Source organism: Gymnoscopelus microlampas (assembly GCF_963454915.1).
Source record: "Gymnoscopelus microlampas genome assembly, chromosome: 6".
Taxonomy (NCBI): Eukaryota; Metazoa; Chordata; class Actinopteri; order Myctophiformes; family Myctophidae; genus Gymnoscopelus; species Gymnoscopelus microlampas.
In genome coordinates this window covers 52,567,532-52,677,141 of record NC_139943.1, presented here as the reverse complement: position 1 = coordinate 52,677,141, position 109,610 = coordinate 52,567,532, and the positions used below count along the sequence as shown (strand labels likewise).

Sequence of the window (109,610 nt, the reverse complement as noted above, 5' to 3'; positions counted from 1 at the left end):
AGCCCTGGTTCCACCCTTTGGATAGTGTTACATGGGAAAATGCACCTGGCATTGAAATATACAACAAACAACAAACGAATCCCTGAAGGGGAGCTTCTTCTCAGGGCGTGTTCCAGGACATCAGATAAGGATGGCCATTACAGAGAATGGACTGTCCTGTGTCCAATGCTGAGTCACTCCTTTTCACTGTACACAGTCAAATCTGGAGGAGCATTCATTTATTCAACTCTAAAGTCAAAATGTACCTACAGGTCCATTTTTACACTCTTAAAACCAGGGTCACTCAGGGGTCTATACTTGGTTGGTCCCCTCCTTTTTTCCATCTAAACCAAATGTATTGAGTTCTAGTGCATTTGAGAGAGAGAAAGAGATAGAGATAGCGATAGAGATAGAGATAGATTTTCTGATAGATAGACATTCTGCAAAAATAGCAGATCCAAGCTCACAACGCGTTTGAGCTTGTGGATTGGCTATTTTCGCCAAAGAGATTTGGTGTGTAGAGGGGGGGGAAGAAAAGGGGGCCAAAGATAGACCCCTGCCCTGGGGTACCCCGGTTAACGAAGTATATAGGGTTTTTAAGTTGCCCCCCTCACAAAATAACTGCAAAAACATTAGATTTCTAGCCTTTACTTGTCTTTATATGTCTTGATGAATTGAACACACAGGACCACACAGGAAACAAGCCCTTAGGGCTTTTTGTGTTATACTTTTAGCATCATTGTATAATCGTACCACTGTACTATTTGCAAACTGTTAATAAAGTATTCAATCAATCAATCAATCAATACTACACATTTTACACAGTAGGCTACACTGTTACGATCCATCTCTCTCAACAAAGACTAAATGTCACAATGTTATGTTTGACAGAGGATAATCCTGATGTGTTTTCTGACCATTTGTAGCTACAGTATGTGACACAATTTGATGGTTGATACTGCATGCTTAATACGGAACCCCCCATACAGGGATTAAGGTAACGAGGTCACACCACAAATTACAGGCAGGGGTTTAATTTAACACCACCCCCTGAAACCCTAGATTCTCTCTCTCTCTCTCTCTCTCTCTCTCTCTCTCTCTCTCTCTCTCTCTCTCTCTCTCTCTCTCTCTCTCTCTCTCTCTCTCTCTCTCTCTCTCTCTCTCTCTCTCTCTCTCTCTCTCTCTCTCTCTCTCTCTCTCTCTCTCTCTCTCTCTCTCTCTCTCTCTCTCTCTCTCTCTCTCTCTCTCTCTCTCTCTACCCTTTTGCATTTTTAGTGATTAACACCAGAGGGGGTTGAAACACCAACCCCAGCCATCGACATCAGAAGTGTCAATAATAACACACAGAGCACACTGCCTGCCATAGGGAAGCATATAGGATCAATGGATGACTTGTTAGTATGAATCACAATAATGTCATAGCAACAGAGAGTGTAGAGTATAGTAGGCCAATTGATCCCAAACTGGGGGTCGGAACCAAGGGGCCAGGTTCTGAGTTGTAAATTGAGTCTATATAGGAAGTGACAGTTCATATCAATGGCCTGTAGTTTCGCTGTTCCACCCCTGCTGGTGTCAGAAAGAATTACTCTCCATTCAAACGGATGGGGTTTTTGCAGAACTTTACATTTGATTTTATTGCCTTAATAAACATTGTCATAAATATTCCAGTCACTAGTTTAAAGTCTTCTTTCAATCACCATGATATGCGTTTTGGTAAATTTTGGTCCCATTTATTTTAAAATTGATGATAAAGTAGGGTATGCTGTAGGAGGGGCGTGGCTACCTTGTGATGATTTGATTGACACGCTACACAACCAATAGCATTAATTCCCCACCCCCGCTCTGGTCCCAACCAATAGCATTCAGTTCTGTGTTCTAATATAGAGAGATGGCAGATTTGAAAGTGCTGAAAAATAGGCTTCATTAACGGTCTGTAGAGTCTATGGGCGTAACCTTGTCCATCCTTTTTACTGTCTATGGTCGGAACCCCCAGGCGCCAAGTAATCTCCGCTCAAGCCCCCAGAACCCAGTGGTTGCATTGAAGCGCATTGGACATGCTGGCCATTCATAGGTACTGCAGCTTAAAACGGCTGGGGCCACTGTACTGTACATGAACGAGCGAAAACGGTTTCGACCAATGGGGTCGACTCACAAGCTTGCGCACAAGCTTGCGCACGGGGCTGCGCAGACGCTAAACGTGTCACAGAAGCCCCAAATAGGCCTCGTCCATCACATTTTCCAACCCGGAAGAAAGGGTGATTTCGGCCCCTGCACTGAGTGAGCAACTCAATGCAAGTGGATGGGAGGGGATTTCCGGTGCCCTCTCTATTATTTTTAACTCTATATGTCTCTGCTGGATTTGAAGCCCACTTCCTGATTCTCTTAAAGGACGACTTCACCACTTTTCAACATATCTTCATATAATAGGTCCTCACTAATGCTCATGATAAAATGATACAATTTTTTTCTAATCAGTCTGTGTCTCAGAGGAGGGCTGTAGACAGTTCAGAAACCCGTCTACCAGTGACATCATCAATGGGGAATCCATGCTAATAGAAACCGCAGGCTTTGTATTCCTGGAAAGTTGCAATGCAATAATAGAGCCCATTGTTCTCGCCTTAATAAAAATCTGAATAAAAAAATTGTTATATTTTTGGGGAAAAAAATCCTGTCTAACGATGATGTCACTGGTAGACGGGTTTCTGGACTGTCCACAGCCCTCCTATGAGACACAGACCAAGTAGAAAAAAATGGTATCATTTTATCATGAGCATTAGTGAGGACCTATTATATGAAGATATGTTGAAAAGTGGTGAAGTCGTCCTTTAAGGCATGCAGTTCCTATTATTGGCCCAGCAGGCTGCAGAACAAGGTTTTGGCCGGACTTTACACTTGATTTCATCGCCTCAGTAAACATTTTCATTTATGTTTTCAATCGCTAGTTTAAAGTCTTTTTTAAATCATCATGATATGCGTTTAGTAAATTATGGTCCTATTGATTAAAACCTGAATGATAAAGTAGGGTATGTTTCTAGGGCTTCTGTAGGTTCTACCGAGTGAAGACCCGCCCTCGCTGCGGTTGCAGCCAATAGCAGTCGTTTCAGGTTTCCTTTCGGGACCGGAAGTTCACTGCACACTCACAACGCCTGTGGCTATTCTCACAATATTTATCTGTGGAACCGAGTCAAACTAAATGTAATGCCTACAATTCCAAGTGCTTCAGGGTGGGGGGTCCCCAGTTTAAATATGAATATTTCGGGGGGTCGCAGCCTGAAAACCCCTTGTAGTAGGCTACTGTTGCACGCTCAGACTTACACTTTGTCATGATTACATATGTTATATCTAGGGTGCTATAGACAAATCCACAGAGCCGCTGCCTGTGGCTGCGGTGTCGCGTGCGGAGCGGCACCCGCTTGACACCGCAGTTATGACTGCCGTTCTGTGGATTCGTCTATATATCTATCTAGCCTCGATCTCCAGGCTTTTATTTTCCTTCGCGTTTTGCTCAAAAATAGAGAGCCAGGATCAAGCTGTTCACATTCCTGGCATATATGAAGTGGGAGTCAACCTTTCATTTCCCCAACCAACCAGAGTGCAGTGCATGGGCGTCGCTCCAAATGTTGTGACGTCAGGGCTCTCAATGCTGCACATTGGGGGAGGAGGAGGGGCGCGGGGGCGGAGTGGGGACGGGCGCACCGATCGGTGAACCAATGGGGTCCCACGGATGTTTTCTCCGGAGATTTTGAATCCGCCCCTCTAGACCAGATATCAGACGCGCTAGGGAAGGCTAATATCTATCCATCCATCCATCCATCCATCCATCCATCCATGTAAATGATTCAGCCTACAGTAGTCCAACTGTATGCAGTATGTTAAAAATAACATATAATTGACAAAGATTTGAGGCAACATGGTTCTATACTAGCCTGCCTTCGCCGAAAATAGCCGATCTGAGATTTTCCACAGAATGTTTGGCAAATAGATATCGAAATCTATCACAGAAATTCACAATCAACTAGATTCACGTCTATCTGCTTCTATAACTTCCACGCCAGACAGTGTAATTTGCCAGTGTAGTGATTCAACTGATTGGAAAATCAGGCTCTGCTGATCTTCCCTGATGGGAACCAAAGGTGTGTGAGGTGCTATCATGGCAGCGTGTGTGTGTGTGTGTGTGTGTGTGTGTGTGTGTGTGTGTGTGTGTGTGTGTGTGTGTGTGTGTGTGTGTGTGTGTGTGTGTGTGTGTGTGTGTGTGTGTCTACTTTTCCTTGCAGCTCAGGTTCAAGACCTGAGTGGAAAGCACTGTGGTTAAAAGCTTTCTGCATACCACACCAGAACAGAACAACATGCTCCTTCACACACTCCACTGGAGGACTTAATCAAAAGGGCTTCCAATTGGCATAAGGTGCGTGTGTCTGTGTGTGTCACACACACACACACACACACACACACACACACACACACACACACACACACACACACACACACACACACACACACACACAGTATTCTTCAAACTAAGTGGTCTCTCAACTAATTCTTGTCAGCATCGTTCTCAAATAGGCTCTTTTTGGGCGAGAAGAGGCCCAATATGCAATGCATTAGTTTATACCTCTCTCTCTCTCTCTCTCTCTCACTCACTCACTCACACACACACAGGCGCACGTGCGCGCACAAACATGCATGCATGCACGCACACACAATGAAAAGGCAGACTTTCCACTTTGAGATGGACAGGGTCAAGCCACAGATCAGCTTAATAAAGAGCAGGAATGTGTCGAGGTACTTCAAGTGAGTTGGCATTCAAGTTCACTCAAACTATGGCATGACACACACACACACACACACACACACACACACACACACACACACACACACACACACACACACACACACACACACACACACACACACACACACACACACACACACACACACACACACACACACACACACACACACACACACACACACACACACCACTTCTCATTTGGGCTGCCTCTTACACTGCTAATGAGCTTCATTCGGCCATTCATGTACTCCTGGTTGTATTTGAAACATATGTGGCTTCGTATTGCTACTCATTGCAGCCCTTATACAGTACGTACGTACATCAACAAAGGTAAAGAGAAACATATCGTTCATTAGGTTTGTATAAAAGTTGTTGAGTACAAGACTGTTGTTCTGTAAAGGAGAACGGAACTGGTTTTCTTGAATGAAATCTCCCACATTCAAAACCTAATGCAATATAAGCATCTCTTTTTCACCTTTTAGATGGCTGTTAGTTGGACTTCAAGTTGTGTCAAGTTGTTGATTACAGCTTCACAGCATTTAAGTGTGATCCTGCGCCAGTAATAATACTATTTATTTTATTCTAGTTCATATTTCATCATAATTCGTTAAAGCCATTGTCCAATCTGTATGTTAATATAATATAACTTATATAATTGGGGTGGTTGTATTTTGTCTCCCTGCTCTTCTATTGAGACATTTAGATTGTGTCAAAGGTCATGTCTCACCTAGACATGGTCAAGATTCAATTTATCCCCGGAGCACGCAGGCTCTATTAGCTCAATGGTAAAGAATTCAGCACTTGCGCAGGAAACCGGGCTCAAATCCGGGGTAGAAGAGGAAAGTTAAATAGTGCAGCATTAACTCCGGGTAATTAGATCCATCTTCCACAAGCTATAGAAGCTCATATACTGTAAAACATTTATTTGTGGCATATCATATGTTGCCGTACTATCCACAGTTTAGTCACCTGAAAGAAACGATAACCCAAAGTAACACTTGACATTTTAACAAGATAGATCCCAGTAAACTTCTTCCTTTTAATAGAGATTTGCAGCTAAAACACGGAAGATCACAAAGGTATGTTAACTGAACCTAATACTGCTCCACTGTTCTGACCATGAAATGGTTTGTTTCAGCAGTGTTGTGTTCACCGTAGGCATTTCAACATCTCAAACTCATTAGACAATATTGATTGTTGCTATTTTTTTGGTTTGTGGCACAGAAGTCTATTTTATTGGGTGTCCAGGACATGTTCCAGCAGTTGGCAAATACTCTATAAAAACGATTTTTTTTTCTTTCCCCGCCCCACACAGCAGCCTTTTTTTGTTTTTCATACAAGTGGAGTGACTGCCGTGGGACGTTCAGCATGGATGAGACTTTGGCCTTAGTTGTCTACCTGGCAAAACAATCACTTCAAAAACAGAAAAGCAAGCAACTCTCAGAGGTTTGGATAGCAGCCATCGTCGAATCGATTTTGTTTGGAAGTGAAGAGGTCACCTCTTGTTGCCAGAAAGTCACATCCAACGTTAGCTTGTTGAACATAGAAAGCTATACAATACTCTACTTTTGTGAGTAAGTAAAACTCGCTAACCCATTCAATCCGGGAACGCATAGGCTACTATGTCGTTTTAGATTATTTTATACTTTGGCTATTCAAAAATAGCAGATCTACAAGCTCATAGCACGGCACCGAGTGCCGCACTATGAGCTTGTAGATCTGCTATTTATGAAAAATCATGAACATTTGTGATAATCTTTGAATATGTAGTTTTTTCAAAGCGAACATTTGTCAAATATTTTGTTCCAGGGACCCCCCAGAAGCAAAGATCTGAGCTACAAATGTTTGCTTTAAAAAAATATATATTCAAAGATTTTGCACAAATTTTCACGAGTTTTCCCCAAAAAATGCTGATCTATAAGCTCATAGCGCGGCACAAGTGCCGCGATATGAGCTTGTAGATCTACTATTTTTTTGAATAGCCCAAACAAAATCCTAGAGTGATTCCCGGATTGAATGGGCTAAAACAGACGGGATCATTCAATCGCAACAAATGTGGATGTTGGCTTTCTGGAAAACCTTCACATCGGGACTATAAAAGGAGATGTTTGCTCGCTACTTAGAGCACAACAGAGCCACCTGACAGTGGCTGCCAGTGGGCAGAAATGTACCCTGTGCCTCCACACTGATTACACAGTGTTTCAGAAAAGGCCTCATGGCTTTTATGCGTCCTGTCTTCCAAACGGAGAGAGAGCGAGCGAGCGAGAGAGAGAGAGAGAGGGAGAAACCGGGCAAGTCCCGAAAGAAAGAGTGCAGCAGCTCCGAGCTGTAAGTGAGAGTTTCCTAGCAACACACCAGTGAGATGAAACCAAACTCAACCTAACCCTCTCAGAGTTTTTGCTGAACTGTTGGATTGGTAAGTGTCTCAAAAGAGCGGTTTCACAGAGGGATGCTGCGATTGTTCTTATTATTTATTCTAGGAGCTATTTCATTTCTTGTTCCTAGTAATGCTTGGACTGTTTCATAAGGTTGGTATATCAGGGGTACTGTGAGGTACTTTTACTTTACTTGAGTATTTTCCAATTGTCTATACTTTTACTTCTACTCCACTACACCTCAGAGGCAAATATTGAGCTTTGAATTATTTGAAAACTTTAGTTACTAGTTACTTTGCAGGTAGAAATTATTACGATATAAAACCTACATTAAACACTATTTTATACCTAGGCTATTTGAAAATAGCCGATCTACAAGCTCACAATGTGTCGCATCGCGACGCGTTGTGAGCTTGTATATCTGCTATTTTCAAACATTTTAGTACTTTTACTTTTGGTACTTTAAGTATATTTTGATACCAATACATTTGTACTTTTACTCAAGTCAATTTAGAATTCCGGACTTTTACTTGTAACAGAGTACTTCTACATTGCAGTATTGATACTTTTACTTAAGTAAAACATGTGAGTACTTTTTCCACCACTGCTGTTAGTTTTAATTACCTCCCTACAGTATGTCAGAAATTCTCACACACTCTTTTTTTCTCTTTCTTCTACTGTAATCTCTCTCACCCCGAGACCTGTTGAATGTTTAAGAGGCATTTCACAAACTCTCCTATTCCTGCAACCCGAAGACCCCAGAGCAGCAAGACAAAAGCATGAATGCATAATTAATATAGCGAAGCCGCATTTTTAATTGTTGTTGAGTTCTTCAAAGTTTGCCCCACCGGCCATTGTCTCACAGTATATAGAGCCGGCTGCTTCCGATGGCATTGCTTCATTCAGAGCTTTTTTTAGGCCCGGAGCAGAAGAACCGACACAGACAACAGCTCCAAGCTCCCCTCTTTTCTCAGGGTGTCTGCCTTCACAATGGACTTCCTTAGCCCTCGCACAAAGGAGGCCTGGGCGCATAAAAAAAACGGGGCAAATTCAATGGCATTCCATCCCACAATGCACTCCTACAATAATGTGCTTTTTTTTCCTCCTCGCTTTCACTCTCCTCTCTAGAGCTTTCACTCATAATGTCGCGACGATGATTTGGAAAGAGAGGAAGATAAGTTCATACTAACACACTGAAGAAGAATGTGAAATTGTGACAAATGTGTTGAACATGTCCTTCATTTCATGTTTTGTCACTGTCATGTCCACAAAGTAAGATTTCAGATGGTGAAATTAGTTGTGACTGAAATGATAATGAGGTGATAAATCATCAACCCATGCTAAACACCCACCCCCCCGACAAACACACATGCGCGCACGCACACACACACACACAACCCCCCCCCCCCATACACAACCATCCTGCACCCCCACCCCCAAAACCCACAAGAACCTCTCTGAGTTGGATGCGGGAGACATTAGCTCCCTTATGTATCACCATCCTGTGTCTGGGGATGATGGTGGTGGGGTGGGGTAGTGGGGCAGTGGGGTGCAGCACCATTGTCGCCCTCACACAACGGGCCCCATTGGCGAGCCGGCGGCTTACCACCCCTAAGGCTGCTAGGGCCACAATGGACCCGGGGGATGCTGGAGGAGACAGACAGAGTAAGGAGAGTTTGGAGCTCTATATACGTCACACACACCCATCAGGGCCTTAATCCTCTTGCCCCGTACATCTGCGCGGGGCGGGTTTGCACTACGGCGAATCAAAAGGCAGACCCCCGCCCACCCCCCCACCCCTTCCACCCCAGTTCTTTTTTTTTCTTTATTCTTTCACAGTTATTCTGTAGTGGAGAGAAAGGGACAGGGTTTTGTTGAATTCAAGGCTATAGTGTCACACAGACATGAGACCTTAAGGCAGCCAGTCGTCAAATGGAAGCCCCTCTCTCTTTCTCCTCTCTCTCTTTCAGAAAGGCTCACTTTGCTCATGTTGTTTTGAAAGTGGACTTTTATTTGAGGCTCGCTTTTGCTGGCCGCTTTTGCTTTTTTTTGTCAGGCACGTGAAAAGACTTGAGACGAGACATGAAGGCTGGCTCTTCACTCTCGGGCACAAATTGACTTTGAAAAGCCAGAAGGGAGTGTTGTTAGCTAGAATGTTGTTGGTGTGTTTCAAATGAAAATGACAGCTTATCGTATAAGCCAATTTTTGCAGGATAAACGTATTACGTATAAGTGCTTTTCTACAATATTACTTAAAAGGATAAATCAAAAGCACACATCTGAACGAGAAACAATCCATTTAAATTCGAAAGCAGAATGCAATGTCTCTCTAAAAGCGTGCAACACCTCAAATGTAAATCTCGTAGATGTAGCTCAGTTCAGTCGTAACAAATCAGAGAGAACTCAGGCGAAAGGCCTACTAGACCATTGGTTCTAAAAGTGGGGTCCGGGGATCCCCAGGGGTCCTTGGGGGGGTTCCAGGGGTCCCCATCAAAATGTGTTAATATAGCATCACAATAATTTTAACCACTTTAACCTTTTATACTTTGGCTATTCAAAAATAGCAGATCTACAAGCTCATAGCGCGGCACCGAGTGTCATGCTATGAGCTTGTAGAGATTGAAAGCGAACATTTGTAACTCAAAACTTTGCTTCTGGGGGTCCCTGGAACAAAACATTCTAAAATGGGGGACCGTGACCAAATACATATCATGCTGGGGATCCTTGACATGAAAAAGAGTGAGAACCACTGATACAGACATTCCCTGAATTTTGCAATTGACAGCCAGGTCACAATGTATGTCCATCGACAGCCATGTGGTCTGATGTCCACATGTCCACACTGAACATTAATGAAACATTAATGAACACACACAGAAGTGTGTGTTCAGAAGACATTCTTCCCGTAATGAATGTAACCTATTAACCACGTATACGCCTATATACACTTTGTCGTACGACACACAGTGAAAATAGCTGATCTACAAGCTCACAATGCCGCACCATGACACGTTGTGAGCTTGTATCAGTTATTTGCAGTATTTTTATTTTTGAAACATTTCACCTATAAGCTATACGTGTACTCAGACAAGCAGGCCTATGAACGATCAGGCCATGGAAAAAACTAATTGGAAACATGATTTTTTCCTCTGATGTACCCATATACACCATTGTCACACGCACGCACGCACGCACACACACACACACACACACACACACACACACACACACACACACACACACACACACACACACACACACACACACACACACACACACACACACACACACACACACACACACACACACACACACACACACACACACACACACACACACACACACACACACGCACACTCGCACACAGACACATTGAACCTTGAAAACGACATTGACACCCAAAACAGGTAGGCCTACACCAGGTTGAAAGAGGTTAAAGGAGGTGGAAAAAGTACTCATATGTTTTACTTAAGTAAAAGTATCAATATTGCAATGTAGAAATACTTTGTCTGGTATTCAACATGTACATGAGTAAAAGTACAAAAGTATTGGCATCAAAATGTACTACCAAAAGTAGAAAGTAGAATGTCCCATTTCACAAGTTTTCAAATGTATAAAAATCTTTTGAAAATAGCAGATCTACAAGCTCACGACGCGTCACAACAGCTATTTTCAGATGGACGATGAGTAAATGTACTTTCCACCACTGGTTAAAGGGAATCAAGTTCACTTACTTTAGTCTGCCAGCGTCTTGCCATGCTTGGCACAGGTATAGCCTTCTGCTTGGCGGGTCAGTTCAGTTGTCCTCTGTCATTGTATTACACCTGGATCTCCTTCAAGAGTTTACCCCAACGCTATAGCGGCTAATTAAAACAAACACACACAAAATAGCGGTAGCTGATGAATGATTATCAATAATTCATTGCTTTTTTGGAAACAAACGTTAAATAATGCATTACTTTTGGCAAAGCAAAGAGGAAAGTTAATGGAGAAGAACTTGGCATGTTTATGTTTACTGTCAGTCTCAATGTACTGTGACCTACATTTATAGCTGGTGGAACTAAAGGGCACTCTTATGATGAAGCTTTATTGACAAAAAAGAAGAATCCATTAACACAGGGGTCTTCAACGTTTTCAGGCCAAGGACCCCCTAGCTGAGAGAGCGATGAAGCAGGGACCCCCTCTATACTGTATAACATTGTGTTTCAGATTAAACTTTTTTTGTTTACTTGGTCTGCTCTTTTTTCCCTCTACCTCTATACCTCTTTGCCAAAAATAGCAGATCTACAAGCTCAGCTTGTAGATCGGCTATTTTTGGCTAAAGTTCTCCTCAGAAAAGGGATGTTAGGGTTTATGTGGTTAAGGTAAAAAAATGTAATCATATCACACAAAGATTTGGCGGACCCCCTGTAGTAACTCTGAGGACCCCCTAGGGGTCCCGGACACCCTGTTGAAGACCCCTGCATTAACACACCCTGGTAGGCTACCACAGTGGTTCTCAACCTGTGGGTCGGGACCATTTTGGGGGGGGGGGGGGTGACAGTGAAGTGACTTTTAAGACCTTTTTAATATCTCCAAAAAAGAAAGAAAGAAAGGAAAAAAGACCATTACTGCATCAAAAGTAACCAACAAACTATACTATAAAAACTGGTCAAACATTGGCCAAATTGTTAAATAATATAAGAAAGATATATATAAGAAAAGAAAATTGTGAAAATAGCAGATCTACAAGCTCACAACGCCTTGCGTTGCGAGGCGTTGTGAGCTTGTAGATCTGCTATTTTCACAATGTTTATCTGTGGAACCGAGTCAAACAAAATGTAATGTCTCAACTGCAACAATTCCAAGTGCTTGTCAGGGTGGGGGGTCCCCACTCCCCAGTTCAAATATGATTATTTTAGGGGGTCCCCAGTTCAAATATGATTATCTTGGGGGTCCCCAGTTCAAATATGATTATTTTAGGGGGTCCCCAGTTCAAATATGATTATCTTGGGGGGTCCCCAGTTCAAATATGATTATTTTGGGGGGTCGCAGCCAGACAAGGTTCAGAACCACTGACTTAGGCAAAGCAAAGCAAAGCAAAGTTTGTTGTTTACCCAGGGTGTCGGACTAAGTACGAAACTTGTTTCCAGCCGGACCCTGCATGGAAGCCTTGCTCAAGGGCTATTCAGCGGTGATTCATGATCGATGTGATGAATTGGGGAATCGAACTAGGGACCTTCCGGTATCAAGGCCGCCCCTCTAACCACTAGGCCACCGCTGCCACAACTTACTCTTGTGTTCAACATATGTGTTGTTGCTTATGCTTACAAGTGAAATGCTTGTCCCTTTTATTAGTTTTAGGTTATATCATGCAAACATGATAATATACATATTATTAGCGTGAGTTTAGCTTGTCACTCATTGTGGTTAAACTCAGGAACATGTCAACCTTGACATAAGAGCTCATCTTCAAACATTACTGCCATACAGCACCCTCTTGTGGTTTGTATAAAGAACTACAACCAGAGGCCATTTGAGGTCACATTTCTAAACCTCCATGGGAGGTAAACAGCTGCTGTTTGATGATGGAATGCAGTCAAGTCACTGAAGAAGTGCATGAATAGTGTGTATGAATGGATACAAGAAGAGTGGGCACTAAGGAAGAGTGGGAACCTCGATGTGAAATTGGCTATTTGGTCGAAAATGGTCTTAAAGGAATAGTTCACCCAAAAAAAATATTTTTTTTCTATCGATTAGTCACCCCATGGAGACTTGAATTCATGGATATTTTTTTGTTTTTGTCGCATTCCTAAGCCAATAATTTGTTGACCAGCGGACCGGTAGGCAACGGTTCCGGTAGGAAGGTGTCTTCTACCGGAACCGCTGCCGGTCATCAAATTATTGGCTTAGGAATGCGACAAAAACAAAAAAATATCCATGAATTCAAGTCTCCATGGGGTGACTAATCCATACAAAAAAGTCATTTTGGGGGTGAACTGTCCCTTTAAGTAATGTAAAGTTAGTGGTGTAAAGTAACTAAGTAGGTTTACTGAAGTACGGTACTTTTTGTACAATTTCATGGTATTTTTGTTTTACAGGGGTTTTTCCAATTTTCAGTAGTTTTACTTCTACTCCACTACATCTCAGAGGCAAATATTGTACTTTTACTCCACTACAATGATTTGAAAACTTTAGTTAGGCCTAGTTAGGCTACTTATTTGGACTATTATTACAAAACATACATTAACCACTTCAGCCCTATATACATTTCGCCCATTTGAACATGGCAGATCTACAAGCTCACAATGCGTCGTGATGCGACACATTATGAGCTTGTAGATCTGCTATTCCCAAAAGATTTTTATACATTTGAAAACTTGTGAAATGGGACATTCTGCATAATGAGTACTTTCTACTTTTGGTACTTTAAGTACTTTGATACCAATACCTTTGTACTTTTACTCAAGTCAATTTCCAGACTTTTACTTATTAAGTTAGTATTTCTACATTGATAGTATTGATACTTTTACTTAAGTAAGACATGTGAGTACTTTTTCCACCACTGTGTAAAGTATACATGATTAGAACATGAACATTTGACATTTAAAGGAGTAGTTTACCCAAAGAAATGACTTATTTTCTATCAATTACACACCCCATGAAGTCTTGCATTCATGGAGATGTTTTTGTGTTTGTCGCATTCCTGAGCCAATAATTTGATGACCGGCTCAGGCGTGAATCTCCATGAATTCAAGGCTTCATGGGGTGTGATAGAAAATAAGTACTTTGGGTGAAATACTCCTTTAAGGCCTACTATTTCTAAATACACAATTGCTACAAATAGCTACAACCTGACCTGTTTATCCAGTCATTTTGTACATAAACAAAAAGTTGAAGGGTCAATTTAGGTCAGATAATGATGTACCGTGCATGTTCAAATCATGTATACTAAGAATATAACTCTTCCTGTATCTGTATGTAATGTGTGTGTGTGTGTGTGTGTGTGTGTGTGTGTGTGTGTGTGTGTGTGTGTGTGTGTGTGTGTATATATATATATATATATATATATATATATATAGTGGCGATCCGCCAAAATAACAGTTTATACATATATACCCCTTTATATATATATGTATATATATATATATGTATATGTATATATATATATATGTATATATATATATATATATATATATATATATATATATATATATATATATATATATATATTAATGCATTAAATATTTGTTATACAATGAATGTATAACTTTGTGCTGGACACATACACTGAGTCACTGACCTATGGTGAACTGGATAAGTAGCTTGTAGATCTGCCATATCAGGCGCGCGACACCGTCGTACACGTGCGTCTATATGTCATTCAGCAGGCGTTACATCATGGTAGGCGTCATGAAGAAGGAAAGGACACATACGTCAAGTCCTAATCTGAGCCAGCCTGACAATTTGATAAACAAGCGACAAGCGTATTAATTCCTTTTCAGGAATATAAAAGAAGCCATTTTCTGATGTATTGTTTTATAGATGTGTGTACAACACTACAGTATATTGAGGTATCTGAAGAACACAGAGTACTGGAACTTTCTCGCCTAGCAAAACAATCAAATCCAATCAAAAATCAAATAAAAAGTCTGCTCAATTTGTGGCATTGATGCACAGAAATGGAGCAACTCAATCTAGTGTGCTGTACCTATTTGGTTAACTTTGCTAAACCTCATGACAGTTAGCTTCGGGTGATACTGCTGTCTGCTGTAGATGCTCCTCCACAGACAGGAGATTTCTTTTTGGGGAGGGGGGGGGGCAAAGCACCCTCACACAACCCGCACACCAATACATAACATTGCTTTGTAAACACTGACAATTAACATTATACATTTTCACTGGAAAGGGTTTACAACAAAGCTTACAGTGTTTGTTGTTAACTGTTCCACAGAGGTAACAGACTCTGCTGCAATAAACGCTCGTCCCAAAACACAGTCGCCCCGGGGCAGATCCAGCGGTATTCACCTGGTAATCCTAAACGTAACCTCAGTAAATTATGCCTAAATATTCCTAAACGTAACCTCAGTAAAATTATACCTAAACGTAACCTTATTCCTAAACTTAACCTCAGTAAAACTATGCCTAACCTAACCCTAAACGTATTTCTAACCTTATCCTAAGCAAATACAAGAATACAAGAATGGGGGTGAGCGTGTTTTGCGGTGAGTCTTCCGCTTATCCACCTGGGTACGTCAAACTTCCGGCTCCGGTCGGGCCCAGAAGAACGTGACGTATCCGTCCTCTCCTTTCATTTCCCTCTATACTCCGTGGTCTCCTCCACAGTGCACACGCGCAGTGCTCAGAGTCCTTGGTTGATCCGCCTGTGACTGTAGGTTATCATTAACACCAGTGACACTGTACTGTCTGTCACACAACACCATGCAGAGCTGGAACCAGTTGTACCGCACCCTGGCCAAGGTAAGAACATATTAAACGTTATTATGATGTTGTCTGGAACATTATAACTCACTAACTCACTCTTATCTGGGGTTCCTTTTACTACAGTCCGGGGCCTTGCTAGCTAGCTAGCCGCTAAGCTATGCTAACGTTAGCACACAGTGAACCATGTCCATTAAAAAAAAAACTCGGATATTCTGTATAATTCGCCGTTAAACATCTGTTTAAAATGGCTCCAGATGTTGGCCTCTCTCTAAACGTTCGTCCCCAGTCTGTTGATGTAAGTGTCCTCTGTTGTAAATAGGTTGTTATTAAGTTACCATGATGTCAAGTTGTTACGTATGGGTTCGTTCGTTATGTCAGACTGTGCTGCTGTCATTCCTCCAGTGTCAGTCAATTAACGTCAGCCTCCACTTAATTGATCTACAGCAATCAGTCATTATCAACCCTTTTTTAAGTTTGGTACGAGCTTTTATATCTGGGACCCAGTCTGCACTAAAATCCTCAGTGTTATGGGTCCATTTGGAGACCGTGGTCCATTTTGGTACCTAACTGTATCATAAATCAGCTGGGGACCCCTGGAACTCCCCCCTCAAAGACCCCTGGGGGTCCCTGGACTCCACATTAAGAACCACTGATCTACTTATGGTCTATTATTGATGATAGTTGCTTCTTTGCTTACCTGCCTCCATCTTGGTACTTGCCTCCAACTGACAATGACACAGAGATGGCACAGTGGTGGCTACTCTAACTAACACACTATGCTGTTGCTGTCACAAGCAATAGAAGGTTTATGGGTTTTAACCCGAGGGCCTTTCTGTGTGGATTGGAGTTTTCTTGTTCCCACAGTTTCCGCCCCAGTCTAAAAGACATGCATTATGGACATACCACCAGTCCACTAAACCATTCTAAAAGAGTAAGATGTGCATGAGAGACAATGCAGTGGGTAGAGTGGGTCTGTTAATCAGAAGGTCGGACTCGTCAGACTCAGTTTGCCTCCGATCCGGCCAGTATATACATGTCTGTCGAAGTGTCCCTGAAGTGTCCCGGAGCAAGACACTAAACCCTAACTAGGGTCACCAGCTCAGTGGCCTTGTGGTTTAGAGTGTCCACCCTGAGACTGGGAGGTCGGGGGTTCGATTCCCCCTGGCCGGGTCATACCAAAGACTATAAAAATGGTACCCAATGCCTCCCTGCTTGGCACTCGGCATCAAGTCCCTGCGACATACTAGCGTCATGTGCTGCTATATACTTGTACATCAAGTCGCCTCGCGCTATACAGAAACAGGAAAAACAGAATACATTAATACATTATATAGCCCATAGGGCTCCTGCCCTACGGGCATGGCTTGATTGGCTTCCCCCTTGAGCTCTCATCATGACCATCTGAGCAGCCATCAGCTGTTAGCATGAAGCTGAAACTGAATGTATTAATACATTTTATACCACTAACTACTAGTCTAAGACATGCATTAAGTGACATGCTAGTCCTTAATGGTAACCAGTCTGATAAACACATGCATTAGGGACGTTCCTGTCTACTAGCCAATGCACTTGACCATGGATCTCTGGCTGTTTGATTGATTGAACACTTTGTTTGAGGTACAGTTATACAATAATGCTAAAAGGATAACACAATAACGCTGGTGTACTTTAACAAGTGACTATGGTACTTCGGTTAAACATGCATGCTTTTATGTTGTTACTATTAATAATATATGTTAATATTCACATTTGATTTCTTACCTGCCCTTTTCTCTCTCAACCAAATTTTCAGCAGGGTCACCATCTCCCACGCAAACTCCAGGGCGTTTCGGTCGTGGCTGTCAGAACATATGCTGACAAAGCAGCACGTAAGACGCCATTTATTATCAGCCCTATGACCATTGCTTACTTTGCAATCCAAATTGATTAATCACAAAAAAGCCAAAGGCTTGTTTTCATTGTGGTCCATGTAAACATTCATCAACATCTATACAGGCAAAAATAAAACATATTAATGGTAGAAGGTTCAGTGAATTTATGTTGATAATTTTAAAAAAGGAGATGGGGGGAACGGCAGGGATAATAAACGCGGAGTGGAGAATGCCACTCGCAAACAAACATTGGTAGACAAATAAACTACATCATTTATGTTTTGGTTATTTATTATAACATTACACACATACTTGAGACCGATTCTGTCGCTCAATGAGATTCACACTCCTCCCCAAACCTATGGGGAATTATAGTATATACACATCAGAGAAATGTTTGTTAGATTTGCCAAAAAAGCCGGCGTGTTTTAAAACAAGCGCAAAAAAACACAACCCCCAACTAGTAATCTTTTTCCCTCAACTCTGGAAAGCCAAAAGTCGTGGTAAATAGTAAACCCAGTAAACCCAGTGCATGCTGACAATGGATATCCTGCACTAGTGATCTGAAAGACAGGAGAAACAAAGATACACAGGCATGTAGGCACAACAATAGAATACACGTACAGCAGGCTGACAGACATGCAGGACATACACATGACAAAATGCAGAGCAACCAAGCGGACTACTGTACATGAGGTCTGCCAACTCTGCTTGAATCAGTCATAGGACAGTAGGTACGCAAGCAAAGCCTGTTCTTTGCATTGTATATTTAAATTAGCAGTGATTGATTAGTCAGAGAAGGAGAATGGAGACAACAGGTCTAGAATAACAAACGGAAGAAAATGCAAAAATATTAAGCATTGAGTCTTACTTGGAGCATTTAGGATTTGAGTAATAGTTCATTCGTACTCACTCAACTGATTGGCAATAATCTATTCCTCAACGTTGTGCTTAAACAAAGTTATGTTTTCTAGTGCTTATGTGTAATGGAATAGCATTCAAAACGTGTGCTGCTTTCACTGAGAATGCAGACTAGCTAAAAGAGCTTGTCCTACTGTATAGGAAAGACACTTCACCTCTCAAGACAGATCTGCTATTTTTTTGTATTTTGTTTGACAATAATTGCTACGTAATCCTACACATGCTGGCAGTTTAAAGATATGCTTCAGAAGCCACATCATGTTTCCTGATTCAGTCCCAACTAGATTATAGCAGCATTGATGTGCTCAAGCTTCACTGCAACTGACAGTTATGTTATTGATCATATCATCATTAATATCTTTATGGGAGACGCCACACACTTATTACCTTATTGGTAGATTGATGTTGCTGTTTCTGATGACCAGCACCTCCAACAATATGCTCTATTGATAATATCATTATCCACATGCTGATATCAATAACATATGGTTGCTGTCAGGCAGAAATCTCTTATCTCCATATTCTAACGTTTGAGCTTGTCGATCTGCTACTTTTGCTGTTTTTGAATTTGAATCCTGAAAAGTAACAGTTTTAGTCATACTGTATGAGGTTTCCACCCGACAGAGACGATAGTGTTCTAGTGAAGCATGTGCATGTTCTATGAGAGAGTGCTTTGGTCTCTCTCCTATGACACTGTTTTAACCTTTTTGTCGTCTGTGTGTGTGTGTGTGTGTGTGTGTATTCTCCATAGTTGATGCTGATGTCACAGTGGTGGGTTCTGGTCCAGGAGGATATGTAGCTGCCATCAAGGCTGCCCAGCTCGGCTTTAAGGTAAAGCAACACAACATCTATTTAGTTACTTAGTAGGAGTAATGTACAAAACATGACCTTTCTGATATCAAGATGGTGTATATATATATTGTTTAATCAGTGTACAAGAGTACCCTTAGAGGTAAGAGACCCACAACTGTAGGTGCCATCAGGAGACACATTCTAAAATAGTAGATGAATAATTATTAATTTTGTGTGGTGTTTTTTTTTTTTACGGCGTGGCTCCTAGGAGCTGAACCGTCTAGACATGATGTCATTATGATGATGACATGGGTTAAAGTTCTCAGTCACCACGACTGATTTCAGTCATTTGGATTCCATAGAAGGCATCAGCATGTCTTCTATGGAAGCATGTTGTGCAGCGAAAACAGCCGATCTACAGGCTCATAGACCATATTCACACGGCGGCCATGTTTCTATTAAGTCAATGAAGTGCACTTTCAATGTTAAATTCCAAAATGGCCGCCGTGTGAATATGGTCTATGTTGCGCAGCAAAGCATGTTTCGCAGCGAAAATAGCCGATCTACATCTACAAGCTTTTAGATTGGCTATTTTCAGTTATTATTTTAAATAAAGAAAAACATCACATGGATGCAACTGGGACGTATCATCAGTGTTGTAGCCTGGGGTCGACGGGTGTTTCGGGTCTCGCAACATACACCCTCACCCAGGTGACTCAGCCAGGGTTGATCAAGCCCCCGACTTACATCCCAGTAGCTACCCACGGTCAGTCCTCTGAGGGAAAGACAGGGCCACTCAGTCCGCTTCTCTGGAACTACTCTGCCGGCACCGGGGGAGAGGAGAGGCTCTGGCACGTGGAGATTAGAGCTTACATACAACTACATACATACTACATTACATACTACATACAACCCTAATGGTCTCGAATATTTCATAAAAACAAAGGTTAAAGCATCAATCTGTGATTTCTTCACCTGGTGGGCAGTGTGTAGAACAGCAGGAACAATATTACTAAAATATCGTAATTGTACATATGTTGTTAATTGTTCAGGAAACGGCGCTTGTGTTGGGGGGGCTCCTATCATACTGCTTGACAAATCACACATCAGGACTACTTTGCCATACAAAATGTTTCAGTCGTGAGATTTTATTTTGCTTTAATCCATCAACCTCCCATCATTTGTTAGTGCAGCAGGCCCAGAAAGAGGTGCTTTTAGGATTATCTATATTCCTAATGCGGTTGTTTTTTCTTCTTCCTGTAGGTAGTCTGTGTTGAGAAGAATGCAACTCTGGGTGGAACCTGCTTGAATGTGGGCTGCATTCCTTCAAAGGTAACTCATTTATTTAGCAAATTCAAAAGGAGCATAAATAATCTATTTAAAACATCTTGACAGTGGATATCATAAATGCACAGTGAAATCCTATGTGGTAATTAAACAATTATTTGTTAATGACTACATTATTAATGTATTCATTAACAAATAATTGTGCTCCGATATCAAGTATTTGTTTCTTATTGAACTTCAAGAGGAAATAAAGCCGAAAGCAAATACTTACAAATAACCCTACTGCTATGTGTTCAGCATAACCAATATGCATGTTTTGGGGTTTCCATTCTGTTTTTTAGTTAGTTAGGTTTTCAAGGTTCCAGCAAAGGAATCATTGTCTTATTTGTCCCGTTTTGATTCCATAGGCCCTCCTGAACAACTCGTACTTTTACCACCTGGCACATGGCAAGGACTTTGAATCCAGAGGCATTGAAAGTAAGAGTTTAACATGATTAGACTGTTGCAGAGTATGTTAAATAACTACTTAAGCCCTGTTTTAGGGCTTAAGTAGTCTTTAGTTGTATGGTGGTGTTGCACAGTGAAAATAGCCGATCTGCACAACGCGTCATGATGCGTTGTGAGCTGTAGATTGGCTATTTTTGCTTACAACGTTGAATATGTTGTTGCTTGTAAGAAAATGGTGAAATATGTTTGTAGGCTACTTTTTATTAAGTTGTGTTTATTTTATTTCCGTGCCTCAGTCTCGGGCATCACGTTGAACCTGGAGAAGATGATGGCACAGAAGAGTGGTGCAGTCAAAGCTCTGACAGGAGGCATAGCACATCTATTCAAACAGAACAAGGTGACACTGCTTTTTCACATAAGAAAAGATAAAACAGCATGTAGAACAGCAGGAACAATATTACTAAAGCATCATACATTTTACATATTTTGTTAATTGTTTAGGAAACGATTCCTTTCACACTGTTTAATCCAGTGTTGATTTCATCGACTGAAACTGTGACGAAAAATGTCGACTACCTTTTTTCACTGACAAAAACAAAATAAAAACAAAATAAAGATTAACTATGATGACTAAAACTAAGACTAAACATATTGACAATTTCGTCAACAAATAAAAACTAGACTGTAATGTTAGTGAGGGACAAGTGGAGAAGAGATCCAGTAGAACTAAAAGACAAGTCATTTTAAGCTTGGTTGTGCTCGGGTGTTGCGCTCTGAAAATAGCAAATCTACAAGCTCACAACACGTCGCGCTGCGACGTGTTGTGAGCTTGCAGATCTGCTATTTTCAGCATGCAACCAAGTGTAAATTACGACGCCATCAAGGCCGGTCAAAATATATTTTAGTCGACTAAATCAATTGTAGATTTAGTCGATTATAATCTTATGATATTTAGTCAACTAAAGCTAGATCAAAATGTGCTGTCAAAATCAACATTAATCACACATTAGGACTTGGTCATGCAAACATTTTCAGTCGTGAGATTTCATTTTGCTTTCACCCATGCTGATGCCAGTGGTTATATATTTATTTCTACCCGGTTCCATTCAGGTCACCCACGTGAACGGGTTCGGGCGGGTGACGGGCAAGAACCAGGTGACGGCCGTAGGGGCCGACGGCAGCGAGCAGGTCATCAACACCAAGAACATCCTCATCGCCACCGGCTCTGAGGTCACGCCCTTCCCTGGGATAGAGGTTCGCTTCAGTTTGATCGTTTCCATGAGTAGCCAGACAACTATTGCACAATCTCATGAATGCTATATAGATTCTGGAACTACACCTCCCAGAAGCTGTCATCTGTTCGTCATTTCCGTTTGCAGAAATATATTTTCAAATATCTTCTGATGAAAGCGGAAAGCTATATATACTCCGATTATTTTAATCTATATCAGGAATTCTGCGCGACTGTAAAGACGAAACGGAAGTGGGAAGGAGGCGTCGCAGCCGCTTTATCGGCGGATCGTTTTCAGAGCTTCAGTTGCTCCAAGCTGTATGACAGAAGCATTTCAAAATTGTGGGAGGCGACAGTCTGGCTCGCGAGACTAAGACTTTACTTATACAAGCTGTAAACAGGCTATGCCATGTCCATGCCTTGTCGTCTCCAGATCGACGAGGAGAACGTGGTGTCCTCGACAGGAGCTCTGTCTCTGAAGAAGGTTCCAGAACATCTCATCGTCATCGGAGCTGGAGTCATCGGGGTGGAGCTGGTCAGTGTTGTGTTGATCTTATGTTGTACACGTATGATGTGTGGTATGAGTCTTCCTTTCACCCAAATGTATGTGCTTTAATTGGAACGATCATGGTCCCAATACTTGTTGAGACGCTGTAAATTAATTTGTTGCATGTGTTCATGTATTGTATTGAACTTAAATCTTTTTCTGTACCCAATTGTTTCAAAGAACCTCTTCACAATACATAATACAGTATGTTGAATATCAATTATACGGTGGCCTATTTATGTTATCCTAAACCTGTAGGGCTTAGAGGAAAAAACAGCAGTAGCCTTACAGCCCTACATTAACACATTGTGTGCCAGAGGTTTATTAAAATAGGGTACGTTCAGTGCTTGCATATCTTCCATCCACTTACGTTGATATGTTTCGTGCTGTAGAAGCCCCGACGCGGAAGTGCATGTAAACAAAGCGTGCGTGCGAGACGGCGGAGGGTCCTGACTAACGCCTTGAACAATAATATTTCTAACGCGATCCTCCATTGCAGAGTGGTCGCCGATCGAAAACGGCTCGCTTCCACCACGTTAAAAAGAAATGGAGATATTAAGCTTTTAGTCAAGGAGTTAACATTGGAGCGGCCGAGCGGAGGCATTTTTGACATGGATCCACATCTGGCCTCTCCTTCTCAGAGACTCCTTGGATGATCCCAAAGTTTCGTTAGAGCGCCCCACGTATAAAAAAAAAATGGTCCGAAAACGGTCCGGACCGTTTATGGCACTCAATGTGTTAATGGCAAGATATATATATTTTTTATTTCATTCTTTTGATTTGACCGTATTTATATCAATCAAATATTCCCTCCCTTCCTGCAGGGGTCAGTGTGGCAGCGTCTGGGCTCCAAAGTGACGGCCGTGGAGTTCCTGGGCCACGTTGGCGGCATGGGCATCGACATGGAGATCTCCAAGAACTTCCAGCGCATCCTCCAGAAGCAGGGCATGAAGTTCAAGCTCGGCACAAAGGTCATGGGAGCCACCAAGAGGCCCGATGGCATGATCGATGTGGCGTGAGTACATATATGTGTGTGTTTGCGTGTGTGCGTGCACGCCTGAGACTATATTCTCTTAAAGAATTTGTTCAGGATTTTAGAACAAAAATCTTCGTGTTTACCTTTCAGCGTTGAGGCCGCCAAAGGCGGGAAGAACGAGACGCTGACGTGCGACGTGCTGCTGGTGTGCATCGGCAGACGACCTTTCACCGGCAACCTGGGTCTGGAAACTGTGGGCCTAGAGCTGGACAACAGAGGACGCATCCCAGTCAACAGCCGCTTCCAGACCAAAGTACCCAGGTAGGCAAATGACACATTTCACCTACAGTATAATGACATACCCAAAATAGTGATGACAGGTTAAAGCAGATATACTTTACTTTACAAGTTGGTTATCATATCAACCTGTTTTTTTCTTGGCTTGTCATTGGGTAATCTCTCAAGAAGAGATTCTGCTCTGCGTTTGAATCTGTCGGTTGCCGTGTTGACAACCCGTGCGCATTCGTTACATGTGGGCGTGCTATCAGATCAGGAAGCAGGCCGCGCTTTACTCAAATCAAATGTAGTGGGCGGGATTTACGTGTGTGCCGTTCCTTCCCCACTAGAAACAAACCGAAACTCATTTAACAATAGCGTCCTCGAAGCCGACAAGACCACGGAAAGTTAGTAACATTTTAAATTGCTCTTTCATCATAGAAAACAAGTGGGCTTATAACCAAAAACGATCCATGTTCTTTGGGAGAATTGGTGTTAGTGTTCCGTGGAGAAATATTGTTAGTGGGAATGAAAACATAGTCGCACCACCGGAAGTGAAAGGCTGAAGGCAGACCAAAAACCCCGGTTTCCTTGCGCACGGGTGCTTCGTTGAGCTCCTCCCAGAGTCAAGTGAATAAGTAAAAAAACAGCAGAGGGTGCTGTTTTTCCTTTTCATTTGGCGATGGGTTCCCAGATTGGTCATTGGGTGACCCGTTGTGTTTTCTCCCATCTCTTTCAGTATTTATGCCATCGGTGACGTGGTGGCCGGACCCATGCTGGCACACAAGGCTGAGGACGAGGGCATCATCTGTGTGGAGGGCATGGCCGGCGGCGCCGTGCACATAGATTATAACTGTGTACCATCCGTCATCTACACACATCCTGAGTGTGCCTGGGTGGGCAAGACCGAAGAACAGCTTAAAGAGGAGGTGTGTGACTGTGTGTGTATACGTAGATATCACTACATTGAAACAACTTTACAGAGTCAGAATCAGTTTTATTGTTACTTCCCATAATACACACTAGGCATACAACGGAGCAAAATACTGTTCTCCGCAACTCGTGGTGCTTGTCATATTTAAAAACAACAGATTCATTAAAAAAGAGGCAAAGCCATTAAAAACATTACACTAACAAGTAGAGAGAGAGCAGACAACTTTGGTTAAAAAGAAGTGCTGATGCATTCAAAGTGCAATATAGATACAGTACTATTTCATTTCAAGATGTTGGTTTGGGGGCAGTATATGGCGAGCGTTCAGGGTTCTGATGGTCTGGGGGAAGAAACTGTTGGACAGCCTGTTGTGATGAGGATTCATAAAAGTCATTCCAAGCAATGGGCACTAGATGGCGATAATTCCACACATTTTGAGAGACTTGTTTGTTACTTACATGATTTTCAGTCTATACTACCTGTCTGTCTAATCCTAGTAGTGCTGAAAATGAGTATAAAATAAAGTGGTTAACCCTCTCCTCCAATTCCATTTTGCCTTTGCAGTAGTGTAAATATCAACCAAATTAGTTTGCCGAAATAGAAACTCAAAAATATATTTTAAGATATTTTGTAAACGTTTTAGTGAACGGAAATGACAAACAGAAAACAGCTTCCTGTCACAACATTTGCGAGGCAGAGTTGGGAACATCTCATCACAGTAAGAATGTACAGTCGGGACACTAGTGTATTTTTTCTTCTGCTCACCAGGGTGTCCCATACAAGGTGGGGAAGTTCCCCTTCGCTGCCAACAGCCGAGCAAAGACGAATAATGATACAGACGGCCTGGTGAAGATTCTCAGTCACAAGGAGACAGACAGGATGCTGGGATCACACATCCTCGGATCTGTAAGACATTTTTCATAGTTTTTTGTGAGACAAATGATTCACCATCTTATCTTACTCAACCAAATGTATTTTCATTTATTTTGCCCAGCAACCACTTGCATAATCTTTCTGCTGATACGGAATCATGATGCTTTTTATATTTGCCAATTTGAGGGAATCTTTTCCAATGATAGCCAAAAGTACTATTTTAATAGTCATACAGTACCTTCAGCATTTAACTGGTTGCTGATATTAATTCTCTTGTATTTCTGTTCCTCATTCTGAGAAGAATTTTGAAAGACATTAAGAATACGTAGTTGTAATGGATTGTATGTCTGTGTGTTTGTATCCAGGGAGCTGGGGAGATGATCAACGAGGCAGCACTAGCCATGGAATATGGAGCTTCCTGCGAGGATGTGGCCAGAGTGTGCCACGCTCATCCAGTGAGTTACACACATGTACACCCAGTAGCAAATATGATATTGACTTTGTACTATAGCATTCATCTTTGCTAAAAAGCTTACCGAGCTAACCTCTGATGTTAGCTTCTCTAACACTCCTTACGTGCAAGTGGCTAAAACCCCTCAACACCTTGGATGAAGTGCTGTGGTTTAGCAAAGAGCTAACGATCATGCTTTCCTTGTGTGCTGGCTTACTTACAGTGCAGCTAGAATTTCAAATAGATTCATTGCTCCATGTTTGTGCAACCTCCAGTTGCGTGACAGAGGGTAACAGCCCTGGAACAGAAGCACAGAGTGATAGTAGTGAACAATATTATAGCAGAATAGAGGTGAAATGTTGCGCAACACAGTGACAAAAGCGATTGCTCATTTGGCATTGAGTCATGAGCGTGGCTGCCAGAGTGCTGTTACCTTGTATATTAACTACATTGAAACACAAGTTCTTTGTGTTTAGAATGTCCCTAAAAGTAACGTTTTTGGACATACAAGGATTCTACCCTTCGGTGACTGTAGTGTCAAAAGAGAAATACTTTTAGGCACTACTGGTTGCCGACAGCTAGGGATGTTTCGACGTGTGCTCAAAAGACTGAAATCCAAACCGTCCATAAAGTTCATAAATAAACGCTTTATTCTCTGTACCTTGGTCGTCACTCCAGCATACAAATAATAAATGCAGTTAAACTTAAACACACGGTGGCTAAACCAACAGCCCAACAACTGTTTGCCTCCCATCAGCAACACCTGCCCTTGATTACAGACGGGGTTAAATAACTTGGCAACTTTGGCCTTGACCGCGCCCTGCGGTGACGTCATCATATAGAAACATTGCTCAAATGGCGCTTACAGTGACGAAATGCATGCAAGAACTGATACTCATCCCCTTTAAATGCACACCATGAAATGATAACCTGACCTCCTTTTCTTTCTCCTCCCTCGTTCCTCCTCTCCCCAGACGGTGTCTGAGGCCTTCAGAGAAGCCAACCTGGCTGCCTCCTTCGGCAAGGCCATCAACTTCTAAAGCACCGGCCCCCACACTGCTGCTCATCTGTGTACATACCAATTCTGTCCACGACCTGAAAAACTGTCTGTCCGCACATTCTAGGGGGTCATAAAAGCTGCAGTACATTTATCTATTATAACCCCTTTGGGCTTTGACTGTATACATTCGACAGAAAGCTGTAACATATTTAGTATGTTATTTAAATGTTCTAAATAAAAGTTAAGGGATTTGGATGGCGATAAACTGACTGGATATCAGTCTTTTTGTTTTATTCACTGGGTAGAGAGAGACGTACAGGCGTAAATCATGTCAGTTGAATCATTTCGGTAACACTTTACACTGTCTTAATTCCAGCATCCAAATAAGTCATGCTGTTTTAAGCACTGAATGATGGAATTCCCCCGAATAATACAAATGCAATTTTGTACATAAATCTCTGCTAAAGCATTGTAAAAAAAATGTATCTAGCTCTTAATTGTTGGTGCTTTCAAGAAGCACCAGCAAGGTTTTGCTGTGCACTTTCAACTACTTGTGTTAATAATAAACAGATCGGAGGGGGGAACGGGAATGAAGCCACTTTAAAGTGTTGCCCAGCTTTTCGGTCGGGGCTCAACAGGTTTGCTTCGCACAAATATATAATACTTGTTTTATTTAAAAGACCCCTGGAAAAAATAATACATGGTCAAACAGAGAATGCCTTTGATCATCGCTTAATCTTATGCTGCTGTATAGTAGAGCATACTGAAGGGATTTCTTTTTTTTTTTTACAGTATAAATGGTATGTTAATCAGGTGGCTTGTATGACTTGCTATTTGCTACACTGTACATTTCAGTTCCCACACGTCCTTCTCCTGTGAGATGTATACATCCTTCCTTCGCCTAGCACTTCAATAAATGCCGTAACCATTCAAAAGGGAGAACTGTGTGTAATTTGAAGATGTTTAGCTGAATGTCTACCGTGACCTGTGTGGTCATTCCATAAGTAATGAGAATTATAGCCAAGCATATCTATTGGTATCACATCACACTCGAAGTAGGCAGGCTTAGCCTTGTCAAAAGAATAAAACTAAAGGAAAAACAATGCATCTTCGTCTGACTCGAGAGATTAATTGCTCTGTTGACTCAAGGTTGACTATTGCTTCAAAATATATTCCTGTTACTGGAGATCTGTAGGCTTGCTGCATAAAAAGCTGGTGTTTTTTGAGTAAGTTGTTATAAAGTCCCATTTTTACTTTTATCACATAGTACCTTAAAACTGTCAAATGACACATTTCCTGTTAAAAAATACATCATTCCTGTGACTCCACCTCAACAGCTTGGAGTATGTAAACAAACGTGCAGTCTGACATTTAAATATGTCATTGTGTGTATAGAAGGTGTGGTTCGAGGTGCTTTCGTCGTTCCTATGTTCAGTTACTAAGTTCTACAGTATCTCCTACTGATAGTATTGTTACAAATGGCACAGTTGCTTCACGTCATTATTCATCATGGATTGAACCAGCAGCCAAACGAGCAAATGGAGTAATAGTGAAGTTATTACTAGAAAGCCTTCTGGACAGAAATCAGCTGTTACTATCATAGGTAATACTCTCTTTCATACTTTTTTTAATGGGCTCGAATGCTTGATACTTTTCAAGCATGAAAGTTTAATGTTATGTAGCTGCAAACAAACAATATCATTCAATAATCAGTCATCAAAACAGTTTTTGGCTGTTATACTGTAACTCAAAGCTTACTGCCATTATTACTTTATGATTGATGAATCAAATTATTACGTTTGTTATTATTACACTATTATATTCAACATCAAATGTCTTTCAATGTTTTGCAGCAACCAAATATAGTCATAAGAATAGAGAAGGCAACAAAGGAGAAAAAGGTGCATTCTCAAAAAAAAAGAGGAAAAAAGTCAGAATATCAGTCTCGTGAGGTTAAGAGCAGTGGTGGAAAAAGTACTCACAAGTAAAAATGCAGAAATCTAAATTTACTTGAGTAAAAGTATAACAGTATTGGCATCAAAATATACTTAAAGTACCTAAAGTAAAAGTAGTCATTATGCAGAATGTCACGTTACTCAAGTTTTGTATGAAAATATTTTGAAAATAGCAGATCTACAAGCTCACAACACGTCGCATAACTTGTGGATCTGCTATTTTCAAATAGCCAAAGTTTAAATAGGGCTGAAGTGGTTAATGGTATGTTTTGTAATAATACAAATCTACAAAATGAGTAACTAAAGTTTTCAAATAATTGTAGTGGAGCAAAAGTGTCTCTGAGGTGTAGTGGAGTAGAAGGAAAAGTATCAAATATTGCAAATACTCCAATAAAGTAAAAAAAAAAACTCAAAATTGTACTCAAGTACAGTACTTGAGTACACATACTTAGTTACTGTACTCAGTAAGAGACATCACATAACAGAAATATAATAGTAGGCCTACTGTCTCGTGCAATTCAATGAAAGATTAATATACACAATTCTTGTTGATCATTCTGTGCTGATTGCCATGAAAATAGTCAATACAATGGGTGGAGATTCCAGTACAGTTTCCTCTCACTGATTAAACACTTGCAGAACTGAACTTGGTGAGGGCCGGTCCAGGGAAGTGACTGACTTCCTTCACTTCCAGTGTAACTCCTCTTTCCCAAACTGTAGCTATGAATTCATGTTTAAACATTCCTCCGATGAGACTCCTTAGGACACTGGAAATACAGTTCTGAGATGCCTTTGTTTCTGTAAAGGCCTTCAACAGTGAGTTAAAAGAAAAACCTTTTGTTTTTGTTGCGTTAGTTACATTCATATTTTACTCATATAGGTCCACTGCTGGTGGATTTGTCAAAGGGACAAGGGTTCATGGTTATTGTTAGGTTTAGGATTCAGGATAGCAATAGGCATATGTGTTTGCCTGTAGCCTAGTAGTGCAATTAGCATATCCAATAATAGGCTACTGGAATGTCTTAGTCATGCCGTTTTAAATGTTTGCTTTTCTATTGTTGTACTATATATTGGAGGGAGATTTATAGACCTACACCCCAGGAGGATATCTTAACAATTCACAACAAGAATGTTATTTGGCCAAAAAGATCTGTTTGAAATACAGTAGCATCAAAGTGAAACGTTATCTATAGCCCATGACCTACACTCCCTGTTTTAATGGACTACTGGTATGTGAGGCTGTCAGCACACCCTCCTTCAGCTGTTTAACAATGGTGGTGGCCTAACAGCGGTAGTCATTCATGTAAAATAAGGGCTTTCCTTGACACTGGTGGACAGAGAGTAACTCCACTCAGTTCTTAGTTCTTGTTGGATTCTGTATGTGCACAGAGGTCTTCAACAGGGGGTCCGGGACCCCTACGGCGGTCCTCAGAGCCAAATCTTTGATTATCTTTTTACATGAACCCCTTGAACCCTATAGCATCCATATTCTGAGGGGAACATTAGCCGAAAATAGCAGATCGCAGCGAGGCGCTGTGAGCTTGTAGATCAGCTATTTTCGGCAATGAGGTTTGGTGTAGAGGGAAAAAAGAGCAGACTAAGTACTATTGTGAAAGGTCAAGTTACAAAGTGTTGACGGTTTAAGTGGTTAAATGTCTGAACACACATTAACATGAATCAAACATACACTGATGACAGTGCAAACAAGTCTATGAAGCTGTCTTTGAAAAAGTTTAATCTGCAACACAATTTTATACAATAAGTGGCGTGGGGGTCCCTGCTTCATCTCTCTCAGCTAAGGGGTCCGTGGCCTGAAAATGTTGAAGACCCCTGCTCTATGACATTTGCATTTCAACTAAACACCTCTACAACTTACTAACCGACTTCAACCTATCATTTTACACATTGGTCTTCGATGTGTTGATGACAACACTTATTTTTAAGTAATGTGTTGCCATCACCACTAGAGGCCAGAGTAATACAACAGATACGTTTAGAGACGGTGACTAAAGAAGGAACTCCCTCTTTCTTTGGTGTTTTGCCCAGGTGGGTGTGCTCATGCCTCAACCCTGACCTTAAACCTCACAAGCACTATGCCTAAACCTAACAGATCTGTGGGTCATATGGCTGGGCGATATGGACAAAATCAAATATCACAATATCAATATGGTGATATTGTAATATTGAATTGTGATGATAAAATCACCAGATCTACAAGCTCACATCACATTGCAATATGACATGTTGTGAGCTTGTAGGCCAGCAGTGTTTTGTTATGTTGGCTCAAGTGATTAAAACCAGAAAAAGACAACATTTATGCCATATCATGATATCAAAAACCCCAGACGATATCTAGTCTCATATCACAATATTGGTATAACTCATTGGATATATATATATTGATATTATATAATATCAATATAATATATTTCCCAGTATTGTCTCAAATAGCTTTTTTCCTCGCTCTTCTCTCTCGTTTCCAGAGCTCATCCATAACGTCCCATTCACCATGACTAAGCCTACTACCATACCATCTAATTCCTCCACCCACCCCCACACTAGCACTAACCACACTACCTCTGGCCCTGTGAACCCTGCCTCTGCAGCCTTCTGGAACAATCTTCTGGACAAGATCCCCTGTAAGTGAGATCCTCTCTCTCAAACTCTGATCCCTCCCCTCTCCTCTGGCTGTCTCCCCTACACTCTGAGTCTGTACTGCAAGGGACAGGGTTGCCAAACCTTTCAGGCTGTGACCCCCCAAAAGAATCATATTTTAGTTGAGGACCTCCCCACCCTGACTCTTGGAATTATAGGGATTATATTTAGTTTGACGTGGTTCCACAGATAAATATTGTGAAATGCAAGGCTATTTTCACAATGTTCCTTACGTCATATTTGACCAAAATTCTAAGAAGTCATCATTAAATTGACTTTAGAAATGTGCAGATACCCTGTATACACTTGTTGGTTTGTTTACTGTTGAGTGAGAAAACAATGTTACACATTAAGCTAATCATCTAAGGACCCCCCCCCCCCAAATAATTTGGGGACCCCCCTGAGCCCCAGTTTGGGAACCCTTGCTGTACTGTACCCCCGTTTCCTTCTGGCCCGTCCCTCTATCTCTGGCTGTGTTCCTTCTCCACTCTGAGAAGATGCTGGATCTCTGCCTGGGCACCTGTTCCATCTGCTGTATCTGATTCCACAGCACAGGCACATTTCTCTAAGCTCTCAACTTCCACTTGTTACCCTGCTTATCACCTCTTAATCCTCCTGGCTGTGCTCTTGTCTCATGCTTCACACTCATGACGTGCCATAATACTGAGACTCACGTCTATACAGTACAGACAGTCCTGAGTGTTCATTCGACTCTAAGGAGTTAAATTAACTCTTAAGTGATAGTTCACCCAAAAAAATACTTTTTTTTCTCCTATCAATTAGAAACCCCATGGACACTTTAGTTCATGGATTTGTTTTTGTCGCATTCCTAAGCCAATAATTTGATGACCAGCGGTTCCGGTAGGAGATACAAAGGAGACTCTTTGTGTCTCTTACCGAAACCGCTGCCGGTCATCAAATTATTGGCTTAGGAATGTGACCAAAAACATTTTGATCCATGAATACAAGTGTCCATGGGGTGACTAATCGATAGAAAAAAAGTCATTTTGGGGTGAACTATCACTTTAAAGGGATAGTTCAATAATTTGATGACCGGTGGATAGATGCTAATGTCTCCGGCAGGAGACTCAAAGTTGACACTTTGTGTCTCCTACCGGAGCTGCCACCGGTCATCAAATTATTGGCTTAGGAATGCGACAAAAACACAAAAAAAGTCAAAAGAGGAATGACAAGACAGTAGCAGCAGTGACTCAGAGCCTCTGCCTTATAACCAAAAAGCCTGATATCTCCCTCGGCTAGTGGTTAAAATCTTGGCTTTCCACGCGGGAGACCTGGATTCGAATCTTGGGCGTTACATGGACAACCATGTTGTCTCTGATATGGAGTCACCAGCAACTTCTTTTCACCTGACAGTGAGGGGTTTCACTGACCAGCTTGTAGGGGTCACTATAGGGCAGAGATCACCCTCCTCTGCCAGCCTCCCATCTGTGAGCACTGCTAGCTTAAAGGGATAGTTCACCCCCAAAATGACTTTTTTTTCTATCGATTAGTCACCCCATGGAGACTTGAATTCATGGACAGTTTTTTTGTTTTTGTCGCATTCCTAAGACAACAATTTGATGACCGGCAGCGGTTCCGGTAGGAGACACAAACAGTCTCCTTCGTGTCTCCTACCGGAACCGCTGCCTAACGGGTCCGCTGGTCATCAAATTATTGGATTAGGAATGTGACAAAAACAAAACAAATATCCATGAATTCAAGTCTCCATGGGGTGACTAATCCATAGAGATTTTCTTTTTTTGGGGTGAATTATCCCTTTAATTGTGTTCGTTGGGAGTACTCAGTCCAAACCGGGGTATCGAATCCTAGTCTCCGTACTGGTGGGCAGCAACCCCTGTGCCATCGGGACACTTTTGTATTGTGTAGAGGCCGGCTTCTGTTTTATTCTCGTCTTGTTGTCCCTGTCCCTGTCCCTGTCTCTGTCTCTGTCTCTGTCGGCTCTCTGCAGTGCCAAGATGGGCCGTCTACGCCATCTTTGTTGCTGGCGGGTTGCTGATTCTGCTGTGCCTTCTGTGCATCTGCATCAAGTGCTGCTGCAAGAAGAAGAAGAAGAGGAAGCAAAATGAGCAGGTCAATCTAAAAGGGTTGAACGGGTCCACGACTGCAGCGCTGGTAAGTAATAGCTGCCATCTTTTAAGCTCGCAGTGATTCTCAAACTTTTGCCCCCCCCACCCCCCCACCCTTTGATATGCATTAGGCCAGTGATTCTCAATCTGGACTTTTAAGACCTTTTTACCAAGAAGGAAAAACAAGAAAGCAAAGAAAACGACCATCACTGTATCAAAAGTAATCAACAAACTAACAGGTCAAACCTTGGCCGAATTGTTAAATAATTTAAGAAGGGGCAAAACATTTGATAATAGCCGATCTAGCGTTGTGAGCTTGTAGATCGGCTATTTTCCAAGTGCTTGTCAGGGTGCGGGGTCCCCAGTTCAAAAATTATGATTATTTGGGGGGGGTCACGTCACGGCCTGAAAGGGTTGAGAACCACTGCATTGGGCCACAGAGCCCCAATCTACAGTGTAAAATGCTCAGTTCTTCCTATGACCTCTGTGACCTCTCTGTCATTTGATTGGTCAGGTCCAGCCTGACGCGGAGGATGTTGGATACGGCACGGCCAAAATGGAAAGAGGGAAACTCCTCTACTCTCTGGAATACGATGCCACTAAGTCAGAGGTGAAGCTTTTTAACCACACATACATCCTCATGGACACGCCGATATTTGAAGCTGTAAATTTAGACTTTATTGCTGTAATAATTTAGACTGCTTTCCACATCACTGTACTTAATACAACAACAATACATACAGGCTTTCAACGCAGCAGAAAGTCAAGCTCGTAGCTTGTAGATCAGCTATTTTCAAAAGATTTTGTATACATTTTAGACATTTGAAAACTTTCTGCATAATGAGTAATTTCACTTTTGGTGCTTAAAGTACATTTTGATGCCAATACTTTTGTACTTTTACTCAAGTAAAATTTTAATACCGAACTTGTAACAGACTATTTCTACAATAGGATATTGATACTTTTACTTAAGTAAAAACATTTGAGTACTTCTTCCATCACTGCCAGTGCCCCCTATGCAGTGACATTACGCAATGGCTTGAATGCCAGTGGCTAGTAGTTGGTCTTGCATGGGTGCCAGGGCCCTTCTGGTTAATACATGCTATCAATAGCTCTGCCATCAATCTGTCAACCTCTGCAGCTCACTGTGGGGATCAAACAGGCCGCGGCGCTCAAAGCCATGGACCTGGGCGGCTCCTCTGACCCTTACGTCAAAGTGTACATCCTTCCGGACAAGACCAAGACCTGTGAGACCAAGGTGTTCCGAGGCACTCTGAGCCCCGCGTTCAATGAACAGTTTACATTTGAGGTATACGTTATTTGATATTAAGTGTCTCCCAAACAATGGGTCGGGACTTGGGACAAATCTTTGGGTCGCAGACACAATTTTAAGGGTCTACATGTTGCATTAGTATTATTTCAAAGTATATTCAAAAATACATTAAAAAAATATATATATTTATTTTTTCATAAATAACATTTTTGAAAAGAAATTCAGAAATGCTTAAAATGCTTTTTTTTGTTGTGAACATAGAAGATTTACAAGCTCACACCGCGTCACATCACGACACGTTGTGAGCTTGTAGATCGGCTATTTTTAAAAAAGCTTAATTTTCCTGGCAATATACCACATTTCTCTTTTGGGTCTCGAGCTGAAATGTTTGGGAACCCCTGGCTTGCCTTTATAACACCAATTTGATGTTGCAATTTCAAGACAGGAATGGGACCTTCTTGTGTCTTTATGTGAACCCCAGTTATGTTGCTGTTGTTTATTGACGCAAATTTTCCAACCAAAATGTTTTTTTGTCTCCAGATCTCCAAGCCCAGACTCAGCGAGTCCACAGTGGTGATGCAGGTGTTTGACTTCAACAGGTTCACCAAACACGACATCATCGGAGAGCTGCGTGTCCAGCTCAGCTCTGTGGACTGGAACCACGTGATAGAGGAGTGGCAGGACCTCTGTGAGCCGGCCAAGTTTGAGGTCGGATTACTTGGATTTTTTTTCTTAACCCTACTATGCTATTTTATACTTTGTCTGTTTGAAAATAGACTATGCACAAGCTCACAGCCACCCGTGTAACGTGTTGTGAGATTGTAGAATTGCTATTTTGTATTTTTATATTATGGAAAATCTTTAAAATGACAGGGTTAATGTGATTAATCCACATATGGACGTAGTAAGACTTTAGTCTTATTATACTTGTCTGTAAAATTAATGTGTTGAATGTCCATTTTTTTTGTATGAACATGTATTGCAGGATGAGAACCTAGGAGAGATCTGCTTCTCGTTGCGTTACGTTCCCACCGCTAGCAAGTTGACTGTTGTCATCCTGGAGGCCAAGAACCTGAAGAGCATGGACACAGGAGGGTCATCAGGTTAGTAGAATAACACTCACCTTCAGAACCTAAAGAACATGGACCCAGGAGGGTCATCAGGTTAGTAGAAAAACACTCACCTTAAGAACCTTCATTTTGTTTTTTATTGTACACTTTATGATGATTTGAGGGTTCCTTTATTTATTTTATGTAATGCAAAAAGTTGGAGTGGTTGTTGTAAGAATGACGTGTTTAAGACGGCACATTTTGTTTCTAGAGCCTGGAGTAGGAGACCATACCAACTCAGGTAGATTCATGTCGGGTCTCCTGTCAAGATGTGAATTAACAGACCCAATCACAAGGGTGTTACTTTTGATTTGCCCTGTATGTAGTTGGATGTTTTAGTTGGTTGTTTGATCATTTTTGTATTGTCACGTCGGTTCATTGTTTCTTAAATGAAATGGAAAAGTGTCCTGTAAGTCCATATGGGCTGGGCTTCCTTGAAAGCGAGACACTTTAATAAAGAAAATCAATCAAAAATCAATCAATCAAAATGATTCTGTTGATTACTTTTTTCGATGAATCAAATAATCAAGACGTATTTGTTATATTCTATAAATCGACTCAACAAAAAATGTGAATTGATTTTTTAGAACTTCCACCTTCCGTCTTGCTCCTTCCGCCTCGCTCTGAAAATAGCCCTGAAAATGGCAGATCTACAAGCTCACAACGCGTCGCTTTGTGAGCTTGTAGATCGGCTATTTTCAAATGAACCAGTTCAATGAACTATTTCTCTGCGTTGACAGACCCCTATGTGAAAGTGCAGCTCACTTTGGACAAAAAGAAGTGGAAGAAAAAGAAGACGTCCGTCAAGAAGAAGACACTTAATCCTTATTACAATGAGTCGTTCACCTTTGAGGTGTCGCTGGATCAAATCCAAGTAAGTAGAGATAAATAATTACTAAAACCGTGACCCCCCAAAATAATCATATTTGAACTGGGGACCCCCCCTCTACAAACTCATATTTGTAGATCAAGTTCACAATTTGTAGATTGTGAGCTTGTAGATCGTCTATTTTCAGCTTGCAACTAAGTGTAAAATCAGCCATTATACGATGCCATCAAATACATTTTAGTCGACTAAATCAACTGTAGATTTAGTCGACTAAAACTAGATAAAAACTAAAACATTTCAGATGATTCAAATATTGACTAAAACTAAATGGAATTTTATTCAAAAGACTTTGACTAAAATAAAATCAAAATTTGCTGTCAAAATCAACACTGACTCTGGTCCTCTCCGGGACGTCTCTCTCTCCACACAGAGGGTTCACCTGGTGATCTCCGTGTGGGACCACGACACCATGACCAGGAACGACGCCATGGGCAAGATCTTCCTGAGCTGCGACGCCTCGGGCAACCAGCTGAGGCACTGGGCGGACATGCTGTCCAACCCGCGCAGGCCCGTGGCACAGTGGCACAGCCTGCTCTCTGCCGAACAGGTCAACGCCACCCTGACCCTCAAGCAGAGCATCAGGATCCCCTTCACGGACAGGACATTGCCCACATTCTGAGGATATCCATGTTTTTGACATTGCATTTGCATAATAAGGACATGCCGAAAACAGGGATGCCCGGTTGAAAGTGGTTAATATATTGTATATATAGGAATTTTATATACTCGCTGTACAGGAGAGGGTGAACAATGTCTATCTGCTAGACAAAAGACTATCAGTATCTTTATCAAATTTGACTCTTTTAAATTAAAAATAGTTAAACTCAAATAGTCCATATTTTTACAAACTGTTAACTCCTGCACTAGCTACCATGCATATATTCAGCAAAGCAGAATATTGTACAGAACACACATTATTCAGAATCATTCAAGCATCCATTCATCAAGATTAAATACCAATACACAAGGGTCTATTCCAGTTCTAGTTAGAGCGATATGTATGCACTGCCTTCACTTATATCAATCATTATTTATGTAGCACATTTTCATTAATTATTTATGTAGCATATTTTCATGCACAAGTGTAATATAAAATGTTAAATATAAATGGGACCAACAAACAAGTGTCACAATCCAATAAAGATATAGCCAATCAAATATGTAAAAATAGAAGCAATAGAACACAGTTTTGTTTTTATTAAATTGAGGAAATGTATGTTTTTAACTCTTCCCTTCCCTTCATTTAAATTGAATATAACAATATTTCTGGGTGTCAAATCTATATGCATACAAATCTCAGATGTACAATAAACTCAATCAAGATGAGTTCAGCATCCTGTTTTCTCCCCTGAGTGTCTAGGGGAACTGTGGAAAATCAAAGTCCCAGCAGTGTCAGCCAAGGATGTGTTTCTAATGAGCATGTCCTCATGCTCTATAAACAATTAAAGTTTCACACCATCAGCACCTATACCGATTCATCACGGTCACGGCTTACTAACTGGGATTTAGTTTACCTGACAAAGCACTTGAAGTGAGGGGACCTATTACAGAATACAGTTGTATGACTGTGCGCTGTGTTCTGGGAGAACTAATGGCAGGTTAAGTCACTAACAAGTGATTTTTTTGAAAGGCTCTTTTTTATTGAATGTAATTAAAGGTAGGGTAAGGGATATATATATTGTTTTGTTTGTTTTTTTTGAAAAAGGTTAAAGTACTGTATTCTGATAGTAATCATTGCTACAGAGCGTTTGTTCGGTCAAAGGGGTCTCTCCAGCTCTTTAGTAAACAGAATATAGTACATTTTCAGGTGACACAATTTAAAGGAGAAATCCGGTCATTTTAAGTGTTATGTTTGATGTGTGTCAAATCACTTACCAACGTATAAATGAAAATCGCGTAAATCCACAGAGCCCCCTATCGACCCCCACCGTTGTCATTGTAGGAGGATATAGAATAGCCCAAATTCGCCTATTTTAACCAATGCAAAGTCTGTTTTTTTGCTTCTAGTACTCATTGTTGAGTCCCATGATAATGTAACAGGCGCTAAAACTCCCGACAAGCTAACGGCTAATAACAGAACGAGCTAATGCTGGTTGCTGGTTTCTCTCCCGACCTGGCAACCTGGGGCTGCCATTCAGAGAGATAAGCAGCCCCAGCGTTAGCTCGTTTGTTATTAGCCGTTAGCTTGTCGGGAGTTTTAGCGCCTGTTACATTATCATGGGACTCAACAATGAGTACTAGAAGCAAAAAAACAGACTTTGCATTGGTTAAAATAGGCGAATTTGGGCTATTCTATATCCTCCTACAATGACAACGGTGGGGGTCGATAGGGGGCTCTGTGGATTTACGCGATTTTCATTTATACGTTGGTAAGTGATTTGACACACATCAAACATAACACTTAAAATGACCGGATTTCTCCTTTAAGCTAATAAGGAGATAGCACTGACAATGCATTTTCTGTTTAATAAAGAGCTGGAGAGACATGGAGACTCTACTGAACAAACACTCTATAGCAATGAGTACTGTCAGAATATAGAGCTATTTAACACTTATTTTAACCAAAGTAAATAACTTACCCTACCTTTAACTAGTTATTTTAAGTGAACGACTTTCTTTTTTAATGGCAACCTAAATATGAGTAGCTATTTCCCCATTATTTCAGCTTCTAGAGGGCAAACTCGTGATTCTGGCGCCTAGAAATTGCCCTCAATGCCCTGTGCCTATATTTGCCTATAGGGTTTAATCTGAGCCTGAAAATGAATGGGTCTTTTTAGTGAAAAGAGCCAAACGAACTGTCTCTCTACAAAAACACTTGGAATGTCTGTCCATCGCTAGGGAGAACACAGTATGTTGCACGTGTCATGACTCAGCGGCGTGCTGTGTGTACCCACACAGTAAAGTCCTCAATGTCAATTTAGCTCTGACAGTATCTGTACAATGTCAGAGTATAACATGAGAATGTCCATTGCTAGTGATAAAACAGTGAGCTACATGTTGCACATGACTCAGCATGCTGCGGCTGCCGTGTACTGTGTGCACACTTTGCTGACCCCTCTCTGTGTGACGTCCATACCGGCGTCCATACTGGTGTAAAGTAATTAAGTACATTTACTCAAGTACTGTACTTAAGTACAGTTTTGAGGTATTTGTACTTTACTTGAGTATTTCCAGTTTCCAATACTTTTACTTGCACTCCACTACATCTCAGGATCTCAGACGCAAATGTTGTACTTTTACTCCACTACACTTATTTGAAATCTTTAGTTACTAGTTACTTTGTAGATTTTGATTATTACTGCAAAACTTAGATTAACCACTTCAGCCCTATAAACATTTCGGCCATTTAAAAATAGCCGATCTACAAGCTCACAATGCGTCGCGATGCGACGCATTGTGAGCTTGTAGATCTGCTATTTTCAAAATATGTTTATACATTTGAAAACTTTAAATGGAACATTCTGCATAATGAGTACTTCTACTTTTGGTAAGTACATTTTTATGCCAATACTTTTGTACTTTTACTCAAGTAGATTTTGAATCCCATACTTTTACCAGTAACGGAGTATTTCCATATTGCGGTATCGATACTTTTACTTATAAGTAAAACATTTGAGTACTTTTTCCACCACTGCACATCATGACTCAGCATGCTGCCTTGTATGGCACACTTTGCTGACCCTCTCTCTGCGTGACGTTCATACCGGCAGCCAGGCTCATATAGGAACAGCATGTCTGTGTGAACCGCTGTGAGTCACGGATCACATCAAGGAGCCCTCTGCGAGGCCCCGGGGTCTTGCTGTCATCAGCAGCCTGTGAGTCAAATCGGTGAAAACATCAGTTTGATCAGGTTGGAGTCACATTCAGAGAAGGTGAGCGTGAGAAGAATGCTGCAAAGAATAAATAAAGCCAAGATGTTGAACGACTGTGGATTTATTCCTAATATGGGTTAAAATGTTGTTTTTAAAGGAGTAGTTCACCCAAAAAGTGATTTATTTTCTATTAATTACACACCCCATGAAGCAGTGAATTCATAGAGATTTTTTTGTTTTTGTCGCATTCCTAAGACAATAATTTGATTAACGTGGAAAGAGGCTAATGTATCCAGTAGGAGACACAAAGGAGAGTCTTTGAGTCTCCTACCGGAGAGACCGCCGGTCTCGGTCTTATTGGCTTAGGAATTCGACAAAAACTAAAAATCTCCATGAATTCAATGCTTCATGGGGTGTGTAATTGATAGAAAATAAGACATTTTTGGGGTGAAATACTCCTTTAAGTGTCAACGCTTGTTTTAACTGGCTTGGGGTGCTGAATGTGGATGTACTGTATGTATTGCATTGGATTTTTGTCAAATAAGTTAGTCAGTCACAGGGAAGGAAGTATACTAAGCTGACATTGAAAAAATGTCCTGTGATCTGTTAATCTTTTGACACTATTGGATATGAACCCCATCCATTTGGTGAAACATATCATAATATACATAATATACTGTATAATATATATAGTGCCCAAAGCACCCTTCACATTAGAAGGGTTGAACCAACCCTGGGAGATGCTCGACAGACTTATTAACGTATTGTATCTGATCATTAAAAGCTGAGCCAGCGTTAAGGAGGAGTCCTGACCTCTTCAAATGCTAATGTAGTCCAGCCACCCAACAAGTATCCACCGGAAGCACTAACACTTAAAATTAACATAGTATTTGAGCTTTCGTTTGTAATCTTTGCACAGGGGAATATATTTAAGGTCATCGCATGCTGCATGTTGACTATAGGACAACACTGAACAGTGAACATGGACTGAAATGTACGTAATACATATTGATAATCTGAAAAGCCTGGTCTAAGCATAGAACACCGTGTGGGGGCGAAGATTTTTCACCATGTGGGGGCGAAGATTTTTCTTTTCAATGTCTGCATCAAATTGTCATTATTCCTTTACACATCCAAGAGCACAAAACTCTCTTATCGTCACCCCTATCTGTCGTGAATTTCCCCAACCTGTATTGACTGAGCTTGCCAGATACCTTGTTGTGTGGAGAGGAGTGTGTTACTAGGATACCTGGTGAGTGGCAGAGCCATCCAATTAATTCCAGCCTTGAATATAATTGTTAGGAAAAAAATGGCTTGGCTCTGCTGCAGGCAGCCTGTAACTATAGGAGCAGTGTGTGATGATGACAGAGAAAAGCAGTCAGGTCCAGCAAACTGAGAGGATTCAATTGAGCAGGTGAGTGACGCTGCAAATACGATTAAGAGTCACTACAGTGTGACAATTTGGTAAATATACACCAGGATAGTAAAATAAACGTGTTTGCTAATAATGATGATAGTTTACTAGCCTTGGATCAAGACTATCATAGATGTATTTTAGCCTTCAAGACTATCATAGATGTATTTTTGCCTTGGATCAAGACTATCAGAGATGTATTTTTGCCTTGGATCAAGACTATCATAGATGTATTTTAGCCTTGGATCAAAACTATCATACATGTATTTTAGCCAAGGATCAAGATTGGATCAAGTATTGATCCAAGGCTATTAGTTTACTGTAGGCACTAGTGTGTGACATTTATAGAAAGCAATGCAAGCACACTGTACAAATCTATAGGAAATTATTCACATGCACTGCATGCCACCAACAAGAGCACGTTGAAATAAAAGCCACAATGAATGTAGGACAAAATGATTACGTCCATGGTGACTTTTAGAAAGATTTGATTAGGTAAGAACTGGCAAACGTTTTAAGATGATAGCCATACTTTCATTTTGTGTAATGAAATGAATCATTTAATTCTTTGCTTTGGATCCACATGCATGAGCAATTGAGCATTATTATAAACATGGTCATGTGATGTGAGCTATGTTCTATTAGCCTAATTTATCCTGCATGAGTTGTAAGAGGGAATCGGTGTAGTTTGACCTTTTTATTTCTCCACACATCAGACCAATGAAGCAAGTAAATAGATCATTCAAAGGATGGGGGGGGGGGGGGGGGGCGTGTACAGGTGTGCTGGTGTAGCCTAAACCTGGGGGCTATTTATTTTCTGTGGTTGAAGTAATGATCTGGAGGTCAGGTCTTGTCATTAGGCAAAGCCGAAGCTAGTTGCCCATCGAGTAGCCTAGTTGGCTATTCATTTTTCTGAAAACAAAAAGGCAAATCGAGCTTGTATGGCAAATGTGTTGCAGTCAGAGTTGCTGCTGGCTACATGATGAATTGAATATAGGACCACAATGGAAACAAGCCCTTATGGCTCTTTGTGTTATCCTTTTAGCACCATTGTATAATCGTACCACTGTACTATGGTAACCGGAAGACTCGCCCCGAAACACGCTCACTTCAATGTTTTTCGTGGACCAGCTGTTCTGATATTCTTGACTTGTATTTGTTTTTTACTGAGGATAAGGTTAGAAATAAGTTTAGGGTTTGGCACCATTTTACTGAGGATAAGGTTAGAAATAAGTTTAGGGTTTGGCACCATTTTACTGAGGATAAGGTTAGAAATAAGTTTAGGTGTTTGGCACCATTTTACTGAGGATAAGGTTAGAAATAAGTTTAGGGTTTGGCACCATTTTACTGAGGATAAGGTTAGGAATAAGGTTAGGTTTAGGCATAGTTTACTGAGGTTACGTTTAGGAATACCAGGTGAATACCGCCGGATTCATTTGGCCAGGGGCGACTGTGTTTTGGGGGGAGCGTTTTGGTATTCCTACTACTATTTGCAAACTTAATAAAGTATTCAATCAGTCAATGGCTTGCTAAATATCAGCTACTATATTACTGTTTGGCAGCTGCCCGGGTAGCTTCGTCTAATTAACTATTATATGATACATCTTGCTGATGTTAATTAATTAATTAATTACTAGACTCGGACCATATCCTCGGACAGAAATAAAACCCCACACCAGGCAGCGTTTAAATCCTAATTTATAACTCTGTCAGTATGATGGTGTCGCTCATCAAAAAGAGTACATCTACAAACTAACTTTAACTAAATGTTAATGTTGTTCTCGTTTGTTTCTTGGAGAGCGACACCTTCCCTCCTCTCCGCATCCAACACCATCACCAGAAACTCGCGTCACCACCAGCCTTGGTTGGTTCCTATTCTGGAATGAACCAGACCGATCCGGTCTAAATCCCCGCCTACTGTATCCGATGTGCTGCACGACCACATTACATACGAGCACCGTTTCCGTATCCGCTCTAGAACCAAGACCGGAACTTCAACCTGCAAGTAAATTGGTTCGAGTCTACACTACAACAATCAACACGATTCACATAACGTTGATGTTGGGCAGAAAAACCTCGTATCTCCATAATTTCAAATATTTATGTTGTTTAGTAAATTAATGCCCTACTTTGGGAAATTATTAACAAGATACATTGGATCCATTGGAACAGGTTATTTCTCTCTTTTTTAACCCCCCAGTTTCCTGAAAAGTAACAGTTTTGGACATAGAAGGTTTCCCCCCGACGGCAACGACAATCTCGCGTTAACCAGACCCACCTGGCTACGCGAGACTGAGAGCAGTGTTGCCATGTCCACTTATTATTAAGCGAGTTTGGGCTGTTTTCTTCTGTAAAGTTGCTTGTAAATATTGGCGGTTGCGGGTTGCGTTTTATTGGGCTTGCTTCTAAAGTGTAGTTGCTTATTTGGTCTTGCTTCTAAAGTTTAGTTGTTTATTTTGCTTCTAAAGTGTATAGTTGTTTATTTGGGCTTGTTTCTAAAGTGTAGTTATTTATTTGGGTCTTGTTTAAAGTGTAGTTGTTTATTTGGGCTTGTTTCTAAAGTGTAGTTGTTTATTTGGGCTTGTTTCTAAAGTGTAGTTGCTTAGTTGCTTATTTGGGCTTGTTTCTAAAGTGTATGCTTATTTGGGCTTGTTTCTGAAGTGTAGTTGCTTATTTGGGCTTGTTTCTGAAGTGTAGTTGCTTATTTGGGCTTGTTTCTGAAGTGCAGTTGCTTATTTGGGCTTGTTTCTAAAGTGTAGTTGCTTATTTGGGCTTGTTTCTAAAGTGTAGTTGCTTATTTGGGCTTGTTTCTAAAGTGTAGTTGCTTATTTGGGCTTGTTTCCTAATGTTGTTTAAACAGCTAGTTCTAAAACATTTTCTTGTCAAGACACCCAAATGAATATATTTGTCTGCAGACCCCCATCTGAAAATATCAAGATTTAAAAAAAAAATATAGCAGATCTACAAGCTCGTAAATCGGCCATTTTCAAATATCTGATGTGTGTATAGGTTACTTTAAATGTCTCATGTGGCTTGTTTTCATAGATCAGGTAGCTTATTTATCTCACAAAACCTGGCAACACTGGCTGAGACTGAGAGACAGAGAGAGAGAGAGAGAGAGAGAGAGAGAGAGAGAGAGAGAGAGAGAACAGTCGGCTAGCAGACCGTGGCTAACGGCTAACGGCTAGCCTGCTGTTATAACACAGCTGTAATAATGGTGTAATAACCATACTACTGTGTGTCCTGATGGAGCTGATGGAGTGTTAAAGCACCACCATGGTGGTGATGGATGTGTCTCTGTCTCTGTCAGCAGGAGGCAGAAGAACATGGAACCTGTAGAGGAATCATTATGGAACAACAACACTCTGCTGGATAAGAAGCTGTCCTCCAAGCAGCAGAAGAATGGCAGGATTATTGGTGAGATTGTGTGTTTTTAAAAATATTTTTTAACTTTTTAAATTGCAAGGATCCCCCCATCAGCCAGCTTGGCTGTAATACATTAGGCCATAGGCACTCTTGATACAAATATACAAATGGATGGAACCATAATGGACCCATTGAGAAGCACTGATTTTATAACATTATATCAGTGGCCTCCAAGGAAATCAATACTGTGCCAATAATACTAATGTTACACAGACAAAGTCATGAAAATAAACGTCTCAGTGATTCACACAAACTGCTGGATTAAAAAAGGTGTCATGTTAGCAGAATAATGGCAGGATTGGTGAGATTGTGGGGGGTTTTATATTGTCTTTTCTTTCTTTCTTCTCCTTTTGTTGTGAGTCAGTGGTTCTTCTCAAACTTTTTTAATTGCAATGACCCCCCCCCCCCATGCAGCCAGCTTGGATTGCATTGCATTATAGGCCACAGGCCCCCCATAAATATAACTCTGGATACAAATGGAACCATACATTGAGAACCACTGATTCATAACATTATATCAGTGGCCTCCAATGTAATCAATACTGTGCCAATACTAATGTTACGCAGACAGCAAAGTCATGAAAATAAACGTCTCATTGATTCACACAAACTGCTGAATAAAAAGGTGTCTGCTTAACAATCAATCATTCTTCTGCTAAGAGTCTTAGCAGAAGAATGTCAGGATAGGATTGATTGTTAAGCTTGTGGGTGTTTTCCTAGCCTTTTCCCCCCATTTGCTATGAGTTAGTGGTTCTCAAACCTTTTTTAATTTCAAGGATATCCCCCAGCTTGGATGCATTACATTAGGCCAAGGGCCCCCATAAATAACAAATGATTTACAAATGGAACCAAAATGGACCCATTGAGAACCATAGATAGGTAATAGGTAATCAATTACTGTGCCAATACTAATGTTACACAGACAGCAAAGTAATGAAACATAAAAGTCTCTTTGATTCACACTCTACAGGCACTGGGAAGAATCTGCTCAAGGCATTCAATACCCACAACAATACTTTACAGATACAGTCCATCACTCGCTCAGAATGTGCTGGTAAGTCAAATGTTATGTTTTAGCTGTTGTCTCTCAACTTCTACATGATTGACTGTACACATGTTGGCATCTGGTCTGAGGAACCATCTTTTCTGAATTAGGTTTGAGGAAATGCTTTGATCGAGGAGGCAACTTCAATTTAGTAATGTCACTCTAATGTGCCATCATTTTGATGGCTGAAGCCTCCCTATATTTCATGTTTTTTTTAGGTTCAACATTGTCACTTCATCAACAACTACAAGCAACTATTAGTCCAAAGGAAAAAACGGTGGGAAATAAAATCTACCTCCTCCTGTGGTCTTCTGATAGGTGTTTTTTAGTTTTGAAAGAAACCAGTGTTTCACATCCTTTAATAGATGGTGTCAGGGCATTCCACATTTTGGTGGCAAAGCAGTAGAATGACAATTTCCCAAGTGTTGTCACTTCAGAGCTAACTAGTTTATTGAACGAGCAGAGCGGCCATCGTGTGTATCGCTATACATCTTCATAGCTACCGGCACAAAAGACAGTCTAAAAGTCTATAGAGCACCGAAGTCTGACGTAATTTACACATCCTACCTGGTTCGCGGTTTTCCACCCCCGTTCTGAATCCCCATCGACGTGTTTAATATCGCGTCAAATAAGAACTGTGTTCCAAAAATAAACTAATGATCCCGGCGGTTTGACTCTTATGGATATGAAGCATCAACTGACGGTGAGAAAACGCTAATGTTACTTCCGCCGAATTAGTTACATTTTCGCCAGAAACAGACTGTATCAAATATAAGTGACTGACTATCATAAACGATACAGAACCTCCTCCCTGACAATATCGCAGAGAGAGTTTGTTTATTTTTGGACCCCAATTCTTATATGAGACGATTCTAAGATGACCCATTGTTATTCTCCATAGAGAAATGACCTTACGAACCAGGGGATGAACGAGTGACGTCAGGACTTCTGTACTCTATAGCGTGTCCACTTAGGGCAGGGTTGGACAACTATGATGATGGAGAGGGCCACTATATTATATCCACACACACTACAGAGGGCCACAATGCATATAGCCTACTGTCTTACACCCCATATCTCCGTATTTTCTTCGCCATTCTATGTCACACAAAAGTAGAAAAAATAGACGATCTACAAGCTCAAAACGCGTCACAGTGCGAGGCTTTTTGAGCTTGTAGATCTGCTATTTTTGCAATTTTTGAATTGGAATCCAGATTTTCTTTGTTGCTGTTTTTGAATTGTAATCCTGAAGAGCAAAATTTGTATTTAATTTCAAATGCATTTAGTTATATTCATGTTAACTTTATGAACTTAAACACAAATACATTGGACATAAAAAGACAATAGAATTTTAATAGTAGTCATTAAGCTACTAATATAGACTGAAGTAATTAAAGCGGGTGATGTTTGCATGTTTGGAATTGTAACAGCTGAAATCAATAATATATCAGTATTCCGAAATTAACCTGCAGGGGGGGGGGGGGGCGCCAGTTGCATGTATGACATAGGGAGTATGAATCTGTAATTTCCCCTCCCGCTGAAACTCCCCACAACAATCTCCATGTGGAGGAAGGGGGGGATGTGAGTTGATGTTGTCCATCATGGCCTGAATGTGTGTGTAATCCATCCAGGCTCCTGTCCCAATCTGATGATGAGAAGGAGTGACCAGCCGGACCACCGGCCCATCCCGATGGCGCTGACGCCTCAGCTTCCCCCCAGAGCACACCGGCCCCTCTGCCTGTCCGTGTCCTCCGACAGCAACGGCCGCTTCAAGGCTCTGGAGTCACAGGAATGGAAGAACAACCTGAAAGCCCAGGTATGTACCAACTAGTATATCGTCTCTGTCTGTCGGGTGGTAATCTCTCAAGAACAGATTCTGCTCTCCGCTTGAATCTGTCGGGGGGGTTCGTCATATGGCGTACGCACTGGCCTGCAAGTGGGCGTGCCTTCAGATCAGGACGGAGGCCGCGCTTTACCCAATCAAATGTAGTGGGCGGGATTTACGTGTCTGCTGATCCTTCCCCACTAGAAACAAACCGAAACTCATTTAACAATAGCGTCCTCGAAGCAGACAAAACCACAGAAAGATGTTCACATTTTAACTTGCTCTTTCATCATAGAAACAAGTGGGCTTATAACCAAAACGATCCATGTTCTCTGGGAGAAGTGGTGTTAGTGTTCCGTGTAGAAATATTGTTAGTGGGAATGAAAACATAGTCGCACCACCGGAAGTGAAAGGCTGAAGGCAGACCAAAACCCCGGTTTCCTTGCACACGGGTGCTCCATTTTGCTCCCCCCAGAGCTAAGTGAGAGAGTAAAAAACAGCAGAGGGTGCTGTTTTTCCTTTTCATTTGGCGATGGGTTCCCAGATTGGTCGGGTGGAAACCTCATATTTCCTTGATTCTGATTGGTCAATTGCTGATTTCAGCTGTGTGATATTTCTGGATAATGACCGATGAGCTCAATAACAGACCTTTGTCTAATCAAAGACTCAGAGCACCTGCTCATATCAACCTGCGCTGCTTTATTTTATGCTGAATCCAACATGACAGCCTTGGTAACAAACACACCATGTCATTTATAACTAAACGTTGCTCTCAAGATTTCTTTTTAAACATTTGAAGCGAGAAATACACGATGCAGTAACCGAAAATTGATTCTATTTGATCAACCACACTTCCTTGTTTTCCAAGGCGACCGTGTCCGCCCAGCGCACCACTTATGGAATACTTTCATTGCCGTAAGCAAGGAAATACTTTGTTTTGTTGTTACTTTTGGGTCAATTCATACCTTTATTTATTAACCCATTTTGGGCGGGAACCCCTTTTTGTAACTATACCTTTTAGGACGGGAACCCCTTTTTGGTATTTTTTTAATAAATATTTGCATACGTTTTTCAGAAAACTTAAGTCAGGATTTAGAAGGCGTTTTTAGAATCGGCCTCAGGTCTAAATGGGTTAAGTAGCCATGTAATAATAAGAATAATCAGCGCGCTGGGCGTTGTTGAAAAATAACCCCCGACAGGAAGATTAAACACCAGGGCGGAGCCGAGGTGTTTAATCAATTATCCCTTGCTTAATCCATGCAGATGGCCCAGGCGCACAGCGCCGGAGCGGCCAGCAGCACGGGCGCCCTGGAGAGGGCCTCCCTGTTCTGCGCCTCGGGCTCCTCCGGCGCCACGACCTGCAGCTCGGGCCTGTCCAGCCCCGTGGAGCCCCTCAACAAGAGCAAGTCGTCCAGCCGCTTCTCCCTCTTCTCGCCGCCCTGGAACAGCAGCTCCGAGTCGGACTCCAACCCGCCGTCCCGCTCGGGCTCCAAGAAGCTGCGCAACTACAGCCGGAGGGCGGCCACGGGACCCGCCGGGGTGGGAGGGGGCAGGAGGACCCCCGACACGCCCACGACAGACACCCCCCACGAACACTTCCAGTACTCCGAGCCTGTCATCTCCAAGGTATAGGGATTGGGACGATAATTGTTATTATTATCGTTTATCATCAGGCATGTAACGATTTATCGTAAATGGATTCAAACTGGTGACAATTTAAATCGATTTAATAAAGAATGTATCGCGATGCAAACAGCAGAGGGCGATATCGAGATCATTTACTACTGTATTGAAAAGAGGATAAGAGAAAACACAGTATTGTAAAAAATGAAAGAGATACTGGATTTGTGTAAGAGAAATAAAAAAATGATTTATCGGTCATTTGTCTGGAAAATAATTTTGTGTTAACAAAATCGTGACAAATCGTATCGTGAACCTAGTATCGTGATTCGAATCGTGTCACGAGTTGAGTGAATCGTTGCCACATGCCTATTTATCATGAATTATTATTATTAGTTATCGTGAAATTGTCCTCCGTCCTACACTAGGATGAATTAGCTTTTGTTGAGCTGCAAATTCAGAGCCAACGGACCTGTAAAGAGTGAACTTGGTACGCTCTTATTTCTACACCAATCTATATGGCAAAAATAGACAATCTACAAGCTCACAACGCGCTGCATCGCGTTGTGAGCTTGTAGATTCGGCTACTTTTGGCAAATGTTCCCCCCGAGAATAGAGATGGGGGGGTGGGGGGGGGGGGGGGGGGGTTCAAGTGGTTAACAAAAGTGGCATTTTAAGTTGTAAGCATATTTTGATTATCGTGATTATATCGTTAATCGCAATCATTTTCTGCCACAATTAATCGTGACATGCAATGTTTCACATCGTCCCCCCATCCCTCTACTCCCCCAAGGTGACGGACTACATCTACGTGGGCAACCTGAACGCCGCCTACAGCGGCCGCACGCTGTGCCGCAACAACATCGACAGCGTCATCGACATGAGCGGCCTGCCGGGCGAGCCCGGCCCCTCGCTCAGCCTCATCCCGTGCACGTGTTCGCGCGGCGCCCGCCACAGCTGGTCCCGCCTCAAGGTGGACATCGGCGACATCGCGCTGCAGGGCGGCGGCGAGGGCCCGATCCTCCAGGCCTCCCGGCAGCGCTGCTGCTTCGAGGACATCAACGAGTGCATCCACGCCTCGGCGGAGAAGAGGAAACGCGTGCTGGTCCACTGTCGCGACGGCTTCTCGCTGGCGCCCACCTGCATCATCCAGTACCTGATGGTCAAGCAGAACATGAGGCTGCTGGCCGCCTACGAGCTGCTGAGGGCCAAGTACCCGGTGAACATCCGGGAGTGTCACCAGAACCTCCTGGTGGGCCTGGAGAGGGCGCTGCGGCCAGGGGGTGCCGTGGACCCCGAGTGCTTCAAACAGGCCATCTCACGCAAAGTGGCCTGGACCTGAGGCTATAGGGCTCTGCGACCACAACCAGTCAGTCCAACTAATTGATTTAAATAATCGTTTTATAATAAAATAACTGCAAAAATACAGCAAATAGACAATCTACAAGCTCACAGCGCATGCATTCTGAGCTTGTAGATCTGACATTTTTGCGCAACACCGATGATGTATGAAATACAGCTTAAAGGGATAATTCACCCAAAAAAATCACTTATTTTCAATCAATTACACTCCCCATTAAGCCTTGAATGAATGGAGATGTTTTAGTTTTAGTCGCATTCCTAAGCCAATAATTGATGACTGGCGGAAAGATGCTAATGGCCGCCGCCGGCCATCAAATGATTGGCTTAGGAATGTGACAAAAACTATAAAATCTCCATGAATTTTCAAGTCTCCATGGGGTGTGTAATCGATAGGAAAAAAAGTAATTTTGGGGGTGAACTATCCCTTTAAATGGTCAATCAGACGATTCAATTCTGTCAATTATAAAAAAAAGAAAAACGATCAGAATTTCATCGTGTTGGTTCATAGATTATATAGAACGTGCTTCAAGATTATTCGATTAATCAAAAAGGTAATCTGCAGAATAATTGCCAAGTAAATAATGGATAGATGCAGCCCTGCCCTAGACTTGAATATTTTTGCCCGTCTACCTTGGATGTCATTCGTGGCACTCTTTATTTTTGTACCCTATCACGGCAGTGGATATTTTTCTATGGACAAAATGAGGGGATCGTGTTTTGTTCCCCCTGATAGATTAGCCAACTGGATGTCGTACCGTCTCCATTTTGGGCCAATGATGCTTGTGAATGTTATTTACAAAAGTGATGTATTTTCCTACTTATAACCTGTGGATTTGGCCAGTGCTGTAACCCCTAATAATAGACCCTGCCCAGTAACCCCACATAAAAGGCCATGCGATGAATTGTGTTGCGGTTGTACAGGTATGCTTACGTTCTGTGCCATCATAGTGTATAGATACATTTTTTTTGTGTGGCAAATTTCTGCTTTATTAATTAGATAGATAGATAGTGTTCAGAGAGAGAGAGAAGGGATACATGCGAGACACGACGGGAGTCGGATTCAAACTCGGTTTCCTCGCGACTTTACAAGGAGCATGTTTTCCATGCACTACCTGGCTGAGCCACCAGACACCCTGCTGTGTCATGGCAGCGTATAGTTGTAGTTTTATTTTATTTCAGGGGGGAAAGGACATTTGGGAGATCTCAGGAGACATTTATTGATGTCATTTACAATATAGGCTAAAGCTGCAAAAATGCTGCCGCTGATCTGCAGCATTAACAGTAAACAGGGCATAATGTGACTTCTCATCATCGTTGGAGCTACGCTACCGTCGATCGGACTACATTATAAGCTATACTGCAGGATGGGGTCTTTGCACAAAGTATAGCCGTTGATAAATTCCAAATACTTCTGATCTATGTGATGATCCGTACCCTGACAATCTGTTCTCAAAAGGTTTTCCACGGTCACATTATGTGATGGAAGACGCATTCGCCTGGAGCAGGATTTGTGCTTAGTCGTATGGCGGGGTTGGTCGCTGAAAATAGCCGATCTGTAAGCTTGCGAACTTTGTTGTGAAGTTGTGAACTTAACGATCGGCTATTTTCAGCCAGCGACACCGTTGTACGTAGGAGCATAAATTGGCCACATGCTGCTTGCCCTCTGAGGGAAACCAGATTTTCAAGTGACTCTCTCACATTTCCTTATGACTCCCTATACCTACATTTTCGCCACAGTTTTCTTGGTCAAATCTGTTGTGACGGTGCTGGAGCTGTGGCGTTGTGTGATGTCAGTAGTGTTGTTGTGTATGTATGTATGTATGCAGTGATACTGGATGGTCTCTTAACCTGTGGATTATCAGTGTTGGTGTGTTGATCCCACTGGAGTCTTAAAATAGGTGTCAACATAGCAAGAGATCATTTGCACTATTTACAGGGTTTGTTTCAAATGCACAGTATTACTAGTTAACTTTAGTCAGTTGTAAGTTGATTAGAATTTTCTTTGTGTAAAAAAAAAAAGAAACCTGTCAAATTATTTGATCTCGCCAGTTATGTTTACTTGATTATGGCCTCTTCATAATCATACTGTACATCCCAGCATCTTCATTATTATATTAGAGCCCGGCCGAGTCTTTTGGTCCGATCCTGATTTTGGAGAGTCCTAGACCACCGATTACGAATGTTTTGACCAACATTTGGTTAAAAGGAACCCTGGCTAATAAGCCAAATATGCCTTAATGCATTATAATTGCCCGCTATAACTAAAATGTCAAATTAAAAACTCCCAAGTGGTGTCCAGCCCTATGGAATGTTATTAGCATGTCCTAATAAAAATAACGTAATACTTCCTACAGTTAATATGAACATCAAAACACTATTTTAAATATGTTTTATTAGCATATGCATTCCATACATTCTATTGGTCTGGAGCACAACTTTTAAATTACGAGCAAACAAATACATTAAAATAAACACAAATAACTGATACAACTTATCGCATCACAAGCTTGTAGATGCAGATAGGGAAGGCGCGTGTCGTAAAAAAAAAACCCTGAAATAATGGTCGATATATCGGCCAGGCTCTACAGTATACACACAGTCAACCTATATGATATTACTGGCTCATCAACTCACAATTCACTCCGTGTTTAAAGCACCAAGTTGGTGGTGACAAAGTCGTCATGTCTTTTCAATATTTGAGATGTAGGATGGCGTCTCTGTGTGGTATAGAAGGCGATTTAATGAAAGATATGCAAGTTCCAAGGGGTTCAAAGGAAGAAAGTCTTAACATGGTCCATGACATGTCAGTCGCTCCCATCCAATTCCATCACTGACTTTACTCATAACAAAAGAAACTCAAGCTGCACCTCTTTATTATGCTCATGATGTTTGAAATGGTCTTAAATGCTACTCTTAGTCTTAAGTGAGCCACTTTATTTGACTCCTACACTTTAACCACTTAAACACTCTAATCTTAGTAACTGGACATGAGTTGCAACTGTGCTTGGTCCAACGTGTGAGCTTGTAGATCTGCCTTTGGTTGAACGTTACTCCGAGAATATGGAAGCTGGGGTTCAAGTGGTTGAGATATTTCTGATGTGTTGAAAGCAGAGGTGGAAAAAGTACTCAATTTGTTTTACTTAAGTAAAAGTATCAATACTGCAATGTAGAAAACTCCGTTACTAGTAAAAGTCTGGAATTCAAAATGTCCTTGAGTAGTAGTTGAGAAGTACAAAAGAGAAGAACAAAAGTATTGGCATCAAAATGTACTTACAGTATCAAAAGTAAACGTACTCATTATGCAGAATGTCCCATTTCAAGTTTTCACATGTATAAAAATCTTTTGAAAATAGCAGATCTAATGTACAAGCTCACAATGTGTCGCATCGCAATGCATTGTGAGCTTGTAGATCTGCTATTTTCAAATGTCCGAAATGTATTTGGGCTGAAGTGGTTAATGTATGTTTTGTAATAATAATCTAAATCTACAAAGTAACTAGTGACTAAAGGTACAATATTTGCCTCTGAGATGTAGTTGAGTAAGTAAAAGTACTGAAAATTGGAAGTACTCCTGTAAAGTAAAAGTACCTCAAAATCGTACAGTACTTGAGTAAATGTACTTAGTTACTTTGCACCACTGGTGGACAAATTGGAGCAATATCGACCTGAACCTGAATAGCGAAAAAGCATACAGTGAAATGTTAACTACAAATTCTACTATATGACTATTTTAAAGACTTGACACTGGCATGAATGTATGTATGGTGGCAGACACAGTCTGCAGCGCCCAGAGTGTGAGCGTCAGATAGACCATCATGTAATTTTTGAGCAACTTCGACACAACAGTGGAATGACATCAAACAGAATATGTGACGATCACAAACGGCATGAAACTTTGAAGGAGGCAAAGGAAAACATGTCTGTTACTTAAGAAACTGGACTCGGTTTAGCCCAGTGTGTATTCAATTAAAGGTACAATTAGTGATATTATATAATATAATAAAATAAAGAAAACATTTTCAGCGGGATGATGATTCTGATAGCAAGAGAAAATATCACTTGTACTACCTTTAAAATATGAAACAAGATTGCACCCTGGATAAAATCTCTGACTTGGTTTGAACTGAAATATCAATCTATTCTCTATTCTCTGTCATTTTGAATTGGCTAAGCAGGCACCACTCCAAAACAACAACCTGCAAACCATATAGTAAATAGTATAAGCATTTTAGTTCTAATGTGACTGGTACGTTTGGAATGGAAAATAAAAGTATGGTGCCTTCGTTTTAAAATGGTTTCATGTGATTGTACAGTGACACTTGAACACTTTGTATGCAGTCTTTTTTTTATGCTGTAAAATATTACCTGTTGATGGCATCAATATTTTATTTGGGGGTGGCAAAATACGCCAGAATATGTGGGAAAGAATGCATTTGTGTAAAAGTGGTTATTGCTGTGAACGTTCTTGTTGATCAGTTGGTGTGATGATATTCCAGTGTTCCAATGCAAACGGTGACCAATTGTGGTGATTATCAGACAATTCTGTGCAACATGCGCTCTATAAAGAAAAGACCATTCTATTTCTTGACAGATATTTCAATATTCTGAAGTCACTGCAGTAAACAACGTCATATATTTTCATTGAATCGCATATTGTTGTAGATGGATTATTTTGCAATCGAAGCAAGTAATGTTGTTGGGTTTTATAACTTGTTCTCTCAGGTGATTTCTTAAATGGCCCAGAATGTTCTCAATGAGTATTGACATCAAAATATGTGAAGCAATGTATTTCTTGTCATGTTTTTTGAGTCAAATATACATTTGTACTGTGTAAATATTAAAGAAAATGATACGAACATTGATGTCATGTATCCCATGGTATAATGCCTTTTTAAGGCGTGGCTTGACAGGAATCTAGCTGTCTAGAAGAGTATCTGTGTGTCTGACTGTCTGTGTCATGTGTCCAGAGCTAATCTTGCAAACTGCTGGACTGATCATCGCCATATTTCTTGTGCACGTTGCCAGTATTTTATACTTTTTTGAAATGTTTCACTTTAATTTTATAATGGAAGTCGTCTCTGTTTTTGTGAGCAGTATACGGTATACACTGCTCAGGAAAACTGTTCAAACAAATGAAGGGATCAAAGTGTGTTCCCTTCATTTCTTTGAGCAGTATGTACTGTACATTTACACAGTGAGCATTACGTTTGTGTGTGCAGTCTTGATATATGTGTCATTATCACCTTCAGAAGGCTCAACAACACCTTTGCAGGTTGTATACAACAGTCGTTCCCAAACTGGGTGTCGGGACAGATGATTAGCTTAATGTGCAACATTGTTTTCTCTCTCAACAGTAAACAAACCAACATACAGTATACGTGTATACAGGGTATCTATCTGCACATTTCTAAAGTGACAATTTAGGGACTTTTAAGACCTATTTAAGACCAAGTTGGCCAAGTTGTCAAATATTATGTAAGAAAGAGGAAAACATTGTGAGATTAGACAATCTACAAGCTTGTGTGAGCTTGTAGTTCGGCTAGTTGTGAGCTTGTACAGTAGTTGTACTTCGGCTATTTTCATCAATATTTATCTGTGGAACTGAGTCAAACTAAATGGAATGCCTACAATTCTAAGTGCTTGTCAGGGTGTGGGGTCCCCAGTTCAAATACGATTATTTTGGGGGATGAAAAGTTTGGGAAAAAAGGTTGGGGTTAGGATATTAGAAATGTAGTGGTTAGGTTTAGGCGTTATGAATTTACTGGCAATGAATTTATTTAAAGGCAGGAAATGGGTCTGGATTGGGCACACCTCGAGGAAACCACCCTCCAACACAACCAGGCAGACCTTAACCTGGAAGCCTCAGGGGAAAAGAAAACCAGGAAGACTCAGAAATAGCTGGAAAAAGTCTGTCGAGGCGGAACTCTGGGAAAGAGGAATATCTTGGAAGCAAGCAGAGAAGATCGCCCAACACCGAACTAGCTGGAAGAAATTCATGAATGACCTAGATGCTCCCCTAAGAGCAAAAGGGTTTAAGTCAAGTTAGGCCTTATGGTGAAACCAAGTATAAATCTAGTCCATTATTTCTTTTTTCTCCGCCCCTGACGTTAGTTACTTTAGAGACTCCCTCAAAGAAGCTTGGACCCTGAACCCTATTTGTTTTAATGTGCAATAACAAAAATGCAGAACGCTCTGGGCTGCCACTTGGCAGCGTTCAGTTGTGATTCTGTCGTCGCCCATTTCTCACCCACTTCATTAGGTTTCATGGAACTTGTCTATTTTGGTCCTGTCCTCCCACCACTGTGACTGGAGGCAGTGTTGCCAGATTGTGCGAGAGAAATAAGGAACTAGGTCAATGAAAACAAGCCCAAAAGAAGCGACTGTTAGGCCACACGAGCATTGGATATTTATGAATAGCCGATCTACAAGCTCACAACACGTCACAATGTGACGTGTTGATATTTGCTATGGGGGTCCCAGGCACAAAATATTTTCAGATGTGGCCCTCGGTCAATTACATATTCATCTAGTGGGGGTCCTTGACATGAAAATGTTTGCGAACCACTGGTTTAAACGACATTTAGGAAGGAAGCCCCAAAAAAACGCAACCAGCAATTACCAATATTTACAAGCAACTTTACAGAAAAACTTATAATAAGCAGACATGGCAACCCTAATCTGGATATAATAGAGTCAGGGCCTCTGTGTGAAATGACTTAAATAACCACAGTAGTCATGTAATACGAGTAAACAGGTTAGGTTTAGGCATAGTTTCTGTGAGGTTAAGGTTAGTGTTGGGCATAGTGTTTCTGAGGTTAGGGTTAGGGTTTAGGCACCACCTTGGCGACACACCAAAGAAAGTCCCATCATGGTTTGAGGTTTTTGGGTGTATTCTGTGTGTGCCTTGCATGTGCTTTGCTTTCCTCACCCTCTTGTTACCTACCAGACCACACCCCCTTGTTAACCAGCACACCACACAACCTTGTTAACCAGCACACCACACCCCCTCGTTAACCATCACACCTGAGTGTTGTTTCAGTGTCATTGCTTTGATTGGGTGTTTTTGTGCACTCAGTTGGTGCTGAATCCTGATGGTACAACAGAGGTAGCCTACAGTAGCCTGATTATCAGACTGAAGCTGCGTGGAGCTCACTCAGAGAGTGGGCGGTGTCTATGGTCTGGAACCAGGCTAAGCCTACAGTACAACTTGTGTCTTTTATGGTTCATGGAGTTTTTGAAGGTACTTTGTAACTGTAAACTTTAGCCCACTTGTGAGAAAGTAGGCTTTGTTTATTTGTGTGTGTGTGTGTGTGTGTGTGTGTGTGTGTGTGTGTGTGTGTGTGTGTGTGTGTGTGTGTGTGTGTGTGTGTGTGTGTGTGTGTGTGTGTGTGTGTGTGTGTGTTTGTTTCAATAAACTCCTCTGTACCTGAGCTTCCACCCTTTTGTGTTTTGAGGGTTCCCAACCCCTGACATGCAGATTTCCAGTGTGTTAAGCCCTTTATACTTTGTCGTGCATCAAATAGCAAAAATAGAAGATCTACACGTACCAACGATTCGCATTGCATGACGCGTATTTTTAAAAGTTTATGAAAGTCTTATAATAAAATGTGCATGTGTGTGAAATTGTTGATTGTGTGTGCACATTTAGTTGCTAGTAGTGTATCTTCTAATAACATTAAAATGATCTCCACACAGCTGTTCAGTCACCTTCCTTCCCCTCCTCCTCACCACCTCCTTCCCCCTTCTTCCTTCTCCTCCTCCTCACCACCCCCCTCCTCCTCCTCCTCACCACCTCCTGTGGCCGAGAAGATGGCTGGCCTGCTGGAAGCATCGTCCTCCACCATGTCGTCATCACCTCCTGCAATCAGAGAAAACAATCCCAAGGAGGTTCCAAGAGAAGGTGTGTACAGTATCTTGATATGGTTGTGAATTAAGTTCAATTCAAGGTATGTTCACACTGGGTGCCTTTCATGTAAAAAAAAAAAGGCTCTGTCTAGATAGATAACGCTTTTTCTGTCTGTGTTCCTCCTGGCTGGGTACCACCTCTCTGCCAGTCCCAGCCTGCACTGCTGCTGGCTTTTTGATTTCTCAAAACTGAAAAATGAAACTATTCACTCTGCTCAGCCAGAGAAAGCACTCTGATCAGTGCCTTCTAAAAGTGGCCGCTATGCATTCAACTTTTCGTCATTTCTCATATTGCTTCATGTAATAAATATGAACATGAATCCAAAATACACTGATAGAGCTGTCAAACAATAAAACTATATGGAATCTATGAAAGTTTAATCTGCAACATCATTTTATACAATATTTAGTGGGGGTCCCTGCTTCATCTCTCTCAGCTAGGGGGAAAAAGTGAAAAAACGTTGAAGACCCCTGCTTTAGTGTCTTCTAATGACATTAAAATGATCTCCTCACAGCTGCTTAGTCACCTTCCTCCTTCATCTCCTCGCCATTAAAACAATGGAAAAATAAATACTTTTTTAAATCTTTTTTTTCAACTATTCGACTAGTACCAACAAGGTCGACTAGTGGTTATACTAGTCGACTAGTTGGTGAAAGCCGGCTTTGAAATTGAGTCTATATGGCCTGTAGTTTAGCTGTTTTCCTTAATAAACATTGTCATAAATACTATATGCTTCCAGTTGCTAGTTTAAAGTCTTCTTTCAATCACCATGATATGTGTTTTGGTAAATTATGGTCCAATTTATTTTAAAATTGATGATAAAGTAGGGTATTCTCTAGGAGGAGCGGGATGATTTGATTGACAAGCTACCCAACCAATAGCATTCATACAGAAAGATACAGAAAGATGGCGTATTTGAAATAGTTGAAAAATAGGCTTCATTTACGGTCTGTAGAAACCAATGGCGTCACTCTGTCCATTCTTTTTTAACGATCTATGGTCTAGATATATAACGCTTTTTCTGCTGAAAATGAACCCTGTCTGTGTTTCTCCTCGCTGGCTGCCACCTCTTTCCCAGCATGAACTGCTTGCTGCTGGCTTTTTGATTTCTCAAAAGTAAAACTGAAACTATTCACTCTGCTCAACCAGAGAAAGCACTCTGATCGGCGCCTTCTAAAAATGCCTTCTAAAAGTGGCCGCTATGAGAAATGACTTTTCGTCATTTCTCATATTACTTAATGTAAAAAGGCAGTGCCTGTTTATTTTTCTATTTCTTTTGTGGTGCAAATGTGAACCCTATACCCTTAAATGACAAAACGGAATCCATATATTCACTGGTGATTGTGCATTTATACTTACTAGTCCGCACTCGCGTCGCATTGATAGCGTAGACATTATGATAACTCAGTAACTCAGATGTAACTGTCCAGTGTTTCTAAGTGTTCATTTTAGCGTTATTATTCTTATCTTTCTATTCTTGTACTTAAAACTCAGAGATGTCAGACGGCTGCCTCGACGAACAAGAGACACCTTCATCCTCGACCTCCCCGACACCTCCCCCCGCCAAGAGGAAGGCCCGGCCACCAAAGCCACCTCCGTCCTGCGTCTCGTCGACGTCTTCATCCTCCTCAGCCCCCACCAGATGCACCATCCACCGGAGGAAAACGGCCGAGAAGAAGGACAGGGAGGTCCTTCGGCAGGTCGACCCGTACAACCCTAGCGGCCAAATGAAGCCCGGTGACCCCTGCAACAAGTGCGGCCTTGCCAGGAGGGCCGAGCAGGGCCATGTTTACTACAAGGGCCGGTTCTTCTGCGCCAATACAGACGGCCCACGTGGTTGGACGCGGCAGCGGTGGCTGGAGGAACAGGAGGCACCGGCGGGGGCCGATGCTACGGTACCCAGGACCACCGCCTGGGGGAAGGAAAAGAAGCGAAGAGAGAGAGAGAGCAGCGGCAGAAAAATAAAACCTAGAAAGGCGGTAATATGCCAGCTGTGCGGCCAGCCGAAGCTGAAGGACTTTGGACACAGCCAATACAGCTCAGAGCACTTCTGTGCCATGTACTCGAGCAAGTCAGTGGAGCGGTGGCTGGCTGAAAAAAGAGTAATTAAGAGCCTCTTTCCCACCCCTCTTTTGTGGGCTTGATTTGCACGTTAGAGTAGTTCACCCACAAAAAAACACCTTATTTTCAATCAATTACACACCCCATGAAGCCTTGAATTCATGGATTTTTTTATGGATTTTTTAGTTTTTGTCCCATTCTAAGCCAATCATTTGATGACTGGCGGTCACCGTGTCATCAAATTATTGGCTTAGGAATGCAACAAAAACTGAAACTATTCACTCTGCTCAGCCAGAGAAAGCACTCTGATCAGCGCCTTCTAAAAGTGGCCGCTATGCATCCAACTTTTCGTAATTTCTCATATTGCTTAATGTAAAAAGGCAGTGCCTACTGTATGTCTTTCTTTTGTGGTGCAAATGTGAACATTATACATATACCCTTAAATTACAAAACGGAATCCATATATTCACTGGTGATAGATTGGGCATTTATACTTGCTAGTCCGCATTGATAGCGTATACATCATGCTAACTCAGTAAGAACAAAGTGCAGATGTCCAGTGTTTCTATGTATTTATTTTATTTTAGCGTCATTATTCTCATCTTTCTATTCTTGTACTTCATACTCACAGACCGCTGCCTCGACGGACAAGAGACACCTTAGTCCTTTCATTTCAACGATCGAGGAGAAGGACGGGGAGGTCCTTCAGCAGGTCGACCCATCCAACCTTAGCGGCCGGATGAAGCCCGGTGACCCCAGCAACAAGTGCGGCCTTAAGAGCCTTTTTTCCACCCCTCTTTTGTGGGCTTGATTTGTGCGTTCTCCCAAAAAAACATCTTATTTTCAATCAATTACACACCCCATGAAGCCTTGAATTCATTTAGATTCTTTTTGTTTTTGTGGAAGGCATACTTGCTCACATTAGACTGGGGGAAAAAAAGGAGATTTTCTGGGATATCAGCAAATGGCCTACACTCAACTCCCCCACCCCATATAACCCTAGTTAACGCGTTCAACCCTAGTTAACCGAATCCAGCATGCTCATTACACAGTAGCCCTAGTGTAGGCTACTGTGTAATGAGCATGCTGGATTTTTAAATAACGATGATTTGATCGGGACATCCCTACTAAAATTTGACACCTCCCTTTCCCTGAAAGGAGGGTGCAGTTGGCTGAACATTCTGGGTACGCAATGCTTCTGCCAGTCAGGACAGGACAGCAGCCCAGCGCTGAGGCAGGGGATTGGGGAGGTGTGTGTGTATGGGACAATGGTTTTTATTTTAGGTATGGCAACAACATCGCTTCAGAGTCTGTTGCTCTAGTTGGCGGGTGGTATGTTTCGGCAGGCGTTTGATTCTCCCCACCCTACGTCTGGCATTGGAGGGTATACATACCCCCATTGTTGCTGCAGCTGCTGCAACACCTGAAATTCCACACACAGTCGAACTAATTAAACTCAGCCGGGTTTGAATGTTGTTAATCACGATAAATCAGTGCATGGCGTGTGCCTATCTCTAAATAAATTGTATTTGTACTTTGAATTATACATATTTTTTAAAGGTGCTAATTTATATAGATAAAGGTCATGCATGTATTCACACTTCTTGTGCTGAAACATATTCATTTATGCTCTCACTCAAGTTCTATCATCTATCTATTCTATGCCCTTTCAACATTATTAGCATAATGGCTTCTTGGGGTCAAAGTCAACAGCTTCTGTTATGGTTTGTCTTTCACCAGCGTTAATGGCTGCTGTGAACCCCCCCACCACCCCCAGACCTCCCTGATCAGTGTGCTCACAACGGTAACCGGAACGCTCGCCCCAAAACACACTCTTCCCCATTTTTTCCCTCTCTAACGTTCTGTTCGGAGCAGTGCTATTCCCATGGACTGAAAATTCCACTACTGTGCGAGGTCTCCAACTTTAGTAAAAATAAAGGAAACTAGAAAATGTGCTCCTCGGAGCACAGGTCTCCGCCAGGCGAGGTGGTAAAAGAAAGTACTGTTTATTAATTCTGTCTTACCTATTTATATTACATATTGTGATGTCACGTGAAGCTTGACCAATGTTAGGTGTTCACAGACGGACGGACACACACATACGCGGACGGACAAAGTGAAAACATACTCTCCACCATGCCTTCGGCCTGGCGGAGACAATTATTTCGCTACTTATCAAAATAAAGGCTGTTTTGTGTTGTTGAAAGACTATTCTCCACGGTGGGAAACGTCTCAGGACTAGCCTGGCGTGGCCAGACTAATATCACTGCGTAGATATTAGTCTGGAATGTCTGTGTGGAACCTGCATTTCCGAGAGGCAAATAAAAAAAATGCCTCTGCTGATAAACCCGCCCCATATTTGCATACTGGGCCCTGATTGGTCCCTCACAACTTCGGAGGGAGAGAAATACAATCTCTATTGAGAGGGGCCAGACCTAATCTGCCGAGGGCAATTTCTTTTTGCAATGGCAGATTCGTCTGAATCTCAGGACCCCACCTTCTCTGTATAATACACTTTTTGGGCAGAAGTTAAAATATGTCCACCAGACATAAATAATTGTAATCACTCACCTCCCCTCTACAGATCTGGTCAATATAAATTAACATTGCCCAGAACTGTAGAGGGCGAAGGTGAGTAAATAAAATAAAGTCTGTATGACAAACATTTATTGCCATAGTTTTAGTCGACAAAATAAAAACACTGTAGGGAAGGTACAGTAGGTCTGCGGTACTGCAGTCACAGAAATGCCAAATAACAAACAGTAGTCAATGTCATTGATGGATTGATAAAAAATATTCTGGGAGTGCCTGGTTCTACTGGCATTATGAACAAAACGTTTGGTGCCGATAGGTCCCGCGCTTTATGAGATTAGCTAAGGAATCACACGCACAATACACACGTCCCACGTTTACAATCATCCCTCCCTCAGGTACTCAAACTTTGTTTAGGCTGTAGACAAATCCACAGAGCGGATATTGCCGCTCCGCACCGCGACACCGCAGCTACATGCAGCGCTCTGAGAGATTCGTCTACAGCCAGTATCCAGCACTATAACTCATAGCCTACTGTAGCTTCGTAATAGCCTGCATTAAAGCAGCTCTTAAATGACTCGCCTAACGTAAACACTTACTGTATCTGTGTGTGCTTCCCCAGACAGACAGACCCCCTCCTCACTAATGTCTTTCCCCCTCCTTCCTCACACCTGTTGTCCAGTCAGTTTTCATCACCATGAGGGTTCCCTGGTTACCTCAGCCCACTCAAACCTTCCTTGGATTACTTTCATAATGCAGTACACCCCCCATAAAGTACACCCCCCCCCCCCAAAAAAAAAGAAGCGCTTTGCCAAGTGAACATTCTTTATGATGTGATCTCTTCATCATCAGATCAAAGCCAATCTATAGCCTCTTTTTATACACAGCCTGTTCAAAGCTGAAAGTAAAACAGAATAAAAAAAAATAATTGTCTAAACTAATCGGAATAAATACTATAATCTGAAAGGGAATGTTATTTATAAAGAGCAGCGTCACATGGGGGGGATATACTATTTCAGGTGCTGGGGTCATGGGGTAGCCCATTGGTCTAAGATTTTATTTACTTCCTTAAAGAGAGAAAGGGGTTTCCTCCATGGCCATTAGGGAATGCAATGTATACCTTCTTATAATGCCATGTGGAAGCCAGTACAGCCCCAGTCCCATTTATTTATCCCCTCTGCAAAAATCGCTTCATTTTCTTTCTCTCTCTCTCCTCGGCTGACAGGTGAGAACTCTGCTCTTATTCCATTCTCCTCCTTGGCTTCTAACTTTAGAAAAGAGAATTTTTACTTCCTCAAATGTGCTGTTATTTAGCTGGTCTTCTTTTATGCCTGTGTTCTGGCTGGTTAGTGGTTGTACAGGAATATTTAAAGGAGTAGTTCACCCCAAAAATTACTTATTTTCTATCAATTACACACCCCATGAAGCCTTAAATTCATGGAGATATTTTTTGTTTTTAAGCCAATAATTTGATGACCGGGTCATCAGTCAATGAGACTCAGTATATAGGAGACTCTGTGAGTCCTCCGACTCTGCCAGTCATCAAATTATTGGCTTAGGAATGCAACAAAAAATAAAACATCTTTGGTAGAAAATAAGTCATTTTTTGGGCGAACTACTCCTTCAAGTTGGTTGTAAGTTATGATTTAGTTGATACTAGATTGTTATATAGTCTTACCAACTGTGTGTGGTTGTGGATCAATGAGAGGTCATTTTGGGAATGCGAAAATTGTTGTATTTGTACTCATTATATCAGGTGTTTTGAATCAAAGCTGATGTTGGCTATACATCAATATTGTTAGGGGTGTGTGAGGTTGATATTTTGGTGCACAGGTGTAAACAAGTAGATTGCTTATGGAAAGTACATGTTATTTCAAGCCAGTGTTGTGATTATTTATCCACCAGCCTTTGATGTGCATTCTGAAGAGAATCAAGAGGGGTTTATTTGTCACTCACAGTGAAATGGTGGGCTGTGTTCCGCAAAGACTATGCTAACGCATAATGCAATATGATATAAGATAATATTAAAGCTGTACTATGTAAGTTAGGATAAAATGTAATTTTATCTGTATGTAACGCAATATAACTTATACAATTGGGGTGGTTACATTTTGTTTCCCTGCTCATCTATTGAGACATTTAGATCGTGTCAAAGGTCATGTCTCACCTAGACACAGGATCTGACACATTTTATCCCCTGAGTTGGCTAGGTTATAATTTCTGGGCTTGCGCAGCAGCGCAGCAAACCGTGTTCAAATCCGGGGTAGAAGAGTAAAGTAAATAGACATCCATATGCGAAGGAAATGTAAATAAATAGCCCTAGTGTTTGGTTTGTTGGTCATATAGACCATTGGTTCTCAAAGTGGGGTCCGGGGACCCCCAGGGGTCCTTGAGGGAGTTCCAGGGGGTCCCCAGCTAAATGATTGATTAGGAACCAAATGGACCCTTATGGGTCTGTAACTCTGAGTGCACAAATGGAACCAAATGGACCCTAACGGGTCCATTTGGTTCCATTTGTACACTCTCAGAGTTGAATTGACATAGATTTTACAATATAAATTGCGGTCCAAGTGATAGAAATGCCATTAAATGGGGGTCCGTAGCCCTAATGCATGTCAAACTGGGGGTCCTTGAAATTAAAATGGTTGAGAATCACTGCTAGAGCCGTAAAAAAAAATCATCTCTTATGGGGGTCCCTGGCATATCTTTTGAAATGGGGGTCCGCGGGCTAATAAGTGTCAATTTGGGGGTCCTTGACATGAAAAAGTTGGAGAACCACTGATATAGACTATTTTGATATATATACTCATGATACAGAGCTATGTCATCCTAGATTTAAAAATAAAATAACCAGGGGCATAATTGATGTATAAGCAATCTTTGAGCAAATCTTTAATTCCCTTGTATGATCAGAAAGGGGTAATACGACTACTACTGATGATGATGATGATAATAAAAACATCTAAAATGTTATCAATAACATTCACAGTTTGGTTTCTATACTTTAGGTTTATCTGTTGATACATCACAAAGCAAATTGTGAATATTTTACTCACATTTGCTACTAAGAGCAGAACTAGTACTGTATGTAAGAACATGTTGCTGTTGGGAGAGGGTACGCTTCACAGATAATAGTCACCAAAGAAAAGAGCTTATCAAGAATAATAGGACTCATGAATAACAGTGTAATGAAAAGGTTTCATACCATTGTCCACATTGTTGAATAACAAACTGTGTTTTTGTGGTACACCCAAATGGGATACTTGTCATTAATTCCATTGGCTCCATAAAAGTGTTTCTCCAATTTTATCATGCCTAAAGTTTGGTAACACAACTGTAACTGTGTTTTTGGTGAGATAATAACATGTCTTATTAAGCCACTATGATTTTCATGCCATATTTGCTTTTCAAAGCTCCCCCTCCTCAATATGTCTCGTCGTCTCCATCATTTATTAACAGACATTTCATCCTGTGCTGAAGGATTCTTCAGCTGTGCCTGCATGTGGTTACAATAGCTATTTTCGCTATTTGTCGAACGATGGAGTAGGCCTTTTGGGGCTTAAGTGGTTAAAACTTTAAATTTAGACTTTGTGGTTACATTAACAGATATAGGTCCCATGACCTTCATCTTAATCTTCAAGTCACTGCAGTGTACATAGATGGTAATCTGGGCTGTACGTAATGGTTCTAACTTGGTGTAATGTCTTGGTCAGGGATGTCTCAGGGGTGTAAAGTGGGTTTCTGATCGTCTTCCAGTAGACCACCATCCTGCCACAACCACCCAAGGCGAACAACAAATGGCATCCGCATTGGTTCCTTGTTCTAATTTAGCCATTGCTTGACAACATTGACAATGACAAAACGTTCCAACTTGTGTTGGGTGTATGGTTTCCCTGTCAGGGGTTCTATCATTCATTAATGCACCCTCCTGGAACATTCCATGCTAACTGCATGCAGCCTCACATGTGCTTGACCCTCTGACGTCTTGAAAGACATGGTAGTCCATCTGTTGGTGGCAGCATTCATAGTTAAAGGTATATAAGGCAAGGATAAGAGACAATGTCAGATATTTACTGTATATACTAGTCTGTATCTAGAATATCAGTTGCTTTTTTCTATATAATCATATGAAAATGACTTAACCGGGGTCCCCCAGACGCAAAGGCACCAGAAGGGAGGTTTCCTCGAGATATTCGGTCATGCACGATTGAGGTCTGGGCCGTTTTCATTGTGCACAATGGTTGTGTACCAGCTGCCTGCTCTCACAGGCTATCCTACTAGTACACAAATATTTGATCAGATGCCCTTGTGGCTCGGACTGCAAGAATTAACATGAGGTACAGCAGGATACAGCCATTTACAGGGCAAATCCATTTTGTGTATTTGTATGACACAACGCTGAGTTGAAACGTGTCCGTTGTTCTGTCCGTGGAGAGGTAAATAAAAAAAAGGACATTAATTGAGTGCTTGCTGTTTTCTCAGTTTCATGATGTTGAGCCACCACTGCTTAAGACTTGTTTAAACTGGAGTGTTGCGGGCATTCCGCTTTGCAGAGCCCTGATGCTGTGTGATGAGTTCATGATGATAAATGAATTAAATAATTAAGCGTTAATAACATGCAAGTGTAGGAAATGTGTGGGCGGGGCAGATTTCCAAAATGTATATTACATAATATTCATGGCAAATTATAACCTAAGTATTGCTTATTCACATTATCTGAATTCCCAGCATTTAAAGTTACATGGTGCCCTTTATTTAATATTGTACTGTATGTTTTGACCATCCCTCTATCCATCCACCCATCCAGCAATTCTCTACAGGGTGTGAAACCTTACGAACGCCAAGATGTCCGAGTGAGTAACCTTTACTCTTCTTAGGCTATGTTTTCTCATGGAATGCAGAAATGACCTAACACTAGGACTAAATGTGCAACTGATAAATGTTTTTAAAAGCTGTATTGTTTTACTTGGTAAATGAGTGCAAATGAGCATGTCACAACAATGAGATAACCCCATCAAATTAACATACATTTAATATGTTAAATATTTCTCATTAGAAAATAAACCTCCCTCAATAGCAAAACAACAACAACAACAATACTAATAATAAAAAACATTTTCTCAAACTCTTTAGGAAGAAGATATCATCGAGTCGAAAGCACGCCCTGAAGGTAAAAAGGATGTTTTTTTGTCTATAGTTTTATAAATACTGTATGTATAAAGGAACTAATCTGCCAAGTGTTTAAATCTGAAAATAAATGCTTCAGTATTCTACTGCTAGAAAGCGAGACAATATTTGATGAGGTTGGGGATAAATTATAAATTAAAGGCAACAATATGTTATATTATTGTTAAAAAAACACTTTCAAGCTGGTGTCCATACTGTATTTTGGGCATGTCATTATAGGCCAACACTTTCCCCAAAATGTTACAGCTTGTTGTGTTGTGAGTGTGACACATTGTGAGCTAGTAGATTGCTATTTTCACTATTCGTCGAGCGATGGAGTATAGGCCTATATGGGGCTTAAAAGTGATTAAAACTAAAGTAGATGGTGACTGACTCAACATCTTGGGACACTGCTAATGTCCCCAAATATACTGTTGAATGCTCCAAAGGTCTTTTTTCTTAAATTTGTGACAAACAGCAAATATACCGATTTTTGCTGTTTGTCACAAATAAAATAAAAAACATTTGGATCATTCAACAAGTGAGTTGCGACCCCCGCTTTGTTCTTATATTTCTGTTTCTACAGTTTGGCTCAGCACCAAGGAACGGATGTGCGTTATTTGTTTTTCTGAATGTTTTCCCAAACATACTGTTCCATGAGAATTTAATTTGTGTGTGTTCATTGTCTTCCAGAGCTTGATGCTCTCCATCGCTAAAGGTTTACTAGAAGAAGAAGAAAGGGAACGTGAGGAGGAGAGAGAAAGATACATGGCAGAGAACTGCCCTCCTCCGCAACTTCATGGGTCCATGCAGGCATTACAGGTATTCAATAATAACCCAATAATAACCCTCCCCACCTTCCATCGTCTGATAATCAGTGGTAGAGGAAGTACTCCGATTTTGACGTAAAAACTATGTAGAAATGAAATACTGTTACAAATAAAGGTCCTGTATTCAAAATTGTAGTAAAAGTACTGGCATCAAAATATACACCGCTTACAGGCTACTACACGTAAAAGTAGGCCTACTCATACAGAATCTCACTTTAATGTTGTTGGTTTTAATGACTTTATGTGCTACTGAGTAGCTTAACCTATAATAATCATCACCATTTATGAATTAATGGACAGATTTTGTAATAATAATCTAAATCTGCAAAGTAACTAGTAACTATAAAGTTGTCAAATAATTGTAGTGGAGTGAAAGTATTGAAAAATGGAAATTGTCAACATTGACAAAACTAAAGTAAAAGTGCCTAAAAATGAAGTTAAGTATTTGAGTAAATGTGCTTAGTTACTTTCCACCACTGCTGATGATAATGATAATGGCCTGATGGTTTATAGGAGCTGGCCAGAGAGATCCACAAGAAGATTGAAGTGATGGACGAAGAGCGATACGACCTGGAGAATAAAGTCAACAAAACCAACAAGGAGGTGAGTTTACATTCACACCAGTGTTTGGGATGATGATGTCTGACATGTTTAACCCATTAAGACCTGAGGCTGATTCTAAAAATGTCTTCTAGATCCGAACAGTTTTCTGATAAAAAGTTCTGATTTCTATAACAGTGGTACCCCTAAAATGATATATTTGGTTTGCGGACCCCCATCTCAAAATAGTTTGTTCCAGGGACCCCAAGAAAAAAAGATTTGAGTTGAAAATGTTCGTTTAAAAATCAATTTAAAAAATAGCAGATCTACAAGCTCGTAGTGCGGCACAAAGTGACATGCTATGAGCTTGTAGATCTGCTATTTTTGAATAGCTAAAGTATAAAATAATGGCTAAAGTGGCTAACATCTAAAATGACACAGATGCCTTCCTAGTTTTAATGGATTTTATGTGGGATTATGTCTTCAATTAATCATTTCAAATAGGGATTAATGAAGAATTTCCAGTAGGAATTACAAACTAAACACAAGCATCTGCATCTATACCACAGCAACCAATGCAGATTGGTTGGTGATGTCTGAATACACCAACCCTATCTGATCACTTGCAAACAACAGTGTTGACAGTCAGAGCTAAAGATCAGATTGATCAGATCAGGAGACCACAAGGGGAATTAAATGTAAATTCTCATCGAAAGAAGGTGTCATTTACTGCCGCCGTTTTTTCCTTTTTCTCCTTTGTACATATAGTACAAACCTTTTAGGCTTTTTTTTTTTACTATTTTGAAAAACATATTAAAATAGTTCAAACAGCTGATCTACAGCTCACAACGTGACGATATTTTCACTATTTTAAAATGTTTGTCAAAATTATAGTAAAAATGACAAAAAAGTTTAGGCATATGGGGTAAGGCGGCATGCAAGATAGGTCCCGACATGTGGTAGTGTAAATCCTTTATGCTATGTTCATGATTTCAATACATGGGACCACAATGGAAACAAGTCCCCAGGACTTTTTTGTGTTATCCTTTTAGCCTTAATATCTTAGTGTACCTTGTGATGTTTACCTTTCTGTCTAATAAAGTATTCAACCATCAATTTGAGAGACAAATAGGACTTGCCTGCAGTAGTGTGATCATGGCCTCTGCTCTGGTTCTGTTCTGTGCTGGTCCAGATTGAAGACTTGCAGATCAAAGTGCAGGACCTGAAGGGCAAGTTCAAGAAGCCGACCTTGAGAAAAGTACGTATGTCTGCTGACGCCATGCTGAAGGCTCTGCTGGGATCCAAGCACACGGTCAACCTGGACCTGAGGGCCAACCTGAAGCAAGTCAAGAAAGAGAATAAGGAGGAGGTGAGTACTTTAGTACTTTCAACCTGGTGTCTGGCATGTCAATTGTATAGGCAAAGATGTTCAAAAATGTCAACATAAATAGCCGATCTTTAACCCATTCAATCCGGGAGCGGCACCAAGTGCAGCGCTACGAGCTTGTAGATCTGCTAATTTTCATTTTTTACTCAAATCTTTGCTTCTGGGGTCCCTGGAACAAAACTTCAAGGAGTTTTGTTGGTGCAGCCTGTGCAGATGTCTTCTTTACCATTGCCTGTATTGCTGTTGCAGGATAAGGATTTGCGCGACGTCGGGGATTGGCGTAAGAACATTGAGGACAAAGCCGGCATGGACGGCAGGAAGAAAATGTTTGAGACTGAGGCTTAAATTGAATACACTATATATTCATATGACTGTATTTCCTGTTAGCAGATTGTACAACTTTCATTTCTGACCTTCTCTTTGCTTTATTGACCTGATGTAAACACTTTCATTCTTGGATCCACCTTTTCTGCAACAGAACCATTCATGTAATAAACTATTAACATATACAGTATGCTGATGTAGTCAATGTGTCCTGTCTCATCTGCTCATTTTTACTAACAACTCAAATAACTGGAAATACCCGGTTCATGCAAAACCGCACTGCCCAAGTCAAGAGGGAGGGGGGGGGGGGGTACACTTTGCCAAGGGGGTTGTATTGTGAACACACATCTAGTTTAGAACAATTCACAACATGACATGTATTTTGTACCAGATTAGTTGCACAGATATGTTGAGTTCTAGTAAGTGTGCATTTATACTGTATTTTGAGAAAAGCAAAGGGAATTCTGATAGTTCTACTAAGACACACATTCAACTGAGCACAGTCATAAAACTAATCATGAGGCCATAGATTTAGATTCACTGCATATTATGAAATATTGACATTAGGCTACTGTACAAATCTTGGTCAGTACAACGATTAATACATTTTTCCCCCTAACTTTGTAGGATGTATTTAAAGTACCTTTCTAGACTTGTAAAAAGGTTAATATATGATTGTAAAGTGTTGTCAATCATCTTTTAGTGGTCATCTGAACATCCTCTTATCTCTTGTATTGCCTTACAGTGGTTCACAAAATGTTTTATTTCGAAGGACCCCCATAACTCTGAGAGTGTACAAATGGAACCAAATGTTCCATTTGTTGAGAGTGTACAAATGGAACCAAATGTTCCATTTGTACACTCTCAGAGTTACTGACCTGTAAGGGTCCATTTGATTTGATTTAATTTATTTACAAAGATTTTTAGTAGAACAATTAATTATGTTCTGATGATGAAATTGGATAATTTAGCGGTGCACTAATTGTTTGAGCACCTTTGCTTGATACCTATCAGCAAAAAAATATCCAGCGATTAAGTGCAGATACCTCTTGTCACTTTTTTCAATTGAAAATGTGTAATTTTTGTCAAGCAGAGGGTTTGGCATATAGCGTTAAAAAGTAGGGATGTACTGATGAAATCACAACCAAAAAATATTTTAAAATCAAACATGCTTGTTCGGCATTCTACATTGATTTCTGGACAGTGCTTTATCTGCACGACTACATCTGATTAGAGCTGGGTCAAAACATACAATGAGGTCTAGGTCAACATTTTACAAATTATGGAGGTGCTTAAGCAAGGAACTCAATACTCCGCTGACTACATGCCATAGGCTGGAGGGACGATTGCTCTGCGATTGGCTAGTCTGTCATTAAGTCAACCGCCTGACCAATGCTGTAACTTCATCACTCAGTGACTGCAGTCAGTCAAAGTCCCTCTCCAGCCAAAGACGTTGGGTAAGTAAAGACTATTTGTGTAATATATGCATCTTACTCTCAAGATATAGGCCTTGTCTAGAGTTTCCCTGGACTCTGTTAGCCTACCTAGGTCCTCTACTTAAACCCATCTACACCAAATCTCTACACAGAAAATGTCCGATCTACAAGCTCACAACATGTCGTGTTGCAACACGTTGTTAGATTGTAGATCTGTTATTTTTGCCCGAATGTTCAGCCCAGAATAGGGAAACTATAGGGTAGGGTTAAGGGTCTTTCTGGAATCCATTTATTGAATTCTGTAAAGCCACTCAGTTGACAGAACTGCATTCCGTAGATGTTCCACTGGCCACGTCAGCCATTGATGTAGTTCCAAGGGCAATTCATATAGGTCTAAAGTATTTATTTGTATTACTTCATAAGGTATCCTTAATAAGCAACAGTTTACAAGAGACTTTGGGCCTTAAATGCTTGTTAGCGTATTTCTAGACAGCCTTACAGGTAGAGATTTAATCTCTAAGCGTCTCACAGTATTCCTTTGGGACCTAAGCTGTGAATGTTTTCCTCTCTAATTACTCTAGTTCAGCATGGAGTGCGTCGGCAGATACTACATACCTGTGTGTTAACGAGTTCCTGGAGTACAACACCTCAAACCACCCAACGTCTTCATAACATCATTTTGTAAATGTCTTCGTCAGTGGTGTAAAGTACATTTACTGTACTTAAGTACAATTTTTTGAGGTATTTTTACTTTACTGAGTATTTCCAATTATCTATTCTTTTACATCTACTCCACTACATCTCCGAGGCAAATATTGTACTTTTACTCCATTACAATTATTTGAAAACTTTAGTTACTAGTTACTTTGTAGATTTTGATTTTGATTACAAAACATACATTAACTACTTTAGCCCTATATACATTTCAGCCATTTGAAAATAGCCGATCTACAAACTGTGAGCTTGTAGATCTGCTATTTTCAAAAGATTTGTATTCATTTGAAAACTTGAAATGGGACATTCTGCATAATGAGGATGCCAATACTTTTGTACTTTTACTCAAGTACATTTTGAATTCCGGACGTTTACTTGTAACACTATATTGCAGTATTGATACTTTTACTTAAGTAAAACATGTGAGTACTTTTTCCACCACTGGTTTTTCATTACATACAGTATATTATATCCTTTATAAAATTTTGGCAACTTCTGAGAATTTAAAACAAACATCTACGCCCAAAACTAGCAGAGTTGGGAGAACTCAGATGGACTGCATCAGTCATTGTTGTAAGAAACAATTCGAAAAAATGGTTGCATCTCACTTTATTGACAGTTGCTGGAACACTTTGAAGTTAAAAAAAAAGTTAAAAAAATCATTGAAAAAAATAAGATTTACAGTTCAATTCAATTTTATTTTTGAGCTGTGACAGTTTTGTTAATGTTTTTGTCCCTATCTTTTCCCCCGATAGATACTAACAGAACGTGATGGAGGTTCTCCCTGATTGTTCTCCCTGATTGGGTACCGGGGCGGTATATAAGACAGTAATGACGCGCCAGACATCAATCAACAAAATGACACCTCAACAGCATGGTCACTCTAACCACAGGAATCTGCTATCACAATAAACAGCGTGAGTTGTTGTGCCACACAAAATACACGTACGCTTCCCGTATATAAATAGATCCTTTCTCTATTCCCGTCGGTTAGTAGAAAGCAGCCGCTTGCGTTGACGACTTTTTTGTGTTGCGTTTTCCATATTTGAGGTATGATGGCACAAGATAATAAGGGGTTCTTGAAGGGGTGAGGGTTATTTATAATGAGGGGTGCTGAGGAAGGGGGCATATGACACTGTACTGTATTTCATGACCTTGCCAGCTCATTGGTGTTGGCGTAATCCACTTCCATAAACAGAAAGTTGGAGGATTTGGAGGGCTATCAGAGAATGCAATATATACTACCTTCTTAACTCTACATCTGCCTGCCGGGGGTCAGTCTGTCTCTTCTTGTCTCCTAACAGGTTACTTGTAGAGTAGCTCAACTCTCTCAGTTACAAGGTAAGGAAAATACTCTTAACGTTTGTTTGGTTTTGTTCTTGTTTTATGAGTGTTTACTATTTCTGTCCTGTCTTTCTTGTCTGGATCTTTACAACAATGGTATCGGATGAGGTTGTTTGAATAGAACTGGATTTGTTGAGTGACTTTATGACATATGTATATGACAGGTTTCGTTATATTTTTTTAAGTTTCGCTAGTGTGTTTGGTCAGGGTTTTTTTTTTTAGGTTTTGATTTGAGTTTTTGTCGAATATTTGTTGCATGTGTCACATAGCTACTTACTGTAGGGCTGGTGATTGAGCACTGGCCTTGGGCCAGGTTTTTAGAGGTGTTGAAGAGATGGTGTCGGATCCTGTGCTCATAAACAATGAAATGTTTCATCTGGTTAGTAAAGGTATTGTTTGATTTGGATTCAGTATTTCTGAGCTATAATATATCTTTTTTTAAACATTTGTACAAAAATAGTTTCTTGATTCTGATAGTGAAGAGAGTGAAGTGTTGCTATCGTTAACTTGAATCATATTTCAGGATTACATTTTAATTAGTCATTAGTCGTGTTAAATAATGTGGTCAGTCGGACGCACTGCTTTTGTTTACTTAACGTGGATCACTACTATTACTCTGAATACAATTATTTTCTTATTTTTCACATTTCTAAAAGTATGTTATATAGTTTTATATCTTTAGTAGAGGTTAATACATATTTCCCAAGTTGTTGCGTTTGTGTGTAATATGCTAGTATAAGCTCTGTTGCTAGTAACCCAGTGATTTATGGACTGCTGATATGTCATGGTGAAAGGCTACACCACTTGAAGCTATGAATATGAAACCCATGCTGGAATGTTTTTCCCCCTGTCAACACCATGGTTTGGATGTAAAGGCGGCTCTATATTTTTCTTGTTACCTTGTTCCTCTCACACCATAACACAAACTTTTGTTCATTCTCAACTACATACAACATTTGGTTTCCCTTTTTTAATTATTGACAGTGTTTAAAACAATGCCTGTTCTTGTAAACAATACACATAGTTCGTTATTCAAGGAGTGTAACTTCCAACTTGACTTCATTGTCATGTTCAGTTATAGGTGTGAAACTGTGTTTACAAGCTACCCAAACATTTTGGCTACATTTTAAATAAGAATAGGAGTAAATATATATATACTGTATATGAAATCATATATAAAAAGTTAGTTATGTTGCTTAGGCTCAAATAAAAAACATCATATGTTTTGAACAGACATTCAATAGATTCTATCCTGTAAGTTTTGACATTAAGTTACAGATTGTCAGAAGTTAGTTCCGTACCGTGTTCTTCAGAAGTCCTTAAACATAGCGAGTTTTTTTGGCATTTTATTTTTGCACTGCATTTTATTTTACTTTATAGGTCTCTTTACACTTTATAGGTCTCAGTTGCTTTGAGCTAAAGGACAAAACCACCATCACGCGGACAAAGTACACGTGCACTTACTTGTGCAGTGTGTGTAGCAGACAGAGCTTTAGTTATTTTTACGATATGCCTAATGTCTTGCTCATCCAAGGGATGTTCTAGAAAGCAAGGCTGGCACCGTCAGCTGTGGTGTTGGGTTACGGTCAACCTTCCACAGAGACGAGCTTACCATAACAGAGACACTTAAGACAAAAACTGGGCCCCCACATTTAGACAAGAGATAGTGTTCTATCTCTGGGGAAATGGCTTGTCAAGGCTGGAAGAGAAGAGGCCCCCCCAACTCTGGAAATACATTGTCATCCCTAGAGATCTGCAGTTCACCTGTCTACTTTTATTTTACAATGCTCAGTTCTTCTTCAAGTATTGGCTTTGTGCCTGTTATGACGTATTCCCTAGTTGTTTTGAAGCTTCTGTATAAGAGAAGAGGAGATAATCCATTTTCCACGATAGCTTTTTTAGCATTATGAAGACATTAAGGACGAATCAGCTTCTCTGAGGGCAGGAGACAGCTGTGGGTTACAGAAATAGAGTTCTAATCTGCTACGCTATCTCAGGCCATATACATATTACAGTGCACAGCACAATGCTCAGTGTTAATTTAACTCTCGACGGTGTAAAGTGGGACCCAAATGGAACCCATAGGGTCAAAGTTAGAGTTTAATGAACCCTGAGGATTTTACTGTGTAGTCTATCCCAGACATTTGGCGCTCCATACAGGCTGTGAGAGGCTGACAACAGCCAGCTATGGAGCGTAAAGATAGACACGGGTCACTTTAGATGTGGTTTCTCTTAACTCGATCCCCCATGGGGTACAATAGGCCTATTTAGTGAGGTGGAATCTCCCAGGGAGTCTCTCTGTGAACTACAACTGGAACATCAAAGTTACTGTAGTCATTTTTGGCAAGCCATGTACAGTATCTGTTCACACTGGTATCTAGTAGTACAGGGGTCTTCAACGTTTTCAGGCCAAGGACCCCCTAGCTGAGAGAGAGATGAAACAGGGACCCCCTACTCTATATTGTATAAAATTGTGTTTTACTTAGTCTGCTATTTTTTCCCTCTACACCTACAGCCTCTTTGCCAAAAATAGCCGATCTACAAGCGCTGCGAGGCGTTGACAGCTTGTAGATCTGGTATTTTCGGCCAATGTTCCCCTCAGGAAAGGAATTCTAGGGTTCAAGTGGTTAATGTAAAAAAACGAAATCCAATCACACAAAGATTTGGCGGACCCCCTATAGTAGCTCTGAGGACCCCCTAGGGGACCCGGTCCCCCTGTTGAAGACCCCTGTAGTAGTATCTCCCAGCACCGGGTCACTCAGACCTGACAGTAAGTTGTGTATGACGACTCCACGGTTTAGCACAGGAAGGACGGGGGGACCGTGCCTTTGCTGTGTTGGCACCGAAGTTGTGGAACAAACTCCCTTTGAGGATCAAAGCGGCCCGCACCCTAGGGACTTGTATGTGTTTTGTTGGTTGTGGTACCCATTTCGGATGCCGTCAATGCACTGAATGGGACACTATCACATTTAATCAGAGAATTGATTGGTCTAAGTAGGTGAGATACTGACCTACCGATGGGGCTCAGTAGGTGTTACTGTTTTGTAAAAAGTATAGTTTTGGACTGCGACGGAGGCGCACCGTCTCAAGCGAACTTGAGCCACAAGAGGCACCACCGAGCGAGCTAAAGCGAGCGAGTTGCCGTTGCCCAACGTTGCGAAGTTCGCTTTAGCCAACTCAGCGCCGTCCGAGTTATGTACGGATAGGCAAAGAATCATAAATCATGTTTTGGGGTGTAGCGTTTGCCCCAACTATAACGACAAAACACCTACTGTACTGAGCCCCGTGGGTAGGTCAGTCTCTCACCTACTTAGACCAATCAATAGTCTGAGTAACGTATAGGTCAGTATCTCACCTAGACCAATAATAATAGTGTGATAATAGTGTGATTAAACGTGATAATGTCCCATTCGGTGCATTGACAGCATCAGAAGCCGGTGGTTGTGTGCGTGTGTTTAGTTACTCCCTCCTGTTGTGACTGACAGACAGCGTGACTGAGGTCTTGTTGTTCTAGTCTAGTCTTCTTTGTCTTGTCCTATGTTTTCCTCTTGTCTCTTTCTTTTCTCTTTCTGCAGACTGCGCCCGGGCCAGTGTAATGACTGAATGGGGGCCAGTGTAATAACTGGATGGGGGGGAGGGGGCACACTACAAATCCTGAACCTATGAACCTATCATTCAGAGAAGAGGGGCCTTTTGTAACTCAAGGTCCACCTGGGAACTGTATGTGTCAAGATGGTCAGGGATGTTAAATAAAAGGGGCATTATGACCTGCAAACTAGTGCTATGTTGCTGTTCGCTGCAATGATTGAACTGAATATTCTGCTTAAACGTCTAATCTAAAATTAAAGAAACACAGAATACAGGCAGAGCTGGGGACATTTTGATAAGGCTAAATTAAACCTCGGTCCTCGTCTGGAAAACAAGGACGTATGACATAAGATGTCATGTGTAGACGTCTGTGTTTTTTTGTTTTTTTTGCGAGGTCAGGCATGTAGTGGGTAGTGGGATGTGTGATGCTTGTGTTTTCTGCCATGTAGTTGATTGATTTGGCCAGCATTGGTAATCCAAGACATGAGTTACAAGAATATGTAGTTGTTACCTGATAAGAAGTTGTTTAGAATTTGTTTTGTAATGTTTACATTGGTACAGTACAACATCTTGGTAATAAGCACAGATGGACTTGAGAAGGTGTGGCACAAGCATCAATATATCAACCAATAACTCATACTAAATATCAACAACGTTATAGAAACAGGAACTCCAACTCTGTGAACCCCTCTTTGCAGACGTTATTGTAATATTTAATGTCCTGTTTATTATTGTAGGCCTATATAATAAGTGTCATGAAGCATCAGGGCATTAATTCACACGTTGTGATGCATTGTGAGCTTGCGATCCATTGTTAGCTTTTAGGAATTTAGCCCCATTTGAAACCTCTCCCTCAGCAGCGATTGGAGCTATTGTCAGCTTTTCGGACTCCTAACTCCACTTGAACTGGATTTGGGTAAAATGGTGATAATATAATGACACTGCAAGTATCTGACAATATATGAAGTCACTATACCAACTTTGATGAGGCTGTACTGCTTTGTTTTAAAAATATATAAGGTTTTCTTCATTTCCTGAAAAAAAAATAAAAATAAAAACTATATTTTGTTGTTTCATTTCCTGAAAAATGAGCGTTTTGGAGGTAGCTGGTTGCTGCTGGACAGCAGAGATATATTAAATTAATTATTGTAATAAAATGTTATATTATAATTGCATATATTATATGTATTATAATGTATATGATATATTATAATATAATAAATATTGTATTAATGATGTAATCTATTATTATTATATATTTTTAAATATAATATATTATTATAATGTTATATGTTGTATTACTGTATATATGATATAACATCAATTATATCATTTATATAATATAAATATAAATAATGTTATGAGATATAAATATAAAAATATTAAAAGGCCTAAGAAGAAATGCCACCCTTTTCACATTGGCCTATTATAGCGCCACCAGGAGGCCACAATAATCTACCTGACCTGGTGGAGACCTGTGCTCCGAGGAGCACTTTTTCTAGTTATTAATATTATTACAGTGGTGGTGGTGGTAGTGGAAAATAGCAGATCTACAAGCTATCAACAAATAACTCATGCCAAATATCAACGTTTTAGAAACAGGGGCAAAGCCCAACCACCAGTCTTTACAAGTACCTTCACAGAAAAACAAGGGCAATGTCGCTTATAATTAGAGGACATGGCAACACTGAGCGTGGGAGAGCTATAGAAGAAATCTGTCATTTACTCCTAAATGTATTCAAATATGCTGTATTGGGCCCTAAATGTACTGTAATTGAGGGGGGGGGGGGTATTATATGTATTTATCCCCTCAAGTAATGGAAATGTATGCTGTTAGGGACTGTTCGTTATTTAGTTACATGGGGGGGGGTCCAGATGTAATGTATTTCTTTTTATTTCCTTGCCCCCCCCCCCCCCCCCCCCCCCCCCCGACCTCCAAATACTTTTCTGTCCCTGCTTGATCTCTCTCTCAGCTAAGGGGTCCTTGACCTGAAAAACGTTGAAGACCCTGGACCTGGACTGTATTATTATATTATATATAGCAGACCTACAAGCTCACAATGCGTCGCATCCACAACGCGTTGACAGCTTGTAGGTCTGCTATTTTAGGAATAAAGTAAGCTCTATACCCCCTCTTCTGTGGGCAGCAGACAAATAGCTGCATCAACAGTGAAAAGTTGTGAATCAGACTTTGTTTTAAATGCAAGCAGTACACCCAGAAACGTTATTGTGTGTGTGTGTGTGGGGGGGGGGGGGGGGGGGGCTAATAAAGCGCAGAGGCTTTCTTTAATAACAAACCAAGGCCGGGAGACCAATTTTTTCGCCTGCTAAAAAACCTCCAGAAGACTCGCCCCAAAACACACTCGCCCCAATTTTCTTGTATTCGTTTTACTTGAGGATAAGGTTAGAAATAAGTTTAGGGTTAGGCATAGTTTTACTGAGGTTAAGTTTAGGAATAAGGTTAGGTTTTGGCACCGTTTTACTGAGGTTACGTTCAGAAATAAGGTTAGGTTTAGGCATAGTATGCTAGTTTACTGAGGTTACGTTTAAGAATGCCAGGTGAATACCGCCGGATTTGCCCGGGGCGACTGTGTTTTGGGGCGAGTGTTTTGGTATTTAACAGCAGTGTAGTACGCATCAATCGGCTGTTAACATTAAACTATGAGAGAACAGGCGATATGGATTTGGGAGCGTAATTACAACGTATTGGTCTCACTTTAAAACCGAAGGTTAAAGAGTATAGCCTATCTGTTATGAAAGAACACCCCCCCGCCCCCTTGGCAAAAACTCCTTAAGAAAGGGCCGTTCGCCTCTCTGCTAGAAACATGCGACCGCCTGTCTCCCTGCCTTGGAAGAAATGGGCCTGTGACGTTGAATTGTGGGCGTTCACTCCCTTTCGTATAAATAGGTGGACGGGGCTAAGGTAAAAAACAGCGGCAGTTTATTCAAGCCAGTTTTGAAAGAAGCCAGTGATTCACATGATGTCAGGGCATTCCACATTATGGTGGCAGAGTAGTAGAATGAATATTTTCTCATGTTTGCACTACATATGGGGGGTATACAGATCATAGGTGCTCCCTCTGATGTTGTGACTCTGGGTGTCACTCACTTTGGGGAAGTATAGTTAGACAGGTATGTGCGTGCGTGCGTGCGCATCATATTAAAGGGTACCATCACAACATGTCATGCTTATTAATTATACTGTATCTCCCATAACTAGGAAACCAAGGGAGGGAACCAGCTGCCAAAATGGCTGAGTAAGAACACTATTTTGTTTGTTTGTTTGTGTGAAAACAAAATAGATAGTAAGTCAATATGTAAATATGATAGTCATTGTTTTTGATTTGTTTCGAGTTTTCATTGATTCTCACAATTGACGTCTGTTTTCTACCTCCAGGCCGAGAATGTCCGCGCGTCGCAAGCACCAAATTAAAGTAAGGACTACTGTTATATCCTTTTGAAAGACTTCTCAGTGTTTAATGATAAACGTCAATGCCTGATAGGGCTGGGCACTATATTGATATTATATCGATATTATATGAGACTAGATATCGTTAGGGATTTTGGTGCTCTATTTTATACTTTCAGAAATGTTCCAAAATGTTTCTAAATAGGGAAAAACTACCGATCTACAAGCTCTCAACACGTCACAGATGCGACACGTTGTGAGCTTGTAGATCCGCAATTTCCGCTATTTTGGAAAATGCTTGAGAAGAAAATTATGTCTTTCACACTATAATATTATGGTCACAATATCAATTTCGAGGTATTTGGTCAAAAAGAATGCCCTAATGCCTGATGATACCAGCCTGTTAATGTTGTCCACAGAGTTAATTAGTATTAATTAATGTTCTCCACAGAGTTAATCAGTGTTAATTAATGTTCTCCACAGGGCTGTATGCTGACTGTGGCGATGGACATGCTCGGTGAAGAAGCAATCAAGAAAACTGAGGAGAGAGAGAACTACCTGACAGAGGCTTGCCCTCCGATACAGTTACCACACTCTAGAGAGGAACTAATGGTATGTTTGATGAACTATTGGTGCTGTATACGATACTCTTCTGTTTGTCTTCTGTGTATCCTTAGACCCACTGTTGATTTCGTTGACTAAAACTGTGACGAAAAATGTTCGTCGACTACCTTTTTTCACTGACGAAAACTAAATAAAAACTAAGCTGCGATGACTAAATCTAAGACTAAATATATTGACATTTTCTTCAACAAATAAAAACTAGACTAAAATGTTAGGGAGGGACTAGTGGAGAAGAGATCCAGTAGAACCAAGACAAGTCATTTTATGTCTGGTTGCGCTCGGGTGTTGCATGCTGAAAATAGCCGATCTATAAGCAACGCGTCGCAGCGCGACGCGTTGTGAGCGCGTTGTGAGCTATCAAGTGTAAAATCAGCCATTACGACGCCATCAAGGCCCGCCGAAATAGTCGCCTAAAATCTTATATTTAGTCGACTAGAACTAAAACCTTTCAGATGACTAAAATATGACTAAAACTAAATGGAATTTTATTCAAAAGACTATGACTAAAACTAAATAAACATTTGATGTCAAAATCAACACTACTTAGACATTCAGCTCCATTGCGGCAAGCCAGTCCAGTGTGTCATCGTCTATGTATGTCAATTAAGCCACGATCACCACTCGGTGGCCAGTATGTGGGGCAGCTGGTCACCACATGTTCCACTGTCTGTAGTGGATCCCAACATTCACAGTGGGCACTGTCTGTGAGACCCCACTTCTGCATGGCCGCACCCCACACACCTGTCCTCGGTTGAGGGTTGTCCACTCCTTGCGGGGGAAGTCCTGGCCAAGAACGTCTGTGGGATCCTCGATGTAGTGGTGAAGCCTGGATGGTAAGGATAAGGATAAGGATAATTCCTTTTAACAGGTCGTTCATGAAAGTCCTTGCGGTCTTGTTTCCAATGAGAACCTGTGAGCAATTAGGGGTTAAGAGTCTTGCTCAGGGACAAATTTCATTTCATCGACACATATGCTGGGATGGCCTGGAATCGAACCTGGGGCAACCAGGGCCTCTGGCTCCCTAGGCGGGCTCACTAACCACTCAGCTATGGTCTGCTGCCGTCCACCATCTTGCCTTTTACCCAGGAAGCCTTGGAAGTGTCAGGCTGGTGTTGTGCGGAGAATTTCTTGGCCCTGTGTGGCAAAGGGGCACCGGGACTTGAAGCGTGTGCGCTGTGACACGATACAATAGTATCGTGTCACAGCGCACACACCTTGAAAACAATGAAAGCAAGGCAGACAATCTCTGAATGGGAAAACACATTTTTATTTTATTAGGACTCATAGAAAAAGGGGGTTAGCTTGCCGCAAGCTGGTATAACATGACTGTGCCATTTCTTGTTTCCTTTCAGGCAATGGTCAAACAATTGAATGAACAAGTTAATGCAGGCGAGGAAGAGAAGTACGGCATCGAGTTCAAACTCAACTTGGTTATTAATGAGGTTAGTACTTTTACCTTCCGTTCATCTAAAATCACGCCTAAAGGGTGATCACACCAAGACGCATCACTAGAAACGCGCCACCAACAAAACCATTGTTTTCCTACGGTAGGGCGCTCCTCTCCTGCACCGCACGTTTTTCTAGCGCACAAAAGTTCAACTAAATGCCCATTTCCACCGGAAAACCAGTACATTCAGTTTGAAAAATTAACATAAATTGCTGGCACAGGCAGTGGAGAGTCTTCATTTGTCGCCTTCCTTTACAGCTATACTGTAAGTCTGTTAACACATTGAGTGCCAAAACCGGAGATCTACGGTTTTGCAAATACACCTGTTGAGTGCCATAACCGTAGATGTACGATTTATTTATTCATGGAGGAGAGGGGAGGCGGGGACATAGATTGGTGAAGCAATAAGAAGCGGCGTTGGAATCCAGCGCCTGGGTTTGGATCCGCCCTTCAAGACCATCGATTGGGCTCGTTCTTTCAGTCTAGATGAAATGTAACGCGTACTACATAATCTATAAGCACGCAAAACTAGGCATTTGAGGATAATAAAATATCAGAAACAATAAGTAACCATCTGCTGGCAGATCGGCAAATTTTATTAGTCTGGTCGCAGCTGAGTACTGAAACGTACAGAAATAAACTGAAAGGAATGACGCTACTTGTATAACTCACATTGTATTTTCTCACTCCATATCCATCAATGTAAAAATAAAATCAACATTGGTTTCGCCCCAGTTGCAGGCAGCCTAAAAGATGTAGTCTACTGTATGTGTATCTTACAAATCTGAGAACCACACAGAACAAGTAAATGGGAGGACGTCACTAACACGCCTTGACTAAGTTGTCTTTGTCTCAAATGAACCAAAACAGGTGAAGGACCTGAACATCAAGATTGTTGACCTCAGGGGCAAGTTCAAGAAACCCAAACTGAAGAAAGTGCGTATGTCTGCTGACGCCATGCTGAAGGCCCTGCTGGGCTCCAAGCACACGGTGAACATGGACCTGAGGGCCGGTCTGAAGCAGGTCAAGAAGGAAGTCAAAGAGGAGGTGAGGCTCAATTGTCAATTCACCCCATTTTCTTTTTTTTTATCGTTAGTTTTAAGACAAAACAAACACAAACACAAACAGCTCAGCTCAGACCAGACACATTACAAAACAAAGGACACAGATACAAAACAGACTCCACATACCTACATTGGACCATTAAATACACCATTATATAACCACATTGTTTGGTGCTTGACAGTCTGTAGATGGGTGAATAACAGCACCAAGAATAAAACATTAACAGTGTTAATATCCACACAACAACAATGGAAAATGAAAAGTAAAATAACAAAATAAACAAGGATTAATGATCTTATCCATCAAGGTTAGCAGTATCGCTTCTGTTCAGGAACCCTATTGTTAAAGTATCAGCTAATTGAGGGCTTCTTTTGCTTTCTTAAAATATAATACAACCAAATACAACCACATACAACCACCGTAGTTGTAGTTAGTTATGGTTACTCTGCCATTCATTATTGGTTAAAATATGGGCGGCATTGGCACAGGAGGTAGAGCGGCCGCTTGCGATTCGGAAGGCGCCTGATGGAGGCCCCTGACTGGTCGTCCTACCGGGGACCGTCAGGTGATAAGAAGTGGCCTGCTCACTCCTCATGCATTGACGGAAGCATGAGCTCAGTTCGGGGCTCTCCCCAGGTTGGCAGAGGGAGAGTAGCGACCAGGATTACAGCTTAGGCAATTAGCTCTGGGTGAAGAAATGGGTTACAAAAATAGTGGGATAAAAAAAGAAAAGAATGCCATAGTGCCAAACCTCAAATAAAATATGCATGTGCCTGTTATGTGTTATTGATTGCAGCTTTACCTATCCTATCTAATCTGTCATTTTTTTCCAATACTTTTTTCTTTATACGTGCAACAAAAGAAACCAAATCAAACATGTGCATCTGTGTTTGCAGGACCAGAAGCTGCGTGACGTTGGCGACTGGCGTAAGAACATTGAAGACAAGTCTGATAGAAAGGCGATGTTTAATAGCTAAAGAAAGAGGATGCATTGATTTGTGGGCCCACCAGCATTGACCTTTTGACAAGACATGGAATCTGCTCGGAGTCTCTTCTAAATGATCCTAAAGCTGTAACTCTGCCTCAGCAGCAAGTATCACACTGTACTGTATTGTAGGGTTGTGTGGCGGATGTGTGTATCTTAGTCAACCACAGCCATGTAGTGTATTGCCATCATCCACCATGCAGTACATGCACTGTAAATGGAAGTCTCCCCAATAGTAAAGATTAAGCAAGTATTTAAAAAAAAATGTTTCCAAAAGGGAAATATCATTGACATATTTTTTTTGTTCTTCTTATGCTCTCACATTAAATATGAATGCTTCACTTTCATCCTGTTTCATCTTTGTATTTCATGTATTATGTTTGTAACCCTTGTCTCACATAATGCACATCACTGACTCTTGCAGAGGAAGCCAGTTTCATATCTCCATGGCTAAACTACGGGGTCCTGTCCACTGGCCTATTATTCTGAAACCCCAATAGTCCGACAAATGTTATGTTGGTAAGAATTTATAATTAAAGGGATAGTTCACTATAAAAAAGATTTTTTGTTTTTGTCGCCCAAGCCAATAATTTAAGTTCAAATTATTGGCTTAGGAATGCGCGGAAAACTACAAAAATGTCCATGAATTCAAGTCTCCATGGGGTGACTAATCGATAGAAAAAAGGTCATTTTGGGGGTGAACTATCTTTTTAAGGTCGGGTCTATAATGCGTTATACTGCAACCACATTTATAATGCACTCATAAAGCATTTTTATAATGCTTACTTATACATTATAATATAATGTATAAGTGCTGGTCATAATGACAGTGGAACAGCACATAACTACCAGGTAACACTTTACTTAAAGGTTAGGTCTATAATGTATTATAATCACATTTATAATGCGTTGATTATATGCATTATAATGCTTCATAACACTCGTCATGAATGTTATAATTATGCATAAATAACGTTATAACAAAGACACTTTATAACTAACTAAGTTAAGGTAGTTATATGATGTGCTGTTCCACTGAGCTTATAATGCATTATGACCAGCACTTATAATACATTATAAATGTTGTTATAAGTTGTCATACATGATTATAAACATTTATAGTGTTATAATGTGTGAGTGTTATAAACGTGATTATAATGCTTTATAAACCCAACATTTGAGTAAAGTGTCACCGTTATGCAGTGGTGTAAAGTAACTAAGTACATTTACTCAAGTAATGTACTTAAGTAAAATGTTGAGGTATTTTTACTTTACTGGAGTATTTCCAATTTTCAGTACTTTACTTCTACTCTACTACATCTCAGAGGCAAATGTTGTATTTTACTCCACTATAATGATTTTAAAACTAGTTACAGTACTTGTTACTTTGTAGATTTTGATTATCACTATAAAACATACATTAACCATTTCGGCCTTTGAACTTGTGAAATGGGACATTCTGCATAATGAGTACTTTTACTTTCGTACTTTAAGTATGTTTTGATACTAATACCTTTGTACTTTTACTCAAGTAAAAGAAAAGAATCCAGACTTTTACTTAAGTAAAAAATGCGATTAACGATTTAATTGTGTGTTTGGCATTGAACATTGGAACATATGAATAAAAAGAACATTTTCTGTTTGCCTTTTAGGCTTTCTAATCAAAAATTGCACGGGGCAGATATGACAAATAACTTAAACATACAAAGACATTATTGACATATTTAATAATTTTATAAATGGAAAAATAGCAGAAATAGCTGATCTACAAGCTAACAACGCGTCACTTCGTGGCGCGTTGTAAGCTTGTAGATCTGCCAGTTCTGTTTTTTTTAATATTTGAAAATATGTGAACATTTTTCAACATCGAAACGATTATGACGATTATGCTAAACTAATTGCGATTAAACGATTGTGTAATAATTGGGACAGACCTACTAATATACTGTACAGTCTCACCCTGAAAGAGAGGCCATGGAAAAAATATATAAGTGAACCATTGGTTTCTGGCATTATATGACCATCTTTCCGATTCTTTTTTTGTTTCGTTTTTTTTAGCTCTAAAAGGAAACCTTTTGCACCCTTGTGTTGATTACCGTGGGTTAAATGATGTCACGGTTAAGATTAAGTATACCTCAGGCTCTGCCTTCAATGAACTCTTTTGAGTCTCGATCTCCATGATGCGAACAGTCTTCACTGCTGAACAGACTGCGTATCAGAATTAGGAAAGGAGAAGAATGGTAGACGGCCTTAACACTCCTGCTTTACAAAATATAAATACACTTTTGGACTCACTAATGTGCCTGCAGTTTTTCAAGCCTTGGTAAATGAGGTGTTTTTGTACCTTGACTTGATTGACATTTCCTATTCACAAAAAAAAAAGCATATACAGTATGTAGCCCCCACAGTCAAATTAGCCAGAACTGGCGTGCAACAGACCTGCCAATCGGGCTCAGCCCTATTGGCATGACTTGTAACACGTCGGACTGGCGAGTGGGAGCCTAGGGTTCAATCCCAGCTCACTGCGTTCCACTACAATCTGGCGTAGTCGGCAGGACGAGGAGCGTAATATCCTTGCGTGAGGGACATGAGGGACGTCGTGTACGGTGGTCCGCGGCGTAAAGTGTGAAGCGCGAGGACACGCTCCAAAGATCGGGGGGGGGGGGGGTGATTGTAGCCCCCACAGTCAAATTAGCCAGAACAGGCGTGCAACAGACCTGCCAATCGGGCTCAGCCCTATTGGCATGACTTGTAACGTCGGACTGGCGAGTGGGAGCCTAGGGTTCAATCCCAGCTCACTGCGTTCCACTACAAGTACATAACATCTATTTGTACATATCTGTCAAAAGGATACAACACATAACAACACATTATCTCTGTCGTCAAGCATATTCCATTGCGATTAGCTACGATTGACTTCCAAAGTTTGCGGTAGGGACAGGTTTTGCACAAAATACCACAAATTGTGAACGCAGTGTCCGATTGGTGTGAAACTTTGCACACACACTCCCAGTTGGCCAAGGAAGATCTGGCACACCAACTGTTTCAAATTGGCCTCATGGTGGCGCTATAATAGGTCGCAACACAGCCCTGGGTAGGCCAACCCAGCCTGGCGGGGATCTTGTTCTTGTTAGAAGTGGTTCCAGCTGTGCCTTTTGAAGATGTCTTCCATCTTCGTTTGTGTTTCTAACTGGGGGAAAATACTCTCTAAGTCAAGACACTGTTTCCCAAACAGTGGGTCGGGACCCATGTTTGGGAAGCAGACCAAATTTTATGGGTCGCGAGTAAATATCCCCTTTTTTCGTCAAAAAGGTCACAACTTTTCATCAATTAAAAACAATTCCAACATTTCTCAAAAGTATTTCATAAATAAGATCAAACAATCAAATAATTTACAGAAATACATTGAAAAGTAGTGAAAATAGCAGATCTACAAGCTTGGGAGCTTGTAGATTTGCTATTCTCACTGGTGTGGGTCCCCGGCAAACTTCTAATTTCTCTTTTGGGTCTTGAGCTACAGAAGCGTAATATCTCCTTTGGCCGGGGGGGGGGGGGGGGGGGGGGGGGGGTTAATCCCCTTTACATGAGCGGTAGATGTTTGGTTTCCCATGCTGCAGACCTGGGTTTGAATCCAGATGGTCTACGCCGTGGCCGTGCAGGTGAGTAACTGAACCCTAGTGTTTATTGTGGTTTATGTACGGGAAACTTACAGTATGTGTTCTTTAATCTTTATACGTTTTGTCTTTATTTTTTTTACAGATACACTCACAGCTGTGATGTATGGGTAAGTTTATTGATATGTACTACTGCTGCTACTACTTAAAGGTAGGGTAAGTGATTTTCTTTGGTTAAAATAAGAGTTAAATAGCTCTATATTCTGATAGTAATCATTGCTATAGAGTGTTTGTTCAGTAAAAGGAGTCTCCTTGTCTCTCCAGCTCTTTATAAAACAGAAAATGCATTTTCATTTCAGTTTTCGTTTCATTTCCAATTTTATCCAATCAGGATAGAGAACTCAATCAGGATATAGATTAAACAAGTGAAATTGGAAGTGATGACACTAAGAAATGAGCAGGCAAAATTTGAACTGGAACACTATACAAATTAAGCTTAAAAATGGGTACTTTCTCCTGATTGGCTGAGATTTTGACACCAACCAGAAAATGTATTTTCTGTTTATTAAAGAGCTGGAGAGACGGGGAGACTCCTGTTACTGAACAAACACTCTATAGCAATGATAACTATCACAATATAGTGCTTTAACCTTTTAACAAAATACTTTTTGTTTTAACCCAAAAATATCACTTACCCTACCTTTAATATTCTCTTCTGAATCAAAATCATCGTTTTTCAAATAGCCAATGTATGTATGTTTAAAGTGCTCATGTGGCCTAGTCGCTTCTTTTGGGATTGTTTTTTCATAGACCTTGTTGCTTATTTCTCTCGCAAAATCTGGTAACAGTGCTGGCTACATAACACAAGACAATAGGCTAGGGTTAGGCTAGGTTAGGTTATAAGGTTAGGGTTGCCTTACGCCCCCGACAGCCTTGTGTCGGGATGCGGTACTGCAGCTTTTTTCTTTTTGGAAAATGTCCACTTATTGGACAACAACTCCTTATTAGGGTTAGGTTAGGTTAGGTTAGTTAGGTATGGGTTAGGGTTAGGTTAGTTAGGGTTAGTGCGGATGCTGGGAACATGCTCCCCCTTGTGGCAGAACTTGCCTGTGCCGAACGTGTGAGGTTATATGACCGTCTGATGACAAGTGGTTCATATAAAAGGCCTCCGAAGGGAGCAGCTGCCTCTTGTCTTACAAAAGCACCCAGATTTAGAAATGAGCCGCTTTCCCCAAACGCAGCTGGGGATTTGTTTGGAATAACAGAGATGTCTCAGACACACAAACCCTCTTCTAAACCCTTTTTACAGGGTTTGAACCTAACGCAAAGGTATCCCGCTCTAACACAAGCATCAGTGCCTTGTAACTCCTAAATTAACATGTCCCTAAAATGCAATTACGTTGGTACACACATATCTATGTATAGAGATGTTCGTTAAGTACTTAGAGAGTGTTATTGTGTACTTTTCTACAGTTTAGTAGGACACAAAATGGAATTCTAATGTCATTCTAAGCTAGTGGCATCCCTCAGTCAAATATCATATAGGCCTACTTTGTTAGAAAATGTTAGCACGTTTTCAACAAAGCCAAGAAGCTTGAGAAAGTTAAGAATAGCTGTATTTAATCCTAGAAAGAGGCCTCAAATCCTATAGGCGGGGGAAAGCTGGTAGAGTGAGATAACAGGCTTTTTTTGTGTAGTTCTCCTTTCAAACAAACAAACATGTAAATAAAATAATGGTAAAAAAAACCTCAAGCACACAAAACAAAAAAAGAGTTGAAAGCTGATGTCCAACATAAGAGAATCAGATAAATGACTACTGCCCCCCACTGACACGGTTAGCTCAATGCAGGAACCTGTGCTTGATGCCTGCATGCGAGTATGTATGGAGTATAAAACATTGCACATTCAAAAGCAGATCACCAACAAAATATCAAAAAGTTAATGAGCAGAGGGCGTGAAATGTCAATGAACGGGGTGAACAAGACTGCCAAAGAGTCATAGCCTTTCATTGCTTAATAAACCCAGACTTCCGTTAAATGGCCTGCATGTTGAGAGCTACGAGCCCAACTTGAGCTCGTTTGGCATTTCACACCCCGACAGATCGATGTCCGAGAAGATCAAAGCACATAAGTGGGCCAGAAAGGCGAGTTGGAGTTCAAGAGGCCAGCCGGGGGCTTGAGGAAAGCGTGCCATGTCTGTTAAGAGACACTGCTGAAAGGTCCGCCAGCCTCCGTGAACTTGGACTGAGGGGCCGACCTGAAAACAAGGGGGGAGGGGTTTAAAAGAAGTCAAGCAGGAGGTGAGTACCCTGTCTAACGTAGCTATGAGGAGTTAAGTCTCTGTGTCCATAGATGTCACTTAGTTATGGCTCTGTGTCCATAGATGTCCCTTAGTTATGGCTCTGTGTCCATAGATGTCCCTTAGTTATATGGCTCTGTGTCCATAGATGTCACCTTGTTATGCCTAATATATTGTCTGTCGTACCACGTGTCGAATATAGCAGTTCTATGAGCTCTGTTAGATCGCCTGTTTTAGACACAGGACAATGTCGTAAATACTTTTGTATAAATCAAGCTTATAAATCAAGGTGTGGCAGAGCATAGCACTTGTCGACAGCATTCTAGATTATGCTTACAGTGCAAGTGAGCAGTCATTTTTTACGGGGAGATGTCATCACACCTTCAGGAGAACAACATGAACTTTTGAGTACCAGCACTGACCTCCAGAGTCCAGACAACCCTACTTTTACTGTCTATGAGACAACCACCCACCAGTGTTGCCAGATTTTTGTGAGAGAAATAAGCAACCGGGTCTATGAAAATATGCCCAAAAGAAGTGACTAATATAGGCTACATGAGCACTTTAAACCTACATACATTGGCTATTTGAAAATAGCCGATCTGCAAGCTCACGACGTGTCACGATGTGAGCTTGTAGATCTGCTATTTTCAAAGAAAAATCTTGCAAGAAATGTGAAAATTGTGAAATATTTTCAAATCCACACAAATCTTGTATGGGGGGTCTCTGGCACACATTATTTTCAGAAGGGGGGTCTGCGGTCAAATTCATATTCATTTGAGAACCACTGGTTTAAACAACGTTAGACCGCAAGCCCAAAATAAGCAACTACACTTTAGAAACAAGCCCAAAAAAACGCAACCACCAATATTTACAAGCGATATAACAGAAAAACAAGCCCAAAGTTGCTTATAATAAGTGGACATGGCAACACTGACACTCACACTGGTCCAGTGTGAGTTGTGGGTGGATGGCTCAGTGGCTGTCAATGCCTTGTCAGGGACAATAGTATTTTTCATGCCAAGGACCCCTAAATACATTGGCCGCGGACCCCCATCTGAAAATGTTTTGTACCAGGGACCCCCAGAGACAAAGATTTGAGTTAAAATTTTCACTTAAAAAAATATACATATTCAAAGATTTGCACACATTTTCAAGATTTCTCAAAAATAACAGATCTATACAAGCTCATAGTGCGGCACTCGGTGTCGCGCTATGAGCTTGTATATCTGCTATTTTTGAATAGCCAAAGAAATCTAAAATGACACAGATGTGTTCCCGGATTGAATGAATGATTAAGTAAGAAGACACTGAGCAATACTCAGAGCTTACGTGCATCACTATCCCGGCTATCATACATGCTGATCATAAAACACAAGGCGGTTCCTAATAACTGGCATTTCTTTTGGTACATGCTTGGTAATGTTGCTAGCCTAGCTCCAGCCCTTGAAATCGCTAGCCAGGGTCTGGTGACGCTGTAGAAGGCGGGGTTTTCTCGTTTGCAAATCTAAACGACCCAATCGGGATTGGGATAATCCAGTACCAATCGCCAAAGAGTCCCACTTTGGCCACGCCCCCATCTCAGAAAACGGCTGCAATGAGAGGGCTTTCAGACTGAATAATGGATTGAAAATAAATGAAAATTCAGGCTGAGTGTCAGGCTATAATGTTGCTGCTATGCCCTTTTATGTCATCAAAATCTTAGTACATTTATTGTGTTCAGTTGTACAGCTGTCCTCCGTCCCCTAAACGTCTTTTTCAATGATCTTGCCAAGTCGTTCACATTTAATCATTTGTATCCTTGGCCCCCTATTCTCTTTGCTGGAAATAGCTGATCTACAAGCTCATAACGTGCAGCGTTGCGACATGTTCTGAGCTTGTAGATCTGATATGTTTTTGCTGGATGCTTGCCTATTATAACATGCCCAGAATAGAGACACTAGGGTTCAAATGGCTAATTGCTACTTCATGCATTCTGTTATGCTGGACACCATCTGACCTTTTCTTTTTCCCACCAACATTTATAGGACTAACAGTTGGAGACTGAAGTGAGAACATTGAAGGTATGACTGACAGGAGGTAGATGCTTCAGACATCCAAAGAAGTAGGTTACAACAATATTTAAAACATTTCTTTACTTGACTTCTTATAACTGTTCACAACCAAGGCTGCCTAGGATGCGTTTTGTGTGTCATTGTTGTTCACTCACTGTTTATTCCCACAGCATTACTTTATTTTAGCGTTTTCCCCACAAACAAAACATGATTTTCAAATAAATGATAGGCCGTTATCATTGATATGTTGTCATACTTGTATCACTTATTTTGTATGGTAGTTGGTGTTTATCCAAATCAACACACTTATAAACGTTCATTCATGCATGTACAGTATATATACGTTGCATATCGTCTCTGTCAGATGGAAACCTTATTACCTTAAGTTACTTTGCAGGATTCAAAAACAGCAAAAGTAGCAGATCTACAAGCTCAAAACTCGGCTTTGCGTAGCGTTTCGAGCTTGTAGATCTGTTACTGTACTTTTGATGCTTTACGAATGCATTTACGAAAAAACACAAAAAAAAAAAAAAAAAAAGATGGTTTCTGCCTCACAGCAACGATAATGCATGTGTGTTTATTGCATGCCAGACAGGTGTGTGGCCAAACATGGCATAGCAGGTTATAGTGACACATTTAGGTACATGTAGATGTTTAGGGGGAGTCGTTATTTTCTTCTTTTGTTCCCTCTTTGTCCAGTATGTGTGCATTCATCCCACCAGACCGTGGCTGTAATTTTGCTCTTTGCAAGTGCAATATTAATATCAGCCTATATCAAAGACCTGCTCAAGAAATAATTCACAGCTGAGGGAGCTTAACGTTTACATAGCAAGTGTGGCAAATGGCTCGGTTTCAAGCATCATAGATATTTATCGAGTACAGTACGCACGTGAAATATCCGTTACCGTGAAATATTCGCTCAATATCCGTTACTGTGAGATATTCCTAAATATCTGTTACTACGTTTAGATGGTGAGGAAAGGGCATCGTTCCATCTCCAGCAAGCGCTTATGAACTACAAATCGCACTACAAACATTCCTGGGACTCTGTATTCCTGTATTGGATGTCGGGGGGCTTCGAAAATAGCAGATCTGCAAGCTCACGACGCGTGGCGGACACGGCGCAGCGGGAAGTTGCAGATCTGCTGTTTTCCGGGGCACGCGACACCGACACGACACCGTCGCGCGATGAATTGGGCTTTCATCGTTGAAGCGTCTCTTTTCTCCTTGACAGTATCATACATAACATATGACACCTCCTCCTACTGCCCCGGCATGGAAGTGTGGTTAAGGGTAGCCATCACTATGCAGCCCAGCAGGAGAGGATTTGAACCGTAGTGTGATCATCATTGATGTCTGACAAAGCTGTCATCATAACCCTCCCAGTTATGAATGACTCTCCCATAGACAGACGTGGTTATGTTCATAATGTGTGGTGATGATTGTACTATTATTTGGGCTCCTGGTTGGTTAGTTAGTTGGTTGGTTGGTTGAAGTTGTTTTTCCTGAAGTGGACGCAGGCGTAGATGGAGGATCAATTACTTGATGTCTTTTTTTAGTTAGGTTAAGTGAAGCTACTGCATATGATACTGTCTAGACACGTTCAGTACAGTAGTTCACCCAAAAAATGACTTATTTTCTATCAATTACACACCCCATGAAGCATTGAATTCATGGATAGAACGCCAGTAATCAAATTATTGGCTGAGGAATGCGACAAATACAAAAAAGTCTCCATTAATTCAATGCTTCTATGAGAGAGAGAGAGAGAGAGAGAGAGAGAGAGAGAGAGAGAGAGAGAGAGACGTTAGACAAGACTGGGAGTCGGATTTGAACTTGTGTCCTCGGCATTCACAAGGAGCACATCAGGTCTGCGCACTAACTAGACTGGGTCACCAGGCACCCCAAGTGTGTGATAGTTTTAATGTATGTTCTTAAATAGAATGTATCAGAATAGCATGCAGACGTCTTGTACGCAGGTAATAACTTATCGGGCTTCATGAAGGGAGGATGGACCTATTCCACCTCTGAAGGACTGCTTAAGTTACCGTTCTACGGAGGCAGGTTTGACTTCAGAGCAACTCTTGTTTTCTTTTTAGTGTAAATCTGTTTAGCTGCTGCCCTCAAATGGGTGTATTATGGATGTTTTATACAGAATTATATATATTATATACAGAAACAGTATGAAGTGGGCTACTTATACTCACACAGTCCAAAGTGAAAACATACTGACTGGGTGAACATTGCTAATAGTAAATGCTTAGTCTATATCACTTTCCTACCAATGCGTACATTGTAAATCGTTGTTTTACACGTTCTACAAATATGTAAATGATCCTGTCACCGATAGGTTGGAGAAGGTAATTTAATGGTAACACTAGCTTGATAGGGCTACCTGAAGTCATGCCCTTATCCTTTATAGCCCAAGTGTTAATATGAGAGGCCTCTCTACCGCCAGAATCGCACACTGCCAAATATTACGCTAGAGGTTTTTCTGAGGACAAATCTGGATCTCGTCTGGAAACACTAACCAAGCAAGCTGGTGATTAAAACAGTATTAATAGACGATAGATATGTGAGCTTGGTAATTACATTGGGAGCAATGGGAGGGCAACACAAATATTGCCCTCCGACTAATATTTCATCTGTAGTTTCTATATATCTTTTAGTGTCATTTTCTCTCTTTCGCTCACAGGATACTGACCCTGTTATCCATGATAGACCTCCAGGATACTAACGCTGGGCATGCGTTATCCATGACAGACCTCACAGGTTGTCCTTCTTTCTTTGCTTCTGAATCTGATACCCGGCACGGGGACGGCATGCGGCATGTTTGTTTGTGTTAACTGACCTGTGTGCAGCCTTCTGCAGTTGCTAGAACAAGTATCAGTACAGTAGATTGTTTTTTATCTTGTGTAGCTGATACTCTTGGAATCTGAATTCCTGACACAGACTGACATGTGGCTATTTGGGAGCCGTTTGTTTAGTTAGTTTAAGTATTTGTGCTTGCATGATAAGTTTAGTATTTTGTTTAGCCACATTTCAAGCAGTTAGACATGTACTGTAGTTAGACAAACCAAGTTTGTTGTGAGTTTCATTGGAAATAAGTCCCCAGGACTTGTATTTCTGACTTATAAAAGTATTTAATCAATCAAAAAAAAGTTAAAAGTCAGCAGTGACTCAGCAGTGTGTGGTCTACAGACCTGTGTGAAGTTATTTCTTTGCCCCCAGTTCCATTACCCCAGAGTATTAACCCTGCTGTGTAAAACTTGTGCGATCCCTCCATAAATAGGTGTTGCCTTGGCAGATTTTCCTTTCGCCTTGTGGGAAACTAGTTTGGTGTGTATTTCATGCCTGTTGCAACCATCTTGAAGCTGAACGATGCTGGTTAAATAGGCCATCCTAAATGATGCAGAAGGTTCTGCTATGCTCTTATAGGTGATTAACAAAAAGATGGTGTATTGAAGACAATGGCGGGTCACAGCAGTTATTGTGTCGTTAGCCTCATAGCATAATTGCCTAACTCATATTTTTACGGTTTTCAGGAGACAAAAAAAAATCACTTTCTGCCTAAATCACCTAAATGACTAAAACTCATTTTTCCTAAGTCTTGTCATTATCTTCATTTATATCTGCCTAACTCTACTCTCCTAACACTGCTGATTCATCCTGCCTTATTGACAACGTTCTCGGCCTATTAAACATTTCCGTCCTTCCAATATTTGAATAAATATTCATTGTTTAAGGGGGGTTTTAGGGGGCGACGGAGCAGTCAACATGGCCAAGTTCACAGCGTGTCACCTCGCAACACGCTGTTAACTTGTATAGATCTGTTATGCTTGTTACATTCAAAATCATTTCTGCCCAAGTCAAAAAATAGTTGACATAAAGCACTTTCTGCTTAAGTCATTTTGGAATGTAGCAAGCATTCTGATTGGCTTAGGACATGGGCAATAAGAGAGAGAGAGACACGTTAGACAAGACTGGGAGTCGGATTTGAACTTGTGTCCTCGGCATTCACAAGGAGCACATCAGGTCTGCGAACCCAGGAAGATTAGCTGTCGTTAGGCACCAGCTAATGGGGATCCTAATAAACACTACAAAAATAACCTGTGTAGTCAAACGATTCTAGCATATTGGCATGCACTTAAAGGGATAGTTCACCCCCAAAAAAAAATTTTCCCTATCGATTAGCCACCCCATGGAGACTTGAGTTCATGGATATTCTTTTTTTTTTTACGCATTCCTAAGCCAATAATTTGATGACCGGCAGCGGTTCCGGTAGGAGACACAAATTGTCTCCTTTGTGTCTCCTACCGGAACCGCTGCCTACCGGTCCGCTGGTCAACAAATTATTGGCTTAGGAATAAGACAAAAACAAAAAAATATCCATGATATCCAATATCCATTTTGGGTGAACTATCCCTTTAACATGAAAGAAAAAGAAAATACCCACAGTCAGTCCGACATGACTGAACAGAAAAGATTAGTGTAATTTCAAAGTAGCCTGCTGTCCCTGTACTTTATTAACCAATTGCGTTTCTTAAACAGGATTCTGAGTCACAGCTGATATTGTCTGTGGGAGAATCATGATGATTTTCCTCCCCTTTTTTAGCATCCAAGTGGCACCGGGACTGAGTCATAAAAAGATACGTGATCAGGCTCCTCCTCGAAGATGGCTGATTTACAGGGTGAGTTGGCAGGCGATGATGATATTTCAGGAGCTTGCCGGCCTATTGGTTCTCATAACGCCTTCATTTCCATAAACAGGCCCGGATCCAAATGTGGCCCCCCATATATACCCCGTGTAATGTCTTTTCACCGCGACTAGCCAGTGTGTTTCTTTCTCCACAAAGGCACTGCTCCTATTCCCTCCTCATCTTTCTTGTATAGGTGAGATATACTTCTGTTTATTCCTCTTTCTCCCTCTATCTATCTACACACTTTTGAATGAGGCCAGTAGAACTGTGATGTGGAGTTGTTATCGAGTCGATGATCTTGACCGTTGCTTGTCTTTTGGGGAAGCCTGCGGCAGTATGTGTGAAAGCGTTAAAACGTGTGGCAGAAATGTGATTCTTGCAAGTCGGCTGAAAGAATCTACTTGGTAGAGTGGAGTTAGCAGGTCTGCACATGCAGTGTATTTTTGTTGTTGAGTTATTTGGTATTACAGTATGGATTTTTAAAATTGAAGCTATAGCGGGATATTACAGTAAAATAAAATGTGAAGCTTCACCCTATTTAGCTCCGTTCAGTGTCTTTAAGAATTTGTATCGAGTAGAATTAGATTTGTAGACATGCATTTGCATCTGTGTTCAATGAGGCCAGTTGCTGTTCCTTTGTTTGTCTTTGTGTTTCTGCCAGTTGCTTTGGACATTATGATTAGGGGCAAAAAAGGACCTCTTTATGACATTTCATTGTATTGAGAACATAAGGCACTTTGCTGTGTTACTTTTGAAAGCAAATACTGATTGAGTTGGGACGAGGTCGTAACTGTATACTTGCGCAGCATTTCAACAATCTTTTGCCGCCGGACCCATGTGTACCGAGTGTTAAGGCTCAACGCATTCCTTTTAGGAGCTAAATTCCGTGTTGAGTGTTGATGTACGGGGTCTTAGCATCTGAAAAATTACTTATCAAGGAGCCTGAGTCCGGACATTTAATCCGGCCGCCTAAAATTAGCCCGCGTTACTCCTTGAGTTCGAAACCCCATCAACGATCAAATGGATCGTGTTTCCTTGGAACGCCATCATGGTCAGTTCTGATATCCAAGTTAATGAACAGGTGTGTCCTCATCTTCTCCTCCACATCTTTCCTTTCTCTTGTTGTTTGCCTCAACAGGTTGTGAAGCACAAAAACAGCCAAGATGTCTGAGTAAGTGGCTTGTTTCTTGCTTATGAATATATGTTAACCCATTAGACCTGGAAACCCTATAGGCTACCTTCTTATTCCCTTCAATACGATTGAAGGGTCCTTGACAATTTGTTTTTGTCAAGGACCCCCAAATTGATATACATTTGGCCGCGAAACCCCATCTGAAAATATTTTGTTCCAGGGACCCCCAGTGTTTTAAAAAACAAGAAAAAAATGCAATTTTTCAAAATGTGTTTAAAAATAGCAGATGTACAATCTCACTGCTTGTATATCTACTATTTTTGAAAAGCCAACGTATAATATTTTTGAACAAAAATGTCAAGTTCTTCAGAAAACTTTAGGTTAGGATTTAGAAGCTGTTTTTTTTTTAATCGGCCTCAGGTCTAAATGGGTTAATATGATTTATATGTCTATATCCACATACTTGGTTATTTACCGATCAGACCGCAGCATGATGTTAACAATGCTGCGTTTCATTTGTCTCTCGTTAGGAAAAAGATGTCCTCCAGCCGCAAGCATCACCTGAAGGTATGATACTATTCCTTTATTCAGTCAGTCTGTGGGGACTGTGGGAATTGGCACATGCTATATAGTGAAATCCTGAGTGATCATTTAAAACCCTCTGGCGTCTCACATTTTGCTTTATATTGCAATTTGAATGGGTACTGGGTCATGGGTGTCCTGGCCAACTTGGAAGGATTTTAAAGAGTGTAAAAAATAATAAATTAACGCTGAGCGTTTTGTTGTGTGTAGTTTAGGAACTTGACGATGATGATATACAGTTACCATACAAACAATGTAGAGAGACATTCGTACATGTATGTGTTTATATGTGCGAGTGCACATTTTGTGTGATTCTGTGAGGGCATAGATTGCATCTTGAGCGTTTTCATCTTTCACATGCAAGCGTTCATTGCATTTATGTCCTTTCTGCAAGTTTGATTGGTTTCATATTTGCCTGGTAAAATTATAGAACCGAAACTTTATAAACTTTGTATAAAACCTGGGTTTGTTCCACTCCTATTATTTTTACCACTTTAACCCTGGCGTCCATATTTTGGGCATGTCAGGTGAAATAATTTTCACAAATCTTTTGATAATACCTGATCTACGAGCTCACAATGCGTTGCAATGTGACATGTTGTGAGCTTGTAGATTGGCTATTTACGGGTTGCTGTTGTTTTTTTGGTCCAAACTTTTTGTCCAAACGTTTGAAAGAGTAAAAAGGTAAAATACATTAAATAAATAAAAAGCAGTTAAAAGAAAATGCAAAAAATTGGCATATGTTGTTAACCAGGCCTCCATCATTTTGGCATCTTGTGATTATATGGTTGCATGGCAAATCAATTCTTGTCATGATTTGATCTGAAATCATGTGGCAGTTTGAGGACGGTTAAGGCAAATTTCTACTATATACTCAACATATTTCAGTCAACATATTTCAGTCAACATATTTCAGTTGAAAATATGTGTATTTGTTTTTATTCCCTGGCACTTGTCGAAAGGGTCGAGTTACAGTGAAAACATATATTAGCCTTTAGGGTAGTCGTGATCTGCTTGTTGTTGGTTTTCAATTAAATTGTTTACTATGGTGAACAATGTCAATAATTGTGAAGATATCTGCAGTTTTGCAGTATTTGTGAAAATGTGCTACGTTTGTAAAGATTACCAAATAATACATTATGTGATATATTGTTTTACTTAAGTAAAAGTATCAATACTGCAATGTAGCTATACAGAAGTCACGTATTCAAAACGTACTTGAGTAAAATTGCAAAAGTATCGGCATCAGAATATTTAAAAGTATGAAAAGTAAAAGTACACATTGTGCATATCCATTTCACAAGTTCAAAATGTATAAAAGAATCTTTTGAAAATAGCGATCTACAAGCTCACAATGCGACGCATTGTGAGCTTTGCATATTTTCAATAGGCCGAAATATATACAGTATATAGGGCTGAAGTGGTTAGTGTGTTTTGTAATAATAATCAAAATCTACAATGTAACTAGTAACAAAAGTTTTCATATAATTGTAGTGGAGTATAAAGTACAATATTTTCCTCTGAGATGTAGTGGGGTAGAAGTCAAAGTATTGAAAATTGTAAATACTGAAGATTGTACTTGTGCTGTACTTCAGTACATGTTTGTTAATTTACACCAGTGCTTCCCTCTGAGATATCACATCTCTACTAAAACCATTGCCATGAGAGAAGTGTTCCTTGCGCCTCCTGGTGGCCGAACAAAGAACAAGCTTTGAGATTATTCTGTTGACGAGCAGCTCAGATATACAGTGGTGTAAAGTAACTAAGTACATTTTATCAAGTACTTAAGTACAATTTTGAGGTACTTTTACTTTACAAGAGTTATTTCCAATTTTCAATACTTTTACTTCTACTCCACTACATTTCTGAGGCAAATATTACACTTTTACTCCACCACTTTATTTGAAAACTTTAGTTACTAGTTACGTAGATTTGTATTATTATTACAAAGCATACATTAACCACTTCAAGCCCTATATGCATTTTACCCATTTGAAAATATCTGATCTACACCTCACAATGCGTCGCAGCTTGTAGATCTGCTATTTTCAAAAGTTTATACATTCTGCCTAATGAGTACTTTCTACTTTTGGTACTTTAATTTTGATACCAATACTTTTACTTGTAACAGAGCAGTTCTACATTGCAGTATTGAAACCTTTACTTAAGTAAAACAATTTGAGTACTTTTCCCATCACTGCAGATATACAAAATATTTGTTCCTTCTGCTGTAAGGCTACAGGTGCGATTCCAACGTACCGATTGCTGACATTTTTCACAAGTAAAATAATGCTTTCTATTGTTACATGGATTATACTTGTAACTGTATTTGTCTGTAAAATACAGTAAAGTTTTGCCGTTTCAAACATGTAAACTGTGTAGCCAGCAGTGATGACTTTAATGGCTAATTACATATTTCATTAGCAGGACCCTTTTGACAAAATGTTGCTCAACAGAATAGTGCATTTTCAACTGATTCACTTGACGGAAATTATATCAAAATGCATTGTCAAATTAGCCTTAAGTTATTTAGAATTAGAATAAGAGATTGTTTGGGATGTGGACGCTGTTCTGAGAGGCTTATACAACCAGAGGGCTCAGATCAAAGTTTTGACTTACTTAGACATCTTAGGATCTTAATACACTGATATTTGATCGAATTCTCCTCATAATTGTCTCAAAATATGGTCCTGCTACAAGAAAATCATATACCCCCCCCAAATGTACCCTTACAGGTCTGTAACTCTGAGAGTGTAACTCTCTGAGTTATGGGGGTTCCGTGGCGTATATGCCACACCGGGGGGTCCTTGAAATTAAATATTTTGAGCACCACTTCATTAGTAGTATATAGTCGAATAGTCGAATAGAGACACCCCTGTTTTAAAGAGAGAGTGTATAATACACAACATAGGTATGCAGCAGTGCTGTAAAGTAACTCAGTTCATTTACTCAAGTATTGTACTTAGGTACAATTTTGAGGTACTTTTACCTAAGTACAATTTTGAGGTACTTTTACTTTACAGGAGTATTTCCAATGTTCAGTACTTTTACTTCTACTCCACTACATCTCAGAGGCAAATATTGTACTTTTACTCCACTACAATTATTTGAAAACTTTTGTTACTAGCTACTTTGCAGATTTAATTATTTCATTATAAAACATACATTAACCACTTTAGCCCTATTTTATACCTAGGCTATTTGAAAATAGCCGGTCTACAAGCTCACAACGCGCCGCATCGCGACGCGTTGTGAGCTTGTAGATCTGCTCTTTTCAAACGTCTTAGTACTTTTACTTTTGGTACTTTAAGTACATTTTGATACCAATACTTTTGTACTTTTACTCAAGTCCATTTTGAATTCCGGACTTTTACTTGTAACAGAGTAGTTCTACATTGCGGTATTGATACTTTTACTTAAGTAAAACATTTGAGCACTTTTCCCACCACTGGTATGCAGGCAGGACTTTATATTATGGTCATCCCATTGAAACAGCTGTTAAAACTGATCAGGGTTGGGGTCAGACACTCCCAGCAGTACAGTGTTGTTGTTGACAGTACGGGCCAGCAGAGGGCAGCAGCGCGCTGTATTTCTAACAGGGGGAAGTCAGAGTTGTGAGTCAGAGTTGTGAGCTTCAAATTAAGCCAATTTCAATTCCTGCCGCATCAGTTTGAAGTCCATTTGAGAGAACGCAGAGTCTCAAACTGTGATTCTTTTTTTTGTGAAAAACAAAACAAATGTGTATAACTTAAACCCTATATACCACTGTTTCCCAAACATTGGGTCGGGACACTTTATATTAAGATAAAAAAATAAACCAAAAACAATTATAATTCCCATAAAAAAAAAAAGATGCTTAAGAAGTTGTGTAAATAGCAGATCTACAAGCTCGCAAAGCGGCGCGAAGCGACACTGCTGTGAGCTACGGTTGTGAGCTAGCAGATCTGCTATTTTTACTAGTTTGGGTGCCGTGGCAAATGTCAACTTTTTTAGCTAAAATGTTTGGGAACCACCACTGCTGTGTAGTGTTTCCCTCTAAACCAAAATGTCTTTGCAGAAGGACTGAAAGTTCGCGCCCACAATAGGGCCGTTAACTAACATTTATCTATCTATCTATCTCTCCAGACGCTGATGCTGACCATTGCGGCCCAGTGGCTGGAGACAGAGAAGAAAGAGTTGGTTCAGGCGAAGGATACCTACATGAAGGAGACCTGCGGCTCCTGCGTCACTTCTGGAGACCAGGCGGCACTGATTGTATAACCTTCATGTCACTCTTATCATGTCTTCTTACGCACGCACGCACGCACGCACGCACGCACGCACGCACGCACGCACGCACGCACGCACGCACGCACACACACACACACACACACACACACACACACACACACACACACACACACACACACACACACACACACACACACACACACACACACACACACACACACACACACACACACACACACACACACACACACACACACACACACACACACACACACACACACACACGCTAATCCCCAACTTGTATAGTTTTTAGTATTTGTCCTGTCAGTGACTGATTATACAGTATGCAACGTGTGTGTGTGTGTGTGTGTGTGTGTGTGTGTGTGTGTGTGTGTGTGTGTGTGTGTGTGTGTGTGTGCCTTCGTGAACAGGAAATTTGTAAAAAGCTAGCGGCACGGGTTGACACGATTGATGAGGAGAGGTACGACGCAGAGGCCAAAGTGGTGAAGGGCGACAAAGAGGTAGAGTGCCTTAATTCCTGTGTTGAACACAAGCTATGAGCTGTATATTAACAACCCATTCAATCTGGGAACGTCTGTGTCATCTGTGTCATTTTAATATTTATTTGGCTATTTTTTGAAAAATCGTGGAAAAATGTGTGCAAAATCTTATGTTCATATATGAACATATATATATAACATATATATATGTTTTAAAGTGAAAATGTTTAACTCCGATCTTTGCTTCTGGGGGGGTCCCTGGAACAACATATTTTGACATATTTTTTGGGGGCAGAAAATAAAATATGTCCGCCAGACGGAAATTATTGTTATTTACTCCACTGCACCCTCAGATCTCGTCAATATAAGTTACCATTGACCACTATTTTATACGTATGGTGTTACGCGGCGCAAATACCTGATCTACAAGCTCACAACACATTGCACCGTGACTCCTCATGAGCATGTAGAGCTGATATTCCCGCATTTTTTTTGGTAATAGATCTTTGAGCATTTGTTACGTGACGCGCGTCATGCGATGGGAGTACAAATTAAGCTTATATTAGGAAGTGGCATCGATACACCAATATGCACCGCTCGCTCACACGACTTGACCCTTGTGTGATCCCTCCTCCTTAGATTGAAGAGCTGAGGATCAAGATGGTGGACCTGGGTGGAGTCAAGAAGCCCGCCCTGAAGAAAGTACGCATGTCCGCCAGCGCCATGCTGGCGGCTCTGCTGGGCACCAAGCACACGGTCAACATGGACCTGAGGGCCGGCCTGAAGACGGTCAAGAAGGAGAAGAAGGAGGAGGATGTAAGACATTTAAAGATACCGGACGAACAGCAGCCGCACACTTAAAAAAAAACCACTGTGCAGACATCTGTTTAATGAAAGCTTTCATGAAAGCCTTGCATTAAACTGATATCTGCACAGTGTTTTCAGTGTGCGCCTGCTGTTTGTTCCGTTTTATAGTGTTTTTTTATTCAGCTCCAGTACCACGTTTACGTCTACGTTCACAAAGCTGCAAGCCATAAACCCTAACTTTCTTTTCTTTTTTGTGAATGAAACATCATTTTGACCAATCTGCATGGTATAGTATATGTTAATTCCAATATAACCAACACAACCGCCGGTCGTATGAACACTATAGGTTGACAGTGGTATTGGCAGGAAACTCAAAATCTATCTGTCAACAGCAAGCAAGTTATGAATTGCAGCTTTCATTAATACAATGTTATTTTAACCAATCCGTGTGGTAGAGTGTGTCAATACACTTAAGCAGTACAACTGTAGTAGTTAGAAGTGATCTCCCTAACTTACTTAGAGTTACTGAGATACAGTCATATAGGAAGAATAAATAATCACACATTACAGAATCCCATGCAGGAAAATACGTAAGTAGTAAGCCTATAGGGCGGAATTCTGTCATTTGTGATGTTTATTCTTCCTACGACTGTAGTTTTTAAATCGTTGCAGTTATCCCTCTCCGTTGGGAGAGGGAGACGAGCAGAGGAAGTGAAGATTCCTGTCCTGATACATGAATATGTTTTTATGTCATGCAGACTGCAGGTGCCGGCGACTGGCGCCAGAACGTTGAAGACAAAGCTGACAGGAAGAAGATGTTTGAGGCATAAACAATTCAACTTCATTCTCGTATTTGCTCTGGGCTGTTAGAAACTTTTTATGGACGACTGCACAGACGTGACATTTTAAATTTAATTGAAATGCCCTTTGTTTCGTTAAAGCTTCAAGATTCAGCTTGATGCCTGTCATTGCACTGTACATTTTGTATAGTTTGACGTACAGTAGGATTTGACACACTGTTGCAGTTATGAGTTGTAGATCAAAGGCCTATCATCGCCCAGAGCTATTTATCCAGTTCGCATTTAGTACGTGTGTTTTCTGGTAATTTTATAATAAATGTGTTTGATTTCATACACTTTGTTCTCGTCAGATATTTTGTCTTTCGCTCACTGGTGGGTTACAGTTGGAGTGCATGACTGTATATTATGTTGAGTATGATACCAAAGCACAGCTGCAACACACATAGAACCCACAGAATAATATAACCATATATGCAAGACCGTTCAGCACCCGTGAATATGAGACAATTCCTTCGAAGAAATTTGGTTGATTACTTGGCTGATTCCGCAGGGGGGGCTTGACAACTTGTCTCTGAATTGAACCCCTTTATTCTGCAACTATAGACTTTTCTCTTTTCAGACGATAAATCGTGAATTCGTTTTTCACAATGGGCTCTCGCTCTAATTAGGTTGTATTGAGCACTTCAGCTATAATCCTGTGCATTGCCAGTGAATGATGAGACATCATATGCGATGAGACAACATTATTTTGTGTGAACGTTGCCAAGCTAGGGTTGATATGAAATGTATTCAACGACATGGACAAGGAATAGCAACTATACTTGACGATGGGGGTCGATGAGAATCAGTCCAAGTAATAATCCAAATGAGATATATATAGTTGTGGTGCATCAAAAGTAAATAGGAAGCCACACTAATTTCTTTAAGAATTCCTCTGTACCGAGACCTCTAAACCAAGCTTTTAAAGGGATAGTTCACACCCAAAATGACTTTTTTTCCCATCGATTACACACCCCATGGAGACTTGAATTCATGGAGATTTTTTTGTTTTTGTCGCATTCCTAAGCCAATAATTAAATGACCAGCGGTGGCTCCGGTAGAAGACACAAAGTGTCAACTTTGAGTCTCCTACCGGAGACATTAGCATCTTTCCACCGGTCATCAATTTATTGGCTTAGGAATGCGGCAAAAACTAAAACGTCTCCATGAATTCAAGGCTTCATGGGGTGTGTAATCGATGGGAAAAAAAGTTTTTTTTTTTGGGTGAACTATCCCTTTAAGGCTGTTGAGTGGAGGTGATTGTTTTGGATGTCACTGCCAATAGATGGACATGCAGGACATCGACCACTAGATGGCGATAGATCCCTTCTTGGCCTCAAAGTAGGCTACATCAAAGAGACTTCAAACAGTGATTTATATAGACCACTGTGTAGGTCATGGAGAAGGTGAGCAACACTTGTTTACATTTTGACATCAAGTCTGTGTGTGTTATTTGGAGGCGGCATAAAAGTGACATCATTACATAATTTTGACTAATGTTAAATATTTGGTGGTATCATCATCTTACAATGAGTTGAAAACTTTAGTTACTAGTTACTTTGAAGATTTTGATTATTATTACAAAACGTACATTAACCACTTCCACCGTATGTACATTTCTGCCATTTGAAAATAGCCGATCTACAAGCTCACAATGTGTCGCATAGATGAGCGTGTAGATCTTCAAAAGATTTTTATACATTTGAAAACTTGTGAAATGGCATTCTGCAAAATGAGCACTTTTACTTTTGTACGTTAAGTATATTTTGATACCAACACTTTTGTACTTTTACTCCATCCTTAAGTCCATTTTGAATTCCGGACTTTTACTCGTAACAGAGTATTTCTACA

General features: G+C 40.8%; 6 protein-coding genes across 11 annotated transcripts; all 6 read left to right on the top strand.

The window, feature by feature from the left end:
• The first annotated feature begins 15,471 nt into the window (after positions 1 to 15,471).
• Positions 15,472 to 27,438, top strand: dld (deltaD). 2 transcript variants are annotated; one of them, XM_084059368.1, is made up of 14 exons: positions 15,472 to 15,606; positions 17,363 to 17,438; positions 19,114 to 19,193; positions 20,418 to 20,486; positions 20,849 to 20,918; positions 21,185 to 21,285; positions 21,999 to 22,142; positions 22,553 to 22,654; positions 23,491 to 23,681; positions 23,793 to 23,963; positions 24,658 to 24,847; positions 25,618 to 25,755; positions 26,088 to 26,177; positions 27,148 to 27,438. In XM_084059368.1, the coding sequence occupies exons 1-14, from the start codon at positions 15,568 to 15,570 to the stop codon at positions 27,211 to 27,213; spliced, it is 1,527 nt and encodes a 508-aa protein (XP_083915494.1). In that variant the 5' UTR covers positions 15,472 to 15,567; the 3' UTR covers positions 27,214 to 27,438. The 2 variants fall into 2 exon arrangements, with proteins under 2 accessions (XP_083915494.1, XP_083915495.1); XM_084059369.1 differs by having other exon boundaries at positions 15,490 to 15,606; positions 17,366 to 17,438.
• Positions 27,439 to 28,633: 1,195 nt separating this feature from the next.
• syt8 (synaptotagmin VIII) lies at positions 28,634 to 38,448 on the top strand. 2 transcript variants are annotated; one of them, XM_084060007.1, is made up of 9 exons: positions 28,634 to 28,776; positions 31,612 to 31,767; positions 33,753 to 33,916; positions 34,385 to 34,480; positions 35,012 to 35,179; positions 35,684 to 35,851; positions 36,129 to 36,246; positions 36,993 to 37,126; positions 37,512 to 38,448. In XM_084060007.1, exons 2-9 carry the CDS (start codon positions 31,638 to 31,640, stop codon positions 37,758 to 37,760), a joined length of 1,227 nt encoding a protein of 408 aa, XP_083916133.1. In that variant the 5' UTR covers positions 28,634 to 28,776; positions 31,612 to 31,637; the 3' UTR covers positions 37,761 to 38,448. The 2 variants fall into 2 exon arrangements, with proteins under 2 accessions (XP_083916133.1, XP_083916134.1); XM_084060008.1 differs by lacking the exons at positions 28,634 to 28,776; positions 31,612 to 31,767 and adding an exon at positions 29,851 to 29,944.
• A 7,069-nt stretch (positions 38,449 to 45,517) lies between these two features.
• Positions 45,518 to 56,491, top strand: LOC311046569 (uncharacterized protein). 2 transcript variants are annotated; one of them, XM_084058962.1, is made up of 5 exons: positions 45,518 to 45,784; positions 46,764 to 46,847; positions 48,470 to 48,654; positions 49,927 to 50,289; positions 51,077 to 56,491. In XM_084058962.1, exons 1-5 carry the CDS (start codon positions 45,694 to 45,696, stop codon positions 51,623 to 51,625), a joined length of 1,272 nt encoding a protein of 423 aa, XP_083915088.1. In that variant the 5' UTR covers positions 45,518 to 45,693; the 3' UTR covers positions 51,626 to 56,491. The 2 variants fall into 2 exon arrangements, with proteins under 2 accessions (XP_083915088.1, XP_083915089.1); XM_084058963.1 differs by lacking the exon at positions 46,764 to 46,847.
• An 8,791-nt stretch (positions 56,492 to 65,282) lies between these two features.
• On the top strand, positions 65,283 to 72,576 carry LOC311047367 (troponin I, fast skeletal muscle-like). Of its 3 annotated transcripts, none has more exons than XM_084060059.1 (7): positions 65,283 to 65,369; positions 68,965 to 68,997; positions 69,278 to 69,314; positions 70,004 to 70,132; positions 70,654 to 70,743; positions 71,873 to 72,049; positions 72,317 to 72,576. In XM_084060059.1, exons 2-7 carry the CDS (start codon positions 68,990 to 68,992, stop codon positions 72,410 to 72,412), a joined length of 537 nt encoding a protein of 178 aa, XP_083916185.1. In that variant the 5' UTR covers positions 65,283 to 65,369; positions 68,965 to 68,989; the 3' UTR covers positions 72,413 to 72,576. The 3 variants fall into 3 exon arrangements, with proteins under 3 accessions (XP_083916185.1, XP_083916186.1, XP_083916187.1); XM_084060060.1 differs by having other exon boundaries at positions 65,294 to 65,369; positions 68,952 to 68,997; XM_084060061.1 differs by having other exon boundaries at positions 65,346 to 65,423; positions 68,966 to 68,997.
• Positions 72,577 to 75,776: 3,200 nt separating this feature from the next.
• Positions 75,777 to 87,350, top strand: LOC311046577 (troponin I, fast skeletal muscle-like). The gene is made up of 7 exons (XM_084058972.1): positions 75,777 to 75,882; positions 82,694 to 82,730; positions 82,871 to 82,907; positions 83,366 to 83,494; positions 84,859 to 84,948; positions 85,824 to 86,000; positions 86,915 to 87,350. The coding sequence occupies exons 2-7, from the start codon at positions 82,723 to 82,725 to the stop codon at positions 86,993 to 86,995; spliced, it is 522 nt and encodes a 173-aa protein (XP_083915098.1). The 5' UTR covers positions 75,777 to 75,882; positions 82,694 to 82,722; the 3' UTR covers positions 86,996 to 87,350.
• Positions 87,351 to 99,774: 12,424 nt separating this feature from the next.
• On the top strand, positions 99,775 to 108,051 carry LOC311046579 (troponin I, fast skeletal muscle-like). Its single transcript, XM_084058975.1, has 7 exons — positions 99,775 to 99,862; positions 100,808 to 100,840; positions 101,332 to 101,368; positions 105,509 to 105,637; positions 106,045 to 106,134; positions 106,753 to 106,929; positions 107,679 to 108,051. Exons 2-7 carry the CDS (start codon positions 100,833 to 100,835, stop codon positions 107,748 to 107,750), a joined length of 513 nt encoding a protein of 170 aa, XP_083915101.1. The 5' UTR covers positions 99,775 to 99,862; positions 100,808 to 100,832; the 3' UTR covers positions 107,751 to 108,051.
• Positions 108,052 to 109,610: the final 1,559 nt, after the last annotated feature.

Coding starts and splice junctions, on each gene's coding strand:
- LOC311046569 (XM_084058962.1), top strand. CDS start 45,694: ATGGAACCTGTAGAGGAATCATTATGGAACAACAACACTCTGCTGGAT. Junction 45,785..46,763: donor GAAGAATGGCAGGATTATTG/GTGAGATTGTGT, acceptor CACACTCTACAG/GCACTGGGAAGAATCTGCTC. Junction 46,848..48,469: donor CACTCGCTCAGAATGTGCTG/GTAAGTCAAATG, acceptor TAATCCATCCAG/GCTCCTGTCCCAATCTGATG.
- syt8 (XM_084060007.1), top strand. CDS start 31,638: ATGACTAAGCCTACTACCATACCATCTAATTCCTCCACCCACCCCCAC. Junction 31,768..33,752: donor TCTTCTGGACAAGATCCCCT/GTAAGTGAGATC, acceptor GGCTCTCTGCAG/TGCCAAGATGGGCCGTCTAC. Junction 34,481..35,011: donor ACGATGCCACTAAGTCAGAG/GTGAAGCTTTTT, acceptor CAACCTCTGCAG/CTCACTGTGGGGATCAAACA.
- LOC311046579 (XM_084058975.1), top strand. Junction 105,638..106,044: donor GAGACCAGGCGGCACTGATT/GTATAACCTTCA, acceptor CTTCGTGAACAG/GAAATTTGTAAAAAGCTAGC. Junction 106,135..106,752: donor TGGTGAAGGGCGACAAAGAG/GTAGAGTGCCTT, acceptor CCTCCTCCTTAG/ATTGAAGAGCTGAGGATCAA.
- LOC311047367 (XM_084060059.1), top strand. Junction 70,133..70,653: donor GGTCCATGCAGGCATTACAG/GTATTCAATAAT, acceptor GATGGTTTATAG/GAGCTGGCCAGAGAGATCCA. Junction 70,744..71,872: donor TCAACAAAACCAACAAGGAG/GTGAGTTTACAT, acceptor GTGCTGGTCCAG/ATTGAAGACTTGCAGATCAA.
- LOC311046577 (XM_084058972.1), top strand. Junction 82,908..83,365: donor GTCGCAAGCACCAAATTAAA/GTAAGGACTACT, acceptor TGTTCTCCACAG/GGCTGTATGCTGACTGTGGC. Junction 83,495..84,858: donor ACTCTAGAGAGGAACTAATG/GTATGTTTGATG, acceptor GTTTCCTTTCAG/GCAATGGTCAAACAATTGAA.
- dld (XM_084059368.1), top strand. CDS start 15,568: ATGCAGAGCTGGAACCAGTTGTACCGCACCCTGGCCAAG. Junction 22,143..22,552: donor CGCCCTTCCCTGGGATAGAG/GTTCGCTTCAGT, acceptor TGTCGTCTCCAG/ATCGACGAGGAGAACGTGGT. Junction 23,964..24,657: donor TTCCAGACCAAAGTACCCAG/GTAGGCAAATGA, acceptor CATCTCTTTCAG/TATTTATGCCATCGGTGACG.